Raw genomic sequence first — 144179 nt, forward strand, 5'->3', positions numbered from 1 at the left:
GACTTTCATTATTTTTCTTGTAAAAGTTTTAGCAGCTGAACCAGGACATTCCAGATGCTGGAATGGCCATTACAAGGCCCACACTGACAACCTGGAAAATCAATTATGCAGCTGTAAGATTATATTTTAGAGTTGGCATCTTAGATGACTCATCATATCTACTATCATAGGTCAGGGTCCTCAGAAAACATGCTATAGGAAAGATATTTGCAGTCAGAGGTTTACTGGAGGGATATTTCCAGAACCTACATGTTTGAGGGTTATTATGATTGAAGCAAGAGGGCTGGGCTTTTATCACTGGATAAAGGCTGCCTGCAAGAGCAGTTCACCTTCAAGCTGTCAGCAGGCCACACTCCAAGCAGCTGAGAAAAAAATAAGGGCATCAGGGCAGCCCATCACTATGCGCTCCCTTTTGTACATGGAGGTTATTTTTAAAATCTTAAAAGGAATTCAATAACTTCTCTTAGTTCTTCTCATCTCTAGGATAGATTTCCAAGTGTTTATTAACTACACTGTAAGTGATTTCAGGGCAGAAACCATTTTATGTTTGTTTGTTTGCTCACCACAGTTTTTAACATGGTATGTGCCCAAAACCTATTTCTATTTTGTTAAAGAATTCACAAATATTATGACTCTTTTCACTCAAGTGTTCTCCCTCACATTCCTATTTGTAAAATTCTTAACCATCTTTCATATTCTTAAAATATCACTGTCTGGTTAGTCTTTCTAATTGACTTATGGTCATCTATTTTTTGTTTGATTCAGCATAGCATGCTTTTCTCGTGTGACTGTAATTTGTCATGTATTATTATCAATCCAAGTTGTCCGTATTCATATCTACACTTAAGATATAAAATACTATATAGTTTGTGTAAAAAACACGTTTACTATAAATAATTTAAGTAAATGCATAAAACCACAAAGAATAAAAGAAAATAAGTCTTTCTACTCAAAATTAACAATCATCTGCTAAGAATTAATAATCATAAACATTAAATGAACAATTAGAATAAATACTTTTAAAACATAGAATGGATCTTTGAAACTTTTATACTAAGGGGATCCCTGGGTGGCTCAGTAGTTTGGTGCCTGCCTTTGGCCCAGGGCGCGATCCTGGAGTCCCGGGATCAGGTCCCTCATCGGGCTCCCTGCATGGAGCCTGCTTCTCCCTCTGCCTGTGTCTCTGCCTCTCTCTCTCTCTCTCTCTCTGTGTGTGTATGTCTATCATAAATAAATAAATAAATCTTTAAAATAAAAAAATAAAATAAAACTTTTATATTAAGAAAAATACATAAAATGAAGTACAAAATCTTAAGCATATAGAAAACTGAACTCTGCCTGTGTCTCTGCCTCTCTGTGTGTGTGTGTGTGTGTGTGTGTATGTCTATCATAAATAAATAAATAAATCTTTAAAATAAAAAAATAAAATAAAACTTTTATATTAAGAAAAATACATAATATTAAGAAAAATACATAAAATGAAGTACAAAATCTTAAGCATATAGAAAACTGAACTTTTTGGTCAGTATACCTCCATCCCATGTAGCCAGACCCTAGATCAAGATATATAGCAAATTGTATAATGTGATTTATATATTTATCCATTAGTTTGAGAGACAGCGAGAGAGCAAGCAGGATGATGAACAGAGAAAGACAAGCAGCCTCCGCACTCAGCACGGAGCCTGACACACATATTATTGTATTCAATTGAGGTACAAACTTTATTGCTGGATCATGTCCTTACACTGTAAATTTGGAAATTATTTTTGTTCTTTTATCAAGTTGTCTAATTTGGTTATACCAATTATTCTTACTCTTGATTATATTTTTCCTTCACATGTATTGCCTTCTTCCCGATATTATTTAGCATTTTAATGTGCACTTCTTACATATTTTTTCATTAAAAAGATCCATACAAACTCAATTGAATACAATAGTACATACTTATTTTACCTCATACTTCTGTGAGTATGCCGGTGGTTGGTGATCTGAGTGGAGTCCTCTTATCCTGCTCCTGAGATTAGTGAGGCATGAGACATGTTCTTCTCATGGTGATGGCAAGAAGCCCTAGAGGGTAAGTGGAAACACATAAGGTACCTTAAAGTCTAGGGTTTAATCTGCCTAGACTATACTAATCTAATCTAGTCAAAAAGAATGAAAACATTCTCTGCCATTTTAGTGGGAGAAAATGAAAATTAAAGAGTGAATATAGGACAAAGAGATCAGACCAACATTAGAATCTATCATGGACTGTTTTCATCTATATTTCCTGTGATTTCATTATATTCTTTTTCTGTTAGTAATTCCACTTCTATTCCTTTCTGATTTATACTGATTTATCATTAATAATGTTAGTTTCCTCTGTATTGAGTCTTTTCATTTAATTTTGCTTTGGTCTTCTTTGAGTTCTTATATTGACAAAACCATGTCCTTAAATTCTTTTCCACCTTTAAACACAAGTGGACAATTTCCTCCTATTCCTTTAATTTTGCTGGAAGTGGGTGGGTGGAAAGAAGCTTCATTGAATGCTGTGGGTAAGACTATTATCTCTAGTAATGTCCATATTAGTCTTAAAGGATCTCTACTAGTATTCTTTCCACTTTTAGTCTGTATTTCAACCTCAAAAAGACAGTCTCAACCTTTTAACCACACACCCAAAACTTATGCCATGAGATAGGTGTGCATTCATAGAAGTTCACACAAAATGTAAACATAATTATAATTATTCATGAATAGATTTTTCACAAGAATAGTGGTGCATTTCTTATCTGTAATTAAAGTCAAAGTATGGGATCCCTGGGTGGCTCAGTGGTTTAGTGCCTGCCTTTGGCCCAGGGCGCGATCCTGGAGACCTGGGATCGAATCCCACGTCGGGCTCCCGGTACATGGAGCCTGCTTCTCCCTCTGCCTATGTCTCTGCCTTTCTCTCTCTCTCTCTCTCTCTCTCTCTCTGTGTGTGACTATCATAAATAAATAATTTAAAAATAAATAAATAAATAAATAAAAAATAAAATAAAAAATATAAGGTCAAAGTATATTTTCCTATTTCTTCCTTGTCTTTGAATCTTCATTCACACACTAGCAAAGGGATATTGATTAGAATCAGACAGAATAATTCTATTCTTTCTAGATTATGTATTAATATTTTATTCATTTACTTAAAAAACATACTGTCATTGAAAAATTCTAAAATTTATGATCATGCATAAATTCTTAAATAATTGGGTCAGAAAATAAGGAGATTAGGATTATTTTGTGCAGAGACATAGGAAAATCTAACATAGGGGAGGGATCCCTGGGTGGCTCAGCAGTTTAGCACCTGCCTTCAGCCCAGGGTGTGATCCTGGAGTCCCGGGATCGAGTCCCGCATTGGGCTCCCTGCATGGAGCCGGCTTTTCCCTCTGCCTGTGTCTCTGCTTCTCTCTCTCTCTCTTTCTCTCTGTCTCTCATGAATAAATAATCTTTAAAAAAATCTAACATACAACAAATATTCTCACCTATAGCCAAAAAGAAATAGACTGTTTAAAGCTCCCAGCGTAAATTTTCAGCATCAAAGATTTGTCATGTTATGCCATTTTGGGTTCTGTTTTACATTTAGAATATATCAAAGAAGAAAATATTTTCAAATAATTCAATATTTATTCTTACTATTTCAATCATAATCAATAAAACATTTTAATGTAATCATCATTATCTATCTATCTAATTTTCGCATTATTAGAAACAACTATCAGACCCTGTAAATAGATATTAGGATGAAAAATGAGATATGTAGAGAATAGCTTTCAAATAATGGGCTCCTGTCACTAATATAAAATAGATGTTTCAAATGCAAAATTGAAATCAGTATAGTTGACCATAATTCTTATTTATATTTCTTGGTTTTTTTGGTCAAATAAATTCATTTATTGTCATTTTAAATAAGAGCTAATTTTAATGGTTAAGAAAACAGAAAAATGTATCAACCTAACAATAACAAAAATGAATAGATTGAACTTGTAATATTTTTAGGTTTTTAAAATCACTTATTTGAGAGAGAGAGAGAAAGAGAGAGAGAGAGGATGAGAGATGGGGAGGGGCAGAAGAAGAGAGAGAGAGAGAGAGAGAGAGAGAGAGAAGCAGACTTCCCACTGAGCAGAAAACCTGACTCAGATCAATTCCAGGACCCAGAAGTCGTGACCTGAGCCGAAGGTAGACACTTAACAGACTGAGACACACAGGTACCCCACAAGTTGTATTCTTTTTAAGGAATATTCTTTCTGGTACCATATTGATACTAGAATGTATGGTAATAAGGTATTGTATAAACCATCATAGGAAAAACATTTCAGGGAAAATGAAAAATATATAACTCTTAGAATGAAAAAGGATCAAATCCACAATATGCATACAATAAGCATTTCAAAACCAGTTAGAAATCAGCAAAGAATAGGGGCACTTGTGTAGCTCAGTTGGTTAAGCATATGCCTTTGGCTGCTCAGGTCATGATCTCAGGGTCCTGGAATTGAGCCCCACCATCAGGTTCCCTGCTCAGCGGGGGATTTGCCTCTTCCTCTCCCTCTGCCCCTCTCTTGCTCCTGCTCTCTCTCTCTCACTCTTTCTCCTTCTCTCTTAAATAAGTAAAAAAAAAAAAAATCTTTAAAAAATCAGCAGACGTATAAATTAGATATAGAAGAAGATATTCCCATCCACATAACTTTCTTAATAGAATCCATATAATCTCAATATATCACAATTAAAGATAAGCCTGCATATTGTAGTCTGAGAGAATTCTGGATGTTAACTTCTGGGAATGATATTCCAGAACCTCTAATCCAGGTTCTACCAAGTATCTAATTATGCATGTGATTTTGAATATTTTGCTTGTGTTCTCTACTCCCCAGTTTCTGTATTTATCATAGAGGGTTAACAATGGTATCTGCTGCTCAATTAATTAGTGTGTGTTAGGATTTGAAGAGTTTTATAGAATGTTCGTAGAAAATTATCTAAGATAGGGCTCAATAAAACGTACAAATAATAAAAAGTTTATCTAGATAATACTCAAGGAGGTGGCATAGATTACAAGGGAAATATTTTGGAAGGTGATGAATGTTTTTACTCGAACTTTCATGGTTCTCACTGGCATTTAGCAGGTCACAGTAATATTATGTGTCATACTTAGAAGCCATGGAGAACTTTTGATACAATTCAACTTTTCTCTAGACTGAATAGCATGTGATAAGAAGGAATAGTCCTTGCATTAATTGTTAGACACTGTGGAAAGGATACAATATGGAGAAGAAAGGAAAATGCAGGAACTGTAATTTATAAAAGCCTGTTCAGGTGGACAGTTTAAATTGAAAATAAAAGGAAGAAAATTTGTATCCTTGTTATAAGAAGAGAAATATAATTTTCTAATTCTCTATATATTCTCTCATAATTTCACTAAGAAATATAATTATTAGTGAAAGAATAAGGAAACTATATAAAAATACTATATTTTTTGAATCTAAAAAGGACCATAAAACATAAACAATGAAATACAGCCATTGAATTTCAATTTATTTAGTTTATTCTCCTCAGAATCTCAAAAAAGAGCCAATGGGATGCAGAGTAGGACAAATCTATCAATAATGATATCAGTGCTCAGACATATTTATAGATCAGTAAGATGAGAATATAAAATAAAAAATCCTTTAGTTTTTATGCATTTAATTCCTACAGGCAAAACAAATAAATAATTTATTGCTTACTAATTTACTCTTTGTGCATAAACAATAAAAATAGATGTCATGCTCCTAGCTAAAATTCCCCCCTCCCCTTGCTTTTACCTCTCATTCCCTCACATCTATCTAAGGACATTATTGCGTTGATTCTCCCTCTCTCTCCTCTGCTACCAATTCTCTCTTTTCTATTATTCATACTAGTACATAACATAAGTAAATTCTATCTTTTATAATAAAAATTCCCTGTTTTGATTCTATTTCCTTCTCTAACTTTTGCTCCATTTGTCTGCTCTTTTTACAGAAAAGTTTCTTGAAAGTATAGTGGATAATTGTTGGCTTCATATTGGCCCTTTGCACTGGTTTTTGTTCACCAACTCCCAACTCTTTTCAAAGTTACCAATTACCTTTATGTTGGCAACTTCAGCAATCAAATGCAGTAATCTACTCTGGCTGTTTAGAAACATTTCGTACACTGTATCTTTCTTTTTTTTTTTTTTTTTTTTTTTAATACTTCCTTTACCTGCACACAACTCTCACCCCTAAATTTAGGAGTGTCAATACATTCACATGACTATTTTTTATTATCTACTCTAACACTTAGGCTCTCATGCTGTCTGATGATTTAATCATAATCTAAAAGCTGACTTCTGGATTTGCATTTTATGTATGTCTCTCTTGACCTCAAGTTCCAAATATTCTTATGTCAGCTTTACTTCTCCACTTGTATATTTGATAGTAATTGCAAACTTTGCACATGAAAAATGAAGTTCCTACAATTCTCCCCATATCTATTCCTTCTGAAGTTTCTCTCATTTCAGTCAATGCCAATTCTATATTTTTCATTTGCTCAGCAATAAATCCTTTTTTATTCCAATGATTCTCTTTTTTTCTCTCCTGTCTTAACCCTATGCATGGTCTTTCAGCAAATAACTTTAGCTTTGCCTTGATAGCATTATCACAACTTCTAATCACCACTCTCATCTCAGACACAGCTATCTCTCCCCCAGAATATGACCACATTCTCCTTTACATTTTAATAGCCACACTCTAGGTACTGTCTTAAGAGACTCAACAACTGCCTTGTGTCCTTCAGACCAAGTGATTCTAGCAAAATGATTTTAGTCCTCTCATTCCTCTGTTAAACACCTGCCTCCAATGGTTTCACTTCTTGCTCAGAATGAAGCCCAAAGCTTTTAGTGAATGAAATACATGGTCCTGCCAAAACAGACTGTCCATCAGTTTTTTCATGGCATTTCCTACTTGGCTTTCACATCTTCTTTTCCTCACTCCAGTTCAGTCACATTCAGTTCACTCACTGCTGTCCCTTGCATATGCCAAACAAAGTCCCACATGTGGACATTTTAACAGTTGTTCCATCTGAATGCTTTCCTTTAGATACTTCTATAATTAGTTAATTCATTTATCTTTTTTCCCTATAAATCTCTTTTTAATGAGGTAAGATCAATGCATCCACTAGCAATACTTAGAACAAACTAAGTATATACTTAGTATATACTTGTACTACTTGTACAATACTTAGAACAAACAATATGTTTAAGGTCTCTAAAAAATATTTTAATTTTTTTAATTAAGGAAAGGAAATGAACTCTCATGTCAACTAAAATCTTTAAATATAATATTAGTACTGTTCTATCAACACAGTATAAAATACAACTGTTACATACATATACATATATGCTTAAGTGGTGTGTGTGTGTGTGTGTCTTTAATGAAAGTCTGGAAGACAAAAAGTCCACAAAGACCAGAACATGGCCATGTGGAAAGAATTTCTCTGGCAATCTCATGTAAAATTTATCATTCTGATCCAACATTTCCTATTCTCCTTCCCTCTTATGTCTTTATCTCTCTTTTCTTTTTTTTTTTAAAGATTTTATTTATTTATTCATTCATGAGAGACAGAGAGAGAGAGAGAGAGAGAGAGAGAGAGAGAGGCAGAGACACAGGCAGAGGGAGAAGCAGCCTCCATACGGGGAGCCCGATGTGGGATCGATCCCGGGACCCCAGGATCAGGCCCTGGGCTGAAGGTGGCGCCAAACCACTGAGCCACCGGGCTGCCCTTTTTTTTTTTCTTCTTTTTTTTTTAATCTTTCTTTTAGCACTTATTACTACCTCTTTTAATAGAATATAAACTTCATAAGGAAACATATTTTGTGTGTTTTGTTGATTACTGTTTTGCTTGTACCAAAAATACCTGGGATATACTTCTGATCAAAAGATACTTATTTATTCAATGAATGAATAAATGAGTGGATATTTTAAATTGCTTTAAAAATGTCCGCATAACACATATTTTGGTTGAAAAAATATTTTTTGTTTTTTATATAATATTCCTTCATATTGTTCTTATTTATTTGTATGCTTATTATTTACTTGTTTCATAATATAATATCACATCACTTATTTATAACATAGAGGTACCAGATTTGAAGAGGAAATAGTCTATGTCTTAAATACTTTCTCATATATATTTTCTTCTCACTTGACAGAAATCATGTGCAATCTTCCTGACATGATTTCTTTAATATCAAGATTGCAGTTTACAAGATTTTTTTAATGAAAGGGAATGAATATTTCAGAAATATATATACAGATAATTTATTTAAAAACTGAATTTTTTACAGCTAACTTTAAGGTTATATTGTATCAGCAGCACTGTTTCTGTAAAGCACAAAATTTAAGACCAATGTTATTGATGTCAGATAAACAAAAAATTTTCTGCACTGAATTTTGATTGTTTACCATTGCTTTGGTTTCTTACTACATGAAAAATATATTCCTACTGAGTTTCAAGTATCTGCTGAAAAGAATGTGAACCACAGAACCACAAAATATGTTTTTTTTTATAACAACAACAACAAAAAAAAACTTGGCCCAATTTTTGTTCGAGTTTTGTTGATTCAACTAGTACTTTTTTTTTTACATTTGATTTGTTTCTGTAGCAGAGCTAACTGGAGTTACATTTTTTAATACTGATTGGCTTTTATATCCTCTAAAATACTGTTCATGAACTTCTGTTAAATTACCAGAATCAAAGATATGTGATACTCTCATGTTACTTATAATCACCAGTCTTCCACTAGTATTTGGACCAATGAATGGTGCCCTCCCAGGCTGTGCTCCTGATCTTCTTGCCCCCATACCCACTCAATTTTGTCCACATTGGCATTTTCTACATTCTTTTGCTACAGGGTCTTTCTGGGTTGATATTCTAGTTCATTACACAAATTTAATGTATGATAAGGTTTAAGAATTTAAGTATGCCTCAGGATGTCAATATTTAAACAGAATTTGACTCAAAATCCTAAAGTTTGAATTAGCTTCCAGAGACTAGAAAAAAAAAATCTTTGGCAGGGTGATAAGTCATTATTCAAATCATACATTTTTATTTAAAATATATGAAATCGGGATCCCTGGGTGGCGCAGCGGTTTAGCGCCTGCCTTTGGCCCGGGGCGCGATCCTGGAGACCCAGGATCAAATCCCACGTCGGGCTCCCGGTGCATGGAGCCTGCTCCTCCCTCTGCCTGTGTCTCTGCCTCTCTCTCTCTCTCTCTCTCTCTCTCTCTGTGTGACTATCATAAATAAATAAAAATTAAAAAAAAAAATGGAAAGACTTACATGTTCATGGATTGGTAGAAAAATATTAAAAAAAAATAAAAAAAAATAAAATATATGAAATCTTTCTTTATATATATACACAGGTATCACATAAGGGTATATTGGTAAAAGTCACAGTGCTCCATATCTGTAATATGATTTAACTTTAGGGAAAAATAGATGGGTGTATACATACACATATATTTTCTTTGTTAGAACATATGTTCTGCATATGTCTTTAAAGAGCATCAACCATATCCTTTCATTGAACTGACCAAAGTTATGAATTTAGGGATATAACTTTCAATGTAATATTTCACTCTTATTTGCGAGGTAGTCTAAGGAATACTTGTTACATAAAATAGGCAAAATTTATGATCTGATTCTCCCTTACAAATACAATATTTTCTGAGAAATTTAATAAATTGAGATAAATGGTTATCTAACTATAATTCATAAATGTTAGGTTTAAGTATTATATTTACCTACTATATTCCAGTACTAAAATTCTTGTAAGATTCCTTTTCTTAGGTTAAAAATCTTTTGCTAAAACTAAATCAATAGACTTTAGGAAGTATATAAATTTTCCTTATTTTTTAGCACAATATAAAAATTATCCAGGAAGGAATACTGTTTTAATTTCCTCCCTTTCGTTTTTTTTTTTTTTTTTTTTTTTCATTTACTTTGATGTTTTAAAGGGAAGATAAAAATCAGACAACAGTTCCCAGGCTACATTCCACCCCATTGTTTGCTTATTTTACATCTGTTCAGAATCTGGGTTTTGGAATATGTACAGAATCTGGTAATATAAGGCAGTGGGATAATTACATTACAGAATTGTTATTAATAAGGTCCTGTATTCACCTGTAGACTGAAGAGGCTCCCAAGGTAAAGGGCTGATTTTGCCCCCCAGAACATATGAAATGTCTGAGACATTTCTTATTGTCATGTCTGTGGTTTTGACTTTATCTAGTGGGTAGAGGCCAGGGAAACTGCTAAATCCAACAAAGAACAGAACTACCCTCACAACAAAGGACTATCCGACCCAAAATCTCAGTTGATAAACCATGGTATAGGCAATATGTAAGTAGAAAAGCACTACTTAATATTTCTTTTCTTTTTATTTACCCTTTTTTTCTTGAATCAAATATGGTGGTTACAATAAGGGTGACCGTAACAAAATATTTCCCCAACCAATTTATGGATAAAATTGAGTTAACCTGAGTTTGTATATATACAATGTTTATAAAATATGCTGACTTTATAATATTAATAATTAATATTAATAATTAAATTCAGATAAATAAATTAATAGAAAAATTAATATTCTCTTGTATTTAAAAGAGAATTATTTTTCTTATGGTCCTTAGGTAAAGTCATTCTAAGCAAATGGTGAAATTGAAAGGATATGAAATCGACAATATAGTGATTACTGATTTATTAAATGTATTTCAATTGAATACTGTGGACAATTTTAAATTTAATAGAAAAGTAAAAGTGTTTGAAGATAGCATTTTGGATATAAATCTGCATAACTGTCAGTGGCTTACATGCATGTTCTCTTGACATTTCTCTTAAAGCTGGCAAATGAAAACATGTAACACTAACAAACAGGCATATATCGACATAAAATAAGTATGTTAATAGTAAACTTATTCTTTCTTAGACACAGTTTGAAGTCATCTTAACAGTAGGCTGTAAGGTAAGGGAAAGGTTTTTCAAATACTGCACCTAAGTAATAATTATAGCAATATTTAGATTATTCAAATTTGAGTTAGATTTGATTAAATATCAAATTTTTTTTTTAAGGCTTTTCTTTTTTTAAGATTTTATTTATTTATTCATGAGAGACACTGAGAGAGAGAGAGAGAGAGGCAGAGACACAAGCGGAGGGACAAACATGCTCCATGTAGGGAGCCCGACGAGGGACTCCATCCCAGGACTCCAGGATCAGGCCCTGGGCCAAAGGCGGTGCCAACCACTGAGCTACCCGGGATGCCAACCGATGAGTCACCCGGGCAGCCACAAGCATACTTTTCCCTCAAGAAAATATAAGATAATACATTCTGTGTAATAAAAAACTTCAGATGAGCAAACAAATCACCAACCAAATTTACCCAGATAGGTATATATTAATACTTTTTAAAACTGCTTTACATACATAAGTATTTTTTGAAAAATGAATACGTATATATTTTAATTCAATAATTATAAAGTACATTTTACTAAATTAGATCTTTATTTAACAATATATTAGTCTTTCAATATGATGTCATACTTTCAAATAAGATTTTTAAACAGCTAGATACTAGTATTTAAAAAATATTTTCTAATAAATTATAGTCTATCCTCCCAATATGATATTTTTCCATCTCCCAATAACATTACATATTCCCTAGAATTTTGTTCTATTTGTACTTAAGTATAGGTTCCTCTGTTGATATGAGCAGTCACCCAATGGATTGGATTTTTACCAAGGATGTGTGGTTGTGCATATGTATGTTGATGTGAGTGTGAGAGGGAGTGTTTGTCCATGAGTGTAAAAATAGTTTTGTGATGGATTAAATTTAGTTGAGATGATGGGTTATATTAGAATATTATTTTCTATTAATGCAATTCATAGCTGCTTATCTGAATACTAAGAACTATTTTGATGATCTATCTTCATAATTTAATATAGAAACTAAAATTATTCCCCTTGGAAGTCTTCATTTTCTAGCATGCATTTTTCCTTTGTGGAAGCATACATTCTGCTATAACTACCATTATGTAGGCTGGATTATTCTGAAGTTAATGCAGAGAGACATTATGCCACCCAAATTTCTCAACTTTAGAGATCCCTGTCTCTCAGTTTCAGTGTCAAGCTTATTCTATTCACTTCGATTTTTCCTCTTTGAAGTAAAGGAAGGTATCTTTATCACTTGAGTCAGAATGGTTCACTCCCCACATTCCAGAAAAGCATATTTTACATGAAAATATAAGATACAGGGAAAAATTTAGTATTTTCTTATATTTTTAGGTGGTAGAAATAATTATCCTCTTTTGATTTCAAGCTAAATTTTAAAGTCTTTTGCATATGTTTGAGCCAATTGTTACTTGAAATATATGGGGAAGTACATAGTAACTCCATTTATAGTCATGTCTAATAGCAAATAAAATTTACTGTGTTATTATGAAATCCTTATATTTAGCTACATTTTGTGAATTTAACTGAAAGTCTTATGTTAAGCTTAATGTCCATTTTTCTGAGTTAGATGTTTTACAGAACATTTTTTCTAAATAATGTTCTATATATTCATTTTTAATACTAAAGATTTTTAAGGGATATTACTTATTACACCAGTGTGGTGTAAATAATAATGTGGAATATTTCCCTTATTCATGCAAAAAAAGCTAAGCATTAAAAAATGAAGAAATTAAGCAACAAAAATATTTCTAGGATAAAATCACTCAGAGTTGTTTTCCTTTTTTAGTGCCTCCCCCCTTAAATATCTACACCTACTTTTATGTCTATATCTACATGTACAGTCATAGCTATCTATAGCTCTATCTATCTATCATTTATCATAGTCAATGAAGTTCTTCTCTAAATGGGTCATGTTTATTTTTTGAATAACAAATCTTCAGACTATCCTAACATACACACATCTATACAATGAATACAAATTATTAACAGGTTATTAAAATTTGCTATTGGGGATGTGCTCACTTTGGCACATATACTAAAATTTCCTAATGGGGAAAAAAACTACTATTTTTTGAGAAACCTCCTATCCTCAAGAAAAAAAATTCATACATACAATTCGAGAGAGAATATTTGGGCAGAAAAGCCATTCAAAGCAGTGAATAAATATGTATTAAAATAATCCAATAGAAATTTTAAAAGTACTTTCCAAATGAAAAAAATAGTCTTTATAAAGTTATATAAATTATCTAGAGTTATGTGAGGCTACAAAGAAGAGTTTCATTTTAAACAGCTATACTGACAATGAGCTGACTGCTCTCCTTATTTTATCTTAGTGATTATCAAAGTAAGTATTTCCATTTTTCCCACTGAATAACAATATATATTGATTTAATAATATATAAGGAAAATACATAGTTATGTTAAACTGAGTCTATATACTAAGACCAATTGTTTATACTAGTGAACTCTGGCATAGATAATAGTTTTAGAAGAACTAATAATCTATTTTCCTATTATGAATACATCACAGGTAGAAGGTATGACATACAAAAGGATCAACGATAGCTTGAATCAATGGCAGTTTTATTAGAATGATAGAAGTTTATGCCTTTTGTAAGGTGGGAGGAGAATAACCAAGTATGATATGGAATAGAGAAAGAGTAGGTAAAGCTGTTCTGTAGTAAGAGTATTACACCCAGAATAATAGTATTATGGATACCTGAAGGTTACCAATGTTTCATAGCTTTGGGACAATATTTTGTAAACTTGATTGTACATTAGATTCAATCAAAGAGTTTAAAAATCACTAATACTTTCATAATTTTTTAAGAAATGCCCACTATTGCCTGTCAATTATAAAGTGTGCCAGAATATAGAACTACCGTTTAAAGTATTGCATGGAAGCAAATTTCAAAAAGAAAGAATTACATAGAAAAATAATTTTCTTTGAAATTTAGTTTTAAAATTTAAACATCATTTTCTGTAGTGTTTATACCTACCAAGCATTTTACGATATTTATGTCATGTTTCATAATTTAAAAGACTAATTAATCAAAACAACTCAAAGATACTGATGATAATTTTATTGATGTCTCTATGGAAATGTGTTAAAGAGGTGTTAACCTTTTTAATTTTTGAAATATCTCAACACTTTGATTCGATTAGAAGTTGACATTTAGATATAATTTTGAAGATATTTTATCATTTTCTTATAACCATTTAGTACTGAAGATAGATCAGGAAAAATAATGATTTTAAACTTCTACTTCTCATTGATTTCATACAGCTATGAAATAGTATGAGGATTTTTGTTTAAGGTAATTTAATGTGTGTGAATTTATTTTAATCTTTAATCCCTAAACACCATTGATACATCATTTGTATATCTACAATTTAAATTTTAGATTGACTACTAAATCATTGTTCATCCCAGATGACACTGTCACATAGCTTTCCTAAACTCTTTATCAGTCCAATGACCCTGTACATAAAATCAAAATTCTGATACTAGGATACAAATTGATTCACAGAGTGTCTTAATGGATGACCTATCTTAATTAACAGTAAATTACTCAACTTACACATAAGACAAATGCAATTTACCATGAAGATACATCATTATGTATCAGTGTTATATAATTTCATGAGTACAGAAATCAGCTAGCCCATTACATTTTTATGAACATTTATTTAAGGATGCTATATAATACAGGCACCCAAGTGGCTGAGTTGGTTAAGAATCTGGCTCTCGGGGGGCAGGGCAAGATGGCAGAAGAGTAGGGTCCCCAAGTCACCTGTCCCCACCAACTTACCTTAGAGTCACCTAGATAACTTAAATCATTCTGAAAACCTATGAATTCAGCCTGAGATTTAAAGAGAGAACAGCTGGAACGCTACGGAGAGAAGAGTTTGCACTTCTAACAAGGTAGGAAGACAGGAAAAAATAAATAAATAACTGAAAAAGAATCCAGTGGGGGAGGACCCCCCCCAGAGGAGCCAGGCTGAGGGGGCACTGCAAAAGCCCCCAGGACAGGAAAGCTCAGTCTTGGAGAAGCAGGAACTTTTAAAAATCTGCACCGGATTCTTCCCGGAGGGAAAGAGGCTTGCAGGGAACTCGGGCAGAATCCCAGGAAGGGCAGTGGAGCCTCCAGTCTACCGGGGTCACTAACAGAGGAAGTGCCCCCCGGGGAGAGCGCGCCACACACCATGGGCCAAGTGTGGTAAAGGACTGGAGCACGCGACCTGCGGGGCTTCGGGAGCAGCTCAGGCGGTGGCTCCAGGCAGAGAGGGCTGACTTCGGGAGCCACAGCCCTGGGAACGTGATTCCAGTGGCACTGGGGTACACGGCCAGGATCCTGTGCTCCCCTTGGGAGAGGTGGAGATAAGAGGGCACAGGACAAGGATGCTCCTGCCCGCGGTGCCCCCAAGCTGTGCAAATCCATGCTCCCCACCCCCGGAGCATGAGGCCAGTGCAGACTGGGAGACTGTGGTGGTTACTGTGGGAGCTGACTCAGGGCTGGAGAGCTGGCCGCTCCCAGTGTGGTTGTTACTCATGGTGTCACCCTGTGCCTGGGACGGAGTGGGGCTGCTTGGAAACAGAGGCCTCACAGGACTAACAGCTCCTACTGAGCCGTGCACCTGGTGGGGAGGCAGGGCAGCTCCCCCAGGTGCACACACCTGAGAATCAGCATAGCAGGCCCCTCCCCTAGAAGACCAGCTGGGAGGGCAGGGGAAGAGCAATTTCTTGACCGAGCATCACTGGAAAGCTCCAGGGGAAGTCAAGGGATTTACAGTATATAGAACCAGAATATACTCCTTTTTGTTTGTTTGGTTGGTTGGTTGGTTTTTGTTTTTTTCTTTATTTTTTCTTTTTTTTTTTCCTTTTTCCAGTACAACTCGTTTTAGCCACTCTACACCGAGCAAAATGACTAGAAAGAAGAACTCACCACAAAAGAAAGAATCAGAAACAGTCCTCTCTCCCACAGAGTTACAGAATTTCAATTACAATTCAATGTCAAAAAGCCAATTCAGAAGCACAGTTATAAAGCTACTGGTGGCTCTGGAAAAAAGCATAAAAGATTCAAGAGACTTCATGACTGAAGAATGTAGATCTAATCAGGCCAAAATTAAAAATCAATTAAATGAGATGCAATCCAAACTGGAGGTCCTAATGACAAGGGTTAATGAGGTAGAAGAAACTGTGTGACAGAGAACACAAATTGATGGCAAGGAAGGAAGCTGAGGATAAAAGAGAAAAACAATTAAAAGACTTTGAGGAAAGGTTAAGGGAAATAAATGACAGCCGCAGAAGGAAAAATCTGCATTAAATTGGAGTTCCAGAGGGTGCAGAAAAGGACAGAGGACCACAAACTATATTTGAAAAAAATCATAGCTGAGAACTTCCCTAATTTGGGGAGGGAAACAGGCATTCAGATCCGGGAGATAGAGAAATCTCCCATCCCAAAATCAATAAAAACCGCTTAACACCTCAACATTTAATAGTGAAACTTGCAAATTCCAAAGATAAAGAGAAAATACTTAAAGCAGCAAGAGACAATAGATCCCTCTTTTATGGGGAGAAATATTAGATTAACAGGAGACCTCTCCACAGAGACCTGGCAGGCCAGAAAAGGGCTGGCAGGATATATTCAGGGTCCTAACTGAGAAGAACATGCAGCCAAGAATACTCTATCCAGCAAGGCTCTTATTCAGAAAAGAAAGAGAGGTAAAGAGCTTCCAAGATAGGCAGGAACTGAAAGAATATGTGACCACCAAACCAGCTCTGCAAGAAATAATAAGGGGGACCCTGTAAAATAAAGAGGAAGCCCAAAGAAATAATCCACAAAACAGGGACTAAATAGGTATTATGATGACACTAAATTCATATCTTTAATAGTAACTCTTAACGTGAATGGGCTAAATTTTCCCAACAAAAAATGCAGTGTTTCAGACTGGATAAAAATCAAGACCTAACTATTTGCTGTCTACAAGAGACTCATTTTAGAACTAAGGACACCTACAGCCTGAAAATGAAAGGATGGAGAACCATTTACCATTCAAAGGGTCCTCAAAAGAAAGCAGCAATTCTCATATCAGATAAATTAAAGTTTATCCCAAAGACTGTAGTAAGAGGTGAAGAAGGACACTATATCATACTTTAAGGGTCTATCCAACAAGAGGACCTAACAATCATGGATATGTATGCCCCTAATGTGGGAGCTGCCAAGTATATCAATCAAAATCATATTTTCAGGCCATAATGCTTTGAAACTAGAACTCAATCACAAGAAGAAATTTGGAAGACATTTCAAGTGGAGGTGAAAGATCATCCTGCTAAAAGAAGAATGGGTCAACCAGGAAATTAGAGAAGAATTAAAAAGATTCATGGAAACTAATGAGAATGAAGATACAACCTTTCAAAATCTTTGGGATACAGCAAAAGCAGTCCTGAGAAGGAAATATATCACAATACAAGCATCCATCCAAAAACTGGAAGGAACTCAAATATACAAGTTAACCTGGCACCTAAAGGAACTGGAGAAAGAACAGCAAATAAAACCTACACCCAGCAGAAAAAGAGAGTTAATAAAGATTCAAGCAGAACTCAATGAAATAGAGACCAGAAGAACTGTAGAACAGATCAACAAAACCAGGAGTTGTTTCTTTGAAAAAATTAATAGGATAGATAAACCATTAGCCAGCCTTAGTAAAAACAAAAGAGAAAAGACTCAAATTAATAAAATCACAAATGCAAAAGGAGAGATCACCACCAAGGAAATACAAATACAAATACACAAATACAAAAGGAGAGATCATCACCAAGGAAATACAAATGATTTTAAAAGCATAATATGAGCAGCTATCGTCAAAAAATTAGGCAATCTAGAAGAAATGTACACATTTCTGGAAAACCACAAACTACCAAAACTGGAACAGGAAGAAATAGAAATACAAATACAAAATACAAATACAAAATACAAATACAAAATACAAATACAAAATACAAAATACAAATACAAAATACAAAATACAAATACAAAATACAAATACAAAAATACAAATACAAAAACACAAATACAAAAGGAGAGATCATCACCAAGGAAATACAAATGATTTTAAAAGCATAATATGAGCAGCTATCGTCAAAAAATTAGGCAATCTAGAAGAAATGTACACATTTCTGGAAAACCACAAACTACCAAAACTGGAACAGGAAGAAATAGAAAACCTGAACAGGCCAATAACCAGGGAGAAAACTGAAGCAGTCATCAAAAACCACCCAAGACACAAAAGTCCAGGGCCAGATGGCTTCCCAGGGGAATTCTATCAAATGTTTAAAGAAGCAGCAATACCTATTCTACTAAAGCTGTTCTGAAAGATAGAAAGGGATGCATTACTTCCAAACTCGTTCTATGAGGCCAGCATCACCTTAATTCCAAAACCAGACAAAGACCCCAACAAAAAAGAGAATTAGAGACTAATATCCTTGATGTACACAGATGCAAAAATTCTCAACAGGATATTAGTCAAGAGGATCCAACAGTACATTAAAAAGATAAATCACCATGACCAAGTGGAATTTATCCCCGGGATGCAAGGCTGGTTCAACACTCGTAAAACAATCAGTGTGATAGATCATATCAACAAGAGAAAAAACAAGAACCATATGATCCTCTCATATGATGCAGATAAAGCATTTGACAAAATACAGCATCTATTCCTGACCAAAACTCTTCAGAGTGTAGAGGTAGAGGGAACATTCCTCAGCATCTTCAGAGCCATCTATGAAAAGCCCACAGCAAATATCATTCTCAATGGGGAAACACAGGGAGCCTTTCCCCTAAGGTCAGGAACAAGACAGGGATGTCCACTCTCACCATTGCTATTCAACATAGGACTAGAAGTCCTAGCCTCAGCAATCAGACAACAAAAGGATATAAAAGGCTTTCAAATTGGCAAAGAGGAAGTCAAATTCTCCCTCTTTGCAGATGACATGATACTGTTCATAGAAAACCCAAAAGACTCCACCCAAGATTGCTAGAACTTATAACAGCAATTCAGCAGTGTGGCAGGATACAAAATCAATGCCATCAGTGGCATTCTTATACACTAACAATGAGACTGAAGAAACAGAAATTAAGGAGTCAATCCCATTTACAGTAGCACCCAAAAGCATAAGATACCTAGGAATAAACCGAACCAAAGAGGAAAAGGATCTCTACCCTAAAAACTACAGAACACTTCTGAAAGAAATTGAGGAAGGCACAAAGACATGGAAAAACATTCCATACTCATGGATTAGAAGAATTAATATTGTGAAAATGTCAATGCTACCCAGGGCCATTTACACATTTAATGCAATCTCTATCAAAATACCATGGACTTTCTTCAGAGAGATGGAACAAATAACCTTAAGATGTGTGTGGAATCAGAAAAGACCCCGAATAGCCAGGGGAATATTGCAAAAGAAATCTAGAGCTGGGGGCATCACAATGCCAGATTTCAGATTGTGCTACAAAGCTTTGGTCATCAAGACAATGTGGTACTGGCACAAAAACAGACACATAGGTCAATGAAACAAAATAGAGAACCCGGAAACAGGCCCTCAACTCTATGGTCAACTAATATTCGATAAAGGAGGAAAGACTATCCACCGGTAAAAGGACAGTCTCTTCAATAAATGGCTCTGGGAAAATTGGACAGAAAATTGGACAGAAACTAGACTATTCTCTTACACCATACACAAAGATAAACTCAAAATGGTTGAAAGATCTAAATGTGAGAAAAGAATCCATCAAAATCCTAGAGGAGAACACAGGCAACACTCTTTTTGAACTTGGCCCAGCAACTTCTTGCAAGATACATCCATGAAGGCAAAGGAAACAAAAGCAAAAATGAACTACTGCGACTTAATCAAGATAAAAAGCTTCTGCACAGCAGAAGAAACAGTCAACAAAACTAAAAGACAACCTACAGAATGGGAGAAGATATTTGCAAATGACCTATCAGATAAAGAACTAGTATCCAAGATCTATAAAGATCTTATTAAACTCAACAGCAAAGAAACAAGCAATCCAATCATGAAATGGGCAAAAGACATGAACAGAAATTTCACCAAAGAAGACATAGACACGGCCAACACGCACACGAGAAAATGTTCTGCATCACTGGCCATCAGGGAAATACAAATCAAACCACAATGAGATACCACCTCACACCAGTGAGAATGGGGAAAATTAACAAGGCAGGAAACAGCCAATGTTGGAGAGGATGTGGAGAAAGGGGAACCCTCTTACACTGTTGGTGGGAATGTGAACTGGTGGTGCAGCCACTCTGGGAAACTGTGTGGAGGTTCCTGAAAGAGTTAAAAATAGATCTGCTGTGCCACCCAGCAATTGTGCTGCTGGGAATTTACCCCAAAGATACAGATGCAGTGAAAGAAGGAGACACCTGCCCCCCAATGTTTATAGCAGCAATGTCCACAGTAGCCACACTGTGGAAGGAGCCTCGGTGTCCATCGAAAGATGAATGGATACAGAAGCTGTGGTATATGTATACAACAGAATATTACTCAGCCATCAGAAACAAGAAATACCCACCATTTGCTTCAATGTGGATAGAACTGGAGGGTATTATGCTGAGAGAAGTAAGTCAATCAGATTTGATTTCAAATCTTGATTTCAGTTCAGGTCAGGTTTTCAAGGTCGTGAGAGTGAGTCTCACATCAGGCTCCATGCTTGACATGGAATCTGCTTAAGATTCTCTCCCCTTCCTCTGCACCTCCTCTCAGGTTCTCTCTCTCTCTCTCTCAAGATAAAAGCAAACACAGAACAAAAAAAAAAATGCAAAAGTGAAATAAGTAGATCATTTACCACTATTACTCAAAGAATGTCATTTTTTAAGACTTTATTTATTTATTTATTCATTCATTCTTTCATTCATGAGAGACCTAGAGAAAGAGGCAGAGACATAGGCAAAGGGAGAAGCAGGCTCCCTGCAGGGAGCCTGATGCAGCACTTGATCCCAGGACCCCAGGATCATGACCTAAGCTGAAGGCAGATGCTCAACTACTGAGTCACCGAAGTACCCCTATGTCTATCATTTCTTTACATTATATATATTGTTTTAATAACTATACTAGTGACTTATATGGTAAAGCACAACATATACATTTTTTTTCTTCTAGAGTTTTGCATATAGTATTAATTTGCATTTGGTAAAATATTTTGAATATGTCTAATTTAAATAAGTGATGTGTAGTCTTATCTTTATGAAATTAATTTCTGAATTATTTTCTCTGATTTTCATGATGTTAGGAATTTTCTCTTTTTTTAGGTAAGACTTGATATATAACCTAGAGCTTTCCTGAAAATACGTCTGAATGCCTAATTATCTTAGGCTATACTGAAGAGCAACTTTATGCTCTTTATAAAGAACTAGCTTCCTATTGTCTTAATATTTAAAAAATAGTCTATATTTTTAAATTTGCATAATTCAGAAAATTTCATAAAGTATTTTAATGTAACAAAATGAACATAAATGGAAAACAATCATAGGTATTAAACTTGCTTTTGCATGTCCTCATTCATGTGTTTCCTGCTAAATGATGTTTTACCAAAATTAGAAATTCTAAAAATAAACAGTGGTTGAAAGAGCACAGGGAATGAAACACCCTTAAAGATGGAAGACTGGATTTCATGCCTCAAAATATAAATGTATTTACTTTGGTTCAAATCAAACCACATTAAAAAATAAACTTTATTTTATGAAATACCTTTTGAATATTTTATGAAATACCTTTTGAAATGTGCTTATCATACTCACTTGACTTCTTTAAATAGCACTAGCATTAAAGCAATTCTTTCTGTATCAAATTGAAGTACTCATACTTCACCTGGAAAAGTGTGGATTTTGAACTATTCCCTTTTTAAATTATTGTCTACATAATTTCTTAATACAAAAATCATTTCAACACAATATAGACAGCCAGCAGATGTCTTAGACTTTCAAAACAATATGTTTTCTTCTTCCTTGAAAAAAGGTATATTTTAACTTTAGTTTACTTTCAAATGCAGAGCAAAACAAACCATAAATTCTTATTGTTAATATTAAATAAAAACTTGACTATGGTTTCCAATAAGTAATTTAGTTCCTAAGACTGCTGATGTCACAGATTTGGAAAATGAGGATCTCAGGAATTCTATATATTTTAGGATATCTTCAGCTGTCACTGGTCATTGAGTCTGCTTAAGATTCTTTCTCTCCTTCTCCCTCTGCCACACCCCACAAGTGGGAGCTCTCCCCCGCCCAAAAAAAATACACTAAACAAAACATCTTTTCCTGAATGTTGTTAATAGAAACGTATTATGATGTTCAGAAGCTATCTATATTAAGTGTTTAAAAGTATTCTTACAGGATTTTTTCATAAAATATAATTAGTAAAACCAATCATTAAATACCTGTCTTTTCTATCAAATTTTGTTTCATTGTCAGTAAAGTAGCAGAAAGAGAAAGAGATGAAGAAGAGCACTATACGTTCTGAATGAGATGGTTGTTTAATGGTCTAGTCTCCTTTGTCATGAAAGAGAAGGGTGAAGAATAATACTTTAACACTTTACTAATTTTCATTAGCATGTTTGTTAATACAGTTTTCCCAGCTGGGGTCCTGCAAAAAATAATTTTTAAAAATTATTTATTATGTAACATTTTATATAATTGACATTGAACTGTTCATTTATAGAAACTGTATAGCTATGTTGTACTTGTTAAAAATGAGTACATGTTCAGGGACATACATAGGATGTCCCATTTTATAAATGTGCTTTTAAAAGAAAATACCTAAGATCTTCGAAAAATTTAAATTTACCAAATTATACTTGGTAGTATTTACATTTGCCCTGACCTTTATGACTTCACTATATTTAAACCTGAAATTTCTACCTTACATTGCCTTATGAAGACATAATCTATCTCTGTAATTCTCCTCCAATCAATGGGACTTTCACATTAGAATTTCAAGGTTACCTACCACTTATTAAATATCTTCAAATTTGCTTGAACTAAGCAGATTTTTATCTCCTGTAGAAAACAATGCAGAAAGCTTGACATATATATAAATCAATATATAATATACATAATATAATATATAATATATGTCATATGTATAAATAAATATATATGCATTGACTTGACCTATATTTTTGTCAAGTCAATCAGAGGACATTCTGCAGTAGCTTTTTCTTTAGGGGATTTTCTGACCCTAGGAATACGCCAAGAGGCTGAAGATCCAGGCAAAAGAACTGAACATAACATTACTAAAAAGGAATAAGAGAAAGCAACAATGTGTGTGCCTGCATGTATGTGTTTAGTCTCACAAGGACTTGAATCTTTTCAATGATTCACAGGCCTCGCTTAATTTTCATTCACTTAATTGGAGATGAGTAATAATAACATCATGTTTCCAAATATAGTCATGACTGTATGGGATGTTGAAATATCCCTTAATAATACCTATAACGAATGTTCTAATTCTCCAAAAGATTACTTCTTCAATGTAACCAGCAGATTATCCAGACATATTTGCTTGCAAATAACCATGGGATCTCTTAAGTTACACAAAACTTTTTTTGATTATCAGTTTCTTGGCAGCAGAATAAAAATCCTAGTATTGTAGAAATATTTTATAAACAACCTTACCTAAAGGAAAGCTATTATCATTATTATCAGTGTTAATATTATCATTTGATTATTACTAAGAGAAAACTACATTTTGTAGGTACAACTCTAGATAAATAAATATTTTGGATATTTGGATATCCAATATTCAGCATCTGGTAGGATTAAAATATAATCTAAATAAATTTATACTTTAAAGAATTAAAAATGACAATGAATTAAATTTTCTGGACTTTTCCTGAATATTTTATTTTACTGGCTTTGAAATTTCTCCAGTTTACACAGTTTATCCCTTATTTGAATTGGACTTTATTTTGCAAAACTGTTTTGTTTGAATTTTTACTTACATTTGTAAAAACAAATCATTACTATTGTGTAGATAATCTCTGCTTCTCTGTTATTCTAGGATGCTCTTTTACCACATGTATAAGACATTACACTATCACATATTTATTGGGCCAGGTACTCTTGTAGGCCCAAGCTATGGAGGATTAAAAAAAAAGTTTCTGTTATCATAGTTAATATTCTCTTCAAAAGATATTGAGAATAAAACACCTACACAAGGGCAGCCCCAGTGGCTCAGCGGTTTAGCGCCACCTTCAGCCCAGGGCCTGATCCTGGAGACCAGGGCTCCCTGTATGGAGCCTGTGTCTTTGTCTCTGTTTCTGTCTCTGTCTCTGTCTCACTCTCTGTGCCTCTCATGAATAAATAAAATCTTTAAAACAAAACAAAAAAACACCTACAAAGATATGCAACATAACAATTAGTAATTGAAACTATGAGGTAAAATAAAACAAGGTAAGGTAGAAAGTGTAGAAGGGATTTCCCTTAATATAAGACCATCACGGTAGTACTCCTTGATATAAAGGCATTAAACAGAAGACCAGAGTCAGTTTCCTCAGTATTTACTGTCTTATCGCTCTAATTTCTTTGTTCACATATGAGTATAAAAGTGTTTTAATTATTATAGATAACCTGAGATAAGCCTTAATAATGTTAATTTTTTCTTGCTTTTATTTAAAAATATCTCCCCTTCTTTCTTTTTGCTGTAATGTAACTTTACTGAGTCCTCCCAAACACAGAACCTACATACACACATAATGAGATTTATATTAGAATTATATGAATTTTATCATTTAATTAATAATAAACTCACTTACATTTTATAGCACTTAATCTTTACATTTGGAAATTAGAAAAAAAATTATATATAGTAATGGATGTTAACCGATTTATTGTTGTAATGACAAAATATATACAGATATCTAATCACTATGTTGTATACCTGAAACTAATATAATATTATATGCTCATTATATTTCAATTAAAAAAAGAACTGCTCATTTGGAAAAAAAGTAAAATAAACGGAAAAAAACACACTGGATGCTTCCTCATTCATTCATACATATATATATTAAAATATTCTAATAAAAGTAACTCATATTTATACCAACTCATAAATGCTATTTATATTGATTTTATATTTTTCTGCTACAATTCATTAAATCAGCCTTTTTATTATATTTCTAATATGTTACTCTTGCTGCATAGAAATTAGATTTTTTTTAGTTTTTCTTAAACACTGACATCTTACTGACTTATTTCTGAGTTCTCCCCCTACCCCTGGAATGCTCTATCTGTGCCATATTATCTTTTTTGACCATTAAAATAATATATATACACACACATACATCCATATACACACATATATACCTATGCATATACATATATACATATACACATGTATATGCAATACCTAGGACATTATACCATATATGTGCGCATATATATTTTTTCTTTATGTATTATTGCACACATAATACTTTCTAAAACATCTATAGCAATAATGAGAATTTTTGTTTGGTTCTTTTTGTTTCTGTCTATCCATTAATATGCGATATTCATTAAGGAAGTACACAGCACTGAGATGATAAAAAGAGCATTCCCTATGTATAAGCCTTCTTAACTGTGATATCCCTTTAACTGTAATATCCATAGATACTTTTTTCCTGGCTACCACTGGTTTCTTCCTTTTATTTTTTTTTTTTTAACTACTGGTTTCTAATACTATTCTACTGTTCAACTGCCTGTATAATCTATGGATTTTGTGTTCTGTTTTCTGCCAGAGTCTTGTCATTTTGATGTGGAAGCAGATTGGCTTTTCACTTTGCTTTTGGTATATCTTTAGTTGGGAAGGACTCTACTCTGATTCTATCTGCTTCATTTGCTTTGTTAGTCATGCTGTCCTATCACTTTTGCTTCAGGGACTCAACTCTGTATAATCACATTCAACCAGCATTGCTGTGTCATTAATGGAAAATCAAGATTGCTTTATCTTGGTGAAAAGCTACTTGGAATTTTCCAATAATAATAATTTACACAATAATCAATGAATTGGTATTTTCAAATTGCATTATACTCTAAGATACATAATTTGATTCAATTATGATAAATTTTTCAAAATATTTAACACAATAAATACTATATTAAAATTTCAAACTATATTAAGGAATATGTCTATATCGCTAAAACAACTCAAGGGGCATAAACAAGCAACGTCATGATCAATTTAAGACATTACAGTAAACCACTAATTTCTGTTGCTTTATAAATTTGTTTCTTTTTGATATTTAGGAAATGATACTCAGAATTGTGTCAGTTTGTGTTATTTCCACCCAAAATCTCTATTCTTGGCACAAATTTTTATTTTTCTATCAGCTCTTCCTTGTGAAAGTTACTGAAAACATGCCATAATTGATGTCACCATTGTTGTATGTTTTTCAGTCATTATTAAATTACATCTGATTATTTTTTAAAGTTGAAGTAATTGTAATCAAGTGTAATTTAAACATCAGGATATTTGTCATTACATATGCAAAATTGGATGGGAAATTATTTTTTCCTATTTTCATTTTGATTTCTGTTTATTTTAAAATATTTTTATTTATTTATTTGAGAAAGAGTGAGAGCAACAGAGATCACAGAGGCACAGGGAGAAGCGGACTGCCTGCTGAGCAGAGAGCCAGACATGGGGCTCCATCTCAGGACCCCAAGATCATGACCTGAGGTGAAGACAGACACTCAACAGACTAAGCCACCCAGGAGCCCCTATTTCTGTTTAAGTTGATTCTGGTATCCTGATTTCACTAGCTAACTGAAAAGTAATCACTAAATTTAAACTCACATTTATACAATTTTGTACATTTATTTTAATTCTAATAATGAATATATGAGTTTACAGTGGCAAATGCTATAAAATAAATATTTTCACATCAATTTATTTCAATACAAATATATTAAATGTGTCCGAAGATTAATAAGCATAGTCCCTTATTATAGAAAGTAAAAAGTGAACAGACTCTGAGCTGATTATTAAAGTGTTTTTTCAAAAATTTATTGACTTATTTGGATTTTGAACAAAAAACTTCTTACCCCTCAATTTATAGGACACTAATAACCCATTTATTCAATAACTATATATATATATATACATAGTATATACCTATAAAATATACAATTCTGGAAAATCATTTATAATCTCAAATTGCTTTTGAATAAAATTTTTGTTTTTAAATTATTTTAAAAAATTTTAGTGATACTCTCAACAGAGGGAAACTCCTATTACCGAGTTGATGTCACAGCTATGATTACAAAAGTCAGTACTGTGAATGTTTTTTAGGAACAAACTCAAGAATAATTGGCATTCAACTTATTATTAAGTAGCTATTTTGACAGGAAGAATGTTGAATAAAAGGTCCTGAATTCAGAGATGATTTTGAGAAATTTATATTATTATGTGAGCCTTTTTTTTTTTTTAAGCCTCCCCAATACTAAGAGCACTCACAAAAATCTTGTCTGGATGTCAATTCTAGGTGACAGTTTTCAGCTTCAGCAAGCAGACAAGTTTTCCAGTTTTTGCCAGCGTTCCAACAATTTTACTGTGCAAAATCATACAAAAAAAAAAAAAAGAAGAAGAAGAAAAAGAAACAGGCTACCAAAATTATTCCAGGTCTAAAGCATTTGGAAAGAGGATAAAAATCAACAAAAGTCAAATATAGCTTCACAGACAAAAAGTAAAGGAAAAAAGATTTAGAAGATACATAACAAAATGGAGCTGGTTCATTGTTGATTTTCTTATTGTTTAAAAAGGAATTTGCAAAAAAATAAAAAAATAAAATAAATAAATAAAAGGGAATTTGCAAAGAAAAGTTCTAAATAATATAATTTCCTATGTGATCAGTTTTAACTACATTTGTTTAATCGTGCATTATTCTATATTTTATTTTACCATTTAGCAATACAAACAACGACTATGCTTAGAGAGAAAAATAAAAACACTGTAGAGTCCCATTAAGTGCGTGGGTAAATTCTAAAATGCCAATTTTATACTTACTTTTCATGATTTAATTGGAAATTCAAAGGAAATATACCAAAAAAATAATAATCCCCCAAAACAACGTTTATGGAAAATAAGTACCATCCATAACTGCTAAAGATAACAGAATTATTACGTCTGCAAAACCTATATACTGATATCGACAAAAGTTTGTGACTCACAATGTTAAAGCCAATAGTTAAAACCAATAGTGAAAACCCTTACACTTAACCTCTTTTATGTGATTTGAAAAAGATGGATCAGCTTTCACAGTGTTTTCATTTGACTGAACTAAGTTATGGTATGCAGCCTAAGTTCATAATTATTTTTGTACATTTATTTAGGTAATATTTCCTACTCAAAACAGATTTTGCTTTGTCTCTCAAAGCTTATGTAAAGAAAATTCCTCCATAAAACCATATGAAAATGAATTTCTTTGCAGTTCTGTGGTTTCATCATTTTTTTTTTTTAAGGATTTTATTTATTTTTTCATGAAAGAAAGAGAGAGAGAGAGGCAGAGAGAGAAGCAGGCTCCATTCAGGAAGCCCAATGTGGGACTCGATCCCGGGATTCCGGGATCATGCCCTGTGAGACAAAGGCAGACGCTCAACCGCTGAGCCACTCAGGCGTCCCATGTGGTTTGTTTCTATGTGAAAAATATAATTGTAAATTTCAAGAATAAAAATCTCCCTTCAACTGACTACATATATATACTACATATTGCACACATATAGGTAACTATATATATATATAACTATATATATGTAACATATATATGTAACTATATATATATATGTGTATATATATATGTAAGTACCTGGTACATAATAAATGTGTGCATACACACACACACACATACATGTGTGCACATTTATTTTGTACCAGGTACATTTTAAATATGCATTTAATGTACATATTTAATACACATTTAATATACCTATATATGCATATATATACACACATTTATTATGTACCAGGTACTTTTTTTTTCCCAAAGATTTATTTATTTAAGGAGCAGAAGGGGCAGAGGCATAAATAATCCCAAACTGACTTGGCACTGAGCCCAGAGCCTGACACAGGGCTTGATGGCAGGCTTGATCTCATGACCCTGAAATCACAATCTGAGCCAAAAACAAGAGTCAGATGCTTCACCAAATGTGCCACTCAGGTGCCCTGTGCCAGGTACTCTGCAAAAACTTTGTACCTAATACTATCATTCTTATTTAATCTTTAGAAAACATTATGAGGAACATAATATCAAAAGAGATAAAGCAAAATAAGACAAGGGAGTTTATTAATAAGGAATTTATTCATCTTTAAGAGAAAAAATAATTAGATAAATGAATAAATGCAACTTAGGTCCTTAGATGACTATGGCCAAGATTTGATTTTTTTCTAAAAATTACTAATTATAAGTATATAACCACGGATAATTCAATTCAATATTTTTGCCTCTGTTTCCTAATCAGTAAAGTGGATATACAAATTGTCCTGCATAGTTCACAAGCTCTGTTGAAATCTACTTTGAGAACCTGTAAAATTATGAAAGCAAAAAGTTCTTCTTGTAGCTATTTTATAAATAAATCAATTAATTTCAGAGCATAGTCACTTTAATATATTATGTTGACAAAATTTTGTATGAAGTAGAAATAACTAATGCCTCCCAAATCTGTTAAGTTTAGCTTAATTTCTCTCCAATGGGAAAAAGAAAAAAAAAATCAACTCGATCATTTTCACTCTCTGCACACAATTATGGGAAAATAAGATACACAGAACATCAAGAAAATGTTTAACATCAAAGTCCTTTATAATTTTTCTAAATGATTAAATGACTAAAAGCCCTCACCAAATGGAGAAAATAATTTCACTCAATCAAATTTAAAAATAGTATTATGATCATGAAATGTATGACCATCTTGGCTTGGATGGTTTAATTTACCATCATATATATGGCAAATTATTGTCCTAGACATGCATAAATCTTTTCTTAAAGTGCTTACTTCCAAGTTTCTGATTTTGTATTCCAGTAGTCCTTCAAAAGATTAATATGCTGGGATATTTATGCTAGATTGGAGGAGATTGGAGAAAACTAGGAGGCAGTGAAAATTACATTTAAACTGAAGGGAACAAGTGTATGAGTGACGTATGGAAGATCTGGCATTACATACACTTCTGAATTTACTGTTTTTGCAAAATACTTGAGATATATTTTAGATGAGAAAGTTTTGAGAAAATAACTATTATATCACATTTAGGTATTAAGAATTCCATTCACTGAATTATTTTGGCTAAGAATTAATAATTTATGTTAAAAAATCCTGATTAAGGGGAAGACATTTCCCTTTCATCTTACCTCTTCCTTTGAGTTATGATTTTTTTTTAACCACTTGAACCATTTTTAAAACGTATCCTTATTTAATAAGCTAGTTTTTAGGTAAACATTCAAGCATGAAATTGAATCATGTTTTCCTCAGGGATTCATTTTGTATCACTACCTGTGCTCCTGTCAACTTTGCTACAACAATATTGGCAATAAAAAGAAAAGAAGTGGGAAATCATGAAAGATTTAAAATTCATAAAGAAAAGTAATATAATTTTAAAATTTATATTATTAAGGAAAATCTTGCATGTTTTTTTCTGGAAAAATGCACTTAATTTTCAAAAAGATTTTATTTATTTATTCATGAGAAACACAAAGAGAGAGAGGCAGAGACATAGGCAGAAGAAGAAGCAGGCTCCACGCAGGGAGCCCGATGTGGGATTCGATCCCGGCACTCCTGGATCATGCCCTGAGCTGAAGGCAGATGCTCAACCACTGAGCCACGCAGGCGTCCCTGGAAAAATACACTTAAAGTCAATATGCAAATATGTAAAATATTTTTAAATTGCAATGGAAAATTCTGAATTTTTAAGTAATAAGTGTATCTATAGATTTTTGAAAAAAATTTAGAATAGTTGATATATATAATGCAAAAAATATGTCTGTGTGTGCATGTATATGCCTGAAGAGGAAGTTAGAAAGATTAAAAACTATCATAATACCTGGCAAATAGTATGCATTTGAGTATAAAAATAACTAATAAATAATACATATTAAGCATTAAAGAATTAAGATAATGATGTGGAAAAAATCAACAGTCTCAAGTTACTGATAAAACAGCATTTTTTTGTATATTTTTCTATTGGAGTTCGATTTGCCAACATAGAGCGTAACAACCAGTGCTCATTCCGTCAAGTGCCCCCCTCAGGGCCCGTCACCCAATCACCCCATCCCCCACCCACCTCCCCTTCACTACTCCTTGTTCCTTTCCCAGTGTTAGGAGTCTCTCATATTCTATCACCCTCTTTGATATTTCCCACTCATTTTCTCTCCTTTCCCCTTTATTCCCTTTTCACTATTTTTTTTATTCACCAAATGAATGAGACCATATAATTAAAACAGCATTTTTAAACACAGTTCTAGTAATGAAGGGTGGAGTATATTTGTCCTACTTCATGGAGCTTTCCATGTGAATTTTTATTCAGGTGGGCAAAATAATTAATTCTGTATTAATCATAAACAAACATGTTTTAGTACTATCTCCTGCTTTATTTTGTCTCCATGCATATATCAAGGTTTATTTAATGTTGAAATGTGTCAAGTGAATAATCTAATTTAAAATCTACAGGTAGATTTTCTGATACTTTTAATAATATGAGTTACATTGTGTGCATTTACACTAGCATTTTTTACACTCAAATTATGGTTTTTAAGAAGAGAAGGAAGATATTAATTGACACTCCCCAAATACCTTACATTCTATAATGCTGTATTTCATCAGAAAGACAGAATCTTCTCAAAAACTTTTTCCAACCTTTAGAAGAAGAAAAAATATTTATATTTTTAGATATGCCGGTATGCTTAAATTATCAAGGTTATAAAATCAAATTCAGTAAAACATATTGCATGGTGGTAATGGAGATACGGCTCTTCACCTATTGGCTCAAAATAAAAGGTGATACAAAAAGAATGAATCTGCACACTAACACATTAACAAATATATTTGGATGTATTGATGTGGATTTTCAAAAGGTTATTTTAGACTGTTTTCAGTTATGTTTTTAAACAGAATTAAAGATTAAACAATAAGCATGTATTCACATGTAATGAAGTGAGTTCATCAGGATTTTCAAGGCTAAATCCCATATTTAAGGAAGACTGTTGTTCCACTTTAATCCATTTGAAATGTTGAATCAAAATATATAAGTGAATCTGCTCATTGTGAAGGATGAATAATGTATATTTTGAATGTCACTTCTTAGCAGCATGAGAACAACATTTCACTTTTTGCAGTCATAACTTAATCTGATGATACATACATCTTCTCAGACATCATGGGAATGCACATTTGGAGGCATGTTGACTAAAAAGCTAGCATGAATAAACACAGCCAAGCTAGGCTTCAGAAAATATGTCAAAACATCTACCTGAAATTCTGTCATCCAGTTATTTAGTTGACATATCTAAAGGTCAAATAAAATTTGATGAATGCATAAAAGAAACAAATATAGCAGGAAAAAAAGCACTGAAGCTTTTTTTTAACTTAAATTATTAGCAGCAGATAACATACCAAGCATATTAATGGATAAAATGTAAATCATAATAGCTATTTAATTAATATTTTCTATAATTAACATTTCTAAGATTAGAAATTAAAAGATGTAAAGTTTACTTATATATTTAGGAGACAAAATGCCTGAATTTCAGGAAAATGTTCCTGTCATTAATGTAAATATAATAGGAATAAAGTAATTGTTAACAGTGCTCATTTTGTAGTTATTTGTACATCTTGCAATATCCACATCAAGTAGGCCTTTTTCAATCCAGTAAAGTTATGTTAAATATAATAATTTTTAATTTTTTTTCAATTTTGTAATTTAAAGTTCAAAATTTAAAAACATCCTATATATATATATATATATATATATATATAATAATTTTTATCACTCAAAATTCACTACTCCCTTTCTAGCTCATTTATATATTAAAATTAACAGAGCCATGCTTACATGCCAATAATCATACAATTGAATCTGAGTTTTAGGCTAAGTTTGCTGATGTAATTTACAATTTCATTAAATAGATTATTTTAGTAAGCTAGAAAGATCAAGTCTGTCATACATTATTAGCAAAAAGTTTTTTTAGTGAATTAAACAAGGATAATCTATGGATCAACCCTATCTCATTTTTAGACATGTTTTAATCGTGTATGACTATAAGGAATATAATATAATAAATACATACACATGGACATCTGAATAATATATATGTTGATCTGTACTAGAAAATATTTTCTTATATATTATTTATTTCATTGCCATCACTGCTTGTGCATTAACTTCTTTTCACTTTATCCATGATGATACCGAAGTGATCAATATCAGAAGGTAATAAATGACTGACATTAATCTATAACTGATATTTATTATATGTATAATAATTTAACCTATTATAATTTAACTACTGGACTAGATATTGGGAAGAGGAGAGGCAAACATATTCCCAAATTTTTAACTATCTAAAAACAGTCACTTCTCATTAAATATAACAAAATGATTTGATAGAAATGGCCATAAGTTTTATGGAAGAAGGACTTAGCTAAGAAAGATATGGGGTTTGGGAAGTGTTTTCAAGCAACTACTTACTTGAAGAGAATAGAGAAAAATAATAGGCAGGGAACTGAAAAGTGTTCAATATTTTTAGGTCTTAGAGTATTACACAGTTAAGATACAAAGTTAAATAAATAGGGGCCTGATAATGAACAAGGATATAGGAATTTGATTTTTACTTTGTGTACAATGGTAGTTGAGTAACTTTAAGCAAAAAAATAGTAAGATGTGATGACTTACAATTATGAAAATGACTCATGGGATATCATGGGATAGGAAATGAACTTGAGTGTATACAAGATGGATAGAACAGATTAGAAGGGCTTGGGGATATTCAGAAAAAAAAATAAAAATAGAACAATGGTAACACTTTAGACCTAAGTAGTGATTAATTTTCAACAAAATAATGAAGTGAAAATATTCCACTTAATATTAATAACCTTTCTCTATGTTACCCTTCAATATCTCTTCTAATTTTTAACCTAATTTGGACATATGGGCATTCTTTTCAGTTATCTACATGTAAATTCCTTTCTATATATGTATATATGACTATTATTATTCTCTGTAAAAACTCATTCTTATTTCAAGAGGCTGTCTCTTGTTGCTGATAACATAGATTTTGTATATGATCATCATCATAATACATTTTGCTCAATCATACAGCATATTTAGACAAAACCATTCTATTTCAATTTTTACAATACTTTTATTTTGTCACAGTTCATTTAAAAACTTGATTAAATCTGAACCTTTAAGCTTCAAAAACAATTATTTTCATTTTTATGGGAAAAGGGATAGCTAAATCCCCTCATCTAAAACAGATTTCCAAGCCATTGGATTGCAAAAATAACTATTCAGACCCCTCGTGATTAAAGAAAACCATCAAACTGTAACTCAAAGTGAATTCGCGTTTTGGTATATTCTGACTGTTGTTTTCAAGGTGCAATTAATAATGTAAAATGCTATGTGAATAGAAAGCAAATAGAGTCTGCTCATATATTTTAGTCTTTATGCTTTTTACTTTAAAGATATTGTAGCATAATTCAAAATACTTCTGATAAATGAAACATTATAGATTCAATAGCTTACGTAAACTTATAGTAAATAATCTTTATATTCCAAAAAATTCTGCTATTATGTTCTTGAAAAGAGCAAACACTTTAGTTTGCCATATTTTCATTGTATAATTTCTTCTCATTGGCTCATGGGCTCAAACTCAAAACTTAACTGAATGAATTATCTTGTTCAAAGTTCATTCTGAATGTGGCAACAAGAGTTTCAAAAGCAAGCAGTTAAGATGTAGAAGAGTGGGTTGTTGTTTTGTGGCTTTTTTTTGGGGGGGGAATATTTTTTTTCCCTTAACTTGAAGAAACTCCATGGTTATTCAGTCATTTTTCTCTTCTTCTATTTCTGTAAAAGGGAAACAAATGACTCTGCTACTTCATATCATACAGGTACTTTGTGTCATAGTTATGATTAGGATCCAAGTCTTCTGGTCTTATTTAATATTTTGTTTCATTATAGTTGTTGAGAAAAATTGTTTCTTCACATTTTACCAGGAAGACCACATCCTTCTAGGCTTGTCAGTCTCAAACTGCTGCTGTGTGGCTCAACTAAGTTACAAAAGAGAAATAAAATAAAATTAAGCTCTGACAGTTTTCTAGAGTTTGTTACTACTTGAATGGAGGAACAAAAATGAACTTTGACCCATTTCTATCATGTCTAAATTCCCCTTACACCTTGTTGTCAATCATCAGTCACTTTGTCAGAAATGTGCCAAAGATTCCAGTCATTCATTGTAGCACTGTACCATTATACATACTGTTTAAGTCATGCATTAAATCTATCTCAGAGCTCTAACCTTAAATCCATTTTGTACTTAGCTGTCGATGAGTGACAGGACTAATTGGTTCGCTGTCTTGTATAAGGTTACCTTGCAGTAGTCAGATGATGGATTTCTGAAATTGTCAAGCTTGGAGAGTTAGTTCTTTATTTTTTACCTTCCTACAGGTCTTGAATGTATTTCTAAACACTCAGATAAAAGGGAGCAGCTCTTCATACGAACATAACTACTGTGGTGCCTCTAAGAATCTAAGTTTTATCCTACTTGAGAAATCCAGGATTAAAGTATATCAGAATGATATAAAACTTTTGACGATGTATATTGGGTGTCAAAATAATCAGATGAACATGGAAAATACCAGTAAAACTGTTATTTGACAATCTTCACAAGTGTACAAACCAGACTCTATTCCACTATCCACATAATGTTTATTGAATTCAGTCTACATATTAAAATCTGTTCCTTCCCTAGTTTTTAAATTTGTGTAGCCACTCCACTGAAAATTTAAAGAAATATAAACATCTTTAAAGAACAATGATAATAAAGTGTCTAACCATTAAAAATGGTCTTAGTTCATTCAGCTGCTAGCACAACACCAGAAAACAGCATAGAGATTCCTCAAAACATTAAAAGTATTAATATGGGACACCTGGATGGCTAAGCTATTAAGCGTCTGCCTTCGGCTCAGGACATGATCCTGGAGTTCTGGCATCGAGTCCCACGTTGGGCTTCCTGCATGGGGCCTGCTACCTCTGCCTGTGTCTGCCTCTCTCTCTGTGTCTCATGAAAAAATAAATAAAATCTTAAAAAAATAAAAAATAAATAAAAGGACTAATACTATACAATTCAATAATTCCACTACTAGGTATTTATTCAAATCAAATGAAAATACTAGTGAAAAAAAAGATATGTACTCCTATGTTTATTGCATATTATTTGCAATAGCCAAGATATGAAAGTAGCTTAAGCCCAACCATAGATAAATGGATAAGAAAGATATGTATACATACATACACACACACACACACACACACACACACACACACACACACACACGCACACAGGCCCTGGAATATTACTCAGCTATAACAAAGGATGTTACCTTGTCATTTGTGACAACATGGATGGACCTAATGGGTGTTATGCTAAACAAAATAAGTCAGATTGAGAAAGACAAATATCATATGATTTCACTAATATGTTTAATCTAAAAGAAAAAAATGAATAAACAAATAAACAAAAAGTAGAATTAGACCTATGAATACAGAGAACAAACTGATGGTTACCAGGTGGAAGAAGGGTAGAGGAAGACACAAAATAAGGGGAGTGGGAGATGCGGCTTCCAGTTATGGAATGAATAAGTCATGAGGAAAAAAAGCACAGCTTAGGGAGTATAGTCAATGATATTATAATAAAGTTGTATGGTGATGGATAGTAGCTACACTTGTGAGCATAGCATATATAGAGAGCAGTTGGATCACTGTACTGTACACCCGATACTAATGTAACATTATGTGTCAACAGTAGTCAAATAAAAAATTAAGAAAAGCAACTGGTGAAAAAAGACATTTTTCAAAAGTTGTAAGACGATATTTCCCCAAATCACCAGTTTTGCAGCATTTTAGCGGCATTTAGTAGTATATAGGATGAATAACATTCCTAATGTTATTTCTATTAGCAAGTATCACATGGTTTTTTTAATAAAAAATAAACATCAACAGTTGTTCCAAAAATCATCAGGATGGTAAAATTCCACAACACCAGCTACCAAATCTAGGTTATCTAATCAGTAATAATCAAATAGGGCCAAAATCTTCATTTAACCATTTAGGTATAGTACTGAACACACTCCTCCATTAATAAATAACTTTTTCCAAGAATGTGGTTATCTATGGAAGATGAGTTTACTAATTGCTTTCTCATTAGCAACTTTATTTAGGTATTTCTTGGGCTTCCTCTTTTTAGGGGATACTCCCAAATACATTGATTGGTTTCCCAGTTTGGCATGATTACTATCCAACAGTTTATCCTTCCTAAATTACATTCCTAATCTCAGAGTAAACTTTGTCATCTTTTTGGTTTGAGAAGTTAGTAAATTAGTAATAATATCTTGTCTCATCATAAACTTTCATTTGTGTATGTGTCCAATTATGAGAGAACATTGGGGATGTTATTTCTGGCTAAAATCTTGATCAGTATAATCCAGTAGAAATATAACTAAGCGAATATATAATCTTAAATTTGCTAGTAACCATATTAAAAAGCTAAAAAGAAATAAGTCAAATAAATTTTAGAAATATACCTTACTTAATGTTATTATCCAAAATGTTATCATCAACATGTAATTCTATAAAGTTATTGAGAGTTTGTTTTCTTTATTTTTTGGTACCATCTTCAAAATCTATTGTGCACTTTACCATTGAATACATTTCAATTCAGACTAGTTACATTTCTAAAGCCTGATATCCAAGTGACTAGTGCTTAACATACTGCACACTATAGATTCCTTTTTTTTTTTTTCACACTATAGATTCTGATTGCTGATTAAATACTATTTGGTTACAACATATTAATCACAAAGTCCAAGATAATACACCCAAATTTTAATCCTTTGAAGCTGACTTTCTTCAGCATTGCATGAAATTTGACAGAATACAGTCACCAAAGCCTAGATAGCTATTGTAGATCATTAGTATAGTTGAAAGGATGGTAGCCACAGTGAAAACACGTCATCATCTAGTTCCCTTACATAAGACTTCTCTCCAGCCTCCTCTCCTTAGAGTGGTATAGTCCTGAGAATTGACACAAACATGTTTCCCTCTTTCATTCCACAGAGTATTTTATACATCACTATTCTCTTATTTTCTTTCTCCTATTCTGGCTAGAAGCTGCTTTCTCAGAAAACCCACATTTTTAATATTCTGCGGCTTTCCATGAACATCCCCATGGGAATTAATTCATTTCTTTTTCTACTCTGCATATAGATTTCTGGTAAATACAAACCTCTATTAATATGGCATTTAAAAATCCTGTAAAATAACTAATTGTTAATTTTTAAGATATTTTATTGCCCACAATAAGAAAATATGACATTAACCATTTCAAATAATATAATTTTATTTAAAAAATAATCTATCCCAGGTTGTGTGTGTGTGTGTATGTGTGTGTGTATGAAGGATACTAATTTTAAAAATATAATCAGGTCCAGATATGTTTCACAGTGAATTGAAATTGTAACCTGAATTACTGTAAAGTATAAAGACTTTTATATGCAACTTGCCATTTTAATTGCAGTACAGAATTCTTTTCCAAATAAAAATAAAAATAAAATAATATTCTGTGGTGCTTTGGAACCAGATCTTTACAACACCTCAATGGCACAACCATAGGTATGAGAGGCTACCTCCTTACTCCAAAAAGTAAACTTTTTTTCATATATTAGATTTTGCTTGACGGGATAATTCTTACTTTCAGTTTAGGAACAATACCCTTTAACTCAAAGAATTAGGAATTCTGACAAAAGAAAATAATATTAAAATAAATTTGGAACCAGTATTCTCCATAAAATATTATTTCTTTTTATCTTAGGTGATCAAATTGAATGATTCAGTTATTCAGATCAGTTCACACCATAATGAACCAATATCCATCTTCAGTCCAGGTAATGAATATACAAAAATGATGCACTTCCTAAACTCTATGTACTCACCTCCCATGCCTCCATATTTTGTACATCTCAATATTTTTTTAATATTTTTACATGTGGTTACTCAATAACTAGAAAATGAATCTCTGCAAAACATGTATGCATACACAGAACATACAGAAATAAATATTCATCGTAGCTTACTTAGGCAGGCTTATGTCTTTATCTTGCTTACCTCTAGAAAACAAGATAAATTAGTTCCTAGTCTATGATCCAGCAATTCCACTTCTGGGTATTATACAAATGACATGGTATCAGTGTCTCAAAAAGATATCTGCACTCCTCTGTTTATTATAGTAGTATTCACAGTATCCAAGATATGTAAACAACCTAAGTGCCAATGAACTGAGAAATGATTTTTTTAAAAGGCAATGCACCACACACACACACACACACACACGCACACACAGAAATGTTATTCATCCTTTATTTTTTTTTTAAGATTTTACCTATTTATTCATGAGAGACACACACACACAGAGGCAGAGACACAGGCAGAGGGAGAAGCAGGCTCGATCTCAGGACCCTGGGATCATGACCTAAGCCAAAGGCAGATGTGCAACCGCTGAGCCACCCAGGGATTCCCAATTCAGCCTTTATATAGAAGAAATTTTTGCATTTGTGACCACATGAACGAAACCAAAGGATCTCCTACTAAATAAATTAAGCCAAATATATAAAGATTCATAATATCACTTATATGAAGTACCTAAATAAGTAGCCAATAATATCACTTACATGAGGTACCTAAATAAGTAGTCAAACTCACAGTCATAATGATTTTAAATCACTATATATATAGATCTACTTTATGAGTAAATGTTATTGTTGTCATATTGCCAAATGTTACAGAGAAAGAAACTAAGATCAAAATTGTTAAATGTGTCCTTCCACATTGCTAGTTGCCCAGTAAGTTCAACAACTTATTATGTTTGTAGTATTTTTACTAATATATTGGAGTAAGCTTCTTATATGGATTCTGTAATGTATTACCTATGAATCTTCGTAAAAAATAATTTTACATTTAGAAGCCATCTGAGCCAATAATTTAGCACACATTAAGGATGTAAAGTCTAAGGATGTAAAGATGAGTAAGACCATGCCCACAGTCCACTTCTGGGGGCATACAAAGTAAGCAGAAAACTATAATGCAATGTGATTAGTTCTAAGCTGAAGTTAATAAGGAGAGCTAAAGATCTTCAGCCTCTAGAAGGACACAGAGTGGTTGGAATCTGGAAAAAATTACCTGAAGATAAGACTTCCAAACTTAAGTGGGCAAGATGACCCAAAATCCTATAGCCAAATAGAGTATGAAAGTTCTAATTAGTTAGGGGTTCATAATAGCCTATGGAAAGTCAGTGGCAACACAAGAAGAGACATGGGGGCATCTAGGTGGCTCAGTGGTTGAGCGTCTGCCTTTGGCTCAGGGCTCTGATCCCGGGATCCGGGGATTGAGTCCCACAGGATCCTTGCGAGGTGCCAGTTCTCCCTCTGCCTATGTCTCTGCCTCTCTCTGTGTCTCTCATGAATGAATAAATAAAATATTTAAAAAAGAAAAATATGTATTTTTTGTTCCAAGAGAAAAACAGTCACCATGTAATGGACTTATATCTTTATATATATTTTTTCTACAAAAGAATGTTTAATGATGTATTTCCCTTTATCATTTACTCAAGAGAAATATAAGATATATTAGTATATTTAAAGTTTCAATTATTCATGTTAAGAACATTTCACTCTATTTCTCTCTATGCATACGTTTTTCAGCTGCTACACATTTTTATTCCAGAAATATGGACTTTCAACAATTCCTATGTAAACACAGAAAATCTTAGAATAATGAAACTTCAGAAGAGGTCTCTGCATGGATATACTTTATTTTCTTTAAATGTTTTTTTCAATAGACTGGGAAGCCTGATGATCCTAGGATCCTGGGATTGATCCCAGCGATGGGAGTCTCCCTCCTCAGCAGGGAGTCTGCTTCTACCCCTCCCTCTGCCCTGCCCCCTGACTCATGCTCTCTCTCTCTCAAATAATTAAATAATGTTTAAAAAATATTTTAATAAGCAAAATTTATTTTACTGTTATATCAGATTAAATTATTTCAAGTGGGTTTTTGCAAGTTTTTTAAATAATATTTATTTATTTGAGAGAGAGAGAGAGAGATAAAGGGGAAGGGCAGGAAGAGAGAGAATGAGATTCTCAAGGAGACTCTCAACTGAGCATGGTGCCCAATGGAGGGGACTTGATATCATGACCCTGAGATCACGACCTAAGCCAAAACTAACAGACACTAAATCATCTGAACCACACAAGCACCCCAAATTATTGCAAGTTTTTAAACAGATATATATTAAGACTGAAATTTATTCCTAAGGCAAAATGGAGATGAGGCATAATAAATTCTATAATATAAATAAATATTTTCTTCTGCGCTCTTGATACCAGGAATACAGAAACAGAAAAGCACGGCTTTAAAAATTCAAAGGAACTTGATATAACAACTTCCTGTTCAGCTTATTAAATTTTATAAGTTGCATTAGATGAAACAATTTTTGTATTTGCTCACATTCATATTAATCTATAGTGGAACTCAAAAACAAAATTATGCTTGGAATGATTTTTTTTTTTTTTTAGTTTCCTACTGCATCTGTCAAACTATTCAAGCATAACAAGATTAGAATATTTATAAAAGTCATTATAAATATATCTGTTATATAAGTCAATAAATGAAGTTTTCAGTCCCTTAAAGAAACATTTAAGGATTATCAGAGTATTATATTTGTTGCTTTTCATGGGATATATTTAAAACGTTGAAAAATACTGAAGAACACCTCATCTCAATCAATATCAGATATGGAAACTGATTTGGGATTGTTGTTTTTAATGAGAAAAAGTTAATTTTATTAAATCATATAATTGTAAAAATAGTATTTATTGGCCCTGTTCCCGTATATAAGTTTAACACCAGAAACTCAAATCTATTTATAGATATTTGCACAAGAATAACTATGGTCTACTTTTCAAGGACATTTTTTAATTTCTTGTTTTCCTAATAATATAAGGACAGACTGGTCAGCTTATGAAATAAAACTAATTGCGTAGGCTCCCTCTCTCTCTTCTCTCTCTCTGTCCCAATGTTTCTGTGTGTATACATATATAATGGAAAAGACTTATTTCAGTCACTTTATTTTTTTATTTTAAAGATTTTATTTATTTATTGAGAGAGAGAAAGACAGAGATGGAGAGCAAAGAGGAAAAGGGAGAAGAAGAAGAAGACTCCTCACTGAGCATAGAGCCAGACTCAGGGCTAAATCCCAGAACCTTGGGATCATGACCTGAGCCAAAGGAAGATGCTTAACCGACTGAGCCACTCAAGAGCCCCTCAACCACGTTAAAAGGCAAATATTATCTGAAAATGTTTAAAAATATATATTTTGTGGTAAACATTTAGAAAATAAAACAAAAAACTTAAAACAAGTCCGGCAATCATGTTGCTGGCAATACTATCAGTGTTACTAGTAGGATAAAATTTAAAAAGAACTATTTGCTCCTTTGATTATTGACTAGTGTGGCGTCTAGATTATGGTAAAATATGCTTAAGTCATTTGTTTAAAAAGAAATTTTGGTAAAAATTTTAACATCCAATCCTATTAGGTTAATTTATTTTCTATTCTGAGGCAATATGAGGTGGACTGATTTGAAGAGGATCCAATACACACAGGATGTTGGTTTGAATATGAAGTTAGTCACATTTGTTTTTATAGCCTGGTATATTCTGAATTTAAGATAAATTTTTTAATGGACAGAAATAGTTCCTATACACTTAATTTTCATGGATACCCTTAATTTTATGGGCATACCTAAAATAAACTATGTTCTAACTAGAGCTTGGGGCTTATTTTAGATACTGGAGTGAAGATTTTATTAGAGATAGATTTTATCCTTAATCATTACTTTTTGTCCTACTTGTCTATTTATGCATATTAAAATATTGTGCACTAAATGTTTTGTACTCATTTGCTCTTATATAGCCAAGGCATTTATTGGAACCATTGTGATTTACTCATGTAAAAGGCATGGGTCATGGAAAATTATTTTTTCCTTTCTGCCTAATTAAATTACTCTTTTCCAGAGTCAAGTTATTTTGGGCTTCCTTTTCTGTATAATAAAAATAATTGTTTTATTTCTGTGGCATTCATTTAATTTTGTTGCTAAAAAATTTTGGTTAAATGTAAAATAAAATGAATTGAAAATATTTTATGTATATTCAACCAATTTTGAGACTAGATTTTTGGTTGTTTCATCTTTGGAACATTGAAGATATCTTCAAATTAACTCCTACTATTCTTTTAATGGGACTCAAATAATCATTGATGCCATTCTTGCTTTCTGCTATGTAAGATATTCCAGGACAATAATCCCTCATTATCTCTTGCTCCATACCTGGAAGTGTACATTTGGCCAAGACCTTAGATTTATTATTTACATTATTGACCTTACAACTGTACACCTTTACACCAAGCCAAAATTCAGTTCTCAAAGACCAGCAACATAATTACTTACTTGCTTTATCTTGCAACCTGCACAATAGTATCATATGCTTCATATCAGCAATAGTTAGAAATCAAAAAAATAGTTTATGTACTAGAAATAAAGAACTCTTCATGATATCAGAGAAAAGGGTATATCACTCTTCTCCGAAAAATTAAAAATGTACAATAAATCCAAATTTCCTAAACAATTTGCCAGTGTCTTGAAAACTGGAGAAAGCGCAACTCTCAGGTCATTTTATCAGAGGAAAAGGAATACATTTTGAGTATTTAGAATATTTATTTTGTCCAGGGAGCATATATTGAATATTTAAATGTTTTATTTAGACTATGTGCACTTACTGAAACAATATATTTTAATTAATAAGTGTGAGGTTTTTTTAAAAGATCTTATTTATTTATTCATGAGACACAGAGAGAGAGACAGAGACAGAGACACAGGCAGAGGAAGAAGCAGGTTCCATGCAGGGAGCCGGATGTGGGACTCGATCCTGGGTCTCCAAGATCAGGCCCTGGGCTGAAGGTGGCGCTACACCACTGAGCCACCCATGCTGCCCACATGTGAGGTTTTTAATGTGTGAAAATTTCAATTTGTAAGTTCATAGGAGTATTTATGGGAGTAAAAATATTAATTACATAAAAAGGAATAAGAAACAATTTATTATTATAAAAATGATTATTAGAAAAAATGATTAGACTGTCTCTGCCTTGTAAATTGTACCTAGGGTTAACCACATGTGATTAGGACACAATCTCTTTATAAAAGTGTAAGAGCATACAAGTATTATAGGAAATAGGAATGTCAACATTTTGCAAGCTCTCATGAATTAACGGAACAAAGAAATAATCATCAGTGGTTTGAATATCACTAAAAGAGAAACAACAGACATTATATTCAACATAATGGAAGTTCAACATAATTTGAAAAATTCTAACCAAAATATTAAACCCCAACTTATCTAGACACTGGATTTTACCACTATTTTACAGGCAATTTAGGAGAACATGTAAAATGACTACTGGGATGTAAACTTCAAGAGCCAGACTTTAAGTATGATTAAAGTTATTTCTCCCATAAACATACTTTTTAAAAAAATGTGAGTAAGGAAACCTATACAAAATAAGGATACTTAAGCCAAAATAACCAATTAAAATTTATAACCTGGGATCCCTGGGTGGCGCAGCGGTTTAGCGCCTGCCTTTGGCCCAGGGCGCGATCCTGGAGACCCGGGATCGAATCCCACGTTGGGCTCCCGGTGCATGGAGCCTGCTTCTCCCTCTGCCTGTGTCTCTGCCTCTGTGTGTGTGTATGTGACTATCATAAATTAAAAATAAAAATAAAAATAAAATAAAAAAATAAAATTTATAACCTTTGTTTGCCAATGACTAGATAAAGAGCAATAGGAAAGGCTCTATGTTAAGTTTTAGGTGTGTTAATGTTATCATGGCAATAGCTGAAGAAAAACTCTTCATTAAAAATACTTTCTGAGGGATGCCTGAGTGGCTCAGTGGTTGAGCATCTGCTCAGATTGTGATCCTGGAGTTCCAGAATCGAGTCCCGCATCGGGCTTTCCATGGGGAGCCTGCTTCACCCTCTGCCTGTGTTGTGTCTCTGCCTCTCTAAGTGTCTCTCATGAATAAATAAATTAAAAATTAAAATAAATAACTAAATATAAAAATACTTTCTGAAATATTTAAAATTACATAGTGTTAAAATTTGCTTGAAAATTCACTGACGTGAGGAATGAACAGCCAGAGGCATTGATGAAACAAGATTGTCTGTATCTTGATAAATATTGTGGGTGAAGATGACATATGGAGATTCATTATGCCATTCTATTTCATGTATATTTGAGATATACCATAATATATGTTAAAAATCTAGAAACATAAGTATTTCTTTTTTATTTTTTTGGTAACATAAGTATTTCTACAACACTAATAAGCCAGTCAAAGAGAAATGCACTTTGCATTGCCTCTCTTTCCCAGCAGTTATATTATAAATGTATTCCTTTGTATTTCAAAGTTACAAAATTAATTTAATTTTAATATTAAATTTAATTTAATATTATTAATCTAATATTAATTAAATTAAAAGTTATTTAATTAAATTAATTAAATTTAAAAGTTCAGAGTTAGACAATCTATTAAATTTTGGCCTTATCTGGCATAAAAGCTATCCTAAGTATCAATGGAACTTGATTCCACTGACCAGCTCCAGTGTCTTTGGGGAAAGAGGAGCTGAAGGTGGCTGGTTGTAAGGATTATCTTATCAAGTTTAAGGATGGTCAATCAGGTATAACTATTTTGCTTAAGGGACTCCTGGGTGGTTCAGTCGTTGACCGTCTGCCTTAGGCTCAGGGCGTGATTCTAGGTTCTGGGATCCAGTCCCACATCAGGCTCCTTGTGGGGAGTCTGCTTCTCCCCCTGCCTGTGTCTCTGCCTCTCCCTCTCTCTGTGTCTCTCATGAATAAGTAAATAAATAAATCTTAAAAAAAAAAAAAAAAAAAAAACAACTATTTGGCTTAAGACAGTCATTCTTTAGCCCAAAATAAAAATACTTTTTATTTTGATGTCTATTTTATTTTTCTTTTTTTTTTTGATGTCTATTTTCATCTTAAACCACTTACATGTACAACATTTGTGTTTATAAAGATAGTTTCTCTCCTTATCATATTTCCCTCAAAGAACAATTGCTTTAACTCACTCTAATTTCATAAATAGAAAAGTAACACTGCCTGTAACCTTTTTTTTAAAAAAAATTCCAGTGTTAAGCTTATAACTGAACATTATTTTCTTCAATTTGTCTCAGGTAAAATGAACTTTAAGGTTAAGAAAATTATAATTATTTACATAAATATCCTAAGATATATTTGATGGGGTGTTGGGGTCCTTTGTACCTTTTAGACCATTAGAATTGATCATTTTTCTTTTATAGTTAAAGCTCATTACTAGATCTTTATAGAAAAAGAGAAACCAAGTATTAAATATTCTCCCTTATAATTCTAGTGAACTATGGCTTCAATCTAGGTAAGAATATTAAATTTAACTGTCTTTAAGACTACTGCAGTAATATATATGATATATTATTTGGCCACCTTAATGAACTTTTTATAATAAAATAAAAGTCACTTTATTTGCAAGACAATATTAAAGTAAGATCCACATGCAATTAGGTGTAAATTGGAAGTTTAAATTTTGAACTTGTCAAACAAATAAAATGGAAAAGTTTTATCGTGAAACACTATTCAAAAACAATAAAAAAATAAATTCTCAAAACCCAACTTAATCAAATGGAAATACATGTGTTAGATACATATGGGAAAAGTCTTCACTACATGATACTACATGATTGATTCCCTATCTCCTAATATGTATAGACATGTGTGTGTTAACCTACTTGACAGTGAAATAATTACTGGAAGCTTTTTGATTTTCAAATATTTGCTAAAATTAAATACATAAAAGAGTTCCAATGACTGCATTAGCATTTATGAGTTTTGCAGAGGGTAAAACTGTTTAAATCCCTTCCCAGAACTATGATCAGAATGAGAACTTTAATTTCTCTGCAATTATATGCTTAATTATATTTGAGTAGTATAGAAAATAAGTTTTCAAAAAAATTTAAAAGATATATGGAAGACCAAGGTACAGTTATATATTATAAACAAAATAGCTGTGCAGATCTTTTGACAATTCTAATTTATGTAGACATATTTTCAAAGTCTATGCCAAATACTGAAATTTGCATATAATGTAGAATCTAAGAAATTAGAAAATATCAGAAACACTTCATATTTAATGTTATGTGAAGTATGGTATTCAAAAATGATTGCATATTTTCTTAGAATATTGGTTTAAGATTTTGTTTGGAACAATGTCAATAACTGAGCTAATATTTTTTGTATACAGAAGGAATTCTATATTCCTTTTTTTAAAAAAAAATTTATTCATGAGAGACACAGAGACAGAGGCAGAGACATAGGCAGAGGAATCCCAGGACCCCTGGTCATGCCCTGAGATGAAGGCAGATGCTAAACTACAGAGACACCTAGACATCCTGGAATTCTGTATTCCTATTTTAGAACAATAAATGGTGTTATACCTGTACTAAAGTTTACACTATGAGCTATTTAAATTTTTAGACTTATCATATAACTAAATGTAGCCATGTTAAGAATTTCAAGAAATTATAGCCACATTAAGAATTTAAAGAAATTATGGCATAGAATAAAACCAGCTATTAGGTATATTCCTTTCCAAAGCAAGTGTAGATAGATTATAATAGTACTTAGCATACAATAAACACAATAATAAAGCCAAAAATATTTACTATGATAAGTAATTAGTAGGAGTAGTATATCTCAGCTGCAACTATTCTGAAGTGTAAAGCAAGTTTTAACATTTAACATCCAGAGGGAAAAATTACAAGATTCCAGGAATCAACAGAGATGCTATAGTTACTTAGCACTCAGTAAATGAACTCAGTAAATGAACTAGAATGTGGCTTTTCATGATACCAGCATTTTTTTGCTTGTGCTTTTGTGCTTTTGTGTAATTCTCTTTCCATAATACGATGAGAAAGACCCATGACTTGTTCTAACCCATAGATTATGACAAAGGTATGCCATTCCAGTGAATGCATTAAACAGGACTCAATTTTACTAGCAGAATCACCCAGTCTCTACCTGTGGGTGGTTGGCTTAAGTAGCATATTGCAAGAATTCCTACAACTGTAGGAAATGAATTCTACCAACAACCTAACAGAGCTGGGAAGTAGATTCTGTCTTGGTTGAGCTTCCAAATTACAAACCAGCTTTGAAAGACCCTTGATCTCAGCCTTGTGAGAACTTAAGAAATGACCCATCCAATTCATGCTTCGATTTCTGACCTATAGTAACTGTGAGATAATAAATGTGTATTGTTTTAAGCAGTTAAGATTTTCATAATTTGTTATGCAGTATATAAAACTAACAGAGATAGCTAAAAGTAAAACCAACAAATAGGTTTCTGGGGAAAAAATATCATCATTGTTTGCCTGGCAAAGAAGAGGTATATCACTCAGGTATGTGATAAACAGGTTTCCCTGAGGAAATATTGCAAGCACATTGTGAGTGCTCTTTTAACATGAATATTCATTTAATGATTAGTCACTTTCTACAGCTGATATCTAGTTTCATTTTAAATGAATTATACAAAATTAAAGAGAGTACACAGATAAAGATATAAAATAAAGAATACATTTTTACTTTCAGAAAAATTCTACCTGTGTAATTGGGAAGTTAAGCTAAAGCAAAATCACTGCAACTTATAACCAAAACAATAAGATTTTTATAAAAGTCACAGATTCTGAGAAGTCACAGACTTTATAAAAGTGACAGGACAGAAGCCTAAGAGAAGGGCATGGAAGAATGAAGAACAACAGGGGAAAAAAAGGCATTTTATAAACAAGAAGCAGTTTTGTTCTGGCACCATTTTTCTATAGCTTTGCTCTATTAGATAAATAGAAAAGGAGTAAAATAAAGATTAATTAATAACAAAAGCTATATTAATCTTAAGAACGTAGAACATCTCAAGAGAAGGACACTTGAAAAAAGAGACAAACAAAAAAAACAGACCCTTACATACAGAGAACTGCTGGTTCTCTGAAGGAGGAGGGATAAGGAATGGGTGAAAAATGGAAAAAAAGAATAAAAGTAGACATATTGTGATGAGCACTGCATAATGTATAAATTTGTTGGATCATTATATTGTACACCTGAAACTACTATCACACTGTATGTTAATTATACTTGAATACAAATAGAAGACTCTTAGAGAATTACCACTTTTAAGCTATCACAAAGTTAATTCATGTATCAGGACCCACAAAAGAAAGGCTGCCCCAAATCTAAACCTAAATCAGCCTTATAGGAAATATCTAACAAGGAAACCTAACACACACCAATCATAATGGTCCAACTCAGTGTTAGCTAGCTTTTCTTACCCTAGAAAATAGGAACTCCTAGCCTTATAAGGAAATCCCTGACCTCCTAGCCAATCATGTCCTCTTCCTGCAATAGCTCTAATACTCTATAAAACTTGCTGTTTCCCCAAATGCCTCATAAAGAGTGCTCCACTGCTCATAAGGCATTTTATTCCCTTAATCCATGAGTTGTTTGTCTTTGAATAAAGGATATCACAGTTGTCACAATGTTTTAGTTTTGTTATTTGACAGATATATTGTCTCATCATTGAAACTGAAGAAATAGGGATGCCTGGGTGGTTCAGTGGTTGAGCATCTGTCTGCCTTTGGCTCAGGGAGTGATCCTAGGGTCCCAGGATCAAGTCCCACATTAGGGTCCTTGCATGGAGCCTGCTTCTACCTCTGTCTGTGTCTCTGCCTCTCTCTCTCTCTCTCTCTCTCTCTCTCTCATTGTGTGTATGTCTCTCATGAATAAATAAAATCTTTAAAAAATAATAAAATAAATAAATAAACTGAAGAAATATAATGCATCTCTTGAGTTTTCAGCTGATCAGTAGGAATTAAACTCTAATCCTGGGCAGCAGGACCATTAGAGGGAGACTGTGGGTAGTACTCTGGTATTAGAAGATCATGATCTGAAATCCTTTCAAAGTCCCTGCTGATATCAGAATGACTGAGGAAGTGAAACACAGATAACTATATGGACTTCTAAAGGCCTCATATTAAAAAAAAGATGTATTTTACAATGGCAAGTAGATAATAATTCAAATTCAAAAGTCTCAAAACATTTAAGAACAATATAGCAAAGTCAAAGATAAGTGGAATTCACCCTTTCTCTAGTTTTCCAAAACGAAGACTCAGCAAATACATAGTATTTCTTACCTGAAAATTGACCATTGCAGAAAAGTGTCAAAGAGCAAAGAGAATCTAAAATAGTAGGCTCTGTCAAAACTCTGATTTATTTTTCTTATCTAAAAGGAAGGCGCATCAATGTGACTACCTTGTCCCTTTTCACCTGAGGAAATATTCTTATGTCTAAAAAGAGGGGAAAAAAGCACAGGAGGAAATCCAAATGCAAATCATATGTTTGTTTTAAGTTCCCAATTTTTTAATTTTTTAATCTGTTACAGTTACTGATATAAAATTAAGGAGACACATGAGAAAATGTAATTGATCACTTTCATTAATGTTAAGTCTATTAAGTCTTGACAATCTGAGGAATAATATCCACTGTGGCTATCACTACTTACTAATATGAATAACTGGCATTTGCTGAGATCATCTAAACATATTTTATCAACTTAAGAGATTAAATCCTTTTGGATTTGAATTATTTATTTCTGAGTATTTCAGTATTTATTTTGTTCATGTCCATAGTTATAAGATACTATCATAGAAGTGAGGTTGGAAGTGGGGTTATTTCTCAGTATCTTAGCCTGTTTGTTTCAGACTCACTTCATTCTAATAGTTTTGTCCTACAAGTTACTTCCAGTGTCATTTTATTCCAGGTATCAAATTCCCTCTTAGTGATTGAACACAGCTATAAATGAAATTAACAAAATGCATTTATTAATACTTTTTGCAAAACAGAGTAGTGTTAGAATAACTTATGTGGAGACCTCCTGTATAATTTATAGAGCTGTTCTGTCGGGCCTTTTACACCAATACACAATTTTTTCTAGCAATATAACCTAGAAATCAGTTTCTTTTTATATGAGGTAACTCATATAAAAAAGTTCTTTAAAGATGAAATTGAAAAAATAGAATGTAAAATGACAAAATGTATTTTTAAAATGATAACTTACCTTTTAAATCTTCAACTCCTGATCATTTGCATTATATGTTCCTTTTGATTACTCTAAGATATATTTAGAGTTTACATTGCCAGGGTTTGCTATATCCCACTGATTAGAACTGCATTTTGGAAAATAAAATGAATTTATAATATTTATTCAAATAAAACAGAATAACAGAAGGTAGGACACTGCATATGTTTGAAATTCAAAATTACGTTAGCATTGTCAAAAGCAGTTCGTTGGTTTATCTTATATTTCTAAAAATTCAAATAAAATAAAAAGGTGAAGTATTAATAAACATTTCAAAGTAAATGAGTGTGTGTATGTTTGTGTCTATGTGTAATATTTTACTGGATCATTTGGGAGTAAATTTCATGCATTGAACCCTTTATTCCTAAATATTCTCAAGTACATTTTCCCCATATAAAAGAATTTTCTTATTTAACATCAGTACAATTTTGAAATCAGTAAACTCAATATTGATACGAGGGATGTCCTTAAGTTGTGTAGGACTCGAGGAAAATATTTTTATTGTTCCGTTTCCTATATATATACTTTATTTTAAAATATATTAGAAAATTAATTCATACTGAAATTTTATGATGATTTAGAATAATGGGTAGAGAAGAGTATTTGTTTTTTTGTTCAAAAACTGCATATGAAGATTCTTCATAGTATCTAAGTACCATCTCCTCTTGGCCTGGTCTAAGAATCATCTCTTAATCTTTTCATTTGTCAAAAAGTGCCATTGCCATCTGATTTAATATCTCTCAACATGAAGAAGATAATAGTAACATCATTATTACTCATGTGCCATGGCTCTTTAGGGCCAGGATACATGAACCAATAGAGGTCATCTTGCCTCTGCTGCTTCATAACACCATTTATTTGTTGCTAGCCACATCATTACTCATGATGCTGCATCATATAATATACTACTATAATACTCACTTTCCATGACTCTCCTAAAAGATAGCATGTTCCTTGATGATGGCCACAAAGGCAAGTCTTACCCAGAATATGCAGGCAAATGGGAACAATCTTTCATTTTATGGTTGTAGTAAATTTGTCTTCAGAATTCTATTGTGTAAACATAGAACATGTTTCTAGCCACGATTCTCTTGAAATCTTTAGGCTATAATCATTACACTTCTGGCTTGTGATTCCTTCCAATATGGATCATACCCACGTCTTCTACATAGTACAACTAGCAACAAAGATAGAAAAGAGGTCCTTCCTTGGGTCAAGTGAAAGAGTGGTCAGTCCCTTTTATTCATGGATTGCTTTCCCCTCATACGCTGTATATGAAATCTGACATGGGAGAGTAGAATAATACCACATAAATCAGTAGCAAGAGAGGACATTCATCACATAGAGGAACAAGATCACAAAGATCTTTGCTTATGTTCACTTAGAGATATTTTATCATTTAAAGCCTATACATTTAGAACAGTGCCCATTTTGAGTTATTTTAGTATGTGGTACAAAGTCTGGGTTGAAGTTTATTTTTTACATATGTGTATCAAATTTTATCAAGATCATTTATTGTGAAGACTATACTTTCTCTATTAAGTTACCCTAGCATCTTCGTAAAAATATAATTTGACCACAACTATGTGGGTCTATTTCTGGAATATATTATTTTCATTGATCTATTTGTCTACCCTGACATATTACTGTAATCCCTTGATTATTGCAACTTTATAGTGAAACTGACAAAAGATAGTATAAGTCCTATAAATATTTTTTTCTTTTAATGTGTTTTAGCCATACTATATCTTTTGCATTTCAATATGACTTTTTAAATATGCTTGTCTGCTTCTATAAAAGAGCCTGATGGTATTTTAATGTGATATCATTAAGCCTATAGGTCAATTTGGGAAAAATATACATCTTAACAACACTAAATCTTTAAATCCATATACAGTGTATCTTTGTTTATGCACATCTAATTTAATTTCCTTCAGCAATGTTCAGTAGTTCATGATGTTGCACTAAAAATGACATTTAGGGTTTGATTGCCAAAGGAGAATCACAACAGCTATAACAAGACTGCTTACAAATCTGTAGCTTTTTTTTTTTTTTTTTGGAAAAGAATAATGTGCTAGTAAAAGACTAAACCATATGCATGAAAGTCAAAGTCTCCTTCAGAGCACAAGATCCAGCTAGGTGATTTTTTTTTTTTTTTTGAGAGGCTGGGGGGAAAGAGAAAGAAAGAGAACATATGGGGTAGGGATAGGGGCAGAAGGACAGGGAGAGGGAGAATATTATTGAGCTGGATCCACACTCAGCTACTGACATGAGTACAGAATACCTAAGAGTCAGAAAACTCCAAATGCAATTTCAGTTGAGGATTCTCATACCTGCTAAGCATATATAGATGTTTTTGCTATATAAGCAGCCAAGAAGTAAAGCACTCTGAAGGTGTCACCAGGGAAGAATACAAATTTTAAATTTCCCTGTTATCAACTAACAATGTGACAACCTTATGTAAACCACTCCATATAATTCAAAGCAACATTATTTTTCAAATTATTTCATGACTTGATAGAGGTTATTGTCTTGCAGGTAATTTAGAAAAATAATTCAGTCCAGTACCGTGCTTGCTGAATTAACCCACCACAGCACATCTGTGTAGATCTTGAATATCTTTAGTCACAAATATCTTAATTATTTCATATCTTTCACTATTCAAATGTTCACCACCAGTATGTAAAATGAAACATATTATTAGATTAATTTCATATCTTCAGCCATGTTAAACCTACTTATCAATTGAAGTAATTTTTTATTGTTCATTGTTGTTAAATCCCTTAGGGATTTCTATGCCAATAACCACATTATCTAAATATAAAGACATTTTTATTTTTACTTTCCTTATCTGGATGGCTTTTTTTTTTTCCTTACCTGATTTCACTGGCAATATGCTCCAGTATATTGTTGAATAGAAGTGATCAAAGTGGATATCCTTGCCCTGTCCATGATCTTCAGGGTAAAGAATAAAGCATTTATTCTTTCACTATTAAGTATGATATTAGCTGCAGACTCTTCATAGATGTCTTTTACCAATTTGTAGAATACCCTTTTTATTCCTAATTTTCTAAGATTTTTTTTAACCTTGTTTATTGCTGTATATATATTTTTTGTATATTCTTGATCTTTTCTGGAATGTGATTAAGTTACTTAGGACCATCTTGTTTTTACTTTTACATTTGTTGTGCATAACTATGTCTGCTTAATATAGGGTTAACCTTTCCCACGACTAAAGCAAGAACCTTCCTTGTATCCTAAGTGATGTCCGTTATCATGAAGGGTTCCACTTTGGCTGTTGAAAATAGGCACTCTTCCTGGTCCTGTGTCAGCTCTGGGCATTGTTTCCTCTAATCCTTTGAGTGGTTCATTACCTTCCTTTGGAAGTTTTCTTAAATGCATATGCGCAACAGTTCTCTTCAGAATACTCAAGGGACTCTGCCATTATTTGGAGTTCTGTCTCTGTGCAGCTCTCCCCTCTCTAGTGTTCTGTCAAACTGGTGACATATTCCAGCCATCATGTGCATCTCAGATCCCAGGCTGTCTCATCAATTCAAAGAGACCCATAGTTAGGTGTAAGTTCCTCCTTTGCTTCAATCTGGGAATATTCTCCAGACAGTAAATGGGCAACTATAAGTTTCACTTGGTATGTATCTTGTATCTCAGAGATCACTATTATTCATAATTGGACGCCGTGTTGGAGGGATTTTTGTTTAAATGTGTTTGTCCAGATTTTATTTGCTTTAGATGGGAAGGTATATATGCTGTTGTAATGCCTATGTTGGAAGTGGAATTTGACCTTACAGTCTCGCCCTGTACCTGTGCAGCATAGTCTTCAGTTAGGATCCTACACAAAGACTATTCATCTCCCTCTTTGTACAACACTCTTTTCTCTGGCACTCTGCTAATCAAATCATAACTAACTCAACAGTTTTCAGTCTCCCCATCTTGGCAAGATTACTGCTATGCTTGAGATTCTCTTCCCCAATTGTTGTAGTGAAGTGTTCCCAGGCAGAATGCCAGGGTAAGAGCGGGGTGATTACATGCTGATCATGAGTCTCACCTGATGACTTTCCTTCCCTCAAGGATCAAAGTTCTGAATTAGTGCAATGTTTAAAAACACTTGTTTAATTCACTGTGCCCAGTTTTATGATTGTTTTCAGCAGGAAGGTAATTCAATATCACTTACTCTGATACAAACAGAAGCAGAAGTCTTATTTCCATGTTCTCAGTTATGTAACACCTTTTTACCTGTGGTCTTGCTCCTTTTCTTCCTATACTTACTGGGACACACCAGTTTCTTCAACAATTGACCACTTCTAAATTAAGCATGTCCCAGGGCTCACTACTGAAATGTTTTCTGTTCTCTCTATATATGCAATTCTTGAGTATCTCAGCTGGTTTCATTAATTTGTATTCCCATACTCATTGCCCAGACCTCTGAATTTCAAGCTTGCATATGAATCTGTGTACTTGATTTTTCCTATTGCATAGCTAATAAACATGCCAACTAACATTAGATCCAATGTCTCCCAACTACCTGTGACAAACAATCATACCTCACAAGCGACCACTGTCAGTATTACCACCTATTTTTTCCCAAGCCACCCCGTGTCTTCCACCTAGGTAATTGCAACAACCTTATAACTGATTTTCCTGCTTCTATCCTGCACAAACAGCAGTGAAGGTGATCACTACAAAGAATATATCAAACCATATCAGTCCTCTGCAGGAACCCCTCCAAATAGCTGCAAATCTTACTAAAATAAATAAATATAAATAAATTTAAAAAGTCATTTCTTCAGGCCATAAAACTCAGCACCATTCAGATTATTCTCATTTCTACGAGCTATGCCTTTATTTACTCAGCTATAGTAACACTGGAATCTTTGCCCTTCCCCAAACAGAACAACTGTCTTCTGTCTTCAGGTCCTTACTTTTGCTCTGCACCATGAATAAGTCCTCTGTAGTTATCTTATGGGTCATGGCCTCAGTTCCTTGATGTCAGTGCTCAAATTTTATGTCAACAAATACTTCCCAAAATTCACTACAAAAATGTTTTTTAGAACATACCACATCTTCTTTACCTTGCTTAATTTTCCCTATAGCGCTTTATCTCGTTTGCCATATTAATATGTTTATTCCTTTATTTGTTGAGATTGTCTCCTAATTAGACAAGTAGGCTTATGAAGGCAACACCCTGGACACTCTGGATACTGTCCACCATGTGGTGGGTATTTCATCAATAATGCTGAAAGAATGACTGGATGGATGCATGGAAAGTATCAATTAGGATTAGTTCATCCTTATATCCTATTAATCCACAAAAGATGTTTAATGTAACTATTAGATATATTAGAAAAATCAATTCTATGGGAATAAAATAAATAAGTAAACAGACAAATATATCAGGAAAAAGTGTGTATAATTGTTGATAAAGATTAAATAACACAATAATTCCATAAGTTCCCTAAAATGTCTTTTCAAAATATTTTTCTATTTAATTACAAAAGAATTTGGTGTCTTAGTCCCTGTGGGCTGCTATACCAAATATCATAGATTGGGTAGCTCAAAAAACAATTATTTATTTCTCACAGTTCTGGAAGCTGGAAGTTCAAAATCAGTGTGTCAGTATGACTGGATTTGGTGACAAAGCTATTCCTAGTTTCCTCTCATGGCAGAAAGATAGCAAGTTCTCTCTTCAGTCTCATCTTATAAAGGCATTAATCCTATCATGAAGTCTCTACCTTCATGATCTGATTACCTCTGAAAGGCTCTATCTCTGAATACAATCACAGTGGGAATGAGGGGTTCAATATATGAATTTTGTGGGAACACAAACATTTATCCATGTTAGTAAATTGACAAATTGAATGATGCTATAATCCAGGAATTATATTGGTTTCTAAGAATACAGTGTATTGAATAATTTGAATCTCTGCTCTCAAAGGAAATAGTATCTTATTGAAAAGAGAGTCCAAAAAAGTAATAAAATTTTAATAAAATGTTCAGTATTATAAAAGAAATATACTTGGTAATATGATAGGAATTAATTAAACTTTAGCTGGGATGAAAAAGACATGTTCTCTGATAAAATTTAAACCTATACAACAAAAAGAAAGTAGCTATTTGAAGATACATGAATTATAATTCTAAGCAGATATCAAAGACTCTGAAACTGAAATGACCTGATATGTGCAAGGGAAAGAAAGAAGGCTAGGGAATTCTGAATCCCAGTAATGGATACAAATAACAGTAAGAGATGAAATTAGAGTGGCAGATTTGGGCCAGGTCATGTAGCACATGGTAAACCATGTGGTAAGAAGTCTGATTTTTAGTCTGATTTAAATGGGATATACATTGGCCTATTTTATAGAGAGAAATTATGTTATTTGATTTATGCTCTAGACATGGCTTCCAGGCTGCTATCTAGAAGTGGAACTATAAGACACATCAAAACAAAGACAGACCAACCAATTAAGAGACACTTATATTACTCTGAGCAAATAGTTTAGATTAGGGGATAATAGGAAAGATGGACTTAGACAAAATATTATGAGTAGAAATGAATAACTTGCTACTGATTGGTTGTGGGAACATGGAAAGAAATGAGAAGAATCAAAGAATAACTCCTCTATCTGTGTCAGCAAACTATTGGTGAGATGCACAGAAAGGAGGTACTTGATAATGGCAGGGCATGAATTTGGTGGGATAAAAATAGGTTTCAATTTTGATAGGTTTAGTTTTAAACTTGAGATACACATTACAAACCCAAATACAGATATAATTATTTATCAGACTATTGTGGTGGGAGGAAGAGCTATAAATTCAAGTCACCAGCATAGAAGGCTTTTAGAGGTGTTGAAACAGATGAAATAATGGAAGAAGAATTATATATATAGAATTTGGGCCATGTTCAAAAAATAAGACAATGCAAATGGTAAAAAGACTCCCTGCTTTCAACTCTTTTACAGATCAAGAAGTCAAATATGCATAAAACTCAAAATTTAAAAAATCAAAATTCAAATATTGATTAATAATGGCTATTAATACTTTATATTATAATACTTTGATATATCCTATAATACATTAATACTTTATTGGAAGCCATACATAACAGTTGAATGGGTATTCACCTTAGATCAAAAGTTAATAGCCCAAATGCCTTGTATTAAGAACTGTAGTTTCTGAGGTAGAGATAATTTTACAAAAGATAAAATAACATCAGTATTCAATATAAAAAGCCTAATTATGTAGACTTATAGCTTAGTCTTTATTGAGCCAATTCTCAAAATTTCAATAATGATAAACATAAATTTAGAAAGTTTACTATAGATAAGATAGAAATTGAGAATAAAAATTTAGGGACGCCTGGGTGGCTTAGTGGTTGACCATCTGCCTTTGACTCAGGTCGTGATCCGAGGGTCCTGGGATGGAGTCCCACATCTCTGTGGGGAGTCCGCTTTTCCTCTGCCTGTGTCTCAGCCTCTCTCTGTGTGTCTCTCATGAATAAATAAAGTCTTTAAAAAAAGAGTATAAAAATTCAGATCATTAAAACAGCAGCCTGACATGGTGGTAGAATACATAAATTCTAGGACTAAAAAGAGAAGATAGAAGAATTATGTAATAATATTCACTATATAGTATTGCAATTAAAATGTGTAATTTTAGAGGCATCTGGTTGGCTCAGTTAGTAGATCACACCACTCTTGGTCTCAGGGTCATAAGTTCAAATCATACATTGAGCAAGGAGCCTATTTAAAAATAAATAAATAAAAGGTATAATTTTAAGATACAGATGTACTTATTTATGGCAGCTCTACAACAAAATAAATACATACATAAAGTTATAAAAGCACTACTAAACTATAAGTAAATAGCAAGTTTCCACATATAATAAAAACTGAAGAGGTCTGCATGGACTCAAGTTGCTGAAAAGGTTTCATAAACTTGTCAGCCTTGCTCACTGGAAACAATGACTCACAATGATGGCCTTGTTAGGTCCAAATATTATAATTGGCCAAAGAAAGTATTCCTTTTTATTTCTTTAACACTGATGTTGTTTTCACATAAGATCCATGTAAAATTACCTGTATTTGAAATGCTTTTTTTCTACTTTCAAATGTCAGGTTATTAAATTTCTTTTTTATTTCTCTATAGAACAGAACGATTTTCCATTGTGTAAAAATGTCACAGAACAGCTGTGACCTTATGTTTGGAGATGACTGCCACAATGAAGTGTCAAAGCAAGTGAAAATGCCATTCTCTGATGAAATGAGCTACTTCTATCACATTAATCATTTGTTTATAATGACTAGCACAGGTGTAGATTGCTGAAAATATGATAATTAATAAAATGACTATTTATTATAATATTCTTTATTACTAGTAAATTAGAAAAGAAATTAAAGATGTCACCAAATGTCACATAAATGAGAGCTAGGTTATTCATATGGGCAGAACAACTGTGGGCTAATTCTAAGTCAGAATCTATTGTTATCATGTTATGAAACTTTGGAATACTTTCATTTCTTAATATAAAGATTTGTTTTTGTGTCAGATACAGAAGTAAAATTTTTAATATCCAGATACTATTGCCCTAACAGACAAAAGCACTGAAACTTTCTTTTCAATTTAATAGAAAATACAGCACTTACAACTTTTTTATTAGGATAGGTATTTGGGATAGCACATTGTAACATATTTTCACAGGAATATTTGTTTTTCTTTTTATCTTGCATTCTATTGAGAAATGGGACTGTTTTAAAAATCTGTGTATTCAAACTTGCCAATTTTTTCTCTTACTTTGAAGAGTATGTATCCACAACTCCTTATAGTTTTACATTATTTACAATTCCCATTTTTAGGGACGTCTGGGTGGCTCAGCGGTGGAGCCTTCTGCCCAGGGCCTGATCCCAGAGTACTGGGATCAAGTCTCACATTGAGCTCCCTGCATGGAGCCAGCTTCTCCCTCTGCCTATGTCTCTGCCTCTCTCTCTCTCTCTCTCTCTGTGTGTGTGTCTCTCATGAATAAATAAATAAAATCTTTAAAAAGATTCCCATTTTTAATGAGCCTATGAAGAAAATATAAACAAATAGATGATCACTAGAATTCTACTTTGGATACACTTTATACTTGCTTTAGAAATGGAAGTCTTACTATCACTATTTTTCATGAAAATTAAAATAAACTATTATCAATAACTTCACCATATCCATAATTCTCATTACATCTAAAGAATGCAAAACATATTTGTCAAAAATAATGACATTAGAGAAAAATATAAGTGATGGTATACATAAAGAACAGGAAGAACTTAGGGATTTGGAAATATATTTAGTCAACATTTGATTAGATAATTTATTTCTAGAGTATGCATGTTATGCTTTCTATTCTTTTCTCATTGGAGAGAGCAAATCTAAAAACATTTTAAAATATAGTTGTGAGCAAGTGTTTCACCTAAAAGAAAAATTCACACAATTTCAAATATTACTAAGAAAGCTTAGAATAAGCTCAACACATGTTTACTAATTATTGACACTACCTTCAACACACACACACACACACACAAACACAGGGACATGAAGACACAGTCTATTATTTCCATGAGCACAAACTCTGCAAATTTCCTATACAGAAAAAGTATCTCTCTGATGTTAATTTATTATTTGTATAAAAATCTAGTGTTCAGATCACTGATTTGAGACATTTTTCTCTTCTCGATAGCATGGACTGGAACAACTGAACATTCATATGGAAAAAAGCTGAAGCTCACTCTAATTGTTATACCACACATAAAAACAAATAAGCAATTAATTATATGTGACTATTTAACTTTATTTTTATAAAAATTATAGGAAAATTATTTCCTTAGGTCATGCAAAAATTTCCGAAACTATAGTTTGGAAAAACATGATAAATTGGACCCTATCAAATTGAAAACTTCTGCCTGCCAAAAGGTACTGTATAAAGAATAAAACAGTAAGCAAAAGGCAATTGTAACATATTTCCAAAATAGATAACAAATAAGACTTGAATCCAGAATATATAAAGAACTCTCCAACCTCTCCAAGTATAAAAGCAACAAAAAAATCATCAAGAGGGATCCCTGGGTGGCGCAGCGGTTTGGTGCCTGCCTTTGGCCCAGGGCGCGATCCTGGAGACCGGGGATCGAATCCCACATCAGGCTCCCGGTGCATGGAGCCTGCTTCTCCCTCTGCCGATGTCTCTGCCTCTCTCTCTTTCTCTCTCTGTGACTATTATAAAAAAAAAAAAAAAATCATCAAGAGGGGCAGCCCAGGTGGCTCAGTGGTTTAGCACGGCCTTCAATCCCGGTGCAGGGAGCCTGCTTCTCCCTCTGCCTTTGTCTCTGCCTCTCTCTGTGTGACTATCATAAATAAATAAAAATTAAAAAAAAAAAATCCAGGGCGTGATCTGGGGACCCAGAATGAGGCCCACGTCGGGCTCCCTGCATGGAGCCTGCTTCTCCCTCTGAATGTGTCTCTGCCTCTGCCTCTGCCTCTCTCTTTCTCTCTCTTTCTTTGTGTCTCTCATGAATAAATAAATAAAATCTAAAAACAAATCAGCAAAAGATCTGAAAAGATTTAAACTTCATCATGAAAACAAACAAGTGGCAAATTAAACTGTAGAAAGTTGTTTAATATCATTAGTCCTTAGTGCAATCAATTTAAAATAACAGTGGAATACTACTAAACACTTCCTAGAATGGCTAAAATCCCACTTTTGCCATTTCTAGGTGTTGATGAGGGATTGGAAGAAGTGGAACTCTCATACATTTCTGTAGAGGAGGCAGCATTGCACAGGCAGTATGGAACACAATTTGGCTATTCCTTATAAAGCTAATGTGCACTTGCCATAAAACCCAGCAATTTCACTTCTAGGTATATACCCAAAGATATTAGTAACGTATGCATTCATATATCCCTTACAAATAGTTATAGCAATTGTATAAAAAATGGCCAGAAACTGGAAAAAGCCCAAATGTCCAGCTAGTGAACTAGTAAACAATTACTGGTATCCATACAATGATATGCTGCTACTCAGTGTTTAAAAAGCAGCAAACTACCTATACAGGTTAGCATGGATTTGCAGCATGGATTTATCTCACATTCATAATACTAAGAGAATGAAAATAGACCCAAAAGGTTATACACTGTCTGAGCTTATTTTAATGACTTTTCTGGATTAGGCAAAAGTTGTACTGACCCAAGTCAGTTCATGGGTTTCCAGGAGATCAAGTGAGGACAGACAAAGGTTGTTTACAAGTGAGTATGAAGGCATCTAAGGTCATGATGGACATCTTGACTGTAGTTGCAGTTATAGGACTCTATCGGTCAAATCTCACATAACTGCACATTAAAAGGGGTGATTTTTACTGTGGACAATTTAGACTTAAATCAAATTATAACAAAAACATAAGAGGAAATGTTGCTGTTTTATTAGAGAGGTTATGTACCTATCTCTCTGAAAAGAATCAAGGACAAAGGGATAGGATAAAGTTGACCTTACTTGAAAACTGTAACCTGGAAAATTCAACCTAAGAATAAGAAGTCCTTTGCTCATTAATTGTTTTCTAACTCTAACAATATTTTCTTTCTTTTCACTCCTGCCTTAGATAAAAATAGGATTTTAATAAGTAGTGGAAATAAAATTTAAAGTGTTAGAGCAGGTTCAGTACTGTTTATTTTATCAGGACAGAACACATCCTTGTTTGGTATATAAAGCTGATTAAACAAATCATTTAGAAATCCTTTTTAGGGATGCCTGCGTGGCTCAGTGAGGTCTGCTGTCAGCTCAGGGTGTGGTCCCAAGTTCCAGGATTGAGTCCCACATCGGGTTCCCTGCAAGGAGCCTGCTTCTCCCTCTGCCTATCTCTCTCTCTCTCTCTCTCTCTCTGTTATACATAAATAAATAAATCTTAAAAAAAAGAAATCCTTTCTAAAAAGGCATTTGACCACCCCCCCAAGAAGTAATAAATGCAGAAAAAAATCTACCAAGTCAAGCTTTTTTTAAATATCAGTGCAATTTACTATTCCCTTTTCTTTATAATTACTTTATTTAATAAGCTGTTCTCATTATTGATTTTAGAATACTGGGTTCTGATAATGTTCTTTCCCAAGCAAAAAAACTCAAACGACAGATGGAGAGAACAATTCTACATAATAAAAGACATATAGTATCCAAGGTATATAAAGAAAAGATAACCTATAGGGTTTAGAACCAAGTCTATGAACAGAAATTAAGAAGTCACAGAATTCAAATATTTATAGCAATTAAAGACATGAAAAGAAGCTCAATCTTATAAGTTACCAGATAACTATAAACTAAAGCAATGAAAAGCTATTATTTTAAACCACAATGTTAGGGAAAATAAAGTAGGATGATAGGTTCAAATACTGGCAAGAATAAAGATAAAACTATTTTCCTTCACTGATTCTGAGACAGTAAATTAATATTATGATTTTAAGAGCAACTTGTCACCAGCTAATTAAACTGAAAATATGCATAATGGATGGCCCAGCAGTTCCATTCTTAGTTGAATACTCTGATGCATTTGTGCCACAAATACAACAGGACACTTAGACTTGAATGCTTATTGCAATAGTTCATTATAGTAGAGACACCAGAAACAAAGATTACGTCCACAATATAAAAATTAATACATTAACATGTGATATATATTTATAAATTTGAATACTATACAGTTGCATCTTACATGAAAGTGAAATTAGATAATAGAATGTAGTTATAAGTAAAAAATAAATGGAATAAGCAGATTATGTATATATTTTTCTTAACTCACATGAAAGTACATATACCCAATGCTCTATATGGCAATTAGATTTTGTCCTTATATACATAAAAATTTAAGAAACTAGATTAAAGGCAAAAGGCTAGATACAAGACACTGACTGCCTTTTGATCTTGTAAAGGTTAGTCATGCCTACAATATTTGGTTTCTAAGTAACAAAAATAAAAAAATATTACCACTATTTTTTAGAAATGTGTTTAATAATTTATAATGCCTTAGCATTTACATTACTGAAAATAGAGAAAAGCAGATTGTAATGACAATTTGTTTTTTTCAGTTAAATTTTCAAACTGGGTCTCATACACTGGGTATGTGTAAAATGAGGCAAGTCAAGATACTACTTTTATGCTATTTTTGGTATCTTGAGTAGAATAATAGCATAAATAACCAATTCTTCAGTGTGTTTATTTAATAAAATGTGGCTTGGAAGTAAATCTTTTACTTGTATCATACTGGCCTTTTTTATATTCTCTCTGTAAAACAGAATTTCACCAACCACAGAGACTGGAAAAAGTATTCATCATTAGGTCTTTATGTTAAAGGCTTTAAAAATCCCAGTTTCTAACAAAGAACATGCATTTGATTGTCCTGCTGAGATCTACCAAGCAGCCAATATGTGCAGAGACCCCATGATAGCAACAGTAGTTCCAATGGTTAAAAGCTAAAGCAGCACTCTGCATTTTAGACAGACAAATGAAGAACACAGTATGCCAGTCATTAATTCTGCTTGTATGTGTAGCTTTTGAAACGGCAGTACTTTGGGTTAAACAGTATTTTTAGTAATATAAAAGTAAAAGTAACTTAACCTTGTAAAAGGCAGTGAAGACAGAATATCAAATCATTAAAAATAAATAGGGTACTTTGAAACATCCAACTGAGAAAAAGTCCTAAGGAAGTAAAAATTGTTATGATGTCCTACTTCCAAAGAAAGTAAGACTTACAGCCAAGGAGAAGATCAGATGAATGTTTTTTTTTTTTTTTCCTCTTTCAATGAATATATAAGAGCTCATATATTACCATATTTAATCAGTTTCCAAATTATATACCTGAATTTACGATTGGTTAAATTTGTGCTATGATTATGATTCTTTCATATTTCTATACAACGTGTATGCATACATCCCTTTATTTTATTGTCTGGTATTATGGTTCACTGCATAAAAGTCTCAGCATACTTTGGTGATCCAGAAATGAGAGTCACATAAAGCATTAAAACAAGTCAGGAGAGCTGCGCAATTTCATTTAAAATATAGGCAGTACTGTGAAAAATCATTCAAGTACTTTAAAGTTTGAAAAGTAACCTTTGACTTGTAGCATTTTAAAGCATTGAATATGATGTAAGCACAGGGCTAAATCAACAAAACTACAGACTTGGATTGGAAACCTTTCCCCTCAGAACACTTTGTCATATCACTCCAAAAGATGACTCAACTTGGAGAAAGACACAAGACCCTAAACATAGATAGAGCCAATTTATCGTAACTGATAAGAGATATATTTCATTAAATACTCAGATTTTCTGTTAGTGTTTTAATATACAAAAGAGACTTCTGGTCTCTAACCAGGAACGTAACAATGCCTAGATAAAGCCCACAAGTTAGCCCTCCTAACAAACATTTATTCTCATTTTAATAGTCTGCTTTGAATTTTTTTCTGCTTTTTGTTCTCCTTTTCCAGTTGCCCCTAATATATAATAAGTGACAATAGATTTGCATGAATTGACAGAAAATTTTGTATTTCTAAAATGCCAAGCCCCACCTCTCCTCAGGTAATAAAATATTATGAAAATATTATGAAAAGTTTAGAATATGGAGTGACAGGTCTTACAATAAGCTTGAATATAGGATATGAGCAAAACTAATCCATAAAAGAGGTCTCCTAGTAAAGCAAAGATACCAAGTAGTCAGATTGACATTGGAGCACACACTGTTGGTGTACCACCCAAATGCCCTAGGTTCCCATTTACTGCTTTAGTGCTACTACTTAGCCAGCTACCACATGCACTACACAGTGCTGCCTATTTCAGCTCGACATTGCATTTGGACTATTGACATCACCTCACATTAAAAGTTCTTCCAGAAAAAAAAAATAAAATAAAATAAAAATAAAAGTTCTTCCAGGGCAATAGAGAATGGAAAATAAAACAGATCATTACTTTCCTCTCAGTGGACAAACTCCATGGCTCAAATTGCATCATCACCATGGGCTAGACTTATCTCAGAGCCAGTCTGTTTCCTATTCTGTCTCCTCAGGTTCTTCTAGATTATCCACCACAATATTTCCTTGCATGTAAATTCTCTTCTCAGACTCTCTTTTAGGGAATCCTAATATACCTAATATCCAAATCAAATAGAAAATCAGGTTTAGAAATACAAATGTAGAAAATATTAGCCTAAATGGCATTTAAACACCCAGCCTTGCATATCATTATCAAGAAAATGAATGCAGAAATAGAAAAACAGTGGGTGTAAGCCTCAGTCCTAGGAAATTTCAATAATTAGAGGTGCATATGGAAGGAATAGCCAACAAAAGTAACTTGGAATGACTGTCATGTGAGAGAGAAGAATAATCAACTGAAGGTAATGTATCAAGATGCTGATATGATCAAGTATATCAAACGCTATAGAGTAGATAAAATGAAGAAACCTAATTGATTGCTGAGAAAAATGTTTTGGATAAAAACAAATGTATAGATATTTTGAATAATTATAGCAAAAGCTTCACTGTGAATATTTCATTTTGTAAATGACAGGAAATTATTTTGGCCTTTTCAGTAGGGAACCAAGGCTAGTGCCTCTAAGGAACTGGGCCAGAAAACACTAAGGAAAGAAGATGAGAAGCAGCAGCAGAGGGATGAAATTATGAAGAACTTCTGTGAAACCTTAGGCATAATTCCAAAATTAAAATTTATACTGGAAGTGCAGAAGAAAAAAATTTATTCATATATAATAGACAACAAAAATCTATGATTATAGATATGAGAAACTCTACTAGAATAAATAGAGAGATTTAGTAGGAAGTGCAAAGAGAAGAAAAAATGGGTCACAGAAGAAACATTAATAATCAGTAAATAACAAAATAAAATACTCGTATGTAAGAGTAACCAAAAAATTATGTAATAACATCATATATCATTTTTGAGAAAGGGACAAGCTGGGCTAGGTAAAGAGAGATAGGTAGGGAGTTACATGATTAGGGTCCCAGGAATCCCCAAAATGCTGAGATGTAAGGCAACCAGAGATAAGGGAACAAACCAGACCACCTTGCCCTAGGTGTGGATGGGGATGGTATTCTTCTTCTTCTTCTTCTTTTTTTTTTTTTTTTTAATGAGTCACCTTTGACCAACAAAGAATAACCAAATTCAAAAATGAAGCCATTAAAGATGTTATATCCAGTCCTTACTCAAACTAAGACATCACAAGAATGCTAAGGCCACAAGCTCCCTGGTCAGTTCTAAACAAAAGACTCAAAAATATCAAAAGTTCAAAAGTCAATGGAGTCAGTTCAAAAGTCGAAGGAGGCTCCATTGGCAAACCTGTCAGGATCCCTCTCACTCCAGAGAGCTTTCTTTGTATCCCCATTTAGTAAAACTCTATCACTTTACTCACTTTCCTTTGTCCATGAGATTTATTCTTCTACTCTGTGAAACAAGAACCTAACCCTCCCACTTCAATTTTTATTCATCAAATTTTAGCAAGAAAGTGATAGGAGGTTCCTGGAAGTACATCATTATTTAAAGCTTTCTGACAATCTATTTATCTGTACTTACTCAATAAATTCACTGATAGAAATCAATCCTAAATACATTTAATGTATTTTCTAAATTTTATATACAAGAACACTTTATCATTTCCCTTAGCAATATTAAAAGCAATGTAAAATTTCAAAGAGTTAGTGATTAAATAAATAATGGTATTTATTAGAGTAAATACAGATGAGCATTAAAGTTATGTTTTTAAAATAATTTTCTGATTAGTCTTAACATAAGTAAATACTATTTAATAAAGGCAATTTGAGGTATTTGTATACCAGCTGACCTATAGCTGATGTGCGCAAAAGCCTATTAATGTGGAATTAGACAACTTCCATCTCCCTTTATCCATAGCAGTCTAGTATCAACCACTGTCACAGAAGCAGTCTCATACAGAGATATGAATTATAAAGTCACAATAGATCTGAAGCATTAACATGCCTTCTAGACTTTTAGGTAATGTGTGTCACAGAGTTGATTAATAATACTGATTTACAAAACAATTAATGGGATTAGTGGCAAACATTTGAAATTTACCACAAATAATAGCTTACAAATTTCATTACTCTTTTTGTTTTGGCATAGTATTTTGTTCACAAAAATAATTATTGGCTTAACATAATATATACTTCCAATTTCCTTGAGTAATAATGTATGGACAGTGTATCTTTTGAGAAAGGTAAATAATTGCATATTTGATTCTGAAATTGCATAGTATTTTTGCTAATCATTGTTTATTTAAGATCAAGAAAACACTCTATGATTAGAAAATAAAAACAAGAATCCACCTATAGTCACTTCTATTTAACGTTGTACTAGAGGTTGTATCTAGGTCATTTAGGGAATAAATATGCATACAGCAGATAGATTAGAAAGGAAAAAGTAAAACTACCACCATTCAGAGATAATGTGATCTTGTATACAAAAAATCTTAGGAATCCACTAAAACTACTTGAAATAACAAATTTGTTCAGCAAGCTTACAGAACAAAAAAATCAATATAAAAATAAATTTTATTTCTATATACTAAGCAATGAAATAAAGTAAAAATTCATTTACAGTAACATTAAAAATAATAAACTTGTAACAAAAATTAATAATAGCACAAGACTTGTACACTGAAAACTATAAAACACTGCTGAAAGAAAATTCAAAAGAGAAATGAAAAGACACCTGTTTTCATGGAATAGAAAACTAACACTGTTAAGATGGCAGTGTTTCACGAATTGATCTACAGATTCAGTAAAATCCCTATGAAAAACTGAGCTATTTTTCTGCAAAAGTTGAAAATCATATTCCTAAAATTAAATGGAAATGCAAGGTGTCTAGATTAGCCAAATAAATCTTGAAAAAAATTTGCAGTAATCATATTGGCTTTTTTCAAAACTTACTAAACAGCTGTAGCTACTTTGGAATGCTATTAGGCAGTTGCTCAAAACGCTAAACAGATTATTATATGATCCAGTAATTTTATTCCTTGTTATATACCTAAGAGCAATAAAAACATATATCTCCATAAGAAAATGTATATAAATGATGATAGCAGCTTTACTCCTAATAGCCAAAAGGTGAAAATAATTCAAATATCCTTAGATGAATGGATAAATGAAATATTGTCCCTTCATACAATGAGATATGGTTTGGTAATAAAAAGAATAAAGTACTGATACATATCATAGCATGTAGGAACATTGAAAAACTTATGCTAAGTGATGAAGGCCACATATTTTATGATCCCATTTATACAATATGTACAGGTTGTCAAATTCATAAAGATAGAAAATAGATTGGTGGTGTAAATAGATTGGTGGTGTCCAGCTGCTGGGAAGGGAAAGGGTAATGAATAGGAGTCACTGCTCATGTGTGTACAATTTCTTTTAGGGGTGATGAAATGTTTTAAAGCCAGATAGTGATGATGCCTGCACAACTATATGAATATAGTAACTAAAAAAAAACTTATTTGTTCACTTTTATTTATTTTTTTAAACATTTTTTTATTATTTATTTATTTATGATAGTCACAGAGAGAGAGAGAGAGGCAGAGACACAGGCAGAGGGAGAAGCAGGCTCCATGCACCGGGAGCCCGACGTGGGATTCGATCCCGGTTCTCCAGGTTCGCGCCCTGGGTCAAAGGCAGGCGCCAAACTGCTGCGCCACCCAGGGATCCCCTATTTGTTCACTTTTGAAGGATAGATTTTATAATATGTGAATAATGTCAATAAAGCTCTTGTTATATATATTATATATATAATAACATATATATGTTATATATTACATATATTATTGTTATATATTATATATTATATTAAAGCTATTGTTATATATATATATATATAATAGAGGGGCAGAGAGAAAAGGAGAGAATCTCAAGCATGCTCCACACTCAAACCCTGAAATCATGACCTGAGTTGAAATCAAGACTGAGCCACTCAGGTACCCCAGAAAGATAGTTTTAAAAGAAATAAAAAAACAAAGAAAAACATAGATACATTTAGCACTTCTGTTTTTCTAAAGACCTTATGAGATTCTACCTTTATTGTTCATTACATTGGTAATTATATAGATTCTTATTAAAAATTGTATTGATAGTAAATATTTTCAATTATGCTGCTCAGGTAAACATGGAATTAATAGTATTAATTATAAAATATTTGACATGTCTTTTTTTAAAAGATTTTATTTAGTTATTAGAGACACAGAGAGAGTGAGGAGGGGAGCAGAGACACAGGCAGAGGGAGAAGCAGGCTCTGTGCAGGGAGCCCGACGTGGGACTCGATCCTGGGTCCCTAGGATCACGCCCTGGGCTGAAGGCAGCGCCAAACTGCTAAGCCACCAGGGCTGCACTTAACATGTTTTTAATCACAATTTATTTATGCTTATTTATTTTCAATATCATTTCCCAGGGATTACATTCACTCTAGGCTATGGAGATCTTATAATAGTTTCTTAAAAAATTGAAATCACTTGGAGGATGAGCAAAATTGCTCCTCTACCTTAACTATCTATATCAAAGAAGACTTAAATTTGTTATTCGTTTCAGTTTAAGAATACTTTAATTACTGGATACATTGGTGACACTTTCAATTTCAGTCAGACAATTAAGCAACATACAAAGATGAAACAAAGATGTGAGGAGAAAGTGACCTCAGAGCTTTCTTTGCTTATTTCTATTTTTTTCCCCCAATAAATATACCTAAGCAAGCACTGAGAGGAGAAATTTGGAATTTCTTAACATTATCTCCAATCCTGGAAAATTCTATAAACATAATGTCAGTAACTTTCAATTTCTTTAAACTTAATTCCTCACAAATTACAGTCATCTACATAATAAGTACTTAAGAATACAATATCTTTGAAGTCTGTCAGGTTGATCTTAAAAAGCTTTGTTACTCATTTCAGACCCTGCCATTACTGCCCATCAACTAACCTTTTTGTCTTTCTTTTACTTACCTTGTATTACAAAACTAACCCAAATTTAGGTGAAAGTTGTAGTTTAAATGGTAAATAATTAAAAAGTAAGCTGCCAGCTCATCAGCAGCATTATATTATTTTGTCAAGATTTTAAGAACAAATCAATTGCTTCTTTAGCAAAAAAAAAATAATAATAATAATAACTGTTACTGCAATCAGAGTAAGGTATTCTTTTAAAAGTAAATTCCATATAAAAGCAACAGTGCCCAACTGATAAAAAAGCAGGCATGGCCTATTATGTAAGGGTGATGCCAACAAAAAGCTTTTAGAATAAGAAGTATGTGATACAACAGTTTATAAGCCTATAAACTTCAGTGTGATTTACCTTTTTGCAATTTGAATGGGATAGATTTATAAGCCATCTCTACCATCCACTGCTGATTCATTGAATAAGCATGTTTTCAGGCTGCTGTACACAGAATCCTCAACCATAAAGTCATGCAAGTGGTGACTCACATGCTGTATTTTCAAGAAGCTTTTTTTTTTTTTTTTTTTTGATAGTCACAGAGAGAGAGAGAGAGAGAGGCAGAGACACAGGCAGAGGGAGAAGCAGGCTCCATGCACTGGGAGCCTGATGTGGGATTCGATCCCCGGTCTCCAGGATCGCGCCCTTGGCCAAAGGCAGGCACCAAACCACTGCGCCACCCAGGGATCCCTCAAGAAGCTTTTAAAATCAGACTTCTAAAATTGTAATTCCCCAATTACAATAGAATCTTATGTTTGCTTTGTAACTGACAATGACAAGGGAAAGTATTTTTCTGAATGTCTCTTTAGCTGTTTATCAGACATTTGTACCCCTTACATCTGAATGGGTGGGATCAAATAGTTGATTAATGCTACCATTCCAATTTTCAATTTATTCTTAGGATTTATTTCTATATATTTGCTACCACAATACAGCTTAAAAGAGACCACTGTGATTTCAGTTTGCTGTGGTAGTGAATAATAAAGCTCAGTATAACTTGGTGGATTAAAAATAATCAATTATTGTTGACTAATCTCAACCTTATTTTAGAATTGAGAAGATCAAAAGATTGAGATTTTAATCCTATGGATGGGTCAACTATTTCAACACTTGCTCAGACCAAAATTAACTAAATCTGAAGAGAACTAAGCATTTTATGCAGAAAATTCTAGTTTTTATAAGCCATTTTATTTTTTCAAGATTTTATTTATTTATTCATGAGAGATACAGAGATTGAGGGGCAGAGACACAGGCAGAGGTAGAAGCAGGCTCCACACAGGGAGCCGGATGTGGGACTTGATCCCGGGACTCCAGGATCACGCCCTGAGCCGAAGGCAGACGCTTAACCACTGAGCCAGGCATCCCAGAGTTGCCCAAGCATCCCTATAATCCATTTTTAAACTAGAATTAATCCTCATTTAGATGTACCTATAACTTAACAACATGACACTAAACAACTCGGATGCAGCTTCAATCATTTTGCTTATATATGCAACAAATTTTTAATTTTGTTAGAAAAAATCCCCTCCCATCAAAGATAGGTACCTTAGAGTAGTACACACACACACACACACACACACACACACACATACACAGTGTTTTACTTTTTAATTTCTCTAGTGCTAAATGGCTATTTTTAATGATTTTCCTGACACTGAATTCCTGACAATAAAAAGACTATAAAAAAAATCACTAAACTGTTTCAAACTTCGTTGTTGTAGATTTTATAATTTAATACATGGATAGAACTGTTTTAGCTATGAAGACACAAATTAACATCAAGAGGGTATAGCAATTACCGACTGACCGAATTCAATGGACTTGTCTTCTACTGTCTTAAGTTACTTTTTTAAACCTTCATCATATATGTTGGAATGGATGTAACTGTGAGTCAGGTCACTAGAAGTTAATGAAAGTGACGGAAAGTATCTTGTTTTATAGCAATGCTACAACTAGAAAGAAAAATATGAGTTCAGCTGTTTAAAGTCAGAAATGGCTTTGTGGCAATTTTCATAAATTTCTAATTTAATCAACACTTCAGAAGAAAACGTGAGCCAGACAAATCCCCTTAACCCTCTTGCATTATCAAGTTCAGTTTGCTCTTTTAAAAACAGTTCTACTCTGGTAATACAAGCTCAGTATTACATGGTATATTTGTGCTCAGTAATTTTTTTCTAAAAGATTGTATTTATCTATTCATGAGATGCATAGAGAGAGAGGCAGAGACATAGGCAGAGGGAGAAGTAGGTTCCCTTTGGGGAGCCCTATGTGGGACTCCATCCCAGGACCCTGGGATCACAACCTGAGCCAAAGACAGATAGGCTCAATCACTGAGCCACCCAGGTGTCCTGAGCTCAGTAATATTTGAAATGTAACTGACACAACTTTCTAATTTAAATGAGCGCAGTAACATAGACTTAGTGGTTCTGAGCATTTCACAGTTTTGATGCTTATTTCCTCATTTGAATTCAAATAGTACAGTCCCTTTTTCAAGAAATTTGTAAGCAAAAGGGAAACAAGTAAGTTAACATTTGATGTTTTTAGTGGTCAAAAACTATGATAAGTCTAGGTATGTTATTATGGAACATTACCTGACATATCATTAACCCACAGTGCAATTTGAATTTCAGATTGAGAATTTTGCATTAAATTAACATCAGTATTAAAAATTAATATCACTAGGGGCACTTGGGTGACTCAGTCAATTAAATATTTATCTTCAGTTCAGGTCATGATCCTAGGGTCTTTGTACGGAGCCCTGCAGGGAGTCTGCTTTTCCCCCTCCCTCTGCCACTCCCCCATCTTTTGTGCCCTCACTCTCTCTCTCTCAAATAAATAAATAAAATCTTGAAAAAAAAACAAAAAATAAAAATTAATATGACTAATAAATTCCTCTAAGGCAATTATTATTCATATTTATATTTTAAGTAAAATTCTTATTTTGTACTACAGTTCCTACTTGTGAAAGCTCTGAAAGTACTTCTGCTATAAATCTATTCATTTTATGTCTAGTATTTAAAGAAAATTTCAGTTTTTGTTCAGTTTTTTTTTTCATAACAAACAGAACGGGATGTTTTTGGAGATGTTTATAAACAATGCATTACCTCAGCACTGTTAAAAAAATACATGGTATTTGTAATATATACACTGAATATTTGCTTGCCCTTTTGAAAGTTGCAGCTTAAGTTTATGGCTTCCAGGCTGGAGGCTAGGAGAGTATTAGACCCTGGGGCTCTAGTTTTGTGGTACGTGTTGATGACCAAAAATGGAGTTCATATGAGGGAATGGCTCAGGGTTTTATTGCTTTGTCTTTAGAATAAATGTGCATGGAAATTGTAAGAAATTGTTATTCCTGGAAATTCTTTGTTTCTAGGGATGACTCATAAGTCTTTTGTAACAACCTGCCATTTCATATCACATAATCAATAATTATCATCCTTAGTTAAGGTAAAAGAATCTATGGGAAAACATTAATAACTAGAGGTCTTATATTCCTGGATTACTTGATTTTCACTGAAATGAGTACTTCAGAATCTTAAAATAATATATATATTTTAATCTTCTCATGATGTTTTTCCCATGTTAAATATATCCATGTGTACTCTATTATGTTTTCCTAAGTTCAGACTGAGTCCCAAAATAAATTATAACAATAACAAAATATGAAGGCAAACAATCATTTTTAAACTATTTCAGTAATTATTGGCCAAAGGTCAGGAATAGCTTTTTTATTAGGCATAAGTTAACTGGTATTCTCTACTAACTTTTGAGATAAAATGTGCATAATTCTGAGACAGAAGTGAGTCATGAGAGTTTTAAAAACAATCAGATATTACATGACTGAGTTTTCAGTTACGGGATTTCACTGTTTTGTTTTAAATATCCAAGTAGCATATATTTTATCATTTTAAACAGGAATCAGTTAGGGGATTTGAGAGAAGTCATTGCTTCCAAAATAAAACATAACCTAATTACTCACATTATAATATAAAACACTGTCATTTAAGTATATTTTCATTAGTTAAGAGTCCAACTTCCTCTATTGTTCTGATTAAAACCATTTAATTTGAATAATGTAAAATGAATTACAATAAAGAAGAAAAACCATATGACCATATAGGTGATGCGTTGATAAGTATTTGTTGAAATTCAAAATACATTTTTTAAGATTTTATTTATTTATTCATGAAAGAGAGAGATAGAGAGAAAGAGAGAGAAAGAGGCAGAGACACAGGCAGAGGGAGAAGCAGGCTCCATGCAGGGAGCCGGACAGGGGACTCTATCCTGGGTCTCCAGGATCAGGCTCTGGGCTGAAGGTGGCGCTAAACCGCTGAGCCACCCGGGCTGCCCTCAAAATACATTTTTGATAAAAAGTCTAAATAACTAACATTCTAGATAAGTAGGAATAGATTCGAACTTTTTCATTCTTATGAAGAGCATCTAAAAAACCCTATATTTGTCATGATACGTTATGGTGAAAAGACTGGATGTTTTTCTCCTAATGGCAGTAACACAGAGTAACTCACAAGAATCTTCACTCTATTCACTTCTATTCAGCATAATTCGGGAAGTTTCTAGCCAGTGAAATAGACCAAGGGAAAAAAATTAATAAACGGCAGAGAGATTGGAAAGGAATCAATGAAAAATTTACCTGTTCACAGAATACATAGTTATATAGGTAGAAAAGCCAAAGAAAACTAAACTAAAAATTACTTTTAAGTATTAAGTGAGTTTAGTAAGGTTATAGGATAAAAAAAAAGTGTGTAAATAAGAGCAATGTAAAATTAAGAACAATTTTTTTTAGAAATATCATTAATAATGGCTCCCAAAATTTGACATACTTAAATATAAATCTAGCAAAACATGTAGAGGGCTTGTATGCTTAAAATTATAAAATCTTGAAAAAATTAAAAATTTATAAAATTATCATTTTCAAAAACATATCACATTTAACAAGAAAACAGATGAGAAAATTTTCATAACCTGGAGTTAACAAAGAGCACTTAGACATGACCAAAATAAAGAACAGAAACAAAATCCACAAAAGAAATAAGTCTATACACTGAAATTTATCAAAATTAAAACATTTACTCAGAATTCTCTGTGATAGGATGATAATGCAAGACACAGGCTTGGGGGAAATATTTATTTGCAAATCTCACATTTGTCAAAGGATATGTGCCCTTAACATTTAAGATGCTCCATAAACTCAAAAGTAAGGAAACAATTTAGTTTTAAAATGGTCAAGAGATTAAACAATTAAGACAAAGAAGATACAAAAGTGGAAAATAAACATTTCAAAAGATCCTCAATTTAATCATTAGAGAAATTAAAACCATAAAATACCACTATGAACTTATTTAAAGAGTTAAAATTTAAGAAAAATAAAATAAAATGTGAAATCTTGTAGTGATTGCAAGCTAACTTGATCTGTCATACTTTGCTGGTAGAAAAGTAAAATGATGCAGCCACACTTTTCTTTAAGAAAAGAGTTTGAATGTTTTTTATAAAATTAAAATCCACTTAGTAATGACAGGATAATTGTACTTCTGGGCATTTATCCTAGATAAAGGAAACTAAGTTTATATAAAAAGTTGTACAAGGATGTTCAGAGCAATATTATACATAATAGCCCTGGCCTGGAAAAAAACTGAAATGTCTTCCTATTAATAAATGAATAAAAAACTTGTAGTATACAGACAGATTAGAATATACAACTTAAGAAATATTTTCACAAGAAAATTCTCTACATTTTTTTTTCTAAATTGTTATTGTTCTAAGGTTTACATTTTGGGCTGTTAGCCATTTTGATATAATTTTGGTATAAGGTATCAAGTATAAGTCAAGGTATTTTTTATTTTCATATAGATGTTCAATTTTCCATTACCACTTGTTAAAATACCTATCCTTTCTTCATTGAACTGTCTTGGCAATTTTTTCAAAGATTAATTGACCTCACTTGTTTGTGTTGATGTCAGAACTCTATCCCATATTCCACGGATCTCTTTATTTTTTTTACCTACACTGTCTTGATTATTATAACTTTCTAGTAAACTCTTAAAATCAGGTAGAGTAACTCGTTCAAATTTGTTATTCTTAAAATTATTTTTTAAAGATTTATTTATTTATTTATGATAGACATAGAGAGAGAGAGAGAGAGAGGCACAGACACAGGCAGAGAGAAGCAGGCTCCATGCCAGAAGCCCGATTTGGGACTCGATCCAGGGACTCCAGGATCGCGCCCTGGGCCAAAGGCAGGCGCTAAACCGCTGAGCCACCCAGGGATCCCCTTAAAATTATTTTTAATATTCTAAATCTTTTGCCTTTTCATATAAATTTTCAAATTGTTAAATGCTAATAATTAGAAATACAATTGATAGTGGTATACTGACCTTGTATCTAGAAATCTTGCTGAATTCACATTATTTCTAGAAGGTTCTGTGCAGATCTGATTGGAATTTTACATAAACAGTCAAGTAGTTTCCTAGAAAAAATTTCACTTTCCACTCTAATTTTTTTTCATTCTGTGTTCCAATGATTAGGGCTTCCAGTATAATGGTATATAGGATGGGTGAAACTAGACATCCTTGCTTGGCTTCTGATTTCTCAGGGAAACTTTTCAGCCTTCCACTATTTAGAATAATGTTTTCTGTATGGTTTTTGCAAATTTGCATTACCAGGGTAAAAACTTAGCTCCTATTCTTAAAATGCTAAGTTTCTTATGATCACATGTTGGGCAAAGGATTTTCTAAATCTGCTGAGGTGATCATATGACTATTCTGTCTTTTGTAAATCTGGTGAATTACAATGTATTTTATATATTGAATTGTCCTTTCATACCTCATGTAAACTCTACCTATCCATTATGTCTTTTTGTATGTGTGTGTATATGGGTGTGTATGCTGTTTTATTGTTACAAAGAATTTGTGGAAATATACTCATGAAGAATACTGTTTTATGTTTTACTTATAGTTTGTTGGGTTTGGGTATCAAGAAAAGCTGACTGCACAAAATGAGTTGGAAAAATGTTCCCTTCTCTCCTGGCTTTTTAAAGATTAAAAAATGGTATGATTTAATCCTTAAATATTATTTTAAATTCAATAATGAAACTTTCTGGGCATGAGGTTTTCTTTATTAGATTATTTGGCTGAGAATTCAACTTATATAATAAATACTGTATTATCATGTTATATGTTTCTTCCTGATCATGTTTTGGTAGTTTAGGGCTTTCAAGGGTTTTCTCTTTTTCACCGAAGATACCAAATTTATAATCATACATTCTTTTTCATGGTATTTACTTATTATCCTTTAATGTCTATGTGGTACACAGAGTTATTTATTATCCTTTTCATTCCTTATACCTTTGTGTTTGTTTTGTGGACAATTTGCTGAAGGTTTAATACTTTTTTCAAAGAACCAAGTTTTGTTTCACAGCTTTATTCTTGCCCCTTTTCCATTTTAAATAATTTCTGCTAAAATATTTATTATTCCTTTATCCTTTGTGATATGAGCTCAATTTATTCTTTTTTTAATCTATTTTCCTAAGGTGTAACTTAGATCTACTTGAGATTTGTCTTTTCGTCTAATTTACACATGTAATAAATTTTTAAGCATTGTATTAATTGTATTCCACAAATTTTTATATATTACATTTTCAGTTAATGAAAACTATTTTCTAATTTCTCTTGAGACTTCCTCTTTGACCTATCAGTTATTTAGGAATACTTTAATTGCTAAATATTTGGAAAATATGCATATATATACATATATATACACACACACACACAAGCATATACATATTTACATAGTATATAGTTTGTTACTGACATTTGCATGGTAAAATGGGTATTCCCACTTTCTAACAACCAGTCAGAGAGGTGTCTGGGAAGCTGAGGCAGTTGAATCCAACTCTTGATTTTGGCTCAGTTCATGATCTCAGGGTCCTGTGATTGAGCCCCAGGTAGGAAGCCATGCACAGCACAGAGTCTGCTTGAGATTCTCTCCCTCTTTCTCCCACTCACATTCTCTCTAAAATTAATAAATCTTAATAAAAAGACTATTCAGGAAATATTAGTGACAAGGAACAATAACTTTCCTTCTTTGGAGGCCAGATTCTGATGAGTAGGGAGGTTTCAATGATTATTTTGATACTGATAGTAGTGGAGATGTTATGAATTTTCATGGCAAATTAGAGGTAGATGATACAAAAAACTGCAATACCAATTGTTTTTCTTATGTTAATAACAGTAATGCCAGCAACATTTTCCATATTATCAACAGGTCCAGAATGAATTTTTTTCCTCTTTTTCAAAATTTAGATTCAATTAGCCAACACTAATTGGCTATGAATAATGTATTGTTCATTTATTTCAGATGTAATATTCAATAATTCATCAGTTGCATATAACACCCAGTGCTCATCACATCATGTACCTCCTTAATGCCCATCACCCAATTACCCCATCTCTCCACTTATCTCTCCTCAAAGAAACCTCAGTTTGTTTCCTATAGTTAAGATTTTTTCATGGTTTTCTCTCTGTATCATTCAATTCTCCCTCCCTTCCCCTATGATCCTCTGTGTTGTTTCTTATATTCCACATAAGAATGAAACCATATAATAATTATCTTTCTCTGATTGACTTTTTGGCTCAGCATAATACCCTCCAGTTACATCCATGTCAACATAAATGAAAAGTATTCATCCCTTCTGATGGCTGAGTAATATTCCATTATTTATATTTAATATATATATAATATATATTATATATATTATATATTATATATATACAGAAATATATGTATATACACACGTTTTTTTATCCATTTAACTTTCAATGGATAGATCAGCTCTTTCTGCACTTTGGCTATTGTGGACACCACTGCTATAAACATTGAGGTGCAGGTGCCCCTTCCAATCAATACATTCATATCTTTGGGGTAAACCTAGTAGTGCAATTGCTGGGTTATAGGGAAGTTCTATTTTTAACTTCTTGAGGAACTCCATACTATTTTCCATAATGGCTATACCAGCTTGCATTCCCACCAACAGTGTATGAGGGTTCCCCTTTCTCTGCATCTTGGCCAAAATTTTTTCTTTCCTATCTTGTTAATTTCAACTATTCAGACTGGTGTGTGAGGTGATATCTCATTGTGGTTTTGATTTGTCTTTCCTGAAGCCAATTGTTGTGGAGCACTTTTTCATGTGTCTATTGGCCTTTTTTATGCTTTTTTTGGAGAAATGTCTGTTCATATCTTCTGCCCATTTCTTGACTGGATTGTTTTTTGGGGGCTGAGTTTGATAATTTCTTTATAGATCTTAGATACTAGCCTTTTATCTGACATGCTATTTGCAAATATCTTCTCCCATTCTGTAGGCTGCCTTTTAGTTTGGTTGCTTGTTTACTCTGCTGTGCAGAAGCTTCTTATCTTGTTGAAGTCCCAATAGTTCATTTTTGCTCGTGTTCCTTGTCTTTGGAGATGTGTCTACCAAGAAGTTGTTGTGGCCGAGGTCAGAGAGGTTGCTGCCTGTGTTCTCCTGTGGGATTTTGATGCATTCCTATCTCACATTTAGGTCTTCCATCCATTTTGAGTTTATCTTTGTGCATGGTGTAAGAAAATTGTCCAGTTTCAGGGATCCCTGGGTGGCTCAGCGGTTTAGCGCCTGCCTTTGGCCCAGAGCATGATCCTGGAGTCCCAGGATCTAGTCCCACATCGGGCTCCTGGCATGAAGCCTGCTTCTCCCTCTGCCTGTGTCTCTTCCTCTCTCCCTCTCTCTCTATCATGAATAAATAAATAAATAAATAAATAAATAAATAAATAAATAAACCTTTAAAAAAAAGAAAATTGTCCAGTTTCATTCTTCTACATGTGGCTGTCCAATTTTCCAGCACCATTTATTAAAGAGACTGTTTACATTGAATATTCTTTCCAGATTTGTTGAAGATTAGTTGACCATAAAGTTGAGGGTCCATTTCTGAATTCTCTATTCTGTTCCATTGATCTATGTGTCTGATTTTGTGCCAGTACCATATTGTCTTGATGATCACAGCTTTGTAATATAGCTTTAAGTCTGGAATTGTGATACCTCCAGCTTTGGTTTTCTTTTTCAAAATTCCTCTGCCTATTCAGGGTCTTTTCTGGTTCCACACAAATTTTAGGATTATTTGTTCCAGCTCTGTGAAAAATGTCAATGGTATTTTGATTGTGTAGATGGCTCAGAGTAGCACAGATATTTTCACAATGTTTATTCTTCCAATCCATGAGCATGGAATGCTTTTCCATGCCTTTGTGTCTTCCTCAATTTCTTTCAGAAGTGTTCTGTAGTTTTTAGAGCACAGGTCTTTTACTTCTTTGGTTAGTTTATTCCTAGGTATCTTATGGCTTTTGGTGCAAATGTAAATGAGATTGACCCCTTAATTTCTCCTTCTGTCTGTTAGTGTATAAAAATGCAACTGATTTCTGTGCATTGACTTTAAATCCTGCCATGTTGATGAGCTGCAGTATGAGTTCTAGCAATTTTGGGGTGGAATCTTCTGGGTTTCTATATAAAATACCATGTCATCTGCAAAGAGAAAGAGTTTGTCTTCTTTGCCAATTTGAATTCCTTTTATTTCTTTTTGTTTCTGATTGCTGAGACTAAGACTTCTAGTACTATATTGAACAATAGTGGTGAGAGTGGTGAATAACAGCTGCCTTGTTCCTGACCTTAGGGAAAAAGCTCTCAGTTTTTCCACATTGAAAATGATATTTGCTGTGGGCTTTTTGTAGATAGTTTTTATGACATTGAGGTATGTTCCCTCTATCCCTACACTGTGGTGAGTTTCAATCAAGAATGGATGCTGTATTTTGCCAAATACTTTTTTTGCATCAATTGAGAAAATCATACAGTTCTTGTCTTTTATTAATGTAATCTATCAAATTAATTAATTTGTGAATGTTGAACCACCCTTGGAGCCTAGGAATAAATCCTACTAGGTCATGGTGAATAATCCTTTTAATATACCCTTGGATCCCGTTGGCTAGTATCTTGATAAGAATTTTAGCATCGGTGTTCATCAGGACTATTGGTCTGTAATTCTTTTTGTTGGAGTCTTTGTCTGGTTTTGAGATCAAGGTAATGCTGCCCTCATAGAAAGAGACTGGAAATTTTCCTTGCATTTCTATTTTTTGAAACAGCTTCAGGAGACTAGGTATTAGTTCTTTAAATGTTTGGTAGAATTCCTCTGGGTAGCCATCTTGTCCTGGACTCTTATTTGTTGGAAGATTTTTTATTCTACTTCAATTTCCTTGTTGGTTATGAGTCTGAGTCTGTTAAGGTTTTCTATTTATTTCTTTTTCAGTTTTGGTAGTTTATACATCACTAGGAATGCATCCACTTCTTCCAGATTGCCTTTTGTTGACATATATTTGCTCATAATATATATATACTTTTTTTTTTTTATTTTCTTGGTGTTGGTCACAATCTCTCCTCTTTCATTCATGATTTTATTTGGGTCCTTTCTTTTTGATAAGTCTGGACAGAAGTTTATCAATCTTATTAATTTTTTCAAAGAACCAGATATTAGTTTAGTTGATCTGTTCTACCGTTCTTTTGGTTTCTATTTCATTGATTTCTGCTCTGATCTTTATAATTTCTCTTCTCCTGCTGAGTTTAGGCTTTATTTGCTATTCTTTCTCACATTCCTCCCATTCCTTTAGGTGTAAGGTTAGCTTCTGCATTTGAGACTTTTCTAATTTTTTGAGAAAGGCTTATATTGCTATGTACTTCCCTCTTAGGACCACCTATATTGTATCCCAAAGGTTTTGAACAGTTCTGTTTTCATTTTCATTTGCTTCAATTAATGTTTTAAATTCTTCTTTAATTTCCTGGTTGACCCATTCATTAATGGGATTCTCTTTAACCTCCAAGTGTTTGAGTTCCTTCCAAATTTCTTCTTATGACTGAGTTCAAGTTTCAAAGCTTGTAGTCTCTGTATGTTGGCAAATTGAACACCAATAAAAAATAAATTTATTATTTAAAAAAAAAAAAGCTTGTAGTCTGAAAACATGCAGGGAATAATTCCAATCTTTTGGTATCAGTTGAGACCTGATTTGTGACCCAATACGTGATCTACTCTGGAGAATGCTCTATGTGCACATGAGAAAAAATGTGTATTCTGCTGCTTTAGAATGGAATGTTCTGGGACATCTGGGTGGCTCAGCAGTTTAGTGTCTGCCTTTGGCTCAGAGCCTGATCCCAGACTCCCAGGATCAAGTCCCACATCGGGCTTCTTGCATGGAGCCTGCTTCTCCTCCTTCTGCCTGTGTCTCTGCCTCTCTGTGTGTCTCTCATGAATAAATAAATAAAATCTTTATTTTTTAAAAAAGATGGAATATCATACACACACACACACACACACACACATATGTATCTGTGAAGTCCATCGGGTCCAGTGTGTTATTCAAAGCCCTTGTTTCCTTATCAGTCTTCTGGTTAGATGATATGCCCATTGCTGTGAGTGGTGTGTTGAAGCCCTTTAGTGTTATTGTATTATTATCAATGTGTTTCTTTAATTTTGTTATCAATCATTTTGCATAACTGGCTGCTCACAAAAATAGGAGCATAAATATTTATAACTTTCGGATTTTCTTGTTGGATAGACACTTTATGATATAGTGTCTCTCTTCATCCCTTACTACAGTCTTTTTTTTTTTTTTTTTACTACAGTCTTTCAGTTAAAATCTAAATTGTCTCATATGAGGATTGCTAACTGAACATTCTTTTGTTGTCCGTTAGCATGATAAATGGTTCTCCACTCCCTCACTTTCAGTCTGGAGGGGTCTTTCAGTCTAAAATCAGTCTCTTGTAGACAGCATATGACTGGGTCTGGCTTTTTTAGCCAATCGGATACTTATGTCTTTTGATTGGAGTATTAGCCAATTTACATTCAGAGTAACTATTGAAAGTTATGCATTTAGTGCAATTGTATTACTTGTAAAGTCCCTGTTTGTGTAGATTATCTCTGTTTCTTTCTGGTCTATGTTACTTTGGGGCTCTCTGATCACTTATAGGATCCCCTTTAATATTTCTTGCAGGGCTGGTTTTATGATCACAAATTGAGTTTCTGTTTGTCCTGGAAGCTCTTTATCTCTCCTTCCATTCTGAATGACAGTCTTGCTGAATAAAGTAGTTTTGGTTGTATGGCTTTCTCATTTAGTTCCCTGAATATATCATGCCAGCCCTCCTGGCCTGTCAGATCTCTGTGTATAGGTCTTCTGCCAATCTCATGTCATACCATTGTAGGTTAAGTTCTTGTCCTTAGCTGCTTTCAGGATTTTCTCTTTACCTCTGAAATTTGCAAGCTTCACTATTATATGTTAGGATGTTGATCTATTTTTATCAATTTGGGGGAGGGGGTGTCTTTGTACCTCCTGGAGTTGAATGCCTGATTCTTGCCCCATATCAGGGAAGTTCTCAGCTATGATTTGCTCAAATATACCTTTTGTCCCTCTTCACTTCTTCCTCTGGGACCCCCATAATTCTAATATTGTTTCACTTTATATTATTGCTGATTTCTCAAAGCCTTCCCTCATGGTCCATTTGTTGTTTCCTCTTTTACTCAGCTTTCTTCCTTTCCATCATCTTGTCTTCTATGTCACTGACTCTTTCACCCTACCTCTGAGAACAGCACTTGTAATTTAGGGCTGATTAGATTTTATTTCTGCACTAAGATTCTCTAGTGCCTTTTATGCTTTTTTTAAGCCCAGCTAGTAACTTTATGATCATTATCCTGAATTCCAGCTCTGACATTTTACTTATATTCATATTGATTAGACCTGTGTAATAGAATATTACCTCTGGTTCTTTCTGTTGTTGTGAATTCCTCCTTCTAGACATTATGCCCCGAGATTAGATAAAGAGAAAAAAATCAAAATTATCAACCATACCCAAACAAAATTCACACTAGACAAATCAGTAGAGATCAGAAATCAAAAAGAAAGGAAAAAGAAAAGAAGAAAAGGGGGTTAGGGTGGAGTATAGTCTCCCAGGTAGACAAAACAGGGGGATCTATTTGGTCCTGGATATATTTTGATCTGTTTGTTAGAAGATACTAAATCCCAAATTGTAAAGAAAGCAAAACTCATATATATACAAAAATAAAATTGAATACAATGAAAGGAAGCTCAAAATGAAGACTATATCTGTAAGATGTAAATGTAAAAATGAAAATTAAAAAAAGACTTAAAAACAAAGAGTAGATAAAATAAGAAACTAATTGAAAAGAAAAAAAAGGAAATTTTAAACTGAAATAAAAAGAATCATGAGGAAAAAAGCCCTTGAATTCTTTTTTTTTTTTTTAAGATTTTATTTATTTATTCATGATAGACACAGAGAGAGAGAGGCAGAGACATAGGCAAAGAGAGAAGCAGGCTCCATACAAGCAGCCTGATGTGGGACTCGATCCCGGGACTTCAGGATCACGCCTGGGCTGAAGGCAGGCTCTAAACTGCTGAACCACCCAGGGATCCTCAAAGCCCTTGAATTCTATATTCTGTTTTCCCCTAGTGCTGGAGTTTTGCAGTTCTGTGTACTGGGTAAATTTCATAATCGCCAGATGTTTCAGCTGGTCTTCTAGGGGAGGAGCCTGCTGTACTGATTCTCTGCCTGGGAGGAATTGCACCACCCCTTGCCAGGGGGCCAGGCTCAGCGTAAGCTGCTTCAGGTTGCTCTTTGTGGCTTTTGTTCCCCGAAGACTTTCAGTACCACTTTAGAGGATGAAAATAAAAATGGGGCCTAATAGCTGAAAGACGCGGCACCTTCTCTTAAGTAAACCCTCAGTGAAAAAGTAGTCTTTTGCTTTGTGTGAGCCAAACTCTGAAGACTCCTGCATTGCACACCTGCACAGATCCTCCTAGAGGAGGGGAAGGGTCACGTGGGCCTACTGCTTGCAGCTTCCCCACAGGGAGAGTGGTCACCTGATCCTGCCTCGGTTCAGTTTATGGCAAACTGAGGGGAGCCCACTCCTGGGTTTGCTGCCCATAGCTGTTTTCCCTGCTCCAGTGCTAAGGAATTCTACAGGTCAGGCACTATTGCTCTTCCTGTGACCCCGGGGGATCCAGAGACCACGCTGTCCCACCCAGGATTCTGCCCTGCCTCACCACCTGTGCACCTTTCAGGCAGGGACGTCCTTCACCAGAGCAGCCTTCTAAAAGTTCTAATTTTGTTCTCCAGCCCTGTATCACTGTCTGGTAGCCAGCTGGCAGAGGCTCCCTCCTCCTGCCATTTACCTTTCAATATATGCCCTCAGATTCACATCTCTGCACCTCCTACCTTTCAAAAACTGGTCGCTTTTCTATTTGTAGAATTCCAGCAATTCTTTTCTTACAACTCAGGTTGAATTTATAGGTGTTCAAATGATTTGAGAGATATCTAGCTAAATTCAAGGGACCAGATGAAACAAAGTTCCCTAACTCTTCCACCATGTTCAGAAAGCCCCAGAATGATTTTTTTTTTTTAAAGATTTAATTTATCTGTGAGAAACACAGAGAGAGAGAGGCAGAGATAGGCAGAGGGAGAAGCAGGCTCCCTGCGTGGAGCCTGACGCAGGACTCCATCTCAGGACCCCAGGATCGCGCCCTGGACCAAAGGCAGATGCTCAACCACTGAGCCACCCTGGTACCCACCCACCACCATCATGAATTTTAGAAGTGGAAATACAAGGCAGAAACTGTAATTACTTAACGATTCGAAAGGACGATTTCAAAACCTGCTCTCACTTGCAAACATTGAGATGTATGAGAACCTTCCAAATGTCAGAATATAATTTGGCAAGTTTTATATATATCCCGTTGTGTGTACACACACACACAACGGGATATATAACTAGTCTAATCAGAGGTCAATATATCAATCTCATTTGCAAAAGAACATGTAGCAGGCACTCAAATAGAACTAACTCCTGATAGGTGGACTGACAAGAACTCATGCATTAGCCATTTGATTTTAGGGAAAAAAAAAAGTAAAAGAAGTGCAATCGCCCATTAAATCCAAAATCTGCTAAGGGTAATGACCTACACATACAGTTGTTTCACACTTCACTTGATTAACTTCTGAAAGTTTATTGAACCCTAATCAGGTTAGAAGTGAATTAGAGTGCATTTATATCCATAATTATAATCACATCTAAGTCAGTAGACCCAAGAAATGTGGTATTTCCCATTCAGATACTGGAATTCTCATAACCATTTGTCTATTTATACTTTTTAAGAGTCACCTTTGCCCTATCATCAATAGCAGTACTGTTGCCAAAATGACTTCATCAATGTAAAAAAATGATCTCTTTCTATAGACCCCATGGATTAAGCTAGATGTACTTTTAAAAAGCCATAATAAGGAATAAAGCACACTCAAAAAAAAAGAACCCATTAAAGATTATGAAATTATTTTTTATTTTAAAAATATGAAATGAACACTTGTAATCTCTCTTTCTATCTCACACACACACCTAGAATAAAGGATATTAAAGTAAGGCTACTATTGAAATACAGTTGAGTATAAAAGGATAGTTCAATATCTTGATTTTAAAGAGAAAAAAAAATCTTCTCTAAACCTGCTGGGTAAAAACAACATTCTATATAGAGACACAAATGCACGTTCAACAATATTTCCTCATTTGAAGTCACTGGCTATAAGTAAAACATACAAACGGGCCAAGCTTCTTTGGTTTCAGCTAATGTATTGGTTCTTTCTATCATAAATGACTATTCAGTTCTCTGTATATCCTGGGTTCAGGAAACATATCTTTGGATGAGATTATATCTTACAAGAAATAGCAAATAAATAATAAAATTATGGAATTATTTGAAGGAACATTTCCTCGGCGAAAGACCAATTGGTACAAATAAGGAAAAGCACATATGACACACTAATCTGATTTTAGAACTGTCCAAATTGGGCCAGAGTGCAGTGGACTCAAGTGTAAACACAGGAAGATGGTAGCAGGTTAGTTCAGGGTGGTTGGCAGACCCAGGAAGAACAGAGCTTTCTTAGGAAAGAGGGAATGGTTTATGGTAAGTGAATCATAAAAAACAGTACAATAAAGGACAAAGCCATTTTCCTTTATACATTATTTTTAAAATAATGTCCACAGCTAACTCCTAAGGGAAATTAAGCAAACAAACAAAAACTAGGATCCTCTTTGATCCAAGAGACCTGTTTTTTTTTCTTCCATATCCATTATTAACATTTGCCTTGATTTTTTAGGAGATATTTCATCTCAATTAATAATGGTATTTAAATACTGAATAAAATAATTAATATTTTTGCTTTGTGATTTCAGATTAGCCAGAATCCTAGAAGTTCTACTTTGGACTTAGCAGGAAAGAATGGTTTACTGACATAGACTTAAAATATACATACATATTTTTAGAAGGTAATGATTATGCTTCTGTCATTTTCAAAGAGTTTCATTTGACCTCTTTGACAGAGATCTCAATAAGCTCTGCCTAATAACACCTGTGATATGTAACTTCAAAGGAAATGCCTGCATTTTTTTATGGCTCATCAGGTCCACTCTGAGTGGTCAATTAGTGTATATCAATAATTATTCCACATTCTAGAAAAGAAAATTTATATGGAATTTAAAAATTAAAATTCAATTATCCATCAAAAAAGATATATGATAACACAGAAGATGAGTGTGAACCATGACAAATTGGATAAGCTCTCACACACCATTAAACAGACCTAACATGTTAGGAGGAGGACTTTTGCACTTTTCATTTTGCCTTCTCATCACTTGTTCCAATTATGTCTCTCCATAAATGAGGTCCATAATGCTGTTAAAAAAATGCCAGTTTCCTGTTTATAGCCATAAATATAATAAAATGATAATAAAAGAGATAGTTCATTAAAATGAACTATTCATTACTAAACATAAAATGTATTACATTTAATACATAGCACCATCTAGTGAGTTTTGAGGGGAATGTGTAACATGCTGAATATGATGCAAAACAACTTTGCATCTTAGAGATTAATTCCTGTGCATTAATTAAATGCACAAGAGATTAAATCTTAGAGATTTATGTTTTTTTGTGTTAATATGTTTATACAACCAGTAAAATGATCTTGTTCTACTCAAGCATACAAGCAATCATAAGCAAGGGTTTATTATTTAAGCAGGTGTTTGTTTTTCTAAAAAAAGATTTATTTACTTATTTGAGAGAGAGAGAGAGCACACACGAGTAGGAGGGGCAGAGGGAGAGGAAGAGAGAGAACCTCAAATCTGACCTGGGGCTTGATCCCAGGACCCTGAGATCATGACCTGAGCGGAAATCAAGAGTTGGACACTTACTAACTGCACCACCCAGACACCTCTCAGCAAGTATTTATTTGGTATTAAGAAAATATAACCTCAGATAAGGCAACCACAACATATGAAAGTTAAGTGGTACATGTAGTATGTGCTGTTTCCCAAAACCATTCACAAGTTACAGAGAGGAGAGTAATCAGGGTATCCACAAACATACTTCAATCTTTTTTATTCAAAGAATATCCTTAATAACTTTTTAGAATACTATCTGATGGTCCTTTGTGTAAAATAGAGGCTAATAATTTATAAAAGTTGTCATAATAAATTTAATGTATTAGTTCACAAAATATACTCTGGTTTGTTTTAAAATATTAAACACTAAAATATAAGTTATATTAAAATAATATATATAGAATTGTGTAATCATATCTTACTCCCCATGTTGATATCCTGTCATTATAGCAGAGTTCATCTATGCGTGGCATTTATATTTCTGCACAAACACATAGTTTACACAACTAATTTGACCATCAATGATGAGAACGTATCATTCTTTGTGAATACATTTTTTAAAATTTTAAATGTTTATTGATTCATTTAACAATAACAAATCCATTATGCAGTAAGCAATAATTTTTATGAAAAACATATTTCAAACGAGAAAAATTTTGTGAGAAGAGTAGTCAATTTACTGTCCTTGCAGGTGAATAAATTATTTTGAAATGACAATGTTTTAAAACTACCCAGGAATAAAAGTTGTATAGGGACTAAATAATAGTTTTTAAACAGAAAGAATAAGTCATTATACAACAAACTGTGGATTTCTTTTGTATTCATAACTAGACTTTAAAGACAATTCTAAAGCAATTAAGTCAAACGACTTTTGTAACAATTTCAATTAAATCAATTTTATTATTTAACTATTCAATAAATATTGATCACCTATCATGAACCATCAAATTAATGAATAAGAAAAGAAGTGTGTCAGTGATGAGAATATACTGTCTGGCTTTCCAACTATGAGAGTATAATTGACCAGAAGCCCTAGGTGCTATGCTCTGAAATCCATTTCCAAGTGTCCTTCAAGGACATTTTTTCTACAATCTCCTTTCAACCAGTGACTAAGTATGATATGTATGATATAAAAAGCCAGACTTGTTCCTGGAAGACTTAGGACTCTTCTGGCAGCCATCTTTGACTTGAGAACTCCACAGCCTTGATGAGCTTTCCTTAGATTAGTATTATCTATAAAACTCTACCAACCTTCTTTCCACGTCTCTTTCACTGAAGTCAGACTTGCATTGCAATTCAATGGGTCTCCTTGATTATTCCAATTCTAGGTCTTGCCTCATATTTTTCTCATGGTCCTTTTCCCTAATAAAATTCTTTCATATTTAATCACATTTAATTCCATTTGCCTTTACTTTTAGGAGAATTCCAAAGTGGGGTCTGGGATAAACCAGAATTTTTTTTTTTCCCTAGAGTGGTAGATACTTACTCCAGATGTTGGTTTGCTTTTGTTAAACACAAAGCTAATGCCTGCACAACCACACAAAGCTAACAGAATACTTGATCCACAGGCTTAGAATCCCACACAGAGTAGCACTGGGTAGGGGACAGGGGACAAGGGTAAAATTTAACTATAAATTATGGGTACCAAGGTCACTTCAGAACTCATGTGCCCAAGGATTGGAAGTCAAGCACAAAGGTCACTACAGTATTAGAGATAATTGACCTTGATGAGTGAAAGAACTGTTGTTCGTAGACAGTGGGGTAGAGAAGAAAATGTATAGAGCCCAGCTGGTACTTTTGTGACTGACTCATTTTAATTATGAATAGACACATGCAGCAACATTGGGCTGAGAAAAAGGGTATGATTATCAAGAGATCAAGCCCATCTGGAATGAAGTTGTAAGTCATACTAAGTAGGCCTTTATGAACTCTTAAGAGGTGAGATTAGAAGAGATTTAGAATGGACAGTGGTGTTAGGAGAGGGTATCAGTTGTAACCTCAAGATCAGTTGCATCAGTGGGGGCTAAAATTTATAGGAGTACACTTTTCTATGTTTTTCATTAAAAGAGAAAAAACAGGCTACAGAAAACCACAGAAGAGCTACCTGAATCCTGTGTGGAGAAGCTGATCCGTTCAGCACAAGAGGTAGACTTTGGTAGCAGTGAGAATGGGAGCATAAGTGAGCAAGAACCCTAGCTTCTGTGCACTGAAGTTCATTAACCACATTTGCATTGAAGCCAAGTTTCTCACTAACTGCTCCCAGCTAATGACTGAGAGTGTTAAGGATACTAAGGCTGGCCTATTTCTGGAAGACAAGATTCATCTGATTGCCAGATTTTGTTCCAGAACTCTCCAGTCACTGTGCTCAACATTTCTAAGACTGAAAAACAGTCTTGGACTCTCACAGACATTCCTATTCTCTCTCCATTACTTGGAATCAAATTTGCATGGTAGAATGATGGATCTTCTAGCCTTACCAGCCTCCTGCCCACTTTCTCTTGGAGGACATTTCAGGTTTTTTTTTTTTCTAGTAACATTTTTGAATGTTTAATCCTGACAGTGCAAAGTCAAACAGCAAGACACTAAATTATGCACCATATTAGGAATTACTAAATATCTAAATTGATTGCTTTTGCTGATTCAAAGCTAGTAACATAGTATAAAAAAATCCTTCCATCTTTGAATTAAAATTCTCCCTGCATTTAGAAAGGCTAAGATAAAAATTCTTATGAGTTAAGTACAAAAAAGAACACAAACACTTTCATTATAGAACATAGGATAAGCAAAATAGAGAGAACAGAAAACCTAACCACAGCTTAAAGAAACAGGAAAAGAAGCTCAAAAGTTCAAATTAGAGACTCTGCTCAGAAAGGACCAGTGGAGCTGTCAAACTGCTATTTTCAGGGTAGAAATTACAATTTCTGCTCATGGCATTCTCTTTGGTAAGGTAGATTTTTGTGAACAGTTTAAACATGCATATATACAGGAAATTCCTACTTCTTTGTTCTTGGAGAAACTTAAAACAATTTGTTAAAATACATTCACTTTAAACTACACCCCGGTGCTGCTCAGGAGGATTTCCTTAGGTGCAATGGAAAGTTGACTCTACAAGGGGGTATGTGGTTACAAGTACACCCACAGTAGAAGTTAGGCTAGTGATTTTCTGCAACATGGTGACAGAGCTTGGAAGAGAGGGAGGTGCAGAATGAGTGTCTCTTGCGCTGTTTTGTTGAACACTAAAGCTTAATAGCTACAATGATTCAAGAACTTAAAAGAGGATCCTGTGCCTCTTTTGCCATAGTTAGAAACATGAAGAAGTCAGATATAAAGACCTCAGGAAGTAATCAACAAAGGAGCATAGTAATGATGCGGAACAAGGAATGACCTTTATAAGAAACAAATCTTAGGAAATATTTATGTGAAAGAGAGAAATTTATTGGTACTACCAGAATATGTCCCCTCTGGGGATGTTGCAAATTTTATTTTTGGGATAATAAGTAGAAATAATCTCCCTGTACCAAAAACTGATCCAGATAAAACCATATATTCTAGACAATCTCCACTCACAAGCTGACATATTCAATCTTTTTTATTTGACTTATAACTAGATATCTGTTTGGTTTTTTTTGTTTTGTTTTTTGTTTTTTTTTTTTTTTTTTTAGCAACCTTTGGCAGCTTTAATACTAAGCACTAAAGAAGTCTTGCCTCAGTCGAGAGAAATCACAACTTCTGTATCTACTATCCGCTGCTTTTATCAATGACACAGGGTGCCAAAATCCAACTACCAAAATCATTTTATCTTTGTGATAATTTAGACACTTGGGGATCATGAGTTTATATTTTGTTCTATTTTCATAGGTAAACTACAGAAGGAGAAAACAGTGTTCTTCAAATTAAAGTAGCTCTTCCATTAGCCTAGCACCACATCTAGGAATGTAGATCCAGATACACTTTCTAGAAAGTGATCTTTTATTGCAGCACAAAAGAGGGAACCCAGGATATTCATACCACTAGTATTCTGAATAGTGAGCCTATTTAGGAAAGGCATGCAGAAAAGTATCTTCAATACATATTTGGAGACATAGACCTACTATTTTAAAATATCCATGAGCTGGGAAGCTTTATTTTTTTATTTTCAATGTTAGTAAATTGATGCAGTCTTCCATATAAAACAAGACATACCACTTATTACTGACAAGTTTCGCATTTTCTTTAAAACTTTTTCTTACACAATCCTAAGCCTGTTGAAAATAGGCTGAGATTATTTTACTCACTTTTTAAAATTCAATACCTCCATAAAGTAGTGCCTAGTGTGACTTTTATCTTGAGGGGAAATGTATAAGGGAAAGTTATATATTTTTTATATTTTAGAGATATAATTTAATAAAGTTACTTCTTTCCATTAGAATGCATATATTTTTATTGACATAAGCAAAAATATATATAAAATAAAACAATAAAAGTGTTGTCACTATTAAATCATAAGGACATTATGACTAATATCATTATACTTATTATCCCTGTTTATGTAAATGTATCAAAATTTCAGGTCTCAGCACATCTCCTATTTGCAATTATTCCTCATAATTACCTTTTAATGCTTTTAATACTTCTCTGAATAGATTTTACTTCCTTGCTTCTTATGCTCCTTAACTTTGAAAATTCTTCCAATATACAATCTAGAACTCAATATTCATTATCAAAGAAATTCCTAAATCATTAAGCTCTTCTCTGAACATTTCTGAGTCTCCCCCAAAGAAAATGCTACTGCTAAATTTTTATTATGTGGCAGGGTTTTCTTTTTTTCTCTCTCTCATCCCTTACACAATGGGTCCAGAATTGTGGTACACACGTTTTTTTGTTTTTGTTTTGTTTTGTTTTGTTTTGGGCCCTTCATTCGACATTTTAAAATAAATTCCATTCTTTCTCCATGCCATCAAATATTATACTATACAATCTCTCTCTTAATTGTGGTTATTTATTAACATGGATTTTATTTCCCTTCAGTTTTCAGGCTATCAGACACAATGAATAAAGCACATTCCCATCAAAACTTGGGATGCCTGGGTGGCCCAGTGATTGAGCATCTGCTTTCGGCCCAGGGCATGATCCTGGAAACCCAAGATCAAGTCTCACATCGGGCTTCCTGCATGGAGACTGCTTCTCTCTCTATTTCTCTGCCTCTCTCTCTCTCTATCTCTCATGAATAAATAAATAAAATCCTTTAAAAAAAAAGAAAAAAAACATTGACTCAAAATTTCTGATTATTAAGGATAAAGAGACATTTCTAAAATATTTAAAAGAAAAAATAGGAAAAATGATCAACAAATGAGTATCAGAATGTTACAGAAATTTTCAATAGCAAACTAGAAGCTAATAAAACTGAAACCATTACAATTTCATAGAATATGAAATGTGTGTGTGTGTGTGTATGTGTGTGTACACACATATAGTTAGAACTCCATATCTGGCCAGACTATTAATCAAATGCAGACTGGATATATACACTCTCAAAAAATGTCTCCCATTTGCCATGTCATGAAACTACTAGAGGATAGTTTCAATGAAATTAATGTGTAAATCATGAAAAATGAAAATATTGAATACAGAAGTTAGAGAGTTTATGGGGGAAAAAAAGGAGAAAAAGAAGGAGATAAAGATAATTATCAAGAAGATGGTAAGGGGCACTTGGGTGGCAAATTTGGTTAAGTGGCTGACTCTTGGTTTCAACTCAGGTCATGATCTCAGGGTCCTGGGTTTGAGCACCACATCAGGCTCCCAGCTCAGCATGGAGTCTGCTTACTTGGAGCCTACTTAAACTCTCTCTCCCTCTGCCTCTCCTCTGCTCATTCTCTCTCTCTCTCTCTCTCTCTCTGTAAACAAAATTGGAAGATACACTTAAGTGAGCTGTACCAGTAACAAAAAGTTCATATCAAGAGAGGTAAACACACAGGGGTAAGGTTGATTAATGACACTAGGATTTCAGTGAGATTTCAATTTCAGATAAACTACTTTTTTAGTAAAAAATGCCCCAACAAATGCATAGGACATATTTACACAAACAAATTATTTATTTGAAGTACAAGTTTAACTATTTTTATTTTTATTTGCTAACTTTAAGTAACTTTATCTATGAAAGATAACTCTAAGAAATGAAATTTCTAGATGATTTGATATTTAAACATGTTTACATGTATTGACCTTATTTTGGAGATTTTAGAAGAAAACAATTTCAGTTACCTAATAAATTAAGCAAATGGAAAACTACATTAGTAAGTTTGGAAGTAAAAATTCACAAAGAAAAAAGGAAATGTAACTATTGAGAATTAATTGTGCCACCTATTATATATTCATAAATGTGAAAACAAATAACAATTTAATGAAGTTACTGGGAAAGGGAAGTGGGATTAAAATCTTACTCTGTCATGTCAAAATTCATGTTTTGATATTGCCAAAAACAAACATCCTTTATCAATAACAGAAAAAAATAAATGTATAAAAGAAGGAAATTATTTACATTGTATACATATGCATATGCCAGAGCAAGTAAGGGAATAACGTAGATGCTAGAGTACTCATTTTTTAACTTCTGGATACATCATCATTGGTTTCTAAAACTTCTGTGATTCACTAATACGTGTTCTGTAACTTCAGCCAGCAACTTAATTGTTAATATTTTCTGCCCTGTAAGGTAACCCATATCTTCATTCTTAAGGGACCTGAGTCTTTGTTGGTCTTGCCTATGTAAAGTAGCTATTTTTCGTTTAGGTACGCCATTTGATTTAGCATCTCAAGTATAAACACAGTGTTTCAATTTGCATTAACCAAAAATCAGACTCAGAATTCAGAATTCAAGTGAAATTATTTAGTTGTAAAATGAAATTATTAAAGAAGTAGAGGATATTGATAAGAGAAAGAATAACTATCAATAATGAGTGTAGTATTAAGCCAACTATAAGACAATGTTATTCAGGCTTAATATTTTTGGAAAGCTCTTGGAAGAAGTGCAAATATTCATTCCCATTTTATTTACTGTACTCATGGGATATGCATCATTGGTTGAGTGCTGCTCCAGGGCGTTATAATCCCTTGGCATTTCCAGCCTGCTGCCAACACCATCTAGGAAGTAAGCTTTTCTGAAATCCAAGATAAAAGGACATTCAATATCAGGGATGTAGATACTCCCTGGCGGAAGCCACCTGGAGCACATACAAAGTCCAAGAGGTATGAGTTAGGTGTTGCCACTGTATGTTATACTCTGGTGTTCTCTTGGGTTTAAATTATTCTCCTTCTCATTTCTACTGAAACAGAAAATACAGATTGTATCACTGAATCCACAAACATACAGCACTGATGCTGTTACTCAGTTACAGCTGTTGTTATAGAAACTGGATATTGCTGTTGCTGCCCCATTGTAATTCTTGATTTCTCACATCATTAGATACTAATTCCAATCTATGGTGTGTATGCTTGATCAGTGAAGCCTAGATTATGTACCTCACTGTATATGGAAAGACTAAAACAGAAATATCAGGACTTTTAACATTTCTTACATGATGATAGAGAAAACCCAAATAAAAAAGTATAAACGTGAGAGGAGACATTACAACTGATGCCGCAGAAAAACAAAGGCTCATAGGAGACTACTATGAACAACTACATGCCAACAAATTGGTAACTCAGAAGCAACGGGAAAATTCCTAGAAACATACAACCTACTAACACTGAATCATGATGAAACAAAAAATCTGTTCAGACCAATAATGAGTAAAGAGATTAAATCAAGACTTAAGAATCACTATTCACTCACCTCCCTGTTTCTCTTTTATTCTCCTCTCTCTCTCAGCCACAAATTATTCTTCTCATAAAACTGGAGTTTCTGAAATACAAATCTGACCAAAGATTTCCCCTTGCATCAGTGATTCAGGGACTATAAAATTCAAATACAGCCTAGAATCTCTTTAGTGTGCCACTAATGCTGCATGGAAGAACAGAGAGCCCCCAGATAGTACCATGGTCTCCAGACATTCTACTTTCTCATTCTCTTTTCTTCCTCCCTGATCATATCTACCTCAAAATAAATGTCATTTCTGAGGGAAAATTTCTGTGGCCATCTCCTATTTTATGCTCTTAAAAGTCTTACATTTTTCTAACACTATCAAATCCTAATTTTAATGTTATTTTAATTTTCTATTTATTCTCCCTGAAACATTTAAACTCCACATTTGGGGACATTTTCTCTTTTATTCAATACTTAATCTCAAGCACCAACAGGTTTCTCTTCATTTGTTGTGTTAAATATACTCCAGGAACAAGGAGAAATCTTTAAGTGGGTATTAATAAGAAATGATATGTTGCAATTTGTGTCTTAGAACTTTCTCTCACAATGATACATAGCAACAGTCAAATTCTGAGCTTGGTAGGTGTATTATAAGGCTGGTGAGGTTATCTAGGTGATATGGTAGCTCAGACCACGAAAATGACAAGAGAATTGAGAGGACTGGACAGATCCCATAAATATTTAAGTGGTAAAATGGTAACACAGAACAAAAGTTGATGCATGGACTAAAGTAAGGGAGATGGCCAGTTTGAAAAAAACTGACTTCACTGGATTGATAAAATCAGTTGGACAGTAAATGCCATTAAGTTAGGAAACAGAGAATAACCAGGTGGATAATGGGGATTTTTTTCTTTGCCCTATGATGCACAGAATTAGGCATTCTAGAAAGAGTTCTAATACCATGCTTTATTCTTTAATTCTTCAAATGTCCAGTTGTTAAAATTATATACAATAAATATGTCTCTACTAATGAAGGCAAAAAGACCTTTAGGGCATATTTTCTTTTATTTTTAATTTTTTAAACAGTAATAATATTCCCCCAAAGAAAACTACTATGTACTGAAAGCAATTCTGGGAAAGGTTATAATTTAAAGGATAACTGACTACAGTTTTGAATTTCACCTTTCCTATAGTTAAATATAATTTACAGTGGCAATAAATACGATGTCTTGTTATCATATTCCTCATGAAGAAAGATGTTTACACACCCCAAAAACATGTCTAAAATATTCTATATTTTTGTGTTTTTACCTTTTAGTTTTGTCCATTTAAAAGTGTAAACGGAGATTCAAATAGTGACACTATGCTGCCACCTAATGGAAGATATGGGAAATTATCACCTTTATTTATTTATTTATTTATTTATTTATTTATTTATTTATTTATTTATAAGATTTATTTATTTATTTGAGTGACAGAGCACACAAGTGTACCAGTTGAGGGGAGGGGTAGAGGGATAGAGTCTCCAAGCAGACTCCCTGCTGAGCATGGAGTCATATATAGGGCTCTATCTCAGGGCTCTTGAGATCGTGACCTGAGCCTAAACCGAGTCTGACACTTCATCTGAACCACACGGGCACCCCTGAAATTATCGGTTTTAAATAATAGTATGACAGTGATGTATACCACATCAAATCAGAATACTCACGTGACTTTCTGGGTATTTTTCTATTGAAAGAGTAGCAACAATGTACAAAGGTAGCATCAATATAGGTTAAATTTTTCTTTAGTTATAATTAAACCTTGTTTTATGCTTATCCTCTCCATAGCTCAACTCTAGTTTTATGTTGTAGAAGCGTAGATATTCAGGAAATTAAAATTTGATGTTAACTAAAAACCAAGTCATAAAGTTAATAAATACTTACATTCAGTAAGACAAAAAATAATTTTTAACCCCACCTGGGAGTAGAAAGTAGAGGCAAAAGAAGTGTGTAGGAGGAAGTAAAAAAAAAAAAAAAAAAAAAGTTAAAGGGATTCATCATGGAGAAGGAGGCTGGAGTTTGCATATAGTATATTAATCTAGTACATGATTATAGGATTCATCTAGACTTGATCACAACTCTGAGGCTTAGCAAAAGTGAATTTTGAAATGTAGGTTAAGCACTTTATCTCAGATTCTCTGTATTTAAAATGGGATGATATAATTTAGATCACAAGGCTTTTGCAAGGATTCAATTAGGTAATATCTGAAGAGTACTTTCATACATTAGTCATAGAAAGCATCAAAAGTAATATCTAGCAATAAGATTTTTTGAAGAGTAAACACATCTCACAAGTTTTATAATGCTTTAATAATATAAACACCACAATCAAATGTTTACTTCCTTGGTTGACATATATTTACACCTGAAGTCAAATAACTTTGAATATTCTGGTTAGAATAAATCACTTAAAAAATCACCTAAAATCATGTTTAATAGACACATTAAAACCTACTTGTAAGTAGAACTAACTTTTGCTTATACTACAGTAATTATGATGGTAAATATAAGCATGGTATCTATCGACTTGAGTGATGAACTCAAGTATTTTTTTTAATTTTAATAATTGCCCAACTTCTATTTCATTAGACCATGCTAAAATGACCATTTCTAATGGTTCTAATTTCTGCTAAAATTTAGAGCCTTTCTAGTGTTCCACAAAGTTTGGTCTAGATCACTGGTGGTTCATGTTAATAATATTTGCTCATGTTATACTAGGTCTCTGTTGCTGGTATAAAAAGTCACCACAAACTTAGTTGCTTAATATAATACACATTTATTACCTTACTGTTCTATAGACCAGAAATCTGAAGCAAGTCTTCCTGGGTTAAAATCAAGCTGTTTACCAGACTGCCTTCATCCTTGGAGGCTTTTGAATAAAGTCCTTTTTTTTTTTTTTTTCTGTTTTGTTTTGTTTTTTTGTCTTTTCCAGCTACTTGATTCTTCACTTGTAACCTATCTTCAAGGTTGGTAACATGGCATCTCTCTGATCATTCTTTTGTGGTGACATTACCCTGTCTCTCTCATCTTTCTGTCTCATCCACATCTATGAACCCTCGTGATTTCATAAGGTACATCCACATAATCTCCTTAAGTTAATCACATCTGCAAAGTCTCTTGTACTATGTAAGGTAATATATTCACAAATATATTAGGACATGGACTTATTTCGGGACATTATTCTATCATATCTGTCAGTGGGTTCAAGTGGTTTGGACATTTTGTTCTTTAAACAATGTTTTGTTTTGACATATATTTCCCAATTTTGAAATGTTGAGTCATTATCATTTTTATAGGAATCATATAGTCTTAATCATTACTTCTAAAATTAATTTTAATTTAAAAATGTGAGAAATTTATTTCTATTTCTTGATCCAAGACAAAGCTGCAAGTATACACCAAGCAAAAACATCATTTTGAATGTTAAGCTACACAAATGGCAATTTAGGATTGAAATACAAATGTGTGCAATAACATGGCTTAAAGATGGAATGAAACAAAGTCTGCCTTGAGTTCTGTGAGGAGAGTATGTCAGTCAATAGAATTTACACATGAAGAAAAATATATATCATGTCAGGTATGCCTTTTTATCTTGAAAATTATTCTATACCACTATACTCTTTTAAAGATCAGATTATATTAGAAACTTCATTATTTTTCTATGAAATTCAATATTATTTTCAAGAATTATAAAACAGTAACCTATATGACAAATATAAAAATTAAAATTAAATTCAACCAGAGTTTGATGTTATGCCACATAGTATGTATCAAACATTTGCTTGACTGTGTATGGGTTAATAGTTTTTACTTGAGACAACAGTAAAAAGGAAGTCTATATTGATTTGCATAGACATCAGTGTTATAAGGCCCTCTTAGTACAGTGTTCTCTCACTAAGTATATTCAAGACCACTACATCAGAATCCTCTGAAATTACTAAATAAGAGCTGACTCAGAATCTGTGCATACCCCAAGGTTCTAAAAATCTGCAGTTTGAGAAACGTTATCCTACATCACATATCAGAATATGTAATATGCTAAACATTACATATAACACATGGGATAGTAGGAGGATATTAGGGACGAAGTGTGAATTGTCATTAAAATCAAGATGGCTGCTAAAAATTGTAAGAATTTGTTCTCTAGTGGAAAGTTCTTAGAAATGTTTTTTTCTAATTTTTTTATCATTTACCCAACTTCTTTTAAATGGTAAAATGAATGGTTGAGTGTAACTGAATGAATAGATAGGTTATTAGTATAACTTAAAAATATGGAAAATGAGATAAAATTTAAAAATTAGAAATCTTCCTTGAACAACCTGAAGATAACTTCTGTGCATAAAATTAACATTAGTTTATCTTCAGATAATGCACTGATTATGAATTTTTCTAATAGCAGAGTAAGGGAAACATTCAATGTCATTACAATTCCATTCACAGAAAATAGAGAATACCTCTATAGATCTTAAGATGTTTAAGTAATTATAAAGAAATATTATAAAGAGCTTTATGCTAACAAATAAGACAAATTAGATGAAATCAACAATTCCTAGAAAGACAGAAATTGGGCAGCCTGGGTGGCTCAGCAGTTTAGCACTGCCTTCATTCAGCACAGGGCGTGATCCTGGAGACCCGGGATCAAGTCCCACATCAGGCTCTCTCGCATAGAGCCTGCTTCTCCCTCTGCCTGTGTCTCTGCCTCTCTCTCTGTGTCTCTCATGAATAAATAAATAAAATCTTAAAAAAAAAAGACAGAAATTACCAAAATCGAATTAAGAACTGATCAACCTTGTAAATAGATTATTTACAAATAACAAAATTGAATTAATTAAAAATACTCCACAAAATAAACTCAGATAATTCTATCAAACAAGACAGAACAGACATCCTAATCCTACACTAACTTTCTAACTCTTTTTATTACCTTAACATGGATGCAAGACAAAGATTAAAAAAAATGAAAAACAAGAATATCCATCATGAACATATACACAAAAATTATTTAAAATATTAACAAAGTGAATCTGGCAATATATAGAAACTTTTATACACCATGACCAAGTGGGGTTTATCTAAGGCAAGTTTGGTAGGTTAAAATCCAGAAATCAATGAACATAATAACATTACTTCCGTATTGGGAATAAGACTATGATGCCTCTTTCTACAATTTCTATTCAACACAGCATAGCACTGGAGGGGTCTAGCCAGTCAAATAAGATAAGAAAAAAAATACAAATAATACAGAAAAGAATGAATAAAACTTTCTTCGCTTGGTAAAACTACAAACAAGAGACAACAATAAATTCTGAGCAGCTAGAAGTGTAGCTTTTCATGATTCCATTTTCTATTCTCTTGACATAGTAATCATACTTCTCACATTTTTTTTTTATTAATGGTTGTCTGAGAGTTTGCTATATACTTTACAACTAATGCAAATCTACCTTCAATAGCACTGTACCACTTTGTGTGTAGTGCACAAACCTTGTAACTGGGGACACCTGGGTGGCTCAGTGGTTGAGCATTTGCCTTTGGCTCAGGGTGAGATCCTGGAGTCCTGGGATCAAGTCCCACATCAGACTTCCTGCATGAAGCCTGCTTCTCCCTCTGCCTATGTCTCTGCCCCTCTCTCTCTCTGTGTCTTACATGAATGAATAAATAAAATCTTTTTTTAGAAAAAAAGCCTTAGGGGATCCCTGGGTGGCTCAGCAGTTTGGCGCCTGCCTTTGGCCCAGGGCGTGGTCCTGGAGTCCTGGGATCGGGTCCCAGGTGGGTTCCCGGCATGGAGCCTGCTTCTCCCTCCTCCTGTGTCTCTGCCTCTCTCTCTCTGTCTCTCATAAATAAATAAATAAATAAATAAATAAATAAGTAAATAAATAGTTTAAAAAAAAGGAAAGAAAGAAAAAAAGCCTAATAACAGAAGATTGCAAATTCTCCCATCTCTCACATACATTACTGTCATTTACTTTATTTATCTATATGCTATAACCACCTAATACATTGTTACTATTATTATTTTGCACAAAATCTCAGCTGTTGGATGAATTAAAAAGGAGAAAATATTTTATTTTACCTGTAATTATTCCCTCTATAGTACTTCTGTTTTCTTTACATATACCCACATTTCTGAACTATTATCATATTTTCCTTTTCTATGAAGAGCTTCTTTTAAAATTTCCTTCAAGACAGGTCTACTGGCAAAAAAATTCTTCAATTTTTATTTCTGTTAATATTTGTTCATTCTTAAAGGATAATTTCACTAGATACAGAATTTTAGGTTGGCCTTTGTTTTTTTTTTTCTTTTAACATCTAAAATATTTCACTATACTTTTATCTTCCTTCAATAGTGAGTGATTATTAGACCATGCCACTTATTATAAGGTTGAGTTGCTAACAAAATAGAAGGATAAATATGTTCATAGGGGTTTTAATCTCAACGAATATTGAAGATATGCTTATCTAAAATTAATAAAAACTTCAGAATATATTTTTAAATAAAAACTTAATATTGAGTTATTCATGACAATTGTAGTTTTAAGGAAAGAGAACAAAACATTCAATGTTTAAAATAAATGAAAATATTTTCTATTCAATATTAAATAAAAACACTAAAGCCCTCTGGAGAGATACTTAGATTTGACTGTTTAACATAACCTACTTTTAACCAACTATTATAATTTCAATCATCTTTCTATTCAATTTATGAAATGAAGGCTTTGCTCTTGAATGGGTAATCTGCATTCTATTAAAAAGTTGAAAGCAATGCCCATGGCTTAGTTATTCTTCACTGAAACGAACTCTTTTTTGGGACTCCATGCTTATCGTATAGCTAAAATGCACATTTCAGGAAATTAATTTCAGGCTTGAAAGACAAGAGGCACACATATATCCACTATAGTTACTACATAAAAAAAATAATGTAACTTTGATTTCTAAAGTACTAAATGTCATGTTCTGGAACTCTTTTGAGATAATGTAAGTTAGAGCCTAATTTTCAATATAGTCTATATGGAAATAATAAGTACAAAATAACAGATTCAATATGTGTGTTTGATGTAATTAGAATACTAATAGGAAATGCTTCAGTGAACAAAAGTCAAGAGTCCACATCAAATTTAAACTCAAGCACTGTGAACAATGAAGGTTTTTGAAATGCTTTATAATAAAAAAGAATTATTTTCTTACCCAAATTCTTTTACATTTGAAGTAGTTAAGTCACATAAGTGAAGGTGATTTGACAGCAACCTTCACCCCTGCCCCCCGCATCAACTGTGCTATGTGAATAGGTAATGGTTTGTGAAGAGCTGTATGTTTTGGTGAAATTTTGACTTTATGAAAAGCAGGATATTAAGTTTGAACTCTCAAGAGCCATAGTGTTCTTCTCTGCAAAATGAACATGATACTTAGCCAGATATCAATATACAGGTAAATGTTTTGAACATAAATGATATGTGTGATGAAACAATCCAATCTATTTATGTACTAAATGGATGATGTTAAGTTCCAAATCTTGCAATTAAGTGAAATACTTGTAAACAACTTCACACAAAAAAAAAAAAAAGAGAGAGAGAGAGAGAAAATTCTTACAATATGCTTTCATTCAGTAGGCTTTAAAAATTATTAGGATTAGGTCAAATAGTGTATTTATCTCAGTCAAGAATTCTTCAACAACAGAGTTTTACAAATGAATTATCCTAAAGGATAATGATTGCTTCAATAATGTAAGAGAACAACAAAGTTTAATATAAATTAAAACAATAATTCTTTGATTTGTTTTCTACTGTACTCAATTCACTAATAAAAAATAAAGTTTCAAAAAATGAAGATGAGTATATTTAATATCAAAGATATTCAAGCACAGGTTTTCTTAACTCTAAAATCCACGTATGTATATTCTGTTTTGATTTCCAGTAAACAATCCCAGTCCTCACTATTCTTCTTTCTTTAACATTTTTGGTGTTCTTGCCACATCTTGGAAGTTTACTTAATTCCTCAAGGACTTAAGAGTAGCTAGTTCTGTTTCCCTTTTCAGGATAGTACCGAATTTCATGTATGTTTGGATTTTCTCATAAGTGCACTTCAGGATATATAAGGTTTTTTGGAGAAAATTTCAAACTAGCAGTCTTCCTTATCTCTTCATCTCCATGGTCCCTTGTGGAAACTTAAAACAACAATTTCTAATATAATCTATTAGATTGATATTATTTTTTAAAAACTGTAAGAAGTATGAAAAATGTGCAAACTTCAATTTCTTGGGATCAGCAAGGTATTTGAACTCAAACAACATTACTTTGCAGATGACTTGCTACTTGACTGATTAATTTCTAAGTGATACGTTTCTAGTTTAGAACTAATAAGATAACTACCTTTATGCATCAAATACTCTCATCTTTGATCTTATACCCTTGGAAATTATGAAAAAGCAAAGTGGTCTAAAATAATTTGATTTGTAGACAAGAGATTGGTAAACAAAGAAGTTATGAGCTTTTGGGGAATCTTTTAATTAGTAAGGACAGGATGTGACACTAAAGAGTAATTGTAGTTCTAGGACAACATAAATTCACACTCTGAACAAAATTTTTATTATTCCTGCAACCTGTAGAGTAATTATTACTTTTCCAAGCAGATATTATTCTAAGAGATCCAAAGGAATACAAAAATGAAATCTGTTTTTCAGATGTCTTTTTATTAGCCAGCATAATACTTTAACAAATTAACCAACACCTAAAATCTTGAAGGGGTGCCTGGCTAACTTAGTAGAGCATGCAACTCTTAATCTCAGGGTTGTAAATTCAAGCCCCATATTGGGTGTAGACATTACTTAAAAAAATAAAATCTTTTAAAAAGTAAAACAAAATCCTAGAGGAAAAAAAATCCAGCTTTGATCAATTACCCATTTTTTAAAAAGAGCAAGAGGGAGAGACCAAGAGGGTGACATGGAAGGCTCCTGAACTTCCCTTCTGCCAAGAACAAACTAAATATACAGCTCCACAGGAAACAATTCCCTCTGAGAGAAATCCAGGCTCTAGATGAATGACTCCTTCATGTTAGGCAAGTGAGAAAATACCCATGTGGCAACAGGTAGAAAAGGTTTACCATAAACCCCACTCAGACACAGTGCCATAAAATCGGTAGGGGAGCCCCAATTCCCAGTTTCCTCCTGGAGAACAGAGGATTTAAACTGCCTATCAAGGGGCAGCCCAGTGGCTCAGCGGTTTGGCGCCACCATCAGCCAAGGGTGTGATCCTGGCGACCTGGGATCGAGTCCCATGTCAGGCTCCCTGCGTGGAGCCTGCTTCTCCCTCTGCCTGTGTGTCTCTGGTTCTCTCTCTCTCTCTCTCATGAGGAAATAAATAAAATCTTTAAATAAATAAATAAAATCCTTTAAAAAAAATAAAAATAAAAAATAAACTGCATATCTAGTGCCCCAACTTTTAGGACTCTCATTTGAGGAATGCCACCCCAAAACACCATACTGTGAAAGCCCACGTGGCTGGCATTGTCTCACAGCACTATACCTAACAAACAAACAGCTCTGGGTTTTTTTTGTTTTTGTTTTTGTTTTGTTTAGAAACTACTTATTTTCTATCAATCTTATTTCCATCTTCTGTTTGAAAATATGTGGACGTGGGTACCTGTGTGGCTCAGTTGGTTAAGCATCTGACTCTTGATTTTGCCTTAGGTCATGAGCTCAGGGTCCTGAGATGGGGCCTCTCCTCCCCACTCAGCTGGAAAATCTGCTTGAGATTCTCTGTCCCTCTCTCTGCCCCTCCCCCATTCACACGTGCACGCTCTCTCTCAAATAAACAAATTAATTAATTAATTAATTAATTAATATATTTAAAAGCAAATCTGTGGAAGAGTAGCTTAAAGCCACGCTCAGTGGCGGTTCTTACCCACTCTGGCCAGATGGGTGGGGCTGCCGACGGCTCCCTCCCCAGGGGGCGATATACTCCGGTCCTCTGTAGGGAACCATGAAGAGGCACAGGGGGCACCTGTGCACTTTTGGAGGTGTCTGCGACCTCGGGGTCAGTCGCAATAAATCCAGACGCTGTAGCATTCCATTCACCCTGAAATTCCTCTTTCCTCACAGCCCTTTTAGCTCGGTCTCGCTTTTCCTTTTCAACCTCCTCAGAATTTCTGGGGAAGGAAACACCACGTGTCACCTCCCCGCGGGTGCTCATGGGAGAAAGTGATGCGCATGTGCACGACTTCCCAGGCGGCCACCGCGGGCCGCTGAGCGAGCTCCCTTGTTGCCCCGGGAGGCTCCCTCCAAGTAATGCAGGGGAAGAGTCTGTGTAACACAGAGCGGTGACACGCAGGGCAACGTAAGATGCTCCTCGAGAAGACAGTGGTCAGCCCTTAGGTAAGGAACCACCGGAAGCCACGGTTCACAGGAGGCTGCGCGGGTCTGAGGAGTGACACACCCGGAAGTGATACTAGTGGCTCAAGGCTGGTGCTACTGAAGTGGGTGTCGGCTGCAAGGATTTTGAGGACATCCTTCTCCATTTATTTGTGGGAAATTAAGGACTCCAGACATTGTGAAAGTTTCTCTTTAAGTTAGGATGGGAACCCACAACAGCTACATATAGACCCTGTGTGTATCTACTGCACGTTGCTGCTTTGTGGTCACCACAAGGCTTATGTAAAACTTAAATGCTGGAAGCCTTGGCATTTAATAAAGCCTTCTAGAAGAATTTTGGCAGTTCAGGAGGAGGCAAAAGCCTATTTTCGGAACTTCTATTGTCTGTCATAATTATTAAAATATTCTCTGGTTTTTATATTGTAGGCCGTTCCCAAACTCTGAGGTATCACAATATGCATGTGATGAGGGCATTGTTATTATCTTTGCTATAGAAAATAATATTCCGAGGGTAATGATAAGTTGAAGGTGATAGAATTAAACTAGCAAGAACAAGAAACTAGCAAGCACAAGACCCAAGTTTCCCAATTTTTAATTTGGTATGTTTTGTACTAATAAAACCTACCTAATGTTAAACAAATACAATAGCAATATGTGCTGTAAGATATAAAAACCTACCCAAGAAGTATATGTGTGTGCACACATGTGTTTATTAATAGTTTCTTGAGTCCCTGAACTCCAGGACATGGATTTTTAAAAATATTTAAAATATTTTTTTAAATGTCAATTGATTTTTTTTTTAAAACAACTAAATTACCCCTATACTTTATGAAACTAATGCACACAGTAACCAAAAATATTACTTTTCATTTTCTGGGGTACTTTTTTATTCTAGTAAAGTAATATCATTATACATAATTTTTATACTGCAATATTAAGAAAAAGTAAAAAAATGCTGTTTGGAAATAAACTTTTCTTGACCAATAAACTTTCTTATATTCAAAATAGCTGAAGTGAACCCCCTAAGTTGAATTAAGATAAAATGAGTATGTTTTGTTTCCTGTATCCCAATATTGAAATGTTTATGAAAAGATATACAATAAAAAATATTTGAATCAGGAAAACATGGGTCTAGTCATTATTCTTATACTATTGTTTAACACTAACTTGACCCTTGTTGCACTCTTTTGCCAGCCATGTTAAAATCTTCTTGTTTTATAATGTTATTTACATAGCAAAAGCTATGAGCTAATTTAATAAAGGATCATTTTAATACTATTTCACTTATATTGAAACTTTATTTAGACTTATATTCTCACAGTTCTGTTTTATGTTATATTTCATACTCTATAAAATTTTCATGCATCCCTACTCTTGTTTCCAAATGGAACTGGGAATGGAAAAGCTATATTTGAAAATAAATGAAACTGTCACATCCCTAGCATAGCCAAAGTAGTAATTGTTTTTATTCTACCAAGAATAGTTTGCTGTAGTATTTCCAACTCAATTATTTTTACAACAAGGAATTTGAGTGACTTTCAGATAAATTGTAAATGTGGTCAAACTTCTATTGCTCTTCTATTTGCATCCTTCCACAAATATTTCTCTTTTACTAAATATTAAAATTTTTCAAGCATTTTTTTAAATGTTTCAATTTTTACTTGATAAATAAAATACTTCTTTGAATTATTTACACTAAAGTAATAATACAATAATTTCGAATCTCTGGAAACAAAGAAGTAAAAAGATTACATGTTTGCTTTAAAGATTGTCCAGATGAGAAAAGTAAGAAGCAAAACTTAGTACAAAAAAAAAAAAGATACTTTACTAGGCACTGAAAAATATTTGATAAGCTCAATTCTTCATTTATGAATGTTCAATAATTTAGAATTTTTTTACTTTGCATTTTTAATTGTTTGATTCCTCTAAATTAGGACAAGTTTATAACATCGGGATATCCCTGAAATAATACACCAGTGAGTATTCAAGGTTATTATAATATACACAAATATTAATAAAAATAACATGATGTCCAATACTACATCATATATAATACTGGCTTAAAAAAGATTTGTCATTAAGCTTTGCTCTGTTAAATAATTGGTGGGGTGGCATGAGTTGTCCCTGCTTTCATCCAGGTTTTAGCATTAACTATAAGGCTCTTTATTTCTTGCCATCCTTCATACAGTAAGATAGCACAGTTGAAGTAAGACCCAGGGAGCTTGTTATATTGCTGCAGAGACTTCTACTTTCCTACTTCCACTTAAATGTTCTGCATAAGAGTCACTCTCATAAAGGATACTATAAAGAGGAATGTTATGCACATGAACATGACCACCATGACTAACTAATGTAACAAAGAGAGCTAGACGCATAATGCCCTACATTCAGGTTATCTGAGTTCTCACAGATAACTCAATCTTCCCAAATTCTTTAACATCTAGACACTCAAAATGACCAGCACTTTGATCTCTCTGCCTTCACATAATAAAATTGGTTGCTCCCTGATTGCAATCACCTACTCCCTTCTGTATTTCTGCTCATCCAGTGAAGATTTTGGTGCACATCCAGTTATACATTTCATCATTTATTATAATTCAACATAAATATATCATCTATTCTCCATACTTTCTTAACATCCTCTCCTCTAATGAACTTTTCTTCCACCTTACCTCAGGCATTCTAATAGCTACACCTGAATTTTTAATTAGCAATATTAGAACCACTGCCTGAATCTCAATTTCACTTAACCCCCTAACTGCCACATTCTACCTTTATAATTTAATAATTCAAATATCTTGATTCTGAAATTGGAATAGACTTTTTCATGACCTTCAAACACTTGACCTTTTCATTTTTCATCAACCTCTCACATCCTCACTTCTCTACTTATAGATCTTAGAACCAATTGTCCACATGTCTAATTATCCCCTTCCATATATCCTCAAGTTTGTTCTCTCTCCCTTGATTAAACTCTTGAAACTGGACTACAGCCACACTTGAATTATACATTTCTCTCTTTCAATGCAGCATGTGAATATAGATGGGGACACACACACACAGACGTATACACAACTTGTATTAATCAACATAACCCTCAAGTAGGCACTCCTATACTTATCCTATTAATTCATTTTTCCTACTTTCCTATGAAATTAATTCCCAGAATCATCTTCTCAGCCCTGAATTAGTTGACAATTTTGCTTCTTACACTACTGAGCTATTCAGGTAATCAAGAAATTTCCCACATCTACCTAGTGCCAAATTTATCAACCTTGTTTATTCTATCCTTTCCTCTGTTCCACTAGATGAATTATAAATGGTCCCATCCAAGGCCAGTCTCCATGTCTGCATTTGAATCCCATTAGCGCACCTATACAAAAAAATTATCATTTGCAAGTTTCCCTTTCTTCCTAAATAGCAATTCACATCAATACTGGGAAGCACTGTAATATGTTTCACACAAAACTGATGAACAAACAATACTCTTAACCCAACATCTTCCTCCAATTACCACTATACTCTTATCTATGCTTCAGTGTTGTAATAAATCATCAAAAAAGAATATTCTACACGCGTTGTCTTGTTTTCCTTTTTCTTCTATTGAAATCTCTTGAGTCCAGGCCAGTCAAATCCTTGACCCTATCAAATAGTAAAAAGAAGCCCAGTGATCTCCACTATGCCAATCTAATAACAATTTTCACTCTACAGTTCTTTTAATTATTAGCTGCATTTGACATAGATTGGCTTTCTGGAATAACCACTTTCTTTTTGATGCCATGCTATTTCAATGATCATTTTTTTTTTTTTTTTTATTCATGATAGTCACAGAGAGAGAGAGAGAGGCAGAGACACAGGCAGAGGGAGAAGCAGGCTCCATGCACCGGGAGCCCGATGTGGGATTCGATCCCGGGTCTCCAGGATCGTGACCTGGGCCAAAGGCAGGCGCCAAACCGCTGCGCCACCCAGGGATCCCTTCAATGATCATTTAAATATTTTATATAAGTTCCTTTATGCCTCCCCCCAAAAATGAATTCTTCAGTAACCCAAGATGATTAAGCCTTCTTTTTGTATATTTTGTATTCCTATTGGTTTTAATAGAATTTATTTTTTAGAGTAGACAAAATTAAGAAGAAGTTATGGTGATTTCCCATATATCCCCTGCCCTCACATGCATAGTCTTCTCTGTTATCAACATCCCCTACCAGAACTACATTTGTTATAATTGACAAATCTACATTAACATGTGATTATCACTTCAAATCAACTCTTATTACACAGGTTATGGACGTGGATATGGAGATACATTTTTATGCCTTCTTCATTACAGTATCATACAGAGTATTTCACTGCCATAAAAATTTTCTGCACCCCAGCTAATCACCTCTTATCCCTACTCAATACCTGGCAATCACTGATCTTGTTTTTGTCTCTATTGTCACATAGTTGGAATCATATAGTATGCAGCCTTTTCACATTGGCTTCTCCCACTTCCTAATTTTCTCCGTATCATTTCATGACTAGATAGCTCATTTCTTTTTAGTTCCGGGTAATATTCCATTGTCTGGATATACCATAGTTTAATCACCTAGTGAGGAACATCTTGATGTTTTTATGTGAGCCTAAGTTTTTAATTCCTTTGGGTGAATATCAAGAGATCAATAGATGGATCTTATGGTAGGAATATGTTTAATTTTGTAAGAGACCTCCAAAATGTTTTCCAAAGTGGCTGTACCATTTTGCATTCTCACTAGCAAGGCACAAGAATTCTTGTTGCTCTACATCTTTTCCAACATATGATGATGTCACTGTTTTGGATTTTGGCCATTCAAATAGGTATATTGTGGTACCTCATGGTTATTTTAATTTATATTTCTCTACTAGAATATGATGTGGAGTATATTTTCATATACTTATTTGCTATCTGTATATCTTCTTTGGTAAGTGTCTGTTAAGGTGTTTGACCCATTTTTTAATCAGGTCGTTTTCTTTTTGTTGTGTTTTATGAGTTCAGTGTATATTTTGAATAACAGTGCTTTATCAGATTTGTCCCCTACAGATATTTTCTCCAGTTTGTAGCTTGTCTCCTTTTTTTCTAAGATTTTATTTATTTATTCATGAGACACAGAAAGAGAGACAGAGATATAGGCAGAGGGAGAAGCAAGCTCCCACAGGGATCCCCAAGATGCAGGATCCCGGGATCATGACCTGAGCCAAAGGCAGATGCTCAATCACTGAGCCACCCAGGTGCCCCTGTAGCTTGTCTTCTAATTCTCTTGAAGTTTTTTTCTGCAGACCAGAGGTTTTAATTTTGGTAAAGTCCAGCTTATCAAAGTCCTGGATCGTGTCTTTAATGTTGTATAGCCAATGTCATCTAGGTTTTCTCCTTGTTATCTTCTAGGACTTTTATAGTTTTATGTTTTTCATTTAGGTCTGTGATCCATTTGGAGTTAATTTTGTGAAGGGTGTAAAGTCTGTGTCTAATTTCTCTCTCTTTTTTTTTTCTTTTGCACATAAATGTCTAGTTGTTTCAGTGACATTTATTAAAAAGACAATCTTTGTTCCACTGTATGTTCTTTTGTCAAAGATCAGTTGGCCATATTTTTGTGGACGTATTTCTGGGTTCTCTTTAATGTTCTATCGATCTATTTGTCTATTCTCTTGCCAGTACCACATGGTCTTAATTACTATATCATTATACTGTGTCCTGAAGTTGGGCATTGTCAGTCCTCCAACTTTGTTCTTCGATATTGTGCTGTATAGTCCGTGTCTTTTGTGTCTCCATGTAAACTTTAGAATCATTTTTTTTTAAATATCCTCAAAGTAACTTGCTGAGATTTTGATTGGGATTGCATTGAATTTATAGATCAAGTTAGGAAGGACTGACATATTGACAATATTAAATCTTTCCATTTATGAATGTGGAATATCTTTCCATTTATATAGTTCTTTGATTTCTTTTATTAAAGTTCTATAGTTTTGCTCATATAGGTTCTGGCCAAATTTTTTTAGATTTATACCTAAGTACTTTGGGTTTTTTGGCTGCTAATATACAAAGTACTGTGCTTTTAATTTCAAATTCCACCTGCTAACTGCTAACATATAGGAAAGCAATTAACTTTCTATATTAACTTTGTATCCTGAAATTTTGGTATAATCAATTAGTTCCAGGAGTTTTTTTTGTAGATTCTTTGGATTTTGCATCATGTTATCTAGAAACAAATACCACTGAATTTCTTCCTTCCAAATTCTTCCTTTAATTTCTTACTACATTAGCTAGGACTTCTAGGTCGATGTTGAAAAACAGTGGTAAGAGAGGACATCCTTGCCTTGTTCCTGCTTTTAGTGGGAAGCTTAAAGTTTCTTACCATTATATTTGATGTTAGCTGAAGGTTTTTTTGCAGGTATTATTTATCAAGTTGAGGAAAGTGTTTACTGAGAGTTTTTATCATGAATAGATGTTGGATTGTGTTAAGTGCTTTTTTACACTATTGACAAAGAGATGTCTAACACATAACGGATTCTGTTCAGTCAAAAAATTAACTCAAGAGATGTTTCTTTCAACAACAACAACAAAAAATGTGATGGTCATCACTCAATCTTCTGATGCATTAGCTATACCAAAAGACTTCTTTAGCTTCAGATGAATAATTGTATATATAAATTGAGTTAGTTGAGTTGGTGCATTGATGTTACCTTCCTGAAATATATGCTCTCTCAGAGAAATGCAGCAAATGCCATAACTCTGAAGCTTGTGCACTAGTGTCTATTCAACCCTAAAGGAAATGACAGCAATCTGGAGAATTTCTTATGTAAGAGGATGAGTGAGAAAACCCAAAGAGCTTTAACCCAGGAGTCTCTGGCCCGTTTGACTGGAGGGACTTAAATTAAATGTAATAATGTTAAATGAGGCTGCTCACTTTGGAGAGAAGGGGGAGAAAAGCTTACTTAAGTCAGTTATTTTCTAGGAGTAGATCCTGAGGGTGGGGATTCTGGTTCAGATATTATTTGGGGAATGCTTTCAGGAGAAGGGTAATTGAGAAATCAGGAAAGCCTAGAAAAAAGACAGTTGAGCAAGAATGTATTTTCAAGTGTAGAAACAGACAAGTTCTGGAGCATAATTTTTTAAATATTTATTTATTTATTTATTTATTCATAAGGGGCAGAGAAATAGGCAGAGGGAGAAGCAGGCTTCCTATGAGGAGCCCAATGTGGGACTCGATCCCAGGATCCCAGGATCACGACCTGAGCCAAAAGCAGACTCTTAACCACTGAAACAACGAGGTGTCCCTCTGGAGCACAAATTTTAACACTTTTCCCACTTTGAGGCAAGAGAATGCCCTTTGATATCCTCTTGTCAATCAGGCATTAGGGGAGGTTGAGTAAGAAAGCTCCAATTTGGCCATGCTGCATTCTGTTTTTCCTCTTTTTTTTTTTTTAAGATTTTATTTATTTGAAAGAGAGAGAGCAAGAGAGAATAGGAACAGAGGGGGAGAAGGGCAGAGGGAGAAGAAGCACACTTCCCACTGAGCAGGGAGCCTGACCAGGGGCTCTGTCTCAGGATTCTGAGATCATAACCTGAGCCAAAGGCAGACACTTTACCTACAGAACCACCCAGGTATCCCAGCCATGCTGCACTCTTAGGGAAACCCAAGTTGGTATTAGGCAACATTAACAGAGCTGGTGGAGCATCTATCTCCTCTTAGAGCTGACACTTATGTAGCCCGTGTGTCAGTTTCCCTACAAAGAGATGCTTTTCTAGCAGCTTTTTCATTTTGATATGTCTCCCCACACACACACATACAAAATATTTTCCTTAGCAGTCACTACACCTCAGTAAGAGTGAGCTTAACCAAATTAAATCCAACAGGTTCAGACACCTCCATTAGAAGATAAATACTTGAGTATCCCTCAATTCATATAAGATAGAGATCGCATTTTAGGAAGAGAGACTTAATAAGTTTCATTTCTGCTGTCACTGCCTATGACATGGAATTAGTACCTCTAAATTTTGCAAAGAAGTGGTAACCAAGGTGTATACCCAGTCACCAAAACCCTAAGTTGTTTTCCCTTAGTGGTTTCTGTGTGATTGAATTATTTGAAATAATCCTGAATACAAAATTTTAAAGCTATTTTTGTCATAGTTTACCTATATAGAAGAAAATAGGGTTTTTAAAAAATTATTTGATTGTTTCCTTTAAATATGAAATATTCTACCTTATATTGTGCCATAATTAAGTTAAAATAAGAAATAAGAACATGAAAATATCACTACTGTGTTTAGATTTTTCCAATATTGTGCATATGGATGGCAAAAAAGGAAACTGAACTCTCAATGTTTTCAATAAGAACACAAACCTTATGAGGCTTCAGTTTGTGAAACTATTGTTATTCAGATTCTTGCTCTCATTGTACTTTATGCATACAATAATTAGCCTTTTATGCTACATGATATATAAATTTTGTAGTGCTCATTTTTCCCCAAAAACAAAGGGATTGAACCATTCTTTTTTATATACTCACCCTTAAAAATACTAAAGCCTTTTCCTTTTCCTATTCAATCATTTCACAGTTTTCCCCTTTAGTTAATTCAAGAAAGCTGTCAGCCACATTGTCATTTTTGGAGAGAATATGTATTATTATTTTATTTATTGTTATTGTTATTATTTTAATATGCATGCCTTTTTGATCTTTTATTCCATTTGTGCTTCTGATGAAGTTTTGGAATTATAGGCGAGGTCTGGAGCTGACGACTAAGAAAGAATTCTTGAGACGTCTTTGGTGCAAAATGGTGGTTTTATTAAAGCACGAGGATGGGACCTGTGGGCAGGAAGAGCTGCTGCCCCAGGCCTGTGAGAGGTGGCTGATTATATACCTGGGAGTTGGGAGGGATTTGAGGATAGCAAACTCTCTAAGGGATTTTGGACTGAAGGTTTCCAGGACCTTGAGGGGGCTGGCTATTGTTGGGAAGAGGTCACTCATTACTGTCTAATAAAACCTGGGTCATGAGACCCATCAGATGTGTATTGGTGGGCCATGTGCTGGGAGGATGATTGCCAATACGTATCTTAGGGGTTTAGAGAAAAAGGGAAACTTCTAAAGGAATTTTTATATGTTAAAGTAGACTTACAGGATCCTGGGGGTCGGGCTAAGATTGCCTTTTGCCCTTAGCAAAGTGTGAACATAGAAGCAGTTGAGTCCAGAGAGGAATGTCCCTCTACCTGTTTCTTTTTTTTTTTTTTTTTTTTTTTTTTTTATGATAGTCATACACAGAGAGAGAGAGAGGCAGAGACACAGGCAGAGGGAGAAGCAGGCTCCATGCACCGGGAGCCTGATGTGGGATTCGATCCCGGGTCTCCAGGATCACGCCCTGGGCCAAAGGCAGGCGCCAAACCACTGAGCCACCCAGGGATCCCTCTCTGCCTGTTTCAAGGACTTGTCAATGTGCTGCCCTATGCTCAGCTAGTCCTCTGTTCCCCCATCACTTCTGTAATTTAATTATAATGATAAATTCTTAAGACTCATTGTACTTCCTGAATCTGAAAATACATGTTTTCACTTTATCTAGAATATGCTTAGCATTACAGTTTAAAGACTTTTTATTCATTCTCTTGATGGAAATTTTATTAGATCTTACATGTTTCATAACTTTTCTTTATACTGTCAATTTCTTAATGTTTCTGTGATATTTCTGTGGTATTTAACCAATTCTCTATACCTGATTTGCTATTTAGTCCACCACTGCACATTTAATTTCAACTTGGTTGTTTTTTTTTTTTCAAATCCATGTTATCTATTCATTCTTTTTTTTTTTTACAGAGGCTCTTTTTTAGTTTATATTCTATTTTTAAATTAACTTAAATATTTTTAAAATACATATTTTATTTCTTGGGTGTCTAAATTCTTTCATTTTATTTAATTTTACATGTATGGTATATATTTTTTCCCAAATTTTTATTTAAATTCCAGTTAGTTAACATTCAGTGTGATATTACTTTCAGATGTAGAATTTAGTGATTCATCACTTATGTACAACACCTGGTGCTCATAACAAGTGTCCTCCCTGATATGTATTACCTATGTATGTATTTATCATGCTGACAGATGGATTCTTATATCATGAGATGCTTAACATTTTACATAAGAGCATTTGTGATGGTTTCTGCCAGATAGATCAACTGTATCACTAGCATACAACCTCTGGGTTAATTGCTCAGTTATAGGATTCGGAATAGATATCCCTGCTCAAAGACATGATTTCTTGTTTTGTTTTGTTTTTTCCCATGGAATCAACACAGACAAGCAAGTTTCCTTTCCCCAGACTACTCTTTAATTGAGGGAAATATTCTTTATAATTATTTATCATAATTCCCATCCTTCTTACAAAATTTCAGATCATAGATTGTTCCAAGGCTTTATCTCCTGCCTGGCATCCTACCCCTGCCATGCATCACATTATAGGTATTCAATACAAGTGGTTTTTGTTGTTGTTGTTGTTGTTAATAAGATGGGCAAACTCCCCTAGATGCCACATCATAAAATTACACATTTGAAGCTTGCACTTATTTTCTTGTAAACTAACCTATTTATCTGAGTATACTTGGTTATTTAAGCCAGTAGTTTTTGATGTTCTAGCAAGAGGAATTTCAGATTAGCTACTTTGTTATGTTGTTAGAAACAGATTCTCTCCTACTTGCAACAGCACTTTTATCATGATATATTTCTATTACTTGTTAAATATATTGTGCATTCTTTTGTCTTGATCTGCAGTAAAAGTAAGAAAGAAAAGCTAACTAGTGCAGTTTGTTTCATGAATTAATGAGTTGAACTAAATGATCAACTTAATCTGCCCAATATTATATTTTATGCTTGTTCTTTGGTCATTAGCCAATTTATACAGTAATGGTTTGTATGGAATGGAAACATTTGCTTTTGTCACTATTTTATTTTTTTAAGTAGAAAACTAAAGAATACTTGTTCTGTATCACAGACTAAAGGCTAGTTTTGTATATTTGTTAGGATGAAATAAAACAACTTCAAAATTGCAGTAATGTAACATAAGGACATAATTTTATTCATACTACTGCTGTGCACATTGGCAAGGGCCTCTGTTCAGGGCAGTCAAAGATCTAGGCTGATGGACACTCCCTTTTAATATGTGTTTCCAATGATACTTCAGTTGGAGGAAGGAAGCTCAGAGCTCCTCCAAGAGCTTCTGTGCAGACATGACACATGTCACATATACTCACAAGATTAAAAGGAGTTTCAAATACAGACCTGTCTTAAGAGCCTTAAAAAAGTACATTCCTATCATGTATCCAAAAACTAGAGGACCAGACTATTAGCATAACTTGAATCACTATCATAGTCTTCCTTTCTGGACTGTAAACATTTAGCTTAATCTACTTTGCATGTAAACTGTTGTGCCCAAGATTGCGAATCCGAGAAACCACCAAGGAGCCGACACCGATGCAAGTGCACGAGGGTTTATTTGCAAGCTCGAGCTTGGGCCCAAGTATGCCCGACACAGCGGAGTGGGTCCTTGGACCCCGAGGTGAGTTCCAGCTTAGTTTTATGGGCTTGTCTAGATGACCTCCGGGAAGGGGTGGAGGAATTTCTCAAGTTCTGTTTACATTCTGATATGGGGCTTTCAAGGGCATTGAGCTGTGTTCTCATTGTAATATGGGGTTTTCTAGGGCATTAAGCTGTAAGGTGTTTTTTCCCTGTAACTGAAGTAAGGTAAAGTTCAGCTCTTATTCACAGGGGCCTAAGATAGCTGTACTTGTGCTAACACTGAATTTAAGGTGGAATGGCCTTAATTTTCTCGGCCTCCACATTTCCCTCTCTTAGAGGAACCTAAGGAAGGACCCAATCATGGATCCAGGTTGGTCTCAGAGTGAGCCAGGGGGAATGATTAAACCAGGATTCGAACCAACCTTGTTGCTGTTCTCGTTCCCGTTTACATCCCAGGGAAGAAGCAACATTCCACGTTTAAGGCAGCACATAACCCCCTTGTTGTAAGAAGACTAAGTCTAATCCCCTTCTATTTTGAAGAACAACCTCAGACTAGGGAGTCTTGGAGGTGGGAAATAAGTGATAATGGCACAATCTTAGCTTTAGGGGATTGTCCTTGTCTGGTTGGCTTTTCCATTCTGGAACAAAGTTCTTGAGAAAGGCGTGTGGATCAACTGGCCAGATGTGGGTATAGTGGACCCAGGGAGTAATCCCGTCGACCTAGAGAGTGCTGGGAGTGGTCAGGATCACGATGTAGGGTCCCTTCCAGCGAGATTGAAGTGTCTGGTGTTAGTATCTCCACATAAACACCCAGTCACCCAGCCGATATCGATGGGGATCCGGGGGTGGCCCAGTCTCGTAGAAGGCCCTCAGCTTAGGCCATACCTGCTCATGGGTTCATTGTAACATTTGGAGGGAGAAAAGGAGTTGGTGATCATCAAACTCAGCAAGCACCTCAGGTCTTAAATTGGGAATAATAGGTGGAGGAAGACTGAACATGATCTTGTAGGGGGTCAGTCCCATCCTGTATGGGGAGTTCCTCACCCTATATAGGGCAAAGGGGAGGAGAGTCACCCAGTCCCCGCCAGTCTCTAGGGCTAATTTAGTTAAGGTCCCCTTTAATGTTCTGTTCATCCTCTTTACCTGTCCTGAGCTTTGGGGCTTATATGCACAATGTAATTTCCAATCTGCCCCAAGTACTAGTGCCACTCCCCGTGTTACCTTAGAGATGAATCCTGGTCCGTTGTTTAATCCAATCTTAACAGGAAAACCATACTTCGGTAAGATGTCTTCCAGCAGTTTCCTGGTCACGGTCTGTGCTGTTTCATGTTTGGTGGGAAATGCCTCTGTCCACCCTGAAAAAGTATCTACAAACACTAGTAAATACCTGTATCCATATTTTCCAGGTTTTACCTCAGTGAAGTCCACTTCCCAGTAGGCTCTTGGACGGTCCCCTTAGAGCCAGTCACCCGGGTTAGATCCATGGGCGGTGGCATTAATTAACTGGCATGCGTGGCAGCTTACCACAATCTGCTCGATCTTTGCTCAAGAGTCTTTAATAGTGATCTTTGCATGTCGTATGAGGTCTTCCATCTTCCTTATTCCCATATGAGTAACCCCGATGCATTTTGGATAAGACTCGCCATCCTAGTTCCTCCTGCAAGATGATGCTGGAGTCTGCACCCCTCCACCAGCCACGCAAGCATTGGGTCATAGGCAAGCGTTTGATCCAGTGTAAGTCAGCATCAATATAGTTGGGTGTGTCGGGCAGGGTCGGTGCCCCCGGATCGGGTCCATGGTTACAGCTGCCCCCATGTATCTGATTCCTCCTTGGACGAAACTTCTGCTGTCTGTGTACCAGGTGGCGTCCATGTTCCGCAGTGGCAGGTCCTAGAGATCAGCTCTGATTCCGTGCACCTGTGCCAAAATTTCTTGACATTCATGCAGAGGGGGTCCCAGTCTGGGTTAGGGAGATGAGAGGCATGGGGTATTGGTGGACCCTGACAGGGTCTGCCTCCGGCTTTAATTCTATGTATATGGCCAGTTGGTCCTGGGCCAGCCCAATTCCCCCAGTTTCTGCCCATGCTTGGGGAAATTCTTGCAGCCAACAGTCAATGTCAATCATTGGGGCTGAGGGTGTTTGGTGGAGATGATATTCATCTTCTAAACTCAGGACAAGCACCTGAATTGGGTGCCCCTCCTTGTTTAGGATTTTTGCCCCTTCGGGGTGGAAGCAAATTTGTGCCCCCATCTTGGTGAGCAAATCCCGACCTAACAACAGGTAGGGACACTCAGGGATGACCATGAAGGAGTGGGATACCCGGTCCATGCCGAGATCCACAGTTCTTCGGGTAGTCCATGAGTACTGTTTGGTGCCCGTGGCCCCTTACACCCATGAAGTCTTGCTTGCCAATTTCCCTTGGAGTTGTAATAAAACTGAATGTTGTGCCCCAGTGTCCACTAGGAATTCAACCCTAGTGGAGGGTTGCCCCTCCACTCTGAGAATTACCCTGGGCTCAGGGAGGGGTGCTGAACCCCGACTCCCTAATCGTCCAGGTCCTCCATCTCCAAGATCTTGGCAGGAACCTTAGATCTTTTGTTAGGGCAGTCTTTCACCCAGTGTCCCTTTTCTTTGCAATAAGCACATTGGTTTTTGTTCAGCTTAGGGCGCTCCCGATGGGGACTAGAGCCATCCTCCTTACCTGTCCCTGAAGCCAGCTTCTTGAGGTGCCTCCATCTTTCCCGTGGGTTGTCCATGGTTGTGGCCAGCAGGATCTTGGCCAGGTTTCAGGTCTGCCGGTCACTTAGTTTGGTTTGTTGCTCTTCCAGACTTTATTATTATAGACTCTTTCTGCTACTATTACTAAGTCCTGCAAGCTCTTTTCTCCTAGTCTCTCTACTCTTTGCAGTTTCTTTTTAATGTCTGGAGGGGCCTGGTTAACAAAGGCCATGATAATTACGGCCTTTATTTCTGGGGCTTCGAGGTTCATAGGGGTATACTGCCTAAAAGCCTCCATGATTCTCTCTAAGAAGGCTGCTGGACTCTCATCCTTACCCTGTCTTACATCATAGACGTTGGCTAGATTGGTAGGCTTGTGGGAGGCACCCTTGAGATCTGCCAGTAGAGTCTGGAGGTAGACTTAGAGTCTCTCCTTACCTTCAGCCGAGTTGTGGTCCCAGGTGGGGCAGGATAAGGGGAAGGCAGCATTTATGAGGTCTGGGTTTTGAGGCAGCTGTCTGTCCTCTCCAAGGACAGACTTCCGGGCTTCCACCTGAATTCGTTCTCTCTCCTTGGTGGTGAAGAGAACCTGCAAGAGCTGTCGGCAGTCCTCCCAAGAAGGCTGGTGGGTAAAGAGAACAGTATAAAAAGCCCGATTAGATCTCTTGGATTATCAGAGAACTTTGCATTCTGGGTTCTCTAGTTATATAAATCACTGGTGGAGAATGGCCAATATAACATTGGCTGTCCGCCAATCTCGTTGGGGGGTGAATATAGTTTTAGCCAAGGAGGGGGATTCTTGATCATGTCCTGCCAGACCAGGATGTAGGGCACCTGGTCAGGGGGGCTGTCCAGTTTATCCCTGAAGATCACGGCCTTAACCTGTAAGATAATAGGTAGGTGGAAAGTTCCTTCTCGAGGCCATCCTGCATCAAATGTTGGCCATTCTGACATGCAGTAAATTTGAAATTTCCCTCTTTGTATGTCTGTGCTCAGATTATGAGCTCTTTCTCTAACGTCAGGGAAGTGGGAGAGCATAAGGGACAGGGGGGTGCTTTGTGTCTGCCCCATTATGTCCCCAGTCCACACCAAGATACAGTCAGTAAAGACAATTAACAAGGACACAGTAACACAGACAAACATTCCATTGAGGCCACGGAGACAAAACAGAAAGTAACTCGAAGGGCTGGCAGCCGGCCCTCCTTACAGATGAGGACTCTGTCTTCCTTACAGATGAGGACCCCATCCTCCAGGTGGGGGAAAGGGACGTCTCCTCAAGACCCCCAGTCAACGGCCCGCCAGCGCGTCAGCCTAAGCCAATGTTGACCTAATACAGATTGGAATTCCTACAGGTAAAAATACCGTTTACAGCTCTGAGAGAATATGCATGCAAAAGGTGGAAAAAGTTGAGTGCACTCACCATTTGTGGGACCCCCCAGATGGGGTCCTGGGGGTCTCGGATCCCGGACGAGCCCCCAAATGTTGTGCCCAAGATTGCGAATCCAAGAAACCACCAAGGAGCCTACACCGATGCAAGCACAGGAGGGTTTATTTACAAGCTCAAGCTTGGGTCCAAGTATACACGACACAGCAGAACAGGGACTTGGACCCCGAGGTGGGTTTCAGCTGGTTTTTTTATAGGCTGGTCTAGGGGACCTCTGGAAGGGGTGGAGGAATTTCTCAAGTTCTGTTTACATTCTGATATGGGATTTTCAAGGGCATTGAGCTGTGTTCTCATTCTAATATGGGGCTTTCAAAGGTGTTAAGCTGTTATTTTCCTGTAACTGAAGTAAGGTAAAGCTCAGCTCTTATTCACAGGGGCCTGAGATGGCTTTACTTGTGCTAATGCCGAACTTAAGGTGGAATGGCCTTAATTTTCTCGGCCTCCACATAAACTACTTACCTACATATTTCACAAGTAAGACAAATTTCCTATTCAGTTATGAATTTGAACTCAGAGTCCAGAATCTTTAGTGGATGCTTTATGTCTTTATGAGGCAAGGGGAACTTTGTTCTGCTTTCTGGAAGAAGCTTATATGTCAGTTATTTTCCAGATTCACTGTTTCCACTTTCTGTGATATCCTTAATTTACATGTTTTCTGGCCTTAGTTTGATGGGGAAAAAACATATTTATCCTATTTTTTGCCAGTAGATTATTTGGGGGGCAGAGGAGTGGCATAGGTAGCTTCAAATCTCAAACATTCTTAGCCTTTTGATTAATACGGAATGGCCACTATAACTCTCCTTAAAACTTAATTGGCTTTATGTTTATTTCTCTTATTATAGATAGCTCTCCAAGACACTAAACACACTCAAGATAATTTTCATAACCTACTTCTCATATTTATATTCATTTTTACTTTACCTATACCTTCCTTTATGGTTTAACCTCAGGTAGCTTGAGCCCACAATGCTAGAATGAGATAAACGATTAGTCTCTTTTCCCTCAAGTATTTTGTCCATTTGAAAGACCGTATTTATTTTATACCACACTATTGGCCCTTTGATGTAAGACCTATTAATCTGTACAGAAGTTGACCAAGTGTGATATGCCTATAATTTCATAATTACTGTAATAATGAGTTTTAAATGTTTGTGTGGGCCAGAGCTTTCTTCATTTTATATTTTAGATAATGGGTGCCAGAAGCATCTGCTTCTTGATAGTATCAACGTTTTGTACTCTCAACCCCTTTTCATTTCTTTTAGCAAACCTGAAATTCCTGACTTCATTTTTGCAGTCAATAGCAAATGACACATACTACTAATATTTTGTTTCCTAAGCTCTTACTCAAAACATAAAATGTCATTACATTCATAATCTGTCTTCCACATTATCAGAAGAAACCATTTTACCAGTTTCTTTGTCACTGTATTACTTGAATCACTATTTTTCCATGCTGCAATAACAGTTTCTCCTATTTTGCTCACTGCAGGACTTTTAGAGTATGTCCCATGTTATAGTTATTTGTAAAAGCAGCATCTCCTGTTACTACCTATATCTGTTTATATCAAAAGGGGGTCACTTGCACTGAAGTAACAAACTGCCTCCAAACTTCAGTGGTTTAGTAAAAGAACAGTTTATTACATATTTACATGGCTTTTCCAAGGTGAGTTCTTTTGTTCAGTATTAGCCTCATGGGACGACAAAGACCAATTCCGATTTTCATCTTGACTATGTTTCCATGATCACTAAGATAGGAGAGAGAACAAGATAAATAGTGTTGTAGCTTTTTATACTTCTGCCCCAGAATTGTCTCCCATTGCTTAAATTTCTATACCATTGCCAAAACAAACCACAGAGTCATTCCTAACTTTAAGAAGGCAGAGAAACATAGTCTTAAGTTTAGATGAAATGATGACCCAGAAATTTTGGTGTACAGCATTGTCTAACACATTGTCTGTATACAAATAGCACAAAGGAAAGTATGAAGGTCTATACATAAGAATGAAGTCTAGACCCCTGGGTAGCTCAGTCAGTTAAGCATCTGCCCTAGGCTCAGGTCTTGATCCCTGGGTACTTGGATTGATCAGACTCCCTGCTCACCCAGAGTCTGCTCTTCCCTCTGTGGGCACCCCTGGCTGTTCTCTCTCTCTCTCTCTTTCTGTGTGTCTCTCAAATAAATAATTAAAATCTAAAAAAAAAAAAAAAAAAATGAAGTCCAGAATTTATTCAGCATCATTTTTGATAATAAATATTCTCTTTCACAGCAAATATTTTTAATACAGTTTTTCAAAATTTTTACTTTTGTAATATTATTTTGAGTAGTCAAAATTTGAAGATAAAAGATTTGTAAATTTGCATGTTTTATTTTGTTCATAATCATAAAGTTTAGGACACATATCCTTGTGTTAAAACACGAATAATTGAATATTTTGTTTTGAGATATAGAGTTAAACCTGGTTAATTGTATTTAAGAAAAATTAACACTATAGGATTTATCTGGAATATAGGAATCAAGCTTCCTTTGGAATAATTGGTATGTTTCCATTTTTATTTGCATAGTTCTTATACTTTGAAACATATTTTGCCAATCTATTTTTTAACACTTTAAACTTTTTAAAAAGTCTGTAAGGTAAGCTATTTGAATAAAGGAAAAGTAAAGATTTCTTTTATTCTTTCAAAAATTTTTCAAGTCAGCATCACCTCACAGAACAGTCCAGGTAGATTTGATGTGGCTGTTTTTCTTTGGTGCTATTGAATGAATCTATTTAGATTCTTATTTATAGGCTCCAAATGCTTTGGAACATGCCAAGGATTTTTTCTACACAGTGATTCTGCTTGTGTTTTTGTTTTTTGTCATCTCACCCTCCTTCCACTCCCACCTCCCGCCTCTGTATTAATTCAGATGCAGTGAGTGCCTGGCTTCCAGGCATTTGCATCGCAATAACACCAAGTGGCAAGCTAGTAGGCTTTGGCCTGGAGCCAAAGAAGCTGAGCTGCCCTGGGCTTCCTTGTGCTTTCACTACTTCTTCAATGGATCTTTGGTATTAGCTTTAAAAGGTGCAATAAATTGGGCTGTTTCCTTAGTTGAAATGCTATGATTGGATTAAAGAGCATTTTAATATTTTACAGGAATCTCAGAACATCTGTTAAAATCTAGCTGAATATGCTGTGGTCTAATGGACTGGAAAAGCATTTTGTGACTGTCCACTCTAGTAATTTTCTCAGCTGCCTTTCGTATTGTTAATGTTTCAGCAATTGCATTCTGTGTCACCGAGTGGTCAGAGCAATTTCTGCTCACAAGTTAAAGCTAGGCAGTTATACTCTTTTTCCTTTTTTTTAAAGTTTTTACTCTTTTTTTTTTTTTTTTTGGTGGTGAATTGTAGTAAATATCTTCATCTAAAACCCCTGAATCAGACTTAAAGGTGTTTGACTATAGCTAAAGAAAGTATGAATTCTAAACAAAAATTATTACCCTATTAATTTAATAATCCATTTAAGAATTTATGTAACACATATAGAAGGAGTGGAATTGTTTTTTTCGGGAATTGAAGCCTAGAAAAGCTAAATTAAAAATAGTTTTGATGTTTTTTTTTTTTTTTTTCGGTACAGACACAATTGAAAATGAGCAACTTTTTGTTGTTTCATGATTTCAAAATGAAATAAGATTTTAAAACCCTAGTCTCACATATCACTAATGTAAATTTGTTCATCTATTTGTCTATCAATTTAATAACTGCCCTTTATTGCTACATTTCATACTGAACTAAGTTCTGTACCTAAAAAGAGTTTGTAAGACCCCAGATAAGAGAAACTAGGAAACAGATAATTAAATATGATGAGTATAAACAGAGCAGATAGGAAAGTTTGATTGGGTCAAATAAATATCAGTTTACAATAAGTGATTTTGTGTTATCTCTCAATCTCAATTTTTATCTCCTATAGAGAGGGAATCTATTCAAATTGTATTTAATTTGGTGTGTAGTATTTTATATTGCAGATACTCTTCTTCCAAGTCTTTTTGTTAACTGATAACTTTCTATTATTCACAGTATAATTTTTGGTACTAAAACTGTTCTATTTTCTATATATACTTGTAATCACTCTGCAATATTAAGTGTGTTTTCGTGTTTTACAAGAGTAATAACTTGTAGAAGAGTCATGATTCACCAATGTCCAGTTCTCTATTAATTTTGTGCATAGGGCAGTATCATTATGAAATTAGAGTGGCCAAGTTTTTCTCTCTAATGAATCACCAGCAAAAGTGCACATTTCACATTCTCAGTGAAATATCTCTGAATTATAAATTTTAAAAAATGCAAGTCCCTCCTGTTAAAGCCAAGAAAATTAAGGCCATTCCACTTTAAGTTCAGCGTTAGCACAAGTACAGCCATCCCAGGCCCCTGTGAATAAGAGCTGAACTTTACCTTACTTCAGTTACAGGAAGAAAACAGCTTACAGCTTAACGTCCTAGACAGCCCCATATTAGAATAAGAACAGAGCCCAAGCCAAGGGCAGGAAGCCCCTATTAGTATAAGAACAGAGCTCAATGCTCTTGAAAGCCCCATATCAGAATGTAAACAGAACTTGAGGAATTGCTCCACCCCTTCTGGAGGTCCCCTAGACCAGCCCTTAAAACTAAGCTGAAACCCACCTCGGGGTCCAAGTCCCTGCTCCGCTGTGTCGGGTACACTTGGACCCAAGCTCGAGCTTGCTAATAAACCCTCGTGTGTTTGCATCGGTGTCGGCTCCTCCGTGGTTTCTCAGATCCGCAATCTTGGGCACAACACCTCCCAGCCAACAATCTCTATGACACTCTGATTTATTTTCTGTATTTGTTGATATTTAGCAGTGTATTTATGTAATTGTTATAAGCTCTCTCATGCTCTGAAAGGTACACATTCGAATGTAAGATCAACAAGGCAAAGTAGTCCTTCAATTTTTTTAATTGAATTCATGTTTAACAATTATAGACAACATGCCCCCACTTCCCCCTGCCCAGGCAGCAGGAGAGTGGTACAAGAAGTGGGGCATATGTCCCTCTTCAATTTTTCTACTGATTTTTTTTCTTTCCTTTTAGGTCTAGGATAATACTTGGAATGTAGAAAGTACTATGTAAATTAGCAATAACCACTGGGGAAAGGGATGTGATTAGGTAGGAATATGAGGTTTTGCCAAAATATTGGACACACATATATATATGTGTGTATATGTATGTGTACATATGGATATATATGTAAATATACATATACAAACACACATAAACATTTATGCATATATAAACACATTATATACGTTATTTGTACATTACATGTTACTATATATTAAATGTACAAAATACTTTTTATATAAAGTATACCATATATGAATGCATAAAATTCTAGTTTCTCTCTCTCTCTCTCTTTCACACACACACACACTTGTTCTTGTGTGCTTGAGTTTTCATATTATTGCTCCTTAAGTTGTTCATTTACATTACACATATTTTTATATATGGTGTAGTTCATTAAAAGCATTAAAGGAGTAAGTATAGTGAGGGAAATAATTTAAAGGGCTTAGATGAGAAAGGAATAATATTAAGCCACATAGAATATTGCAGTTTAAGATTTCAGAGATTGTGTATTTCTGATTACAGTAATGTATTGGTATGGCAATGAAATATGAAGTTAAAGTGGAATGCAATAAAAATTGCTTTAGTGAATTAGTTGAAGGATTTGTGACACCAGATTTAATAGGCTGCCTACAGCTCTTGACATCATGAAGGATGATGGCAGGTTAGTCGATTGGAATAAAAGTGTCACTCAGGAGCCCGAACTAATTTGGAAAAGTAACCATGAGTATGGTAGAGTCATCAGATTACTATAACTACAAAGATATTGAAATTCTGCAATGTATTTTTAATAACAGCCTTAAAATCAACACATGTTTTCAGGTTCCTGTTATTTACTTTACCTCTATTTTTCAAAGAATTGAAGTTACAGAAGCTCCTACTTCAGGCTCTGTCCCCTCTAGATTCCTAACACACCATAGGCATGAAGCAAAGTATTACTGAAATTCTAATTTCCCTTTCCTTGTCCACCACCCAAGCATGAAGAATTCAGACTCCTAAAACAATCCACAGAGTTTTCTGATTGCGTTAATGGAGAAAAAAAAAGCACCATGTATATTGATTGACATAAGATTGACATTATTTTCCTATAATCATGACCCACGTGTCATAGATAATTTTTACTTTGTGATGACACAGACTGATCTAAATCTTTCAAATTCTGACTTGCTGAAAACAATTTCACATGACTGACCACGAGATTCATACCTATTTTGTTTACCTGTTTCTCCCTACTCAGAAGTATTATTTGGGCAACAGATCTATTACTCATTCCATGATTGAGGTTACTGTGCCTGATTTCTAAACATGTCATCCCTTGCTATCTTGTTTTATATGATTGAATGTCTAATTGGTTACTTCTTTTCCATGATCCTGACTTCCAAATCCATTTCTATACATCATGGATTAATTATTTTCTCTGAAGAAATAAAAGCTATTGTTACCAAATAATGTTTCATGTATTTGGAAACAAGCATTATCTTTACATAATATTTCCCTTCCCTGTGCTAAATCTCATTTCTTTGAATTTTCCGTTTTTGGACAGATCTTTTGATCTTCACTATCTTTCACACATTATCCTTGACAGACAACACTTCACAGAAAGAAACAAACTAAAACTATGCTATAGTCCACCTTACTCTACACATTGAGTGAAGAGTGAAAATTGCATACATTTTTAGGAATTGCAATACACTGATGGACCCTCTGTCAACAAGAAGATCTATTTTTTACATGTTAATGTTAAACTGTGTAATACTCATTGTAAAATTTAGTGGTTTTACTCACTGAAGCATAAGCATAATTTTTTATTATACTAGTCAACTTATATTTAACCTATTTTTCTAGATGCTCATATTCTTTTAGGACCATGACTAAAATATATAATATATATTCCATTGTCCTTGCTCCATGAAATCCATAAAGTAGGTCAGTTCCCCATGTATAACTTTAACCTAATAAACTATTAAAAATAGTGAATGAAGCATAAACTTATTTAAAACATAACTCTTAGAAACAAAGGGAACTCAAATTTAGACTGAAAATAAGACAAAGACATTGAAGGAAATTTAAGTATGACCTGACAGTTTATAAAAATCCTAAGGGCCACTAGCTCCTGAATTTGAGTGGAAGAAGAAAAGAATTTATGACAAATGGCATGGCCCATCAGTCATAATTGATTTTTTTTTTGATTTATTTTTTTAAGACTGTGATTTAATTCTTAGTATTGGCTGATAAAGGCAAAAGTTTTGAGTTATTTTTTGGTTACTCAAATTTGAAATGTTTACTGGAATAAGAGAGGTAGCAAACAGGAACTAGCTAGTGCTCTAATTGCTGAGTAAAAACCTAGGCATTTAAGAAAAAGAGAAGTATTTGAACTCTAATGAAAATCAGATACAAATAATGGGAAACAGATTAACAAATGTTGGAAGAAATGGAAACTTATAACTGGAGAGGACTAGGGGATCAGATTGTTAGTAATTTTCTGGGGAAGAAAAGTCAGGATTGTTCCCTTCTGTCTTTAATGTTGTGACTCTGATAGCCTGGAGCTAAAGGTATGACAAAGTCATTCATTATGAGGTCAAAGCTGAAAATCTGTCCCAGATTGTGCTCACAAACTTCAGCTCATGCTTTCAAGGCTTTGGGAATGTTCATGCTACCCAAACCCCCTAAAATAGCGTAATGTATAAATGTGTAAGATAGCGTAAATAAAAGTGATTTCATTATTATGCACCACTGGCCCAGGATCATGTAATCCTAGAATCTTACCAGATTTATTCATATCGAAAAGGCAGCAAACCCATAGAACCAATAGGTAGGGTATGCTGGATTATTACTACATTGAAATAACCAAGAGCTTGAGGGTGGCTGTACTGCAGTGTCCCGTGTTATTTGTGGTAGCAAGGTAGTAACACCATGACCATCAATAAGAAATAATCAGCATTTAGTAAAATATTGTATACTTCCATACAGAAACAAATATCTTTAAATTTTATAGCTCAATGCCAAATATACAATAGTAAAACTATGAAATAAAACATCCATTATGTATTTTGCACACATACAAATGCATACTTAAGGAAATTTGAGTATGTAGAAAGTAGAAAGTAGAGTAAGTGTGTATGGCAGTCCTGGAGGGGTGGAGGGAAAAACAAAAGGAAATCAGAAGTAATAGAAAAACTTAAAATCATAAAGTATTTTACATGAATCTGTGAATATGATATATTCTGAACTTAATAATAAAATAAATTAAACTCTGCTTCTGTAGCCTAAAAATTTAAATTAAAAATATAGTCTCATAGAAAAACAATTAAAAAAAGAAGTTACCTCTTTTGGGGAAAAGTATTACATCAGCATACAACATTGAGAATTGGGAATTATGCATTGTTTGTATTGATTCTGTCTTTATTCCCAAGAATAATTATTGACCTACATATGGTAAAATAAGTAATATTCTGAAATAAGTTACCTGCAAATGGGATAACAAGATTACAAAGAATGCATAACTATGACAAATGAATGGAATTATTTCACTGCAGAAAATATCCCACTAGATAATGAATGGAATTATAAATAAATTTGGCACTCTATCCAATTAATTTTTAGACATTTGCTGAAAATAATAGATAAAAAGAATAGCAAGCAACTGCACTTCTAATTTTTAAAAGAAAAAAATGTGTTTTTCAAATTAGGAATTAGTAAATATAATGCTTTATCATTCAGGAAAATTTGAGAAAAAATTAAAATAGTCTAACTTAAATCCTTTTTAAAAGAACATAATGATTTCTGGAAACCAGATTAAGTTCACTAAGACTATCATAACCCAAAATATCACATTTCATAATTTGATAGGATTCCAGGCTCATAAAAATTATAGATATTGTGTTTGAACTGTTGAGCTATGCAATTAGAAAATAGATTCCTAATATTATCTTGATTTCTACTCCTAGTCATATTGGAATAAATGAGATAAGATTTAAACTCTTGCCTTAATCTTTTTTTTTTCCTTTAGCAGGGATTAATCTGAATCATTGTCATATGTTAAATGATGCATAGCACATGAAAATAATCTATGAGAGAAAAGAAGTGAAGTGATCTCTCTGATTACTCAGACTTAGCATCTAGATGCAGCTTCCATGCATCAGTGCTGGGAAACAGCTGTCAGTGCCACTGAATAGAGAAGATAAAGATTTGCATCAGGGAGGCCAAGGTGGATGCATGTATCTGGGCATGTCTCAGAGAAAACAACCCGAGGCCAAGGATAAAACCAAAGGAAAGTAGTAAGTCAAATAAGTCCCAGAGATTCACAGGTCTTGTAAGAGACTGCTTTCACATTTCAAACAGTGAGAATTATAATACGCAGTGTATTAGTTAATACACCCTCACATGTGTCTAAGCTTGGTAGTGGGACTAAAATACCTTTAAGCTAAAAATAAGCAAGACCTCTAAGACTTCACTGTAATGAAGCCTAAAAGCCAATCATAACACACACACACACACACACACACACTCAAATAACTTTGTATCATATGTCGGATATCATTTAAAGGAATGCAACAAAATTCAGCATCTAATAATATAAAATTGGTAATTCCTGGCATTCAGGATAGAACTATCAGGGACACAGAGCAGCAGGATATTATGACCCATGATCAAGAAAACAAAAACCCAGTCATTAGACACATAAAAATTAAGTGATGATATAAATAGAAGACAAGGATATTAAAACATAATATTCCTGATATGTTCAATAATTTATAAAAAATTATCTTTGATAAAGAGAAATGTATAAGAAAATTCAAATGGAACTTCTGGATTTGAAATATGATGTATCTGCAAAAAAATACAATAGATGGGGACACCTGGGTGGCTTAGTTGGTTGTGTCTGACTCTCAATTTCGGCTCATGTCATAATCTCAGCGTCATGAGATCGAGTCCTGTGTCAGGATCTGCTGTATGCATGGAGCCTGATTAAGATTCTCTCTCTTCCTCTCCTTCTGTCCCTGCTTCCCTTCCACACTTATCTTGCTCTTTCTTTTTCTCAAAAACAACAACAACAAAATAGATGAAATAAGAGATTAGACACTGCAGAATAAAAATATTAGTGAACTTGAAAATAGAACACGGGAAGAGCTTCAGTGACTTGTGTGACAATATTATACAGTCTTCCATATGTATAAACTGAAGAGGAAAAAATTAAATAATGGCTAAATGCTTTCCTACAGTAACAAAAAATATAAATCCATAGATACAATAATTTTAGTGTGAATAACTTTCAAATTATGAAAAATGAGAGGAGTTAGAAAAAAAGATTATATACCATAGAATTTACATAATGTAAAAATATTGTTTGAATAAGTAGATCAATGGATGCCCTAGATTGGTGGATAGTTTTTATTTTTTTATTTTTATTTTTTTTTAAGATTTTATTTATTTATTCATGGGAGACAGAGAGAGAGAGAGAGAGAGAGAGGCAGAGACACAGGCAGAGGAAGAAGCAGGCTCCATGCAAGGAGCCCAAAGTCAGACTCGATCCGGGTCTCCAGGATCCTGCCCTGGGCTGAAGGCAGCGCTAAACTGCTGAGCCACCTGGGTTGCCCTGGTAGATGGTTTTAAAAGGAAATTGACTGTCAAGGTAAATGAGACAACTTTCTACAGTTGTAGAAATCATATGTAGTATGATTTTATGGTGGATATTACTGTGTATATTTGTCAACATTAAAGAAATTTGTGAATTTTAATAAACTTAAATGATGCCCAATGAAGATAATCTTAAAGAAATTATTTGGATTTATGAAATACAGGAAAACATTATTTAGGAGATTTCTAGGTATATATGTCCTACCAACACTGGGCCATATCTCATGAAATTTTGACATTAATGGGGTATTCCAATTTTATCTAATGTAAAATTAAAATGATCTGACTGTATTATTTCCCAATTTTAATATTTCTAAATTTTCTAGACTATCTTCAATTTACCACTTAAGTAGATGTTCATATGGTTATATGAAAAGAAACAGGTAGTGTCCATGCTTCAGAAAAATTAGATGTCCAGTGCTATATGGACTTTGATAATTAAGTTATTATAGCTGGAGTATCTCTCTCTGTTTCTAATTGATTCCAGACATATGGATAGTAGAATTGAAAGAGGGACAATTTTTTTAATTCAAACATATTGCCATTTAACTTCAGACTCACTTATTGGGCCTAGGATGTACAAAGCTATAACATTTCTGGCTTATAATTTGGGCCCCAACAAAGTCGTAGTGAATTAGATTTCAATTTAATTAAAAGAAAGAAAGATTTCAATTTAATGCTTAGAGCAGTATCTAGCATGCAGACATTTGTTCAATCCTTTATCATCCTTTTTAAAAAGATATTTATTTATTTATTTATTTATTTATTTATTTATTTATTTGAAACAGAGAGCACAAGTAGGGTAGGGAGGAGAAGAGAAGCAGACTTCCCAAAAGCAGGGACCCTAATGCAGGGCTTGATCCAAGGACCCTGGGATCATGACCCTACACCTAAGGCAGATGCTTAACTGGAGCCACCAAGGTGCCCCCTTTATCATCATTTAATCCAATATTCCAATTATTCATCATTCATCATCATCTTAATCATTATTATATTTATTTGATTTATAGTTTTGGACTATGCATACAATTATTAAAATATAAATTCTGATAGTTACATCAGTTTAGATGTCTATATAATTTGCCCTTAAATATCTATGCCTGTGATTTAATCTATAATTATAAAATACTTTGCCATAATTGTATCTATTTTGTTTCTAATAGACAGATAAGCATTTTTTCAGGTTCTCATTAGAGTATAAAAATAGAGCAGCCCAGGTGGCTCAGCAGTTTAGCGCCTCTTCAGCCCAGGGCCTGATCCTGGAGACCCAGCATCGAGTCCCACGTTGGACTCCCTGCATGGAGCCTGCTTCTCCCTCTGTCTCTCTCTCTCTCTCTGTGTATGTGTCTCTCATGAATAAATAAATTAAATCTTAAAAAAATATAAAAATATATAGGTCCCTTGTGGCAAGGGAAACAAAAGCAAAAATAAGCTATTTGGAACTACATCAAAATAAAATCCTCTGCACAGTGAAGGAAACAATCAACAAAAATAACAAGCAACCTACAGAATGGGGAGAGATGTTTGCAAATGACATATTTGATAAAGAGTTAGTATACAAAATACATAAAAGACTTAAAAATTCAATATCCAGAAACCAAATAATCCAATTAAAATTAGGCAGAAGAGGGATCCCTGGGTGGCGCAGTGGTTTGGCGCCTGCCTTTGGCCCAGGGCGTGATCCTGGAGACCCGGGATCGAATCCCACATCGGGTTCCCGGTGCATGGAGCCTGCTTCTCCCTCTGCCTGTGTCTCTGCCTCTCTCTCTCTCTCTCTCTCTCTCTCTCTGTGACTATCATAAAAAAAAAAAAAAATAACAACAAAGAATCTTTTAAAATAAAATAAAATAAAATAAAATAAAATAAAATAAAATAAAATAAAATTAGGCAGAAGATATGAACAGACATTTCTTCAAAGAAGACTTTCAGATGGCCAACAGACACATGAAAAGATGCTTGACTTCACATCAGGAAAGTCAGATCAAAACTGTAATGGGGGTGGTGCCTGGTTGGCACAGCAGTTAAGCATCTGGTTTCGGCTCAGGGCATGATCCTGGAGTCCTGGGATCGAGTCCCTCATCCGGCTCCCTGCATGGAGCCTGCTTCTCCCTCTGCCTGTGTCTCTGCCTCTCTCTCTCTCTCTCTATGTCTATCATGAATGAAAATAAATAAATAAATTTTTTTAAAAAATCTTAAAAAAACAAAAACTAATGGGATATCACCAGTCAGAATGGCTAAAGTCAAAAACAGAAGAAACAATAAGTGTTGGTGAGGATGTAGAGAAAAAGAACCCTCTTGCATTGTTGGTGGAAATGCAAACTGGTACAGCCACTGTGGAAAACAGTTTGGAGGTCCTCAAAAATTAAAAAAAATAGAATTTCTCTTTGATTCAGGAATTGCACTACTGAGTATACAAAAAATACAAAAATTCAAAGAGATCCGTACCCCCCTATATTTATTTCAGCATTATCTGTAATAGACAAATGATGGAAGCAGCCCAGTGTCCATCGAAAGATGAATGGATAAAGAAGATTTGTTATATTTCTATGTATGTGTGTGTATCTGTATACATGTACATACACGATAAATATTATTCAGCCACAAAAAAAGAATGAAATCTTGCCATTTGCAGCAATGAGGATGGATCTAGAGTATAATGGCAAGTGAAATAAGTCAGTCAGAGACAGACAAATACCATATACCATATGATTTCATTCATATGAGGAATTTAAGGAACAAAACAAATGAGCTAAAGGAAAATATTAGAGAGAGAGAGAGAGAGAGAGAGAGAGAGAGAAACCAAGAAACAGATTCTTAACTATAGAAAAAAAAATGTTTACCAGAAGAGATATGGGTTGGGGGATGGATAAAATAGGTGATGGAGATTAACGACGGTACTTATGATGCACAGTGGGTGACGAAAATAAAAACTAAAACAAAACAAATGTGATAAGTAAGCCATTAAATCAAGGGTAATGTAATGCAAAATATCATTGATGACTGAATGTTTTTTCACAGAGGCATTTCCAAAATTTTTAGTATAGTCTTCATTAAACAGTATTGAGGATTTTAATGGAGCAGAAGGGAAAAGATTGTCTGGTTCCAAATTGCCAATTGCCATTCAACAATCTTTCTCTTCACTATGTCTTCTGCAGTTCTGTACTCATAGAACATTAAAATATCACAATATTTCTTGTCAACTGGCAAGGTGACAGTTCTGAGGATAGTTGTACAGCCACTGAGAAATAAATTAGTATTATTACAGAGGATTGTATATGATAATTAACAATTAAACTTAAACTTTCAGAATAGAAGATGGTCCTCCCTAGAGGAGACTCTGCATAGATTATTGCTAATGGAAGAACTTAATGAAATTTGCTTTATACACCAGTTACATAATTATGAGCCTTTGCCACAGCCATTACTATTTAAATGTGCTATGGGCATCTGTAACTTTGAATATAAGTTTCTATATAATTCAGTACTAAAAAATAATATGCATTTTATCAACAACATTATGTTGTGTCTATTTTTCAAATTTCCAGAGTAGGTACTATTGTAATATTTGGCCACAGTTATTATTAAATATGTTTGATAAACAAGGGAATGTAGTATAAAAATCAGAACAATTTTTTCCTAATCATATCCTAGTTGATTTTTGAGACATCTGGGACCAGATTTTATAAAAAAACATAACCTCTACTATGTTCAAAGCCATGTTATAAAAGTCATTTTCAAAGAATAAGCCTTACATAATAAATCTTCTTGGATATTTAGCATTGCATATGTTATTTTTCTATTTTATTTGTGTATTAATATATGGCAATTTCAGGGTAAAGTATATGTTTACTCTGTAATCAGCAACATAAAATCTAGATGGGTTTAACCATGATATGGAGTGGGGATTCTATTTTCATATTACAGTTTTGTGTGCTTGTTCATAATTAATAATTTTAACAAACAAAACTTTGTCCTGTTTTCCTGAAAATTATGTAATTCAGAGTGTAAAGCAAGTGAGAAATTCAATGATACATTTTTGAAATATGGTATTTATACATATTCATTATTATTAGTGAATTTCATAGGTGTAAATTAAGGAAACTAGATGACTCTGATGTCAGAAATGTTATTATATATATTAATTATTTTTGTCATCAGAAGTGTGATTTCACAAACTGTATCCACTGATTTATACTAGTTATTTTTGAAATTTAAATTTCAAAGGTAAAGACTTACTATTGCGGTTAAGCTTTAAAACATATTTTAGTATTGATATAGAATTATTTGGTATTTTTAGTGAAATTACCATATTTTCATTTATTTGGTTTCCACAGTGGCCTGAATGGTCCCAGGCTAATGATTTTCATGGACTTACATAGTCTTCCTCTACACAATATAGGGCTGTCACCATATAGTGACTATACTGCTGAAGAAGTAATAATAAGTGACCTCTTAGACTACATCATAAAAGGCATTACCATTTCCAACTTGGTCTCTTGGATTACTTGTTCTGGAGAAAGTCAGCCACCATTCAATTAAACTAACAAACAAAAATTAAATATCCTCAGAAGTGCAAATAGATAACTGAGAGCACTAGCCAACAGTCAATACTAGTTTTCTGGCTATGTGAATAAATCATCCAGTCCCTGTTAAAGCCTTCAAATGACTGTGATTCCACTGTTAACTATCTGAAGTCCATGAGACCACAACCAAGAATTACATGGTTAAGCCCTTCTCGAGCTACTGAACCAAAAGACCTCAAGATAAAATAAATTATTGCTTTTGTATGAATTGTTAAATTTGGTGTAATTTTTAATGTAGTTCTATTAATTAGGATAAAGAGTAATCAGCTTCATGAGACTATAAAATCTTATTTGAATATTATGGTTATAAAGAAATGTTAAGACAGAGCAGATTTTTATACCATTTTAATTTTTACTAAAACTTTTATTTTCAGATCATTGTAAATGCACATATAGTTTGTAAGGAATAATACAGAGAGATCTTGTGAACTCTGTCTTGTTTCACCCTGTAATTACAACTTAAAAATATAAATTACAGTATTACAACCAGAATATCAACGTAAAGAACGTTCTAAATACCACAAGGATTCCTCATGTTAGGCTTGGAATAAACCCATTTAAAAACCAAATGTGAATTTTAGAATTAAAAATTTAATAACTAAAATTAAAATCTCAATAAATGGGCTTACCAACAGAACAGAAATGGCAGAGGAAAGAATCTGTGTACTTGGAGATAGAAAAATAGAAAAAATAAAATGTGAACAATATAGAGAAAATATACTGAAAAAAATATGAGCAGAGCCTAGGACCTGTTGAAATATAACCAAAGATTTACATCTGAGGCACCTGGGTGGCTCAGTCAGTTAAGCATCTGCCTTTGGATCAGGTCATGATCTCAAGGTCCTGTAATCAAGCCCAGCAGCAGGCTCCCTACTTGCAGGGAGTCTGCTTCTCCATCTCTCTCTGCTCCCATCCCCTGGTTGTTCTCTCTCTCTCTCTCTCTCTCTCTCTCTCTCAAGTATACAAATAAAATCTCTAAAAAAGAGAGATTTATATCACTGTTAATTGGAATTCTGAAGAGGGAGGAGAGAGAGGATGGCACTGAAAAAGTATTGGAAGAGATAATGGCTGTATCATCTAACTAATTTTGGCAACAGCTATAAATCTACAAACAGCTGAGCAAATCCACATAGGACAAACCTAAAGAACACCCATACACATCATAATCAAACTTCTGAAAAGTAAAGATAAATAAAAAATCTTGAAAGCATAGAGAAATCAAACTTTAAGTAGGTGGGGAAAGCAATTTGAAAAACAGTGGGGGGGAGCCCTGGGTGGCACAGCGGTTTAGCGCCTGCCTTTGGCCCGGGGTGCGATCCTGGAGACCCGGGATCGAATCCCACGTCGGGCTCCCAGTGCATGGAGCCTGCTTCTCCCTCTGCCTGTGTCTCTGCCTCTCTCTCTCTCTCTGTGTGACTATCATAAAGAAATAAAAATTAAAAAACGAAAATTAAAAAAAAAAAGAAAAACAGTGGATTTCTAATCAGACACAATGTAGGCTGAAAGGAATTGCTGAATTTTTTCACTGACAGATAAAAAAAGAGGGAGGGAGGGTGGCCCTCAGCCAAGGATTTTATATACTTTATACCCTTCAAGAATGAAAATATCCTTGGGGCACCTGAGTGGCTCAGTAGGTTGGGTATAATACTCTTGGCTCCAGCCCAGGTCATCATCTCAGGGTCGTAAGACTGAGCCCAGCATCAGGCTCCAAGCTAGGTGTGGAGTCTGCTTAATATTTCGTCCCCATTTTAGAGTAAGTAAGTAAGTAAGTAAGTAAATAAATAAATAAATAAATAAATAAATAAATAAAATCTTTTTAAAAAGAATTAAAATATTTTTCTGGCATGGAGAGAAACTTAATACATTAACAGATGAAGGAAAACTAGGAAAATTTGTCAACAACAGACCTATTCAAAAATAGTAGCCAAAAATTTTCATGAAACTAAAGGAAATGATAAAAGAAGAAGCTAGAGCATCAGGAAAGAAGAAAGAATAAGGTAAAAAGTAAAAATGTAGCTAAATACAATCCATTTTCTTTATCCTGTTGGGTTTTCCCAATTATATTTGATGGTTGAAACCATAATTATAATATTATCTAGTATGAGTTTAAATATAGAGAGGAGATTTTTAAGATAGTCATACTATAAATGTGGGAAATTAAAGGATGTAAAATGGTTCAAGGTTTCTATACTTTTCTGAAACTGAAAAAATGTGAACAACAGTAAACCATGATGTTATGTATGTGCAATAGAATACCTAGAGTAACCACTAAAAAGCTCTAAAGTAAGACATATATAATCCCTATAGGTATACTGAAATGGAATTTTTAAAAATGTTCAAGTAACTCTCATTAATATAGAATAAAGAAAACAAAGAAATGGAAACTAGAAAGAATACAAAATAAAACAACAAAATGACAGATTTAGACATACCCTATCAGTAATTATCATAAATACGTATGGCTTAAACATGCTATTGAAAGACAGAGATTGGTAGATTAAAAAACATGATCCAACTGCATGCTATCTATAAGAATTTCACTATAAATATAAGGTAGATTGAAAGTACCTCCTGGGAAAAGTGTCATGCAAACAGTTTTTAAAAAGCACTATTATGCAGATGATATATATCCATTAACTTACTGTAATTGTACTCTGTATCTCAGAGACTTCTTTGAAATCAGAGGATTATGTTCATCTAGAAATGCTTATCAGAACTAAAAGGCAGTTAACATCAGTGGATGAGAGAAAATGTCCAACAAAGAGTATGGATTAATGCTTCAGCTGTCTTCCTTTAGGAGCAGAATTTGGAGTGGCAGAAAACCTGGCATAAATGAGCTGCCAGTAATGTAACAGCAGTTTCAATAACAATTTTTTTAAAAAAAATTTATTTATTTATTCATAAGAAACACAGAGAGAGAGAGAGAGAGAGAGACAGGCAGAGGGAGAAGCAGGCTCCATGCAGGGAGCCTGACGTAGGACTCGATCCCAGGACTCCAGGATCATGCCCTGGGCCAAAGACAGATGCTTAACTGTTGAACCACCCAGGTGTCCCTCAATAACACTTTTTAAATTGGATTTTCCTTTACCTACTACCTTCTTCCTGCATCCTCAGTTCTCCTACCTAGGATCATGATTCACAGAAAGTACCTGCAGCCAATCCTGGCATCTTTCTCTTCTTTCAGGTAAACATAAACTATCAAAGGTTCTTTTTCTTAGTGGTATTTAGCTAACTATACTGTTTAATCATTGTAACTTCTTATTTTTTTAAATTATTTAGCTATTAGAAAGTTCTTGACAATCACCAAACTAATAGTTCCCATGATAATTATTATATTTTTCCACATGATAATAGAAACACATTTATATGTCAATTGATATCGTTTCAAAATATTAAATATAAAGGAGCTTTGATTTCTATATCATAGCAAAAGCTGAATCAAAAGTAGCATTTGACCACTGTGACATAAGCCAACTTCAATCCATTATTAGTCTAGATAAATACTCTGGTGATATTCTGACTTAAAATTTAACATGTGATCAGAAAACAATTCTAAACTTATTATAAATATTACATTCTTCTTTTAAATTTATTTTTTTTAAATTCAGTTACTTAACATAGAGTATATTATTAGTTTCAGAGGGAGAGTTCAGTGATTCATCAGTTGTGTATAACACCAAGTGCCCTCCTTAATGCTCATCACCCGGTTACCTGGTCCCCCCATCACTTCCCCTCCAGCAAACCTCAGTTTGTTTCCTATGGTTAAGAGTCTCTAATGGCTTATCTCTCTCTCTCTGATTTCATTAATTCTTATGCAGCTATTATCTTTGTGGATTATACCAACAAGATTAGTTGTTTTGAATAAATGTGTATTTCCTCTTCAGACTGCAGAAAAAAAAAATAATTCATGCTTTATGTTTAGATTACAATAAATACCAATCAATTTGGCATATAGCATACTGCATATCTCTTTATTTGGTCTCACAAGGGAAATTCTGAAAAACAATACTGAAATGATGAATAATAGAGTTAAAATCCCATTTTTGCCTTCTTGCTGATTTAAAATTAGACCAATGGAAAATACTGAGCCAATAACTTAGGCTGAAGAGTCTTGTAGTTTCAGTTTATCTCCCTTTTATATACCTAAGGTTACAAGATAAAGGATGCATTGGTTCAGGGTAAATGTGCTTTTTATTGCTATTGCAGGATAGTAAGCATTTTTGTTTCAATGATTTTCTGTCATTATGTGAGAGTGATGGAGTCTGTGCCTCATAAAACAGTGTAGATAAAAGGTTTTCTTGATACATTAAGTACCTTAGCAAAAAAAAAAAAAAAGTACCTTAGAAAACCCAATGTTCAATTTCTTTACATGACGAGAATAGGGTGTAGTGGTACCCATAGACCAGAGATCTTCATCAAATTTGATCTGATTTCATGAAAAATGGTAGCACAGAAGTATCTTTTTCCTGACCAAAGAGGTTTGTTTCAATATATACTACATCATAGGGATGTCTGGGTGGTTCAGTGGTTTAGCATCTGCCTTCAGCTCAGGGCGTGATCCCGGGAGTCCCAAGATTGAGTCCCACATCGGGCTCCCCTCCAGGAGCCTGCTTCTCCCTCTGCCTGTGCTTCTGCCTCTCTCTGTGTCTCTCATGAATAAATAAATAAATCTTTTAATATATATACATATACAGTCATATTCCATATACTTTTTAAAAAAGATTTTATTTATTTATTCACGACAGGCAGAGACACAGGCAGAGGGAGAAGCAGGATCCTGGAGGGGAGCTGGATGTGAGACTGGATCTCCGATCCCTGATCCTGGGATCAGGCTCCGAGCCAAAGGCAGACGTTCAACCGCTGAGCCACCTGTCATCCTATTCCATATGCTTTAATAATCGGTTATGTAACCAGAAACCCACAGACTTGAGGTGATTAGCTGGCATTCTGATTAGAAACTCCACATTTCTGAGGTGATTTCTGTTGTGTTTCAGTAATCTTAAAATGTGCTCAACACTAGAGACTTTGATGATTAGCATGACATAAAGAGTTTTTAATGATAAAG

At 34.0% G+C, this 144179-nt stretch overlaps 1 protein-coding gene and 1 pseudogene across 1 annotated transcript; both read right to left on the reverse strand.

Annotated features, from left to right (window-relative positions):
* Nucleotides 1–30716: 30716 nt before the first annotated feature.
* On the reverse strand, nucleotides 30717–107995 carry LOC144287850 (small ribosomal subunit protein uS2-like). Its single transcript, XM_077855241.1, has 3 exons — nucleotides 107644–107995; nucleotides 31855–31912; nucleotides 30717–30892 (listed from the first exon to the last, which is right to left on the reverse strand). The coding sequence occupies exons 1-2, from the start codon at nucleotides 107929–107931 to the stop codon at nucleotides 31895–31897; spliced, it is 306 nt and encodes a 101-aa protein (XP_077711367.1). The 5' UTR covers nucleotides 107932–107995; the 3' UTR covers nucleotides 30717–30892; nucleotides 31855–31894.
* Nucleotides 107996–120759: 12764 nt separating this feature from the next.
* On the reverse strand, nucleotides 120760–123150 carry LOC144287621 (uncharacterized; annotated as a pseudogene).
* Nucleotides 123151–144179: the final 21029 nt, after the last annotated feature.

This window comes from Canis aureus, chromosome 17 (genome assembly GCF_053574225.1).
Source record: "Canis aureus isolate CA01 chromosome 17, VMU_Caureus_v.1.0, whole genome shotgun sequence".
In the NCBI taxonomy this organism is placed as follows: domain Eukaryota; kingdom Metazoa; phylum Chordata; class Mammalia; order Carnivora; family Canidae; genus Canis; species Canis aureus.

Excerpts from the sequence above, each read along its gene's own strand:
- LOC144287850 (XM_077855241.1), bottom strand. The coding sequence starts at position 107,931 with ATGAGCACCCGCGGGGAGGTGACACGTGGTGTTTCCTTCCCCAGAAAT.